This window comes from Phacochoerus africanus, chromosome 7, assembly GCF_016906955.1.
Source record: "Phacochoerus africanus isolate WHEZ1 chromosome 7, ROS_Pafr_v1, whole genome shotgun sequence".
NCBI classification, from domain to species: domain Eukaryota; kingdom Metazoa; phylum Chordata; class Mammalia; order Artiodactyla; family Suidae; genus Phacochoerus; species Phacochoerus africanus.
The window spans coordinates 83,953,581-84,097,759 of record NC_062550.1 but is presented as its reverse complement, the minus strand read 5'-3'; the positions used below and the strand labels follow the sequence as shown (position 1 = coordinate 84,097,759).

The following is a 144,179-nucleotide window of genomic DNA, read 5'->3' as shown; positions in this document are numbered from 1 at the left end:
AAACAACAATCCTTTAATTTGCTTGGAGTTTCTTTGGGTTAGTAATTTTGGACTGAGCTCAGCTAGATGGATTTTTCTCCTGGTCGTCTAGTGTCACTCCTGTGGTGACAGCTTGTAGACTGGTTGAGAACCAATTGACCTAGGAGGCCTCAGCAGGGATACTCATCCTGCAGGAGACTGGCTTTGGCTTTCCCGCATGTCATTCTCAGGGAGCAAGAAAGGGCAAGCCCAATGTTCAAGCCCTTCTTCTTCTTCTTTTTTTTTTTTTTTCTTTTTCTTTTTAGGGCCATACCTGTGGCATGTGGAAATTCCCAGGCTAGGGGTCGAATCAGGGCTGCAGATGCTGGCCTGCACCACCGCCATGGCAACACTGGATCTGAGCCACATTTGCAACCTGTGCCACAACTCACAGCAATGCCTAACCCACTGAGCGAGGCCAGGAATCAAACCTGAATCTGCAGGGACACTATGTCGGGTTCTTAACCTGCTGAGCCACAATGGGGACCCCTTTTAAGCAGTTTTTAATTCTCTGCTTGTATCGTGTCTCCTAATATTCTGTTGGTCAAAGCAAGTCACATGGCCGCATCACATGTCAGTGCGGGAGGGGTCTGCATAAGAGACTGGATACAGGAAGGGGTGATAGAGTAGGAGCTTTTTTTTTGGTCTTTTTAGGGTGGCCCCCATGGCATATGGAAGTTCTCAGGCTAGGGGTCAAGTTGGAGCTACAGATGCCAGCCTACACCATAACCACAGCAAAGCTAGATCCGAGCCGCATCTGTGACCTCCACCACAGCTCATGGCAATGCCAGATCCTTAACCCACTAAGTGAGGCAAGGGATCGAACCTGCGTCCTCATGGATACTAGTCACATTCATTTCTGCTGAGCCATGACGGGAACTCCTGGGATCCACTGTTGTAACTGTCCACCCCAGGGACATCGCATCAGTCAGTCAGCAAGTATGGAGAATCATATCGCAAATTCTAAAATACTAAATGAGTTACAGCCATAAACCTGGGAGGTAAGCAAAGCGAGATGATCACAAAAGAATGATTTGTGAACTCAAAATGATATGTATCAACATATCAAAAATTTGGTCATTTTGACATCTGTTTGGCTGGAAGTGCCCTCCCCAGATAACAGGCAATGTGAACAGTCTCACTCAGAGCACGGCCTCATCTTAACTACCCATCCTAAGAGGTCCTCTGCTCCCTACATTTCACCAGAGTCGATTGCCTTTGTACCTTCAGCACAGTTTGTACATTTAAATTATACGTGCATTTGTTTGTTGTCCTTTCTCCCAAGAACAGAATATAGAAAGCTCCATGGAGCTCCCGTTGTGGCTCAGCATAGTGTCTGCGAGGATGCAGGTTCAATCCCTGGCCTAGCTCAGTGGGTTAAGGATCCAGCATTGCCGCAAGCTGCGACATAGGTCACAGATGCAGCTTGGATCCGGTGTGGCTGTGGCTGTGGCTGTAGCTGTAGCTCTGATTTGAGCCCTATCCAAGAAACCTCCATATGCTGCAGGTGTAGCCCTAAGAAGCAAAAAGAAAAACAAACAAACAAACAAAAACTAAAGAAAACAAAAGGCAGGTTCCGTGATGACAGGAACCATGTCTGTTTATGTCTGTTTCACTCCCCAGTTTGTACCCAGCATCTAACACAGGATTTGGCACATAACAGGATCTAATAGATATTTCTTGAGAAATAGATGAAATGGAAATTGACATGGATGCAACACACACCTCCTGATGTGTCCCAGAAACAAGCATCTTCTATGCTGAGAATGGAGTGAATTTTCCTGTCTCTTAATGGATGATTCATTGTGTCAGTGATCTGCCAGGGGAGGGCAGTAGCAACGCACTGCAAACCCTTGGCTCCATATACCTCCCGTGTTCATTAGTTCTTCCCAGAACCGTGGCAGAACCAAATCCCACGATTCTCCCTGAGCTCTGCCTGGGGAACTCTTCCTTCTCCCACTGCCTTGGGGGTCTTTGTCACTTCTGGCCAGGATTCCCACTTTAGCCTCCAAACTGTGCTCCTTGCCAGCCATCTTGCTCAATCCCACCTCACTTTCCTGTCAGCTGCCAGAGATAAAATCATACGAATATTTGAAAAATTAATTCTAGGCTTAAAGACCTCTCCAAGACCTAGAGAAAAGATCCAAGCATCTTGGCGTGAGGTTCAAGGCATTTCACAATCTGCCCTGAGGTCCCTCTCCCAGCTCCTTTCTCATCACTGACCCCTCTTCCTCCCATGCAGCCTCGGCCCCAGCTGTGGGGAAAGTTCTAGTGTTGAATGAATGTACCTATCCTGCCAGAATGCTCTAATTTGATGCCGGCTGTCTCCTTTCCCTGGCCTGTCTTCACCTCTCCTCCCTCACCTAACATCTCCCTTCTTCTCATACTCAGACCTGATTCGAAATTACATTTCGGGAAGACTGTTCCCTCCATTAGTCACATTTCTATCAAAACCCTCATACCTCGGAGTTCCCTGGTGGTCTAGCGGTTCAGACTTTGAGCTTTCACGGCTGCAGCCCAGGTTCAGTCCTTGGTCTGAGAACTGAGAACCCACATCAAGCCGCTGCATGCCCTAGCCAAAAATGAACCAACAACAAAAAACAACCATCATATGCTATAAGTCTACAGTCCCAGCTCCTGATGCTGCTGTTTCCAGCAGGCAAGGAGATTTATTGGATGAAATGAAGGAAGGAAGGAGGAAAACAAGAAGTTGGAAATGAAAAAAAAAATGTGTCGCATAGTTGGTACCCCATCCTTGACTTCTTCCTCCCTTCTGCCTCTTTGTCCTGCAGAGTAAGCTATTCTGAAAAGCCTTTTAGGGGGAATATCTGTTATGTTTGTCTGCCTGGTGTCCCTTCCCTCTTCTGGAAACAGCATTCTTCCCTGTGTAGTTCAAGTGGGCTTTACTCATATACACCTAGAAGGGACTCCATGCCTTTGGACATAATGAATGGTTCATGACCCAAATGAGACCATTCAAAATCTTCCTTGAGACTTTTTGGCCACTGGGATTTGGGAGGATGCTCTCCTTCCTCTAAGGATGCTAAGCTGGTAAGATGTACATCTGAGCTGCCAGTGATCATTATGCTCTCTAGTAGTGAAGTCGTGTTTAACCAAAAGGGACTCCTGATGACATCATGTGAGCTCCTGGATCAAGCTATGCCTGAAGCTAACAGACTCTCCTTTCCACATATCAATAACTGGTCTTTTCTTTTAATCTAGTAGGTTTTGGGTTTCTGTCAGATGCACTTGAAAGAGTCCCCATGACTATACTTTTTAAACAAAAATGCTTCATTATTATGTCAACTTTTCTCAGAGAAAGTGTGGATTAGACATGAAAAGTAAAGGCACTGCATCCTACAAAATAGTGTAGGAAACATGACTGAGGCAGAACCTTTGGGTGAGGAAACTATGGGTCTCTCTAACCCTAACCGGGTCAGTTTCTCACAGAGCAAATTCATTCTTGTCTAGATTTGCGGCAGCAAGAAATCAGGCAAAACCATTTCCAAATATAAATACCAAAATGCATTCCTTTGCCCAAGAAAAGCCTTTCTGGCTTAGTTCTCTTTGGGATTCTTAACACTTTTATTGTTACAGTTGGTGTCTGTAAGGCCACTTTCCAAGGGCTGGATGGAGAAGCCTGGTGCCCCTTCTCCGGGTACTAAAGCAGTGGGCAAGTCCACCTTTTCTTTTTCTTCTAATGATTTCCATGAACCATCAAGTCTGTTCTTATTAATGTTCCACAAAATCTAAAATGAACACTTCATCCCAGGTCCTTCTGTCAATGTCTGTCTCAAGCACAAAATGTGTTTCCTGGCTGCTGAATGGAAATAAAATGGAACTTGAGAAAGGCCTCACACATCACTGGGGAGCCAATTGGTGTTGGAGGAAGATGAAAGAGAGAAGCCCAAGAAACGAGGCTCTTTAAGATCTCTCCACATACAGGGCTTCAAAAGACTTTTTTTCTGGCTGTGCCTGTGACATGTGGAAATCCCGGGCCAGGGATCAAACCTGTGCTGCAGTTGTAACTTGCACCGCAGCTGCTGTAATGCCAGATTCTTAACCCACTGCGCCACAAGGGAAATTAGCCAAAGTTTAGTTTTGTTTTGTTTTTGTTTTTTGCTTCTTAGGGTTGCACCTGCGGCATATGGAGGTTCCCAGGCTAGGGGTCCAATCAGAGCTACAGCTGCTGGCCTACACCACAGTCACAGCCACACAGACTCCTAGCCATGTCCTCGACCTACACCACAGCTCATGGCAGCACTAGATCCTTAACCCCTGAGCAAGGCCAGGGATGGAACCTGCAACCCCATGGTTCCTAGTGGGATTTGTTTCCGCTGCACCACGATGGAAACTCCTTTTTTTTTTTTTTAATGGAAAATTCCTTTATTTAGAAGTTGTTAGGGCAGAAAAAAATTATGGGCCATTTTTGGAAAGATAAACTGTAAAAGAGGCAGAAGTGACAAGAACCAACTAGTCCCCCCCAAAAATATCTGCTTTTAAGCCATTGTTGGCAGTTCAAAAAAGGGCAGTCAGTCCCCAGGGAGATGCTGAGAAAGGCGCACAGACGAAATGCCCATGAGAATAAAACCAGTTGGACCCTCTCCCTTCAGGACAACTTATCTAAAAGGGTCCCTGACAAACTGTCATCAGAAAGGAGTGTCCAGGGGGCTGGAGACGGATGAGCTTTGTGGGGCTCGCTCACTGAGATTGCCTTCTTCTGCTTGTGATCCCTGTCAAGTCCAAGTAAATAGAACGTTTGTTTTTTTCTTCCACTTACTCGCTCATTTGAGAACTGTGCACCAAGCAGCTATTCTGGGCGAGGCACAGCAATTTGTGGAGCTCAGTGGCAGGGGAGCAGAGGAGCTGGATCGTAGCCCTCTGTCCCCACTCTGTACAACGCCAGATCCAAGCCATGTCTGCAACCCACACCACAGCTCACGGCAACACCGGATCCTTAACCCACTGAGCGAGGCCAGGGATTGAACCTGCAACCTCATGGTTCCTAGTCATGTTCGTTTCCGCTGCGCCATGACGGGAATTCCCACATAGATATTCTTGCAATGTAACCATCCCGATGGCAGAGCCCCTCAGGAAGGGCTCATTGAGACCAGGTGCAAATCGTCAATCTCACAGTTATCAATAAACGATGCCAACAAGCTGGCACAAACCAACCTGAAACGTGTCTTGGATCCATGGTTATGAAGCCACACAATTAGTCAGATATTTTATATCTTGGCCAGAGGCTAGTGCTCTCCAGGTACATCATTCACTTTGGCACCTCATCTCACACCAATTCCAGGGCTGCAGGCGTTAACCTAGGGTCCCTCCCCTACCCCTCGCGGGTCTACTCTCCATGCTGCATCCAGTGTTTTTAAAAAATAAAACTTAGTCTTAAAAAAAACAGAAAATAACAAGTGTTGGCGAGGATGCAGAGAAATTGCAACACTTGTGTATTGTTGGTGGGAAAGAAAAGTGGTGAAGATTTGATGGAAGACAGTATGGAGGTTCCTCAAAATATCAGAAATAGAAATCTCCTGGGAATTCCCTTGTGGCACAGAGGGTTAAGGATCTGGTGTTGTCACTACAACAGTTTGGGTCACTCTTGTGGTGCAGGTTTAATCCCTGGCCCAGGAACTTCCACATGCCGTGAGCGCAGCCAAAAAGAAAAAGAAAAAAAAAAGAAAAAAGAAAAAGAATCTCCTTATGTTCCAGCATTCCTGCTTCTGGCGTATAATCCAAAAGAACTGAGAGAAAGTCCTGAGAAATATTTGCACATCCATGCTCTTCGCAGCATTATCCGCAATAACCGAGAGGTGGAAGCAACCCAAACCTCCGTTGACAGACAAATGGATAAACCAAAGATGGCATATACATAGAATGGAGTAGCATTCACCTTTAGAAAGAAAGGAAATGCAGAAGTGGGCAACAAATGCACACATGTACCCCTAGATTTTTCAGTTCTGTGAGCTTGTCCATTTCTTTTTAAACTTAAGCCAGTTTGAGTTACAGGCACTTGTATCCAAAAGATTTCTGGCTAGAACTATACATGAATTATCTCGTTGATGCCTCATGGCAACCCTATGAGGTAATTTTTTCCCTTTTAAACAGAATTTAGGTAAAATTTATAGACAGTAGAATATACAGATCAATATAGTTGTCCAATTCAATAGGTTTATGAGGTAATTTTTTACGTGAGACGTTTAATTGCAAATAACAAATCTACTTGAAGTGGCTTAAAGGAAAAAAAGAGTAGGGGAAATTATGATAGAGATGGAGATATAGGAGTTCCCACTGCAGCTCAGCAGTAATGAACCTGACTAACATCCATGAGGATGTGGATTCCATCCCTGGCCTCGCTCATTGGATTAAGGATCCAGCATTGCTGTGAGCTGTGGTGTACGTCACAGACTTGGTTTGGATCTGGCATTGCTGTGGCTGTGGTATAGGCTGGCAGCTGTAGCTCCAATTTGACCCCTAGCCTGGGAACTTCCATATGCCACGGGTACGGCCCTAAAAGGACAAACCAAAAAAAAAAAAAAAGATACAGATATAGGTCACGGAACTGAAGTTCTTTATTGTTGCATAACGAATCCCCACAGATCTAGCAGCTTATAACAACAATACATATATTATTTCACAGACAGATAGCCAGGGATCAGCCAAGCTGAGAGCTTGTCTGGAGGCTCTGTAGAAAAATTGGCTTCCAAACTCATTTTTGTTGACAAAAAAATTCAGTTCCTTGCAGTTGTAGGACTGATGTCCAAATTTCCTTTCTAGTTCTGCTACTCTCAGCTCCTAAAGTCACCCACAGTCCCTTGCCACTTGGACCCATAGGCAGTTCATAGCAGTACTTCTCAGGGGACGGGGGGGAGATTTGGAGCCAGAATAGATTTTTGGATTTTGTATATTTGTTTGTTTGATTTTAAAATCAAATTGTTTATTTAGATGGGGACCCCACAAAAATTGTCACCTAAGTTGATGAATATGCAAGTATTGAATACATATGTACAGATAGATATTGGATTAATTGTTTGATTTATCTATATATTTTTATACAATATTGCACAAACATTATACCATATTCACATAATATATTACAGTATAATTTTTTTAACTCAACAATAAAGAGTGATCAAAAAAGAATTGAATGGGAGTTCCCTGGTGGCTCAGCAGGTTAAGGATCTGGCATTGTCATTGCTGTGGTTCAGGTCACTGCTGTGGCGCAGGTTTGATCCTTGGCCTGGAAACTTTTGCATGCTGTGGGTGCAGGAAAAAAAAAAAAGGAAAGAAAGAATTGAATGCTTTCAATTTTTTTTGGGGGGGGGCTGCAGCTACAGCATATGGAAGTTCCCAGGCTAGGGGTCTAATCGGAGCTTTAGCCACTGGCCTACACAGCGGAACGACAGCAATGCCAGATCCAAGCCAAGTCTGCAAACTACACCACAGTTCACGGCAACACCGGATCCTTAACCCACTGAGGAAGGCCTGGGATCGAACCTGCAACCTCTTGGTTCCTAGTCAGATTCATTTCCCCTGAGCCACGACAGGAACTCTGTTTTTAAAAATGTTTTATGCAGTAAGTTGATTGTGTGAACATTTAGGGGACACATGGGGACACATCAAGAATCCTGTGTTTCAGTTCTTTCTTCCTTACAGCCTTGAGGAAATGAAGTAACACGTCATGCTTCCATTCCAGCTCTCCATGGAGACGTGTCACAAAGACACAAAGGGGCTGGGATGAGTTAGCCCACAGGATTGTTAGATGGTTGAGACACATGAGGGTGCCCACTGAACATTTCTAAGACTATGGAAATTTCCAGATTGGTTTTGTTTTTTGCGTGTTTTTTTGGGGGGGTGGGGCTGCAACTGAGGCATCTGGAGGTTCCCAGCCAGACTGGCTTTGAATGCATGTTCATATGCGATGTTGCATTAATCAGGATTCTCCAGAGAAACAGAACCAATAGGATATTTATGTGTCTATGGAGAAAAAGATTTAAAGAATTGGCTCATGTTGTTATGGAGGCGGGCAAGGCCAAAATCAGCCATGCGGGTCAGCAGGTTCAGGACCCAAAAGAGCTGACAGTGCAGAAGACGTCTAAAGATTTTACGAAAAGAAATAAGTTCTGAAGATGGATCGTTGCCGAACAATGTAAACGTGCTTAACACCAAAAAACCATACAGCTAAAAACATGATTGATGGTGTTACGTGTATTTTACCACAATTAAGAATAAAATTAAATTATTTTTAAAAATAACCTTTTATTATCTCCCTATTTCTGTGGTTCAGAAACTTAGGAGCAGCTTAGCTGGGTGATTCTGGAGCAAGGTTTCATAAGGCTGCAGCCTGATGTTGGATGGGCCTGCAATCGGCTATGGCCAGTCATCTGCAGTCTTGACTGGGGTTGGAGGATCAGCTTCCAGCGTGGTGATTCACGTGGCTGTTGGCTGGAGGCCTCAGTTCCACACTGGTTGTTAGCAGGAAGCCTTCATTTCTCACCACATGGACCTCTCTACAGAACTGCTTGAGCATCCTCATAACACAGCAGCCAGCTTCCCACAGAACAAGCCACACCATTTACGGGAGAAGTGCACGTCATTTATATCTATCCACAGGTGACACACACATTTATGCAGCATCCTCTTTGTCATAAATGAGTCAGTGAGTCCAGCTTATACACAGAAATAGGGATATTAGGCTCTACCTTTTGAAGGGACTAGTGTTAAATAATTTGTAGACGTTTTAAAACCATTCTGGCATCCCAACTGATGTAGGAACAAATTTTAATAAAAGCTACTTAAGTTCTCTAAACATTTATTTCCTCAAAGCGAGGAGGTATGTGACTGGTTTGGTCTGGGTTTCCTTGAATTTCATGGTATGGGTTCCTCCCCGCCCAAAAAGGATTATGTTTCCAGGAGGAAGGGGAATGGGATGCTGGGAGTCAAATGTGTCTAGATGTTCCACCATTTTGGCACAGAAAATGTCAACATGAGCCAACTCCAACAGAGGCGTTGCCCTTTGGCCTGAGTCAGTACTAATTTAATTAGTATTAATTAAGTCAATTAGAGGAGTCAGCATTTTTTTCTTTTTCTTTTTCAACATTTAAAAATTGTGGTAAGATACACATCACTTAAAAATTCACACTTTTAATCATTTTTTCATGGCCACACCCATAGCATATGGAAGTTCCTGGGCCAGGGATTGAATGGGAGCCTCTGCTGTCCGGTCACCCTCACCTTTAGGCGTTCACGCTTTTGTGTAGTTCCCTTGCACATTTTATAAGAGTTGAGCTGTGTGACTGATGGAATATGGCCAAAGCGATAGTGTGCAACTCCAAAGCTTTACTGCAGAAGGCACTGCAACTTCTATCTTGCTTTCCTGGATTGCTTGGTCTGGTGGAAATCCAGGCACCATGCTATGAGAATACTCAAGTAGCTCTGTGGAAGGGCCTCTGTGGAGAGCAGCTGAGGCCTCCCACCAGCAGCTGCACCAACTTGCTAGCTAGATGAGTGAGTGCTTTGGGGGCAGATCCAGCTCCAAGCAAACCCTCAGATGATAGCAACCTTGGCTCACTTCCAATGCAAACTTTGGAGAAACTCTTGAGCCAGAACTGCCCTGCCCACCACAGAAGGTGTGAGATAGTAAATGCCGATTTGCTAGTTTTTAAAAAATGGATTGGAAAGACAGATAAAGAGGGAAGCAGAAATAGTGTAATCACTTGACTCTTTTCCCAGCTCTTGGCATGAGAGAGGGCTGAAACATCATAAGTGCTTAATAAATACTGCCAAATAAATGAATCCTAGAATCCCTTGGTATATCTGATTCATTGCTTAAATCTCCTTCTTTGTGAGAGCATCATTAAATTGGGATGACTAGTAGGTTTCACCTTTCTCCCTTTATTACTCTGTACCTAAAGCTTCCTCGGGACAATATTTTTCAGACAGCACATGCTATCCTTTTTACATAGAATCTAGTCACAGGAGCATCTTGCCATAGGACACCTGGGTCCAGAAGCTCAGAGTGGAAAGCCTACTTTAATGAAATAAAAATCTAACAGGTTCCCAAACTAGTTGGGTCTTTAAGCATCTTAATCCTCAGTATACTTTCAGGCTAATCTAATATTTTTCCCTAGAAGTTGACTGATTTTCAATATCATTGACATTAATTCCTCCTTCGCCAGATACAGGAGAAGGACTCCATTCTCATTTTAAAGTTGTGCCTTGATTATAAATGCAAAGATTCCCTCTGGAAGGATCTGTAAGAACCTAACTGTGATTCCCTCTAGGCAAGGAGATTTGGGTTTTGTATAAGGTGGAAGAGAGACATTTTTTAGTGTAAAGGAATTTGTATTTTGAAGGGGAATTTTTTGTGTTGTGCATGAGTTATATTAAAAATAAAAGCACTATTTTTGTAGCAAGTGCTAACCATGTGTTTGGCCAATGCTGAGACAGGGAGGTGGGGGGTGGAGGAGGATTAAAATGCAGAGGAAACAGTTCTTGAATCAGAAGGCAAAGACAGCCCAAAGAAAACTAGAAACCAGATGAAGCTGCTTCAGAGGCAGTCGTGTGTAGGAGCTGTTAGCAACGTAGGAGTTGGATAAAATTGGGAGAAAATTCTGGTTTTACCACTTTTTAGCAGTGGTATTTACACCTTCAAGTCTCAGTTTCCTCATTTGTGAAATGGCGATAATAACCCCATCTGTTACTACTAATTTTTTTTTTTAAGGCCATGCCCACGGCACATGGAGGTTCCCAGGCTTGGGATCAAATCAGAGCTACAGCTGCCAGCCTACCCCACAGCCACAGCAACCCCAGATCCAAGCTGAGTCTGCAACCTACACCACAGCTCACAGCAACGCCGGATCCTTAACCCACTGAGCAAGGCCAGGGATTGAACCTGCAACCTCGTGGTTCCTAGTCGGATTCGTTTCTGCTGCTCCACCACGGGAACTCCTGTTACTACTAATGTTGAAGAGTATTTGGAGTTTTTCTCAGGGGAACTTTGGAGAACATTGTTCCCCAGGAAAGGCAGAAAATACCTCTTTGTTGAGTGTCAACTCTGTGCTGAATGTGGACTTTTATTTCATCTTCACAACTCTCATACCACGTAAATATTATAGTAATTCTTGTTTTATAGAGCACATGGAGGCTCAGAGAAGTTCAGTAAATTGCTCAAAATCGCAGAGCTAATGGATGCCAGAAGCAAGATTCGAATCCAAGCCAGACAACGAAGCTTGGTTCTCTGCTCTCCTCTCCTGGGATTTCAGTTCCAGGACAGGCACCTCTGGAATTTTCTGAGAGAGGGAACAATCCTAATTGGACTTCATCCAGAAGAGCAGCCTTGCAGGGATATTGCCTAGCAACCTGCTGCAGGTGGTTTTGGAGACTGTGTTTCCATCTACAGCAAAACCAGGTTGGTTTTATCTTTATCTTGCCTGGCATATACAGTGAATTGCTTTGGGTGAATAAACCACAGGGAGTCTTACAAATAAGTGCCCCCGTCACCTTTCAAATGGAACATGGAGTTTGCGTGCGACTTGAGCAGAAAGATTTAATACTAGAAGGAGTTCCCCCTTGTGGCTCCGTGGTAACAAACCCAACTAGTATCCATGAGGACTTGGGTTCGATCACTGGCCTTGCTCAGTGGGTTAAGGATCCGGCATTGCTGTGAGCTGTGGTGTAGTTTGCTGACACGGCTCGGATCTGGCATTGCTGTGATTGTGGTGAAGGCAGCTACAGGTCTGATTTGACCCTTAGCCTGGGAACTTCCATATATACCCCAGGGGCAGCCCTAAAAAAATAAAATAAAATAAAAAAGTCTAATACTAGAGAACTTAGATTTATGAAAATAGCTTTAAAATGTAAATTCTGGGGCAAATTTAAGCAACCAGAGGAGTCGAATAACTAGCATGTTAGTTGTATAATTGATGATTGATGTTATATGATAGGTTTTCACTTTAATTCTCTCAGGCACTGAGCCAGGTGCTAGGGACACAAAGATGAATTAGACACAGACCTGCTCATGACAGGTTCACTCTCTTGTAGGGAAGATGGTGGTGGTGTCCCAGGTTAGCTTGAGGGACTTAACTTCATGCCTCCAGGCACCCCCATCTCTGACATGGACAGAGTTTTCTCAAGTTTATGTGAAGCTGGGCCAACCCAGCTTTAAGTTCTCTTCCTACCCTGTCTCTGCCTCTAGAAGTCCCTGCTCTGATGGGTGGCTGCAGTGCAGCCTAAGTGCATAGGTAGCAGAAGGACCAATTTGTGGGAGCATTTGGCCCAGTGAGCCCAGCCCTGACAGATGGATGAAGGTAAGTCAGCCTAAGGAGGGTAGCAACCAGGAAGCTGAGGTAGCTCTGTAATCTCAGCACCCAAGGGAGACCTGGCTTTGCGGTGCGGGTGAACTTTGCTCTGGGGAGAGTAGCCAGGGTCCCCGATTAAGGAAGGGCCTCCTCTCATCAAGAGCTAAGGAATGTGTCCCTCTTTCAACCACACTGTAAACCTCAGAGATGGCAGGAGGCTGGTTTTGTCTTATTCTCCTCCTGAGTCCTAACTCCCATCACAGCAGCTGGCAGCCTGAGACAGCATCAAATGCATTTCTGCTGGAGGCAGGTGTGGGGAGGCATGCGAGGCAGAGGAATCCCAAAAGCGCTCACGGCTGACATGCAGAGGCAGGACGCGATGGGAACAAGACAGAAGATGAAGAGACCAGACCCCAGGGTCATAGTTGGCACCAGTGGTGGGGCTGGGAGCGGCAGAAGGATTTGAGAGAGACTTAGCATGTAGAAAGAGCAGAACTGGTAGGCTGGGGGAACCTCTGACCATGGATGATGGGAACAGAAGCAGGAGGAGAGGGGGCCATCCAGGTAAGACACACAGAGTTAACGGGAACAGGCTATCCCTCCACCCTTCTGGATAAGGAAACACCTGCTGTATCTGGATTGCAACACTCAGAGACTGAATTAACTAGATGATTGTGGAGCCCTAATTCTGTTGGGCCTTTAAAGCTTGGTTCAAAAACTCCAGTTATGGAGAAGCCCTCTGAGATGAATTCATGGTTTCATTTAGATGAGAAGGTCTAACTTTGTTTTGTTTTGTTTTTTGGGCTTTTCTGTTTTGTTTTTTCTTTTTAAGGCCGCACCCACGGCATAGGGAATTTCCCAGGCTAAGGGTCAAATCAGAGCTGCATCTGCCAGCCTACACCACAGCCACAGCAATACCAGATCCAAGCCATGTCTGAGACCTACACCATAGCTCGTGGCAACGCCTGATCCGTAACCCACTGAGCGAGGCCATGGATACAAGTAGGGTTTGTAACCTGTAGAACCACAAGAGAAACTCTTGGGTTCTTTTTTCCTTATCCTGCTCATGCTTTTTATTACCAAAGGGATGCCATTTTACTATGTATTTTACTTTGCAATTTGCTTTTTTTTTGGCAGTGAATTTTTATTTATTTTAATTACTCAATGAATTTTATTACATTTATAGTTGTACAACCTAATTTTATAGCATTTCCATCCCAAACTGCCAGCCCATCCCCCCCACCCCCAACCTGTCTCATTTGGAAACCATAAGTTTTTCAAAGTCTGTGAGTCAGTATCTGTTCTGCAAAGAAGTTCATTGTGTCCTTTTTTTAGATCCCACATGTAAGCGATAGCATTTGATGTTGGTGTCTCACTCTCTGACTGACTTCACTTAGAGTGAGAATTTCTAGGTCCATCCATGTTGCTGCAAGTGCCATTATTTCTTTCCTTTTAATGGCTGAGTAATATTCCATTGTGTATATATACCACATCTTCTGGATCCACTCCTCTGTCGATGGACATTTAGGTTGTTTCCATGTCTTATCACAGTGCTGCAGTGAATGTTAGAGTACATGTGTATTTTTGAGTCATAGTTTTCTCTGGATCTGAGAAGTTCTGCCTTTGATCTTGCAGCAGCTTTTACTTGAATCATCCCATACTGAACATTACAAATATGGTGGAGTTCCCGTCGTAGCTCAGTGGTTAACGAATCTGACTAGGAATCATGAAGTTGCCGGTTCCATCTCTGGCCTCGCTCAGTGGGTTGGGGATCTGGTGTTGCTGTGAGCTGTGGTGTAAGTCTCAGATTCAACTCGAATCTGGTGTTGACGGCTGTGGTGTAGGCCGGTGGCTACAGCTCCTATTAGACCCCTACCCTGGGAACCTCCATATGCCGCAGGTGTGGTCCTAGAAAATACAAAAAAAAAAATTACAAATATGGTAATGGTGGGGGCTATACATTATTATCCTGTGATATCTAGAATAATGCTCTGCATGCAGCAAAGTCTTCATAAGGTTTTTTTTTTTTTTTTTTGAGTGAGTAAATGAAAACTGCTCCAAGATCGTGAACTCGTTAAGTCACATTGATGTTTCTTCCTACTTCATTCAGCAAATATTTAGGAGCTGCCTGCCAGTGCCAGATGCTTTCTGGATGCCAAGAATATAGCTGCAAACAAAGCAGACAGAAATTCTTTCCCTTGGAGCTCTTGTCGTGGCTCAGTAGTTAACGAACCCTGCTAGTATCCATGAGGACGTGGGTTCGATCCCTGGCCTCGCTCAGTGGGTTAAGGATCTGGTGTTGCTGTGAGCTGTGGTGTAGGTCACAGATGCGGCTCGGATCTGGCGTGGCTGTGGCACAGGATGTCCGCTACAGCTCCAGTCCGACCCCTAATCTGGGAACCTCCATGTGTCTTGGGTGCAGCCCTAAAAAGACAAAAAAAAAAAAAGAGACAAAGAAAGAAAGAAAGAAATTCTTTCCCTTAAGAATACATTCTTTGCGGGGAGACAAACAATGATCAAGATGATTACGGAAAATGCATAGAGCATACTCTAGCATCATTACAGAGTATAGACTACCTTATGTTGTTACATTACTTATTTTTCAGTTTTTATAGCTTTATTGAAATAGAGTTTATGTACCATGTTGTGATGACTTCTGTACAACAAAGCGATTCAGTCCCACACATGCACACATCCATTCTTTCTCAGGTTCTTTTCCCATGTGGGTTATCACAGAATATTGAGTAGACATCCCTGTGCTGTACAGCAGGTTGTTATGTTATTGTTATCATTTTCCTGTTACATATTTAGATTGTGATCATTTCTAAGTGAAAATTAAAGCCTGGAAGGGAGAAAGGGGGGTTGGGGTCAGCTGCAGAGCAAGGGAACTTACCACTTTAAGAAGAGTGGCCAGGGAAGTCGTCAATGGGAAAGTGCATTTTGAGTGGAGTTCTGAAGAAGGCAAAGGAGGGAGCCAGGTGGATACACGAGGGAAGCGTGGTTCTGGCAGGAGGAACAGCCAGGGCTCAGGCTTCAGATGGGAGTGTGCTTGGTGGGTTTCAAGGAAGAGAGGCGATTAGAAGGGCACGAGTAGGGAGGAGAGAAGCAGGAGAGGAGGCCAGAGAAGAACGGACTGGGGATGTCTTTTACAGGACCTCTGAGGCCACTGGGTTCACTCTGGAAAGATGGGGGGCCACGATGTTTGCTAAGCAGAGATGTGACATGGTTTTCACAGGATGCTTCTGTTTGACCTGTCGCAGTAGCAGAGGGGGAGGGGGCAGGCAGACGCGGGGAGACCATCAGGAGGCTGCAGTAATCCAGGTGAGAGGTGATGACAGCAGTGGTAGAAGATATGGTGAGAAGTGATATTTTGGGAGGATGTCTTTAAAAGAAACCTTTATTATGGACATTTTCAAACAGACAAATTAGAATGTGGAATGGATCCCTGCAGACCCATCAGCCAGCCTCAATGATCCACACCTGGCTTGTTATTTCATCTCCGTCTTTGCCCAATACATGGGATTATTTTAAAGAAAATCTCGGGTAGGTAATTTCCGCCGTAAATATTTCAGCACATACCCCTAAGAGATAAGAACTTAAAAAATATGACTGCAACCAAAGAATCACAATGAAAACATTAGTAATCTATAAATATGCAGTCTGTGTTTTACATATATATGTGTATATGTATGTTTTTACAATTTGTCCAAAACACAATCCTAAGTCCACACATTGCATTGTACTAAAATATACACAATGTGAGACATTTGCCATTTTGAGCCTTTTTGAGTGCACAGGTCAGTGGCGTGAAGCACGTCCTGTCGGGCAGTCGTCATCCCCGCCCGTCTCCAGACCTTTTTCAGTTTTTCAAACGGAAACGCTGGACTCATTAAACTCCCATCTTCTCCTCCTGCCCCCACCTCCTGGCAACCACAGTTCTACTTGCTGTCTCTGTGAATTTGACGACTTTGGAGTCCTCATATATCCTAAGTCTCTCTGAGCTGATAAGCTCCCACTTCTTTGTCTTTCCTTGACAGTATTTGCTGATGGAATTGGCACGTTCTGGATTTTGCTGATTATCTCCCTACGGTATGGTTTATTTATTTATTTATTTTTTCTTTCCTTTCCTTTTCTTTTTTTCTTTAGGGCCGAATCTGCAGCATATGGAAGTTCCCAGCCTAGGGGTTGAATGGGAGCTGTAGCTGCTACCCTATGCCATAGCCACAGCAACGCTGGATCTGAGCCACATCTGCGACCTCAGCACAGCTCATGGCAGCACTGGATCCTTAACCCACTGAACAAGGCCAGGGATTGAACCCATGTCCTCAAGGATATTAGTCAGGTTTGTTACCACTGAGCCACAAGAGGAACTCCCTACGGTATGGTTCATTTAAAAAAAAAAAATTTTTTTTTGTCTTTCTCTCTTTTCAGGGCCACACCTGCAGCATATGGAGGTTCCCAGGCTAGGGGTCCAATATCAGAGCTGTAGCCACTGGCCTACACCACAGCCACAGTTCACGGCAACGCCAGATCCTTAACCCATTGAGCGAGGCCAGGGATCGAACCTTCGTCCTCATGGATGCCCGTCGGGTTCATTAGGCGTTGAGCCATGATGGGAACTCCAACCTACGGTATGGCTTAAATTGTTCCTTTGTCCTCTGTTTCCTATAAACTGGTAGATATTTTTTGTTTATTTTAAAGTAGCATTTAAAGGTATAGGGAACAGGATTTGCTGGCAAATTGAATGTGGGGTACCAGAGAGTGGGGTCAGGGATGACTCAGGGTTTGGGGGCTTCGCAGCTGGAAGAATGGAGGCTCCTTTTTCTCAGACAGGGAACCAAGGGAGGTGCAGGTTTTGGGAGAGGACAATCTGTTGAGCATTTTTAGGTTTGAGAGGTTATTAGTCTCTCGAGTGGAGATGCTGGAAAGCCAGTTGCTATGTGAACTTGGAGTTTATGGATGTGGTTTGGGGCAGGAGATAGAAATTTGACCATCATCAGCCTGATACCAAATAGAATGCCAGATAGATGGCATTTAAAGCTTTGCAACCGGATGAGGTCAACAAAGAAGCAAATCCAGATTAAGATAGATCGATAGAAAGAAAGTTGAAGGGCTGAGTCTTGGGGTACTTAAACATCAAGTGCCAGAGGGATTGGGGAGGAACCAGCAAAGGAGACTGAGAACAGGCAGCCAGCAAGACAGGAGGAAATATAGGAAAATGTGGTACCCTGGAAGCCAACTGCGCTAAGGAGGAGAACATTTAAGATGGACAGGTCAAGTAAGGTGAGGACTGAGAATTGACTGTTACTGGGTAAAATCAGATTGGGCCTCTCTTTCGATGCTCTTAAAATGAATCATGTATAATTAAATTAAAACTCAAAACATTTCCCAGGGCCAAGTCCTTTTCATGTATAAGGATGAGTGGCTTGCAGTATCACAATGATTAGAGGGGTTAGTGGTTAAGAGCAGAGGCCTGGAAGCCAGGAGATCTAGATTGGCATCAGAACTCTCTTCTGGGAAAGAGGAATAATAATAGTCTCTACCACATGGGGCTCTTGTGCCCATAACACGAGATAATGTGCAGAAAGTACTAAGCAGGATGCCTGGCTCGTCTACAGTGACCAAGAAATTGTTGATATATGATAGGATGACTCAAGCACGTGACTCTCAGCTACTTTTGCACAGACTTTTGTTTTTTGTTTTAAATGGAGAAGCCATCATTTTAGTTAAACACGTGGTTTAAATACAGACAAGAGGGCCACAATTGGAATTTGGCTGACAAAATAGTAGTTTTAGCATAAATCGAACAAGCCTATTTAAAAAAAGTCTCTTTGGGGTCAGCAGATGCAAACTATTGCATTTGGAATGGAAAAGCACTGAGGTCCTGCTCTATAGCACAGGGAACTATATCCAGTCACTTGTGATGGAACTTGATGGAAGATAAGAAAATGAATGTATATTTATGTGTAACGGGGTCACTTTGCTATACAGCAGAAATTGACAGAACATTGTAAATCAGCTATCATTTAAAAAAAAAATCTCTTCAACAATCACTCCAACTGAACAAAGAAAACAGACTTGGCTCATGGAGGGAGATTTTCTTTGCCTTTAAAAGGTCCTGACTGAGTTATATTCGTTATTATGATAGACGGCAAACTCCTGTGTGAGGCTGTTATTAAGATTCACTTCAGCTTGAGGCGGTGTCTATTTTTAAAAGGCTTTGGTTCAGCTTTTATTTGCTTTCCATATTTAAGCAAAGAAACACCCAGAGTTTTCCAAGTGCCTTTTTGACTCTGGGTTGCTCCCAGGAAAAGCAAGAAATAAGCTTGCCCACAAACCCAGATAAAACAAAGAACCTGCACCATTGCCACATATCTGGTGACCAGACAAGTTGCCCAAATCTCAACCGCAATGGAAGTTCCTCACGAGCAGGAAACTCTGTAACCCTGGAACAGAGCTGGATATGGGCTGGATGTTTTAACATACCTTAATTAATTGAAAGAAGGAAAAACAGCACGGTACTGATTGAGACGAGGGACACACACCCCTGGGCACGCACAAACTTGAGGTGGCCCAATGTGGTTTTGGTGTTAAAAAGATCACCCTTGGGAGAGTGGAACTTTTCATTCATTACCACTAGGAGTACAAATGGGGACTGCTTTTCTGGAAAAGCAATTTGGCCAGGTGTAAGAAGAGCCTTAAAGCTGTAAACACAAAGATACTCACTGCAACCCCATTCATAATATTTTAAAACAAGCATCAAAGTAAATGTCTAAAAGAACCAGGTGGGCGTAGTACAGTAGCTCTACTGGAAGGACTATTACACGGCTAGTTAGTAAAGATGTTTCCTCCCTTCTTTTCTTGAGTGTGGATTTCCTGCAAGGTCCTAGGCACTGTTCAGGCTTTTGGGATACAGCAAAGGAAAAAATACGTAAAGTTGCTAGTCTGCTGGGGTGTACATTTTTGGAGGAAGGACGTGGAAGCTGGGGAAAAATATAGGACGTGGAAGAATATAGGGCAAATCAGAAGGCTGTCAATGCCATATAAACAAAAGAGACGGTAAGGGGGTGAAGAGCTGGGTGCAAAACTATTCATTGAGGGGAAAGAACAAACCTGGAAAGAAGGAGTAAACCCAGCAAATGTAGTTTAAAGGGAAGGATTTTGGATGGTGCTCCCCCCCCCCCCCTTTTGTGGCCACGCTCCCTGCATGTGGCACGTGGAGGTTCCCTGGTCAGTGACTGGGTCCAAGATGCAGCTGTGACCTACTCCGCAGCTGCGACAACCTGGGCTCCTTCCACCCACTGCACCCAGCCTCCAGCCGCGCCTCTGCAGCGACCTGACCCGCTGCAGTCCGATTCTTAGCCCACTGCTCCACAGCCAGGAATCCCTCCTTCTTTCAACTTTGTATTTTCCTGTTTATCTTTGGTGAGTGTATTTTAATGTGAAAAGAAAAAAACGCACTTGCTTGAAAAAGAAGGGGCGCGGGAGCAGGGTGGCGCCGGCGGCGGCCGGCAGGGGGCGCTCGGCCTCCGCTCGGCGTTGCTCGCCGCGCGTTCCCACAGGGCCCCGCGCGCCATGGGCTGCGCCAAGAGCACGCAGTCGCGGGCGGCCGTGCGGGAAGCCCAGGGCAAGAGAGGACGGGGCGGCCGCTCAGTAGGTATGACCGAGGGCCACGTCGCGGCCCCGGGGCCCTCCAGACGGTCGGCGACGACCGGCTCTGGTTGGGTCCCTCGTCCTGGAGCCTTCGGCCTGGCAGCCCTTGGCCGTCGTCGTGGGCCCGACGACGGGCGCCGGCCTGGAGAATCCAGAAACGGGCGAGGCCTTGGGGATGCCCCGCGGCGGGGAAGAGCCACCGCCCCGTGTTTACCCCAGGACACGTCGGTGGTGGCGGCCGTCCAGGTAGCGTTCAAGGTGGTCGGAGGCTGGTGCTGGGCAGCCACGATCTGAGAAGACCGTTCAGAGCTAACCCTACGGAGAAATACGGGTCCCTTTCCTGCCCGCCGGCTGTTGAGGGTGTATTGCGTTTCCAAAGAAAGGAAACGTACTACCCATCAGGAATTACCTTCCTTTCTTGAGAATCCGGGACCCAGGGCTGAGGGTGACAAACTCGAAGGAGCTAAGCCTCGAAGGCAAGTTTAGGTCTTTTAACTGGGTAGGTCTTGGGTGGCGCCCATGGACCCCCAGGCCCCCACACCTTCTTGCCATCCATCCCAAATCTTATCAGACAGACCTTCCCCTTTCCCACCCCCTATCTTAGCTTTCTTCCCTCCTTCCTCCCTCCCTCCCTTTCACATTTCTGACACCACCATCCCATTTTATCCGTTCAGTTACTCTTTGAGATGGGAAAGGTTGCTTCTGTTTTCTCCACTTTGCAGTTAGTGAATAATAATGGCGAACAGTTATTGAGCACTGTTTCAAGCACTTGACATGAATTATCTTGTTTCACTTTATCAGCAGTACCCTGAGACGGGTGAATCATACCCTCACATTTTACAGATGAAGTAACTGAAACACAAATGGGTTATGAAACTTGCTGGGATCTAAGCTGAGGTATCTTGGCTCCAAAGTGCAGATCCTAACCATTGTACAGCTCCCCTCCCCTCTTGGTTTTACAAGTGTGAAAACGGAGACCCAGAAAAGTAACAATTCCCACGAATGGAATTGTTAAATGCTGGGGGATCTGTCTCTTTCAATTTAGTTAGCAGAGCATATGGTGAAAGGCTCAGAGGAATGGAAAAAAACAGCCAAGTGAGGCAGACAGCTCCTTGGAAGAGCTAGGACTTGGCAGGGAGTGTCTGACGGGGAAAGCTCATGCTCACCCCTGGGAACAGCTGACAAGACCATCCTGGAGGAGCTGAGGACCTAAGTGGGGGGAAGAGAAGAATGTGAGAAGGTTGAGTGGGGGGCAGTTCCTGCTCAAGCACAAGCAGCTCATTTGTGGCCATCCCTTGACTTTCTTCCCATCTACACAGGGAAGGAGTTAGTCTGTGTGTCCTAAATTTGCCTTTCCTGTACCAGGTTTAGGATTTCTCCCATATCTATGTACTGCTATTTACTATCTTTAATTACACCCACCCTTTGAAATACTTTTTAAGTGAAGTATACTGTACGTACAGAAAAGTGCAGTTATTGTAATACAGCTTACTAAATTTTTGCAAAATAAACAGCCCTATCCAGCCAGCACTCAGGTAGAGAAACACTTCCAGTCCCCTCCGGAAGCCCCCCACCACCCATGCCCCTTACTCCCACACCAAGGCAACCACTTGGCTGATTTCTAATAGCATGCATTTCTCACCTGCCCTGCAGTTACTGTTTGAAATAAATTTAGCACTGTCTTAAGCATTAATCTATGAAAGCCCTGCATCGTTCTGGATGTTTTTCTGTACACAGACATATTTGCATCCAATTGAAATTTAAAATGTTCTTTCATGTATCACCTGTAAACATTCTAGAAGGTGTCTTTCTTGGGTATCACCAGTGATCTGCACACCAGATTTGGTGAAATGTTAGATGACATGATCTCTCAGTTCCCTCCCACTGCAAAAGTATGTGGCTCGGTTCCAAGAAACTGATTTCTTAAGTGAGCAGCCAGAATCTAATGTGAGGTTTCACACAATCTGGCCCAAGTTGTAATGGTGAAGAATGTCTTAATTGAATGACTCTTCAAGGAAGCAGCTATTACTTAACAGGCAGGAGGGACAGTAAATAAGGCATGATCTCAGCCCTTAACATAGAGGCTAGTGCAGAGGAATAACAGAAAATGCTGTGTCATCATGTGTAATCAAAAAGGTGGATGGGTACAAGATACCTGGGAAGAAGAGTAAACTTCTGAGTGCTGAGAGTTTATATTTCTACCGTGACACACATTCCATCCTATTTTGATTAACTCGTAAACACTTATTTTTCTGACTGGATTTTTGAGAATCAGTGTGTCTTGTTCATTATAACATCTTCCACAGTCCTTGGTACACTGCCTTGAAGGTGGGAGCCAGTAAATGTATTCATATTGTCCATATGGCAAAGGGCAATTTTTTAGAAGTGAGGAATTTTCTAAAAGCTGATGATACCAGTGCTACCATTTCTTCAGTGAGGCCCGGAGACAGTGTTTCTTAAAGTGTGATCCTAAGACCCCCTGCCAGAGAATGAATTAGGTGAGAATTAGTTGCACAAGACAGTGTTTCTCAAAGTGTGGTCCTGAGACCACCTACAAGAGAATTAATACACATAAGGGAGGTGTAGCTTCAAAGCTCATTTTCCTGGCCTCCACCCTGGACCCGTTAAATCGGTCTCAGAGTATTGGGCCAGGAGTCATCACTTTTGGTAGCTTAGCTGTTTCTGTTCGAACCAAGGCCTGTGAACGCAGCAGTGAGGTATTTGGGCCGGAGTCAAACCATCTTTTCTTGAGAAGAGGCTCCTGACCTCAGCAGTGGGGCTGAGGCTTGGGTGGAGGCAGCTCCTGCAGCTGGTTGAGGCTGATAGAGTGAGTCCGATGTAGTAAGAGGAATGGAAATCTGTGGTGTGGAACCAAAGGTCATCCTGACTTTCATGCTAGGAATGTGCACTGAGAATTTAATATTGCATGATTTAGTAGATAATTCAAGAGAAAATGTGTTTTTAGCCCACATCAGCCCGGCAACTTAAATAAAATCTTTGCTCATCATTTGGATCTTCACACTTAAATGTTCACTTCTTTATATCAATGCGTAGTGAGTAATTTAAAGCTTTCAAATTATTTAGTCTTATTTATTTATTTAGGGCCATACCCACAGCATGTGGAAGTTCCCAGGCTAGGGGTCACATCAGAGCTACAGCTGCTGGCCTATGCCACAGCCACAGCTATGCCACATCTGAGCCGCATCTCTGACCTAAACCACAGCTCACAGCAACGCTGGATCCCTAACCCACTGAGTGAGGCTAGGGATTGAACCGGTGTTCTCATGGACACTAGTCAGATTCCTTTCCACTGAGCCACGACGAGAACTCCTATTTAGTCCTTTTTTTTTGGTCTTTTCTAGGGCCGCACCCACGGCATATGGAGGTTCCCAGGCTAGGGGTCCAGCCGGAGCTGCAGCTGCCGGCCTACACCACAGCTCTCGGCAGTCCTGGATCCTTAACCCACTGAGCAAGGCCAGGGATCGAACCCTCAACCTCATGGTTCCTAGTCGGATTCATTATCCACTGAGCCACAACAGGAACTCCTAGTCTTTTTTTTTTAAAGTGCGTTTTGGTTTACAATTGGATTGAGTTCATGAAAGAAGGGGTTAATTATGTGCCCCCTTCTTTTTTTTAAACTGTCATAGACCATCATTGAATGTTTCATTGATGTCTCTTCTATTTCGCTTTACAGCTCTAGGCGTTCCTGTTAGAAAATAGACTGTATGTGTATAGCTGTAAATCACTATCACAAATCACTATTTGATAGAAGCATAGTGTTCCCTATTGGATTAAGTGATAGTGCAATGGTTTTCAGCTTTCGACTTTCAAGTGTATTGAAGCTTTTATATGGGTGTGCTACCAACTATTGATGAAGATGTAAAAGTTATTTTTTGCTACAGTTGAGCCTGTGTGTGCCCATGTGTGTAAGGTGTGTGTACACACGCAGAGATACATATACTTCAGGTGTCAGTGTCTGTTAGATGAAAAACTGAGCAGAGCAGGTGGTGGGAAGTTGTATAGATGGAGAAATAACTTGTTATGGGGAGAAGTAAAAGGACATGGTTGAGGGGTTGAAAATTCACACACCTGGAGGGTCAGCAAGTAATACAAATGACTGCAGCAGGCAGATGGTAAGCAGTAGAGAGCGGTGGGATGGGGCAACCCGGGGAAAGAATGCCTTAAGAGGGACAGCCTCTGCACAGCTCCCCTTCCATTGCATGGGTGGGACGATGAGTGTGGTGTTGCTGGACCTTATGATTTCACAAAAGAAACCAGAAATCCATATTTATTATTTTTGTGACTTCTGGTTTGTAAATGTCAGCAATAATTCAATTAAATAAAACAAAACACTGAGGGCCAAACAAGACATGATGGTGTGATTGCAAGTAATTATGGCCCGTGAATGTGTACAATAATGTCAAGCTGGTACATATTAAAAAAAAAAAAGGTGTTTTTTGAATGTATGGGAGGAGTGGCCAGGGAAGAAATCAGTTTTCCTTAGAAAATGGGAAATGATTGTGCAGAGAAATGACTGAGTGAAAAATGTAATGACGGTTGTCAAAGTATGATTTTCTTTCTTTTTCTTTCTTTCTTTCTTTCTTTCTTTATTTTTTTGGCCATGCCTGTGCCATGTGGAAGCTCCTAGCCAGGGATTAAAGCTGAGCCACAGCAGTGGCAATCACCAGATCCTTAACCTTGAGACCACCAGGGAACTCCAAAGTATGATTTCCTTTCTTTCTTCCTTCCTTCCTTCCTTCCTTCCTTCCTTCCCTTCTTTCTTTGTCTTTTTAGGGCCATACCCATGGAGATTCCCAGGCTAGAGGTTGAATTGGAGCTGTAGTGCTGGCCTACACCACAGCCACGGCCATGTGGGGATATGAGCTGCATCTGCTACCTACACCACAGCTCATGGCAACACTGGAACCTTAACCCACTGATGGAGGCCAGAGATTGAGCCTTGTGTCCTCATGGATGCCTGTCAGATTCGTTTCCACTGAGCCACGATGGGAACTCCCCAAAATATGATTTTCAGAAAGTTAAAAACATGATTCTTGTACACAAATAAAATGAACCAGTATAAAAATTTATTAAACTCATCAACTAATGAAGGAATCAGTAAGAGAGCAAAGCTAATTTAAAGGGGAATTCAAGGAACGGATACGTACATAATCAAAGAATTTCTGCATTGATTTTGCTAGTAGTTATGAAACTGATTAATGTGCTGCAGGTAAATAAAACTGTAAGCTTTGGTATTATTGGACAGAAATGTACACGTTAACATGAAACTTGTGTCTGGACTCTAATAAAATAATAAATAGCAGAGTTCCAGCTGTGGCATAGTGGGTTAAGAATCTGACTGCAGCGGCCTGGGTTGCTATGGAAGCATGGGTTCAATCCCCAGCCCAACTCAGTGGGTTAAGGATCTGGTGTTGCTGCAGCTGTGGTGTATGTATGTCACAGCTGAGGCTCAGATTCCGTCCCTGGCCTGGGAACTTCTATATGCTACAGGTGTGGCAAAAAAAAAAAAAAAAAAAAAAAAGGTAAAGAGCAAAGTCAAGTGCAGATACATTCTCTTATTAGAGTGTTAATCCAGCCTTGAGTGGGCTTGTTAAACCATGCCCCAGTGTGACATTGAAAGGACATTGTCAGCCTTCGCTTTTTTCCAAGTTTTGGATAGTTTTTCTTAAGATTGTGGATTGTAGTTAGGATTTCCCTAAAATTATTGCTCTCTGCTCTCTCATTTAGTGGTATTTTAAGCTGCTTATTTTCCTCAAATGTGCTGCCCTAGTTTGATGACTTTTGCAAGTAGGTGCAGCACCCTGCAGTGGTTTTAAAGCCACTGTGAGTATACTAAAGCCTTGTCCCTCTCTGTATCCAGTTGATAATTGTTCATTGAGTGCTTTATCACAAAGATTTATTTTGAGGTGGGCATAGCACTCTTTGGTCATCATATTTGCATTAGATTTAAGGAAGTAATCTTACCTATTTGAGCAAGAGCTATATTTTTTCTTCTTTTTTGTGTACAGTGAGATCAAAGAAGGGAGAGTAGAAGGAAATGAAACTCAGTAAGCAGCTCCCCACCTCCAGTTTGTTAGAAATAAAACACTGGGCTAAACAGTCCTTGTGTTGGGAGAGCAGGAAGCATGGTCTGTTTCCTTGTATTCATTTGCAGCAGGGTTCATGGTATCTTCCTGGCTGTGATTTGACCAGCTAGACGGGTAATTGAATCCCCAAGATTTGGCCAGGCTGGTCTGGCTGGACTAGAGGGGGTTCTAGGACAAAGTGGAATGAAAGCGAAGCTGACCTGGGGTTTGACCTTCAGTCAAACAAAGGGACTAAGCAGTAAACTCAATGGTCTCACCAGGAGGCACTGAAGGTCGGGCTGTCGAGTGTGTCTGGCAGCTGGTTTTAGGGCACAGCAGTAGGAGTGGGCTTGCTAAGGAGTGTTAATTGTATTTATTAAAACAACCACAAAATGAAGCCAAATCAACTTTTCTGGCCCTGGCTGTGATCAGAGTAGTGTGGGACAGGGAGGAGGGAGATTTGAAAGGGATTTGTGTGTGAGATCTTTTCTTTTTGCTTAGGCACTGATTAATAATCATTCACACTGGATTAGATCAATGCCATAACTCCTGGTGAACTTTCTTTTAAGAACAAAGAACTTTTGACAAGTTTGGGCATCTTTTTAATGCTTCCTCTCTTGGATTTGGCACAGTTTTTTAGTTTTGTTTCTTCTGTTCTCTTACCTTGCTAGGCTCCCTCAATTGTCTTGTTGAATGTTTGGTCTCTTTTGCCTGGAATACCCTTCCCAGCAAAGAGGCTGGGCAAACTCTCCGTACCCATCAAAACCCAATCCAAACGACAGTTTTGTGATTCCCCGAATAGAGTCAGCATTGCCCTTTGTGGACACTTGTGGCCCTTTGCATTTCTGTGATAGGACGTATAATGTATTGCGTAATATATTGTACTAGACTGAAGTCCCAGAGCAAGGCTGTTTGTTCAGAGTTGAATTTCCTGTTTGGCATAGTGCGTGGCACATAGTAGGTGCTCAGCAAATGTTTGAATAAATGAATCAAGTTTTTCCCTCCTGTCTGGTTTTCTTTCCCCCTTTTGATCAATCCAGGAACCACTTTCCTCCCTTGGGGCACTTCTTTTTTTCTTTTCCCATTTCTGGACGCCCTGTGGCATCCGGAGTTCCCAAGCCAGGGACCAGACCCAAGTCTACAGCAACAGATTTCTTTTATCTAGTTCTCTTGCTTCTGTGTTTGGAGTCTTACAAATGAGACAACTCTGGCAGGTAAAATTGCCGTTGTCATGAGGAACGGCTTTTCTAGCACCCCACATAGAATATCGTAGTTTCCAGTAATGTAGTTTTTTTAAAAGAGGGGGTAAGTCCTAAGGCAGTTTTGTAAATTAGGCTATATCTACTCACTCAGCACTTACTAACCATGTTCTAGATGTTAGGCATTATTGTAGGGCTGGGGATATGGGCAAACGTGCCCTTCTGGGGTTGTTTCCTGCAGTGATGTATAACTTCTGAGACTTTTTATGAAAAGTAGTGATACTCAGAAATACTCATTACGAGCCAGGCACTGTGCTGAGTGCTTTCTATACATTAACTCATTTCATCATTGCAACAACCAAATGAAGAGAATGGGGCAGACAGGTAAAGGGCATAAGTAGGAGAGCCAGGACCCTCACCCAGGAATCTGATGCTCTCCCGCCTCACTTGTGGACTGATTAGCCATTTTTAACCTAGTGAGAACCTGCCTCCCTCCATCCCCTCATAAGACTTGAAAGTAAGATGCTGTGTTCCCATGAAAACAAGCAGTTGAATTAAAGTAGAACTTTTTGGAGGCTTGCTAGTACTTGGAAATGAAGAGGGAAAGGAGCATATTCAGGACAGTTTAATCTTATATTTAGGAACAAGTAGACTAAAAATGAGTCATAGACATCCTGAATACAACTACAAATGTCCAGCTGAGGTGGTGAATGCTGAATACGGTGGGCTCCCCGACCCTGCCACAAGACAGCCTTCCCTTTACTGTTTCACAGCCACAAGATCAGTCATAACCTTAGAACTGAGCTTCTAAGGCTGATCCCCGTATGAGACTGTCATTGCAGAGAGCTCCTGTTATATTTGAGGGCTACTCATTCAGACTATGGCTCCACAAGGCACTTGAGAGGGGGTGGAAAGAGAATCAGAGGTAAGAGAACAGAGTTCTAGTTCGTTTTACCATCAACTAAGTGTGAGATTTGAGACAAGTTCAGTAGACTTCTAGGCCTTGGTTTCCTCATTTGCGAAATAAAGTGAATAGATAAACATTAAATCCTTTCAAGCTCTAAAATTCTGTGGATCTGTCTCCCAGAAAAATTTCACTCAAAGCCTCCAAATGCATAGGACATGTAATAATTCCATATAAAAATACCTAGAATTTTATAGGATTCCAAAATATACAAGGTAATTTCACATATATTATCTAAGACATGTCTGTTTTCCTGTCTTGGCTCCTGGGATGGATGCCTGAATAACTACTAAGGTTTTAACTCATTCACTTCATTTTACGTGGGCAAGTCAGCAGCAACTCCTGAGATAGCAGGAAAGAACTTGCTTTAAAGGAATAAATATATTAAGATCCAAAATAATGTTGTAATTGCATTTGAAAGAGATGTGAGGAGAGGAATTTGCATAAAGTCAAACGCATTTCTGGAATCATTTATCTGAAAAGAAGCAGTTCATATCCTTCTCCCATATATAAGATCTCTATTGCAGTCTTTTTTTTTTTCCTTTTTAGGGCTGCACCTGCGGCGAATGGAAGTTCCCAGGCTAGGGGTTGAGTCTGAGATGCAGCTGCTGGCCTACACCACAGCCACAGTAATGCCGGATCTGAGTCACATCTGCGACCTACACCACAGCTCACTGCAACGCCAGACCGTTGAGTGAGCGCAGGGATCAAACCCTCATCCTCATGGTTACTAGGAGGATTCGTTACCACTGAGCCACAATAGGAACTTTGTACAGTCTTATTCTTTATTTTATAACAACTGCTCAGTACATGAGTATATCTTTCAAATTTTTATTTATTTTATTAAATAAAATTATTTAATAAAATATTAAAATTAATCTACAAGTAAAATTTACATTTTCATTGTCAGTTTTATGTTTTAACACATGTATACACAGTCAGGAAGGATTATATTACAGTCCCCCCCCCCAAAAAAAAACAACTTCCTCATGCGATCCTTTGTGGTCACAACCTACCCCCTCTTCTAGCTTCTGACGACCACTGATTGGTCTTTTCAGGAATGTGATATACATGGAATAACATAGCATGTAATCCTTTCACAGGCACAATGCCTCTGAGATTCATCCAGTGTATTGTGTTCCATCTTATTTATTACATTGTATGAATGTACCATAATTTAAACTTTTGCTTATTGAAAGATATTTGGATTGTTTCCCTGCCTTTTTTGGTGATTATAAATAGAGCTGTTATGAACATTTGTGTACAGATTTTTTTAAATTGAGATATATTCCAATAAATTTTAAAAAATTAAATAAGAATTAAAAATTAAAAAAAATTAGGATATGGTGTTCCCGCTGTGGCACAGTGGGGTTGGCTCATCTTGGGAGCACAGGGGCATGGGTTTGATACCCAGCCTGGCAGTGGATTAAGGATCTGGCATTGCCGCAGCTGTGGATTGGGTTTGATCTCTGGTCCAGGAACTCCATATGCCATGGGTTGGCCAAAAAAGAAAAAAAATTGAAATATAACTAACATACCATAAACTCACTGTTTAAAAGTGTACAATTATGTATGCAACCAACCCCGCTCTACAATTTTAGAATCCTTTCACTACCCCAAGTACAGCCTCCATTCTCACTGCAGTAAATACCTACTTCACTTCTCCCTCCCCTGAGACACTGGCAACCACTCGTCTGTTTTCTGTCTCTGTAGATTTCCCTATTCTGGGCATTTCATAGAAATGAAATCATACACTATGCAGTATCTTGTGACTAGCTTTTTTCACTAAGCATGTTTTCAAGGTTTATCTATGTTGCAGCATTTATCAGTACTTCTTTTTATTACTGAGTGATATTCCATTGTATGGATATACCACATTTTATTTATGTATCAGTTGATGGACATTTGGGTTTTTTTCTACTTTTTGGCTGTAGTGTGTAATACTGCTATGAACGTAAGTTTGTGTGGGCACATTTTCTTTCGTCTTGGCTCTGTACTTAGAACTGCTGTATCATAATTATATGTTTAACTGTCAAACTGCTTTCTAAAGGTCTGTACCATTTTATGTTCCCACCAGCAATGTATAAAAGTTCCAATTTCTCCAAATCTTTGACAGACTTCTTACTGTCTGTTTTATTTTTTATTTTTTTTATTTGAGCCAACCTAGTGGATGCAAAGTGATGTCAAATTGTGTTTTTGTTTTGTTTTGTTTTTTTCCTTTACCCTGTGGCGTATGGAGGTTCCCAGGCCAGGGGTCAAATTGGAGCTGCAGCTGAGGCCTATGCCAGATCTGAACCACATCTGTGTGGCAATCTTGATCCTTAACCCACTGAGCAAGGCCAGGGATCAAACCTGCTTCCTCACAGAGACAACATTGGGTTCTTAACCTGCTAAGCCAGGGTTTTGATTCGCACTTCCCTAATGACTAATGATGGTGAGCATTTTTTCATGTGATTATTGGCTATTTGTATATCTTTTTTGAGAAAATGTCTGTTCAAACACATTTCCCACTTAATAATTGAGCTTTTTATTGTTGAGTTTTGAGAGTTTTTAAAAATATATTCTGCATACCAGTCTCTTATCAGATATGTGATTTGCAAATATTTTCTACCATTCTGTAGGTTGTTTTGTTTTTTCTTTTTCTTTTATGCCCCCCCCCCCCCCCCCCCCCCCCCCCCCCGGCGCATGGTATTCCTTGGCCAGGAATAAGACCTACCCCACAGCTGTGGCAACACCAGATCCTTAACCCAGTGCGCTGGGCCAGGAATTGAGCATGTGTCCCATTGTTCAGTTCTATAAAGCTAATCTTTGTGTATGGTTTGAGGAAGGGGTCCAACATCATCCTTTTGCATGTGGATACACAGTGGTCAACCATTTGATGAAAAGACTATTTTTCCCAATTGCACTGTCTTGACATTCTTAACAAAAAATCAACATACTGGTTTATTTCTGGAGTCTCCAGTCTGTTGCATGGATCTATTGTCTATTCATATTCTAGTACTGCACTGTCTTGATTACTGTTGATTTGTAGTGAGTTTTAATTTAGGGAGTGTGAGTCCTCCTACTTTGTTCCTCTTTTTCAAGGTTTTGGCAATTTGAGTCCCTGGCATTTCTATGTAAATTTTAGGATCAGCTTGTCAATTTCTGCAAAAACACAGCTGGGATTCTTTTTTCTCTTTCTTTCTTTTTTTTTTTGTCTTTTTTTCTTTTTCTAAGGCCGCTTCCCGTGGCATATGGAGGTTCCCAGGCTAGGGGTCTAATTGGAGCTATAGCCCACGGCCTTCACCAGGGCCACAGCAATGCCAGATCCGAGCCATGTCTGCAACCTACACCACAGCTGAGGACAACACCGGATCCTTAACCCACTGAGCAAGGCCAGGGATCGAACTCGCAAATTCTTAGTCGGATTTGTTAACCACTGTGCCATGACAGGAACTCCCCACAGCTGGGATTCTGATAGCAATTGCATTGAATTTGTAGGTTAATATGGGGAATATTGCCATCTTAACAATATGAAGTCTTCTGGTCAATGAGCTTGAGGTGTCTTTCCATTTATTCTTTCTTTCAATAATGTTTTGTAGTTTTCAATGTATAGGTCTTGCACTGCTTTTGTTACTTTTTCCTAAATATTTTATTCCTTAAATCAAAGATGGGACTGGGTTGTTTTTTTCATTTTGTTTTGTTTTGCTTTTTCTAGGGCCGCAGGTGCGGCATGTGGAAGTTCCCAGGCTGGGGGTCAAATTGGAGCTGCTGTTCCTGTCTACACCATAGCCACAGTAATGCCAGATCCGAGCTGCGTTTGTGATCTACACCACATCTCATAGCAATGCCGGATCCTTAACCGACTGAGCGAGCCCAGGAGTCTAACCCTCATCCTCATGGATACTAGCCAGGTTCATTTCTGCTGAGCTACAGTGGGAATTCCTTGATGCTATTTTTATGGAAATGCTTCCCTAATTTCATTTTCAGATTGCTCATTGCTAGTGTACAATTGATTTTTTGTATATTAATCTTATATCTTAGAACTTGCTGAACTTGCTCATTCATTCACTCTAAGAGGGGTGTGTGTGTGTGTATTCATGAGGATTTTCTACATTCAGTATTATGTTATCTGTGAACACAAATCATCCTACTTCTTTCTTTCAAACTTTTATTTCCTGTCTAATTGCCCTGGCTAGAATCTCCAGTATAATGTTAAATAGAAGTGGCAAGAGTGTACATCTTTTAACTTGTTCCTGGTATTAGGGGGAAGCATTCAGTCAGTCTTTCACCATTAAGTGTGATGTCAGCTGTAGGTTTTTCATAGATGGCCTTTATCAGGTTAAGAGGGTTCTCTTTTATTCTAATTTGTTGAGTATTTTTATCATTAAAAGGGGTTGGATTTTGTCAGATGTTTTTCTGCATCTACTGAGATGATCAGAGAGTTTTCATCCCTTATTCTATTAACATGGGATATTGTATTGATTCATATGTTAAATACACTTGTGCAAAGTTTATCCTAGATTAAATTCTTCATCGTGGAATATAATTCTTTGTATATGTTGCTGGATTTGGTTTCCTAATGTTTTGTGGAGGATTTTTGTGTATCAATTTATGAGAGATACTGGTCTAGGGTTTTCTTTTCTTTTTTTTTTGTATTTTTAGGGCTGCACCCATGGCATACGGAAGTTCCCAGGCTAGAGGTCCAATCAGAGCTATAGCCGCTGGCCTATGCCCCAGCCATAGCAACATGAGATCCAAGCCATGTCTGCAACCTACACCACAGCTCACTGCAATGCCAGATTCTTAACCCACTGACTGAGGCCAGGGATCAAACCTGCGTCCTCATGGATACTAGTCAGATTTGTTTCTGCTGAGCCACGACAGGAACTCCCGTGGTTTTCTTTGCACGAGATGTCCTTGTCTGGTTTTGGTATTAGGGCAATAGTGGTCTCATAAAATGAGTTGGGAACTGTTCCCTCTTCTATTTTTTTGAAGATTTGTGAAAAATTGATGTTAATTCTGCTGTAGGTGTTTGATAGAATTCACTAGTGAAGGCACCTGAGCCTGGGCTTTTCTGTGTGGGAAGTTTTTGATTACTAATTCAATCTCTTTACTTGTTATAGGTCTATTCAGATTTTCGTTTCTTCAAAAGTAGTTTGGAGTCATGTCTTTCTAGGAATTTGTCAGTTTCACATAGTATCTAATTTATTGGCATATTATATTGATCACTTTTTTAAGACTGTTAATATATCAGATTATATTGATTTTTTTAAAATGTTGAGCTAGCTTTGCATTCCCAGAATAAGTCCCACTAACTCATATCATTTTTTAAATATATTGCTTGATTCAACTTGCCATTATTTTGTTGAGGAATTTTGCATCTTTGTTTATGAGAGGTATTGGTCAGCAGTTTTCTTGTGCCATTTTTGTCTAGTTTGGTTATCACAGTAATACTGGTCTCATAAAATCAGTTGTGAAATGGTCCCTCCTCTTGTATTTTCTGGATAAGATTATGTAGATTAGTAGTGTATTTTTGTCAATTTTTTTCTCCTGGTATTCTTTGTCAGGGGAGTGGGTTGTGGGTGGGTATGTGTGTGTGTGTGCACCTGTGTATGTATATATGAAAATGTTGCTGATCAGAGGGACTTCTAAATAGCCTGGCTTTCTATAGCTTTCTTTTAAGCTCTGGGGTTAAAAGAAATCTGTTCAAATACAGTGCAACTTGATCTCTTATTTCTAAACCTTTTATGAGAGAACTGGAAAGGTTGAGATGGTTTCTTTAAAAGTTTCTAATATCGGTCATATTGGCTGAACATTTTAGTGTGCTGTGATTATTCCACTTATTGGCTATTTTTAATACTCATTGGGTAACATAAAGAATATGAGAAATGGGAGTTCCTGTCCTGGTGCAGCAGAAATGAATCTGACTAGGATCCATAAGGATGCAGGTTCAATCCCTGGCCTCAATTAGTAGGTTAAGGATCCAGCATTGCCATGAGCTGTGGTGTAGGTTGCAGATGTGGGTCAGATCCTGAGTTGCTATGGCTGTGGCGTAGGCCAGCGGCTACAGCTCTGATTGGAGCCCTAGCCTGGGAACCTCCATATGCCATGGGTGTGGCCCTAAAAAGACCAAAAAAAAAAAGAGTATGAGAAATAGAAAAAATTTTATATATATATGAAGCATGTTTAGTGAAATCATGAGCCTTAATGAACTAGTGTGGATGTAGCTCCTTTTATTAGCTTTTAAGTGGTATTTAGTAGGGGGTGTATGTGTGTTTATAACAATCAACATAGTCATTTCCACATATTCCTTTTATATTTTGATGACTGTAATTTAGGTTTTATAGTGGGTATGTTATGTAATCAAAGGTAGCATCTACACTTTCTTCCAACTATGTGCTTTATGCCCAGAAAATACCTATTTGCAGAAACTTTGCGCATATCTATACCTCTTATCTCATAGATGAAGAAATTGAGGTCCAGAGGGCATTATTAAGCCCAGGATGTATCCATCATTGGTGAGAAAAATCTGATTTCTTAAGTCATTTTTAAAAGATAATATACTAAGGAAAACTTAAAATTTATTCTTTCTTGTAATATATTTTATATGTTTATGTTTATGATTTTTAAAGTTTTATACTGTTGCCTCTAAATAATTTTCTTATCTTATTAACATCATCAATAGGGAATTTAACAGCTAAGATAAAACTGGATAATTTTTCCTTCTACTTTTTGGTCCTTAAATAACCCTTCCAGGGTGCTGGTGGTAAATCCTAATCCTGACAGGATAAACTTTGGGCTGAGTGATGCAGTAAATCGAGACTAACCTTACTCCCTCCTCCACACAGAGTCAGCTCCAGTAACAACACACTTGGACTTCTGGCATAGTCTCTTCCGTCATATATTCACCCTTTGGGAAAAGAGGTTTGCTTTCAAAATGCTTATTCTCAGGCTCATATAGCCATTAAATCTTGGACATGGCATATAATCATATTAGAATACAATTGTGGAGTGAAGCGAGTGAGAAATTCCTTCTGGGCTAGGACCCCCACCACAACCCAGGTTTAATTTAGTTTAATTAAATTAATTAATTTATTTATTTTTATCTTTTTAGGGCTGTACCCACAGCATATTGAGATTCCCAGGCTAGGGGTCAAATTGGAGCTGCAGCTGCTGGCATAACCCGCAGCCACAGCAACGCCAGTTCTGAGCCGTGTCTGTGACCTACATGCAATGCCAGATCCTTAAACCACTGAGTGAGGCCAGGGATTGAACCTGCATCCTCTTGGATGCTAGTCAGATTCTTTTCCCCTGAGCCACAACGGGAACTCCAACCCAGGTTTAATTTTAATCTTCCAAAAGACAGTCTTTTCAGCAAGTATTTCTGGGAAACCTGGACAGCTGCATGCAAATCATTGAAACTAGAACACACCCTCACACCATACACAAAAATAAACTCAAAATGGCTGAAAGACTTAAATATGAGACAAGACACCATCAAACTCCTGGAAGAGAACGTAGGCAAAACATTCTCTGACATCAACCTTACAAATGTTTTCTCAGGTCAGTCTCCCAAAGCAACAGAAATAAAAGCAAAAATAAACCAACGGGACCTAATCAAACTGACAAGTTTGCACAGCAAAGGAAACCAAAAAGAAAACAGAAAGACAACTTACAGAATGGGAGAAAATAGTTTCAAATGATGCAACTGACAAGGGCTTAATCTCTGAAACATACAAGCAACTTCTACAACTCAACAGCAAAAAAGCCAACAACCCAATTGAAAAATGGGCAAAAGACCTGAATAGGCATTTCTCCAAGGAAGATATACAGAGGGCCAACAAGCATGTGAAAAAATGCTCAATATCCCTGATTATTAGAGAAATGCAAATCAAAACTACCATGAGATACCACCTCACACCAGTCAGAATGGCCAATATTAATAAATCCACAAATAACAAATGCTCGAGAGGGTGTGAAGAAAAGGGCACCCTCCTGCATTGGTGGTGGGAATGTAAGCTGGTACAACCACTGTGGAGAACATTATAGAGATACCTTAGAAATCTATACGTAAAACTACCATATGACCCAGCAGTCCCACTCTTGGGCATATATCCGGACAAAAATTTCCTTAAAAAAGATATATGCACCCGCATGTTCCTTGCAGCACTATTCACAATAGCCAAGACATGGAAACAACCCAAATGTCCATCGATTGGATTAGGAAGATGTGGTGTATATACACAATGGAATCCTACTGAGCCATAAAAAAGAACAAAATAATGTCATTTGCAGGAACATGGATGGAACTAGAGACTCTCATACTGAATGAAGTAAGTCAGAAAGAGAAAGATAAATACCATATGATATCACTTATATCTGGAATCTAATATCCAGCACAAATGAACCTTTCCACAGAATAGAAAATGATGGACCTGGATAATAGACTTGTGGTTGCCAAGGGGGAGGGGGAGGGAGTGGAGTGGGTTGGGAGCTTGGGGTTAATAGATGCAGACTATTGCCTTTGGAATGGATTAGCAGTGAGATCCTGCTGTGTAGCACTGGGAACTATGTCTAGTCACTTTTGATGGAGCATGATAATGTGAGAAAAAAGAATGTATACATGTATGTGTAACTGGGTCACCATGCTGTACAGTAGAAAAAAAAATAATGTATTGGGGAAATTAAATAAATAGAAAATTAAAAAATTTTAATCTTCCAATAAAGACTCCTTCAAAGGAGACATAAGATGAGCTATAAGAGTCTTCCTTATGTTTACACAAATACTTGTGTGTTTTTTTCTAGCCTGTCTCATACCCTGAAGACTTTTAAAAACGCATATAATTATCTTGTCTCCTTTACTTTATAGATCATATGCTTCCCCATTTAAGCTTCCCCACTCTTAGGTTTTTTTTTTTAATTTTTTTATTAAATAACATTTGATGGAGTCTTGTTACACCCAAGTGTAATAATACTCCATGTTTCTTGTGATTTGATTAAAATACTATTAAAATTATTCATTTATTTAAAAAATCTGAGAGTGGTAGTATGTTTGCAAAACTCTTTGCACTTGAACTGAATACAAAGTTTTACTAAGACCTATGGCAGCTACAATAATCCTTGACTTCTTCATAGCTTTTGCATCTAGATGCTTTTAACCACAGAATAAAAGCATTCACGTGACACACCTACAAACCAGAAAGTGATGACAGCAGGCAGAATGGAGTGCTGTAAAATTTTTATCATCACATTTGAAGTGATCGTATTGCTAATTAATGGCAAAAATTCAAGTTCTAACAAGTAGCAGTTCCGGCCTGTGTTTAACCTTGCCATTTTGCTGTCTTTTGCTGGGATCCTCTTTGCCTTCCCCCTTGTTTCCCTGCTTTGAAATTCACAGGTTACTTCTCTCATCTTTTGATTGGTGTAAACCTCCTGACTTTTATCTGGTCCTTTTCAAAGTTAACTTCCATGATGATCTGCTTGTTTTTTTTGTGATTGTTGTTAGTTGCCACTACCACAAAGTAGAAACACAGGCCTTTGCAGCCTCAGGCAACGTGTAAGGATTCAGAAAGGATGTGTTGGTGAATCCATTACCTTCGGTGTCAAGTATCTCTTCCTCCTCCCCCTTCTGACAAAACAACAGTAATTTTTTTTTAAAGAGGCCCTGGAGGACTATTGCCCTGTTCCAACTAGTTGTTCGGGGGCTTTGAAAGAGAAGCCAGCTTGTATTCACTTAACTTAGGTTTAAGAGAAGAACTTATTTTTTGCAATCCTAGATAAAATGTTGGGGTCCTGGTGAAATCCTCCATTTCACATGTTCTTTCTTTCGAATTTTTCAAAATGTCAAGGTTGGTGGTTTTCAAAAATGTGGTCTCAGGTCTTTACTTTTAAACATTATTAAGGACCCAAACAGTGAAAAAAGGCAAATATATCTTATGATATGAAAATAGCTTTAACTTCAGGGACATCTGAAGGTGCACCTACCACTTTTGAGGGCCACTGATCTAGGAAATTATTTTTAGAGATGTTTATGTTGAATCAGAGAAGTCACTGGGATTCTACCTGAACGAAGGAAATCAAGAAATCAGCCCTAGGGATTGCTTCTTAGCTATAGATGGAGGTACCCATGTTGGCTGACTTATAGCTTCCTGAGGTTTTCAAACATGAACCACCCTCAGTGCAGGGACACGACTGAAGGTGATGGATGCAAATGAATGAGCCAGACTTCCCCACAGATCTGAGCAAGAAGATACTATTATGGACACTATAGAAAAGTTTTAAAAGCTACTAACCCTACATTTCTAGCAATGTACCCAGGTCAACAGAAAAGTTGAAAGAATAATATGAATACTCGTATTCCCTTCACAGCATTCACATTTTGCTTCATTTTTTAATTTTCCTTCCTTGCATTTTCTTTTCTTTCCCTCCTAATCCCTCTCTCCCCCTGAGCACGTGTGCGTGTGCTTTTTCCTCTACATTTTGGAGTAAGTTGCAGACATCATGATTTTCTGCAGGATTTCAGGATCCTGAGTATTTCAGGATGTGCCTCCTAAGAACACGTACTCTTCTATATAAACCCAATGGACTTAATGTTGTTATAATATCATCATCCAGTATAAGTCCATACTAAAATTTACTCAGTTATCTCTCCAATTTTTGGCTCCAAGATTCTTTTAGGGATCTTATGTAGCAATTTGTGGCCAGTTACTATGTTTTACCAAAAGAAAAAAAAATTTTTTTTGGCCACAGCCCTGGCATGCGGAAGTTCCTGGGCTGGGGACTGAACCTGCACCACAGCAGTGACCCAAGCCACAGTAGCGACAATGCTGGATCCTTAACCTGCTAGGCCACTAGGAAACTCCCAAAAATTGTTTATAAGTTTAAGAAATACAAGAAAGGAAAAGCCATGCATAATCCTATCATGCCAGTACAACTCGACCATTTTGCAGATTCCTTTTCAGGATTCCTATATACAGTTTCACATAATTGTAAAGCTACAGTACATAGCTTTTGCTATTGTTTCTTTTCAATTACCATTATGTCAAACCATTTCTATATTGTTTTAAAACTTTTTTGGCCTTTCCCACAGCATGTGGAAATTCCCAGACCAGGGATCACACCTGTGCCACAGCAGAGACCTGGGATGCTGCAGGGACAATGCAAGATCTTTCTGCTGTGCCACAAAGGAGCTCCTTGTGTTGAATCTTGGCTAGTACAGCCATTAAAATTACTGAAGAACAAGAGAGGTGCTATAATTTAGCCATTCTCCTAATGTAAGTCATCAATTATTTCTAATTTTTTTTTTTGTCTTTTTGTTTTTTTTGTCTTTTTTAGGGCCATGCTGGTGGCATATGGAGTTTCCCAGGCTAAGGATCAAATCGGACCTGTAGCCGCTGACCTACACCATAGCTCACGGTGACGCCAGATCCTTAACCCACTGAATGAGGCCAGGGATCGAACCTGTGTCTTCATGGATGCTAGTTGGGTTCATTAACCGCTGAGCCACGATGGGAACTCCTCTAGTTTCTTACTATAACTAATGATGTTGTTAAGTAAATCGTTGGGAATAAGATAAAAAGCGGATCGAGAACTGAGAATAGAAAGGGGAGGAAGTAGGCTAGAGGGTAGGGAGAGAATCTGTTTGTAATATAGCCTTAGGAGGGAGAAAGGCAGATGAAGCAAGATAAACTTTATCCCTGTCTCTAGAAAGGTGATAAACAGGTTCGGGAGGTAGGGAGTGGAGAGTGTTAATTAGGTCAATGGCCTATTTTGTTCCATTGGATTTTACAGAAAGTTACCATGATTATTCCTGTGTTCTAGAACTTGTATCCAAAAGGGACTTGGAAGTTTTCCATTAACTAGGTGATGATAGTTATGTTAACAAAAACAACTGAAAGCTGCTTCTGTGAGAAGGGTGGGAAGTGGGGGTCGTTTTTGTGAGTGTATTGTTTTCATTATTTTAGATTTTTTTTTTTTCTTTTTAGGGCCACACCCACGGCCCATGGAGGTTCCCAGGCTAGCCCAGAGCTAAGGCTGCCGGCCTCCACCACAGCCACAGCAATGTGGGATCCAAGCAACATCTGCAACCTACACCACAGCTCACGGCAACGCCAGATTCTTAACCCACTGAGGGAGTCCAGGGATGGAACCCGCAACCTCCTGGTTCCTAGTGGGATTCGTTTCTGCTGCGCCACAACAGGAACTCCCTTTTAGATTTTTTTTAAAGGTCAATTCCCACAAGTAAGAATGCTAGCTATAGCCATTTCGATGGTTCTTGATCCATATTGTCAAATTTTTTTTCCAAAAGAATAGTAATAGCTTATTTACATACTTCTTATGTCCATGGACTCTCCTCAGTGTGCATTTACCAGCTGTGGGAAGCTCCAGTTTTAAGATGTAAGAAATGACTCTTCATTGCTTCAGTTTACATTTCTGATCATGAAATAAAAGTAAAATGAATAGAATTTTTATTCTAGGTTTACTATTTCTAATGAATTGAGGAATTTTCATTCTTTATTCATTTTATCATTGTGGTCTTGCTGTTTTCTCACCAATTTTCTTGAATCTTTTGTTGTTTTGTTCTTTTTATTTTTTATTTTATTTATTTATTTATTTTTTGTCTTTTGTCTTTTTTGTTGTTGTTGTTGTTGTTGTTGTTGCTATTTCTTGGGCCGCTCCCGCGGCATATGGAGGTTCCCAGGCTAGGGGTTGAATCGGAGCTGTAGCCACCGGCCTACGCCAGAGCCACAGCAACGCGGGATCCGAGCTGCATCTGCAACCTACACCACAGCTCATGGCAACGCCGGATCGTTAACCCACTGAGCAAGGGCAGGGACCGAACCCACAACCTCATGGTTCCTAGTCGGATTCGTTAACCACTGCACCACGACGGGAACTCCTGTTCTTTTTATTAATGTAAAAATTTCCATAGCCTGCCCTTTTGCCTTTAAAAAACTTCCTCTTGTTGTTGTTGTTATTTTGCAGTATAATCTATTGTTTTTTTCCTTTGTATTTACTTATAAGCTTAGCAAGTTAATGCCTCAGAGATCTGGTAAAAGTTACATGTAACATGATTTTTTGTTTGTTTGTTTTGGCCATGCCCATGGCTTGTGGACGATCCCCGGCCAGGGATTGAACCTGCTCCACTTTGTGACCAGAGTCACTGCAGTGACAATACCGGATCCTGAACCCACTGCACCACGAGGGAACTCCATGATTTGTTATATATGTTTGTAAGATATAAGTGAAAAAACATTTTTCCAAATTATCAAGCCATCATTACTACACTATTTATTTATTTATTTTTATTTATTTTTTTTTGTCTTTTTGCCTTTGCTAGGGCTGCTCCCGCAGCATATGGAGGTTCCCAGGCTAGGGGTCTAATCGGAGCTGTAGCTGCCGGCCTGCACCAGAGCCACAGCAACGTGGGATCCAAGCCGCGTCTGCAACCTACACCACAGCTCATGGCAACGCCAAATCCTTAACCCACTGAGCAAGGCCAGGGATTGAACCTGCAACCTCATGGTTCCTAGTCGGATTTGTTAACCACTGAGCCACGACGGGAACTCTGCTACACTATTTTGAAAAGAACATTCTTTCTATTGCTTTGTGACATATTTTATTACAAATTATTCTGTATTTGTCTGTTTCTAGGCTAGCCAATCTCTTTTACTGATATATATAATTTTTGTAAATGTTTAAGTACAGAGCATATTTTATTATTATCCTTTAGAGTTTTGACAAGTGGATAGCAAGTACTTGATGGATCTAAATATTAGGAATTGATCTTGGGCAGAAGAGTTATGGCAAAATAGAAGAAACTTATAAATACAGTTTTACCTGAGTTTCTCTGACCACTTGGTCCTGTGCAGTTCTTGAGGTATTTACTTAATATAGTTCTTTCAATGCTGCTTCAAATTTTTTCTTTTTTAACGGCCGCACCCAAGGCATATGGAAGTTTCCAGGCCAGGGACTGACTCTGAACCACAGCTGTTGGTAATGCTGGATTCTTTATCTCCTTTAAAGTGTGCTGGGCTGGGGATCAAACCTATGCCTCCTCAGTGACCTGAGCCGCCGCAGTCAGATTCTTAATCCACTGGGCCACAGCAGGAACGCCAATGCTGCTTCAAATTTTACATCAAAATTCAGGGGGGAAATCTGAAAACAAATGATAAAGTTATTAACTAAATTGTATTTGCCTTTTTGTTAGAGGCAGAATTTAAGGAAAAATTCTGGTGATTTTGATTAGTTGGGCAATCTTATTACTTTATTTATCCATCTATTTGTTCATTTTATTTTAACTTTTGGCAAGTAGTCTCTCCCCAGTAAGACTGCAGCTCTTTTTGCTTGTTGAATATATTCCTTTCCTTGTAATGGCCTTGAGTACTGTGGTCTGTGTATTGGCAAATATCTGAGCGTAATAGGAAGGTGGTGCCCTTAGCATAGCTGTTATGTAAGGAACTGTCACCTTCTTTTAGAGTCAGTCATCCCATGAAATCAAAGGAGTCAGTATGGCATAATGGAATCAGGAGGCTTGCGTGGTAGCCCTGACTCCAACCCCAGTTAATTACCTGTTTGGACGTCAGTTTCCTCATTAGTAGAGTGAATAGATGGGCCTTGTGACCCCAAATGTCTTTCCATGCTCACATCCTGTGATCCCTATCTATGAGATGTTACCACCAGGAATCCTTACTTCAACATGGCCGTCTAAAATAAAGTGGAAAAGAGAAAATGAAAACCAGAGCTTAATTAAAAATTTTTTATGTGTCATTGGTTGGGCTGTAGTCATGTGTCATGTTGCCTTAGTTCAATAATTCTTAATTAAGACTGTGCATTAGAATTACGAATGAACATTTAAAATATATGCATATATATGTGTGGGCATGCACGCGCGCGCGCACACACACACACACACACACACACATAAATATACATGCTTAGACCCCATGCCTTGTGATTCTGATCCAGTAGGCCAAGAGTGAGACCTAGGGAACCTGGCTAATTCTAATGAAAATAAGGGTTGAGAAGCCTGCCTTAGGGAGTTCCTGCTGTGGCTTTGGCATAGGCTGGTGGCTAGAGCTCCTATTTGACCCCTAGCCTGGGAACTTTCCTATACTGCAGGTGTGACCCTACAAAAAAAAAAAAAAAAAAAAAAGAAGAAGAAGAAGCAGCAGCCTACCTTAGACTACAAGCTGTGGAGGATACATATTATAGGTATAGTCTGGTCTGGAGTATTCTGTCCCAGATACAAAGTCCAGTTGCTCTTTTGGGATCCTAAATTTTTTTTGTTTTCTTTTGCTTTCTAGGGCCATAGCCATGACATATGGAAGTTCCCAGGCTAGGGGTCGAATTGGAGCTGCAGCTGCCAGCCAACACCACAGCCACAGCAACCTGGGGTCTGAGCCATGTCTGTGACCTACACCACAGCTCACAGCAACACCAGATCCCCAACCCATTGAGCAAAGTCAGGGATCCAACCTGTGTCCTCATGGATACTAGTCGGATTTGTTTCTGCTGTGCCACAACAGGAACTCCAGGATCCTATAATTAATTGGCTGGATTTCAGTTTTTCTTTAAGAAGCACCCATTCTTATTTCATTGATAAAGGGATTTCTGTATCCCTTTTCACTTTTCCATCCCTATTTCAGTCTTAGTTATATTTGAATGTCTGGTATATTAGAAAACAGTCTAGGCAGTAGGGGTTATTTTAAAAAATTTATAATTAACTAGCTTTTAAAAAAATTTTATGAAAAGAATACATATTCATGGTTTAAAACACATAGTGCAAGAGAGTATATGATGAAAAATGAAAGTCCAGCTTAGTAGAGATAACCATTGTTAATTTTTGTGATTTTGTTAACACTTTAAATATCAGTCTAGGAGTTCCCATTGTGGTGCAGAAAGGAATCCGACTAGGATCCATGAGGATGCAGGTTCAATCCCTGGCCTCACTCAGTGGGTTGGGGATCCTGTGTTGCCATGAGCCGTTGTCTAGGTCACAGATGCAGCTTGGATCCTGCATTGCTGTGGCGTAAGCTGGTGGCTACAGCTCCAATTCATCCCCTAGCCTGGGAACTGCAACATGCCATGGGTCCGGCCCTAAAAAGCAAAAAAAATAAAATAAATATCGGTCTAGGTGCAGCGACAGTAGGGCATACTGATTAAAAGCATGGGCTCTACCCTTACATTTATGGTCAATTGATTTTAGACAGAGGTGCCAAGACATTTCAATAGGGAAAGAATAATCGTTTCAACAAACGGTGTTGGGAAACTGGATATCTACATGCAAAAGAATGAAATCGGACCACTTCCTCACACCACACACAAAGATTAATTCAAAATGGACCATAGACCTAAACATAAAACTCTTAGGGGAAAACTATAGGAGTAAAAGTTTTGTGACTTTGGTTTAGACAGTGGTTTCTTAGATATTATATTAAAAGTACAAGAAAGAAATAGAAATTTTGGACTTTATCAAAATTTAAAATTTCTGTGCTTCAGAGGACACCATCAAATATTAAGTTAAAAACCCTACAGCATGGGAGAAAATATTCACAAATCAGATATCTGATCAGATATCAGATTTGTGAATATTTTACAAACTCAATAATGAAAAGACAAATAGCCCAACTATAAAATGGGAAGAGGATTTTAACAGATATTTCTTGAAGATATTCATACAAATAGTCAAGAAGCTTATGAAAATTTGCTGAACTTTATTAGCCACCAGAAAAATGCAAATCAAAACCACAATGATACATTACTTTACACCACTAGGATGGCTAAAATAAAAAAGATAAGATAATAAATGTTGCCATGGATGTTGAGAAATTGGGGCCCTCATACATTGCTGGTGGGAATGTAAAATGGTGTTGCTGCTTTGGAAAACAATTTGGTGGTTTCTCAAAAGATTTAACCTTACTCAAAAGCGTTGAAAACAGGAGTTCAAACTAAAACCTGTATACAAATGTTCACACCAGCTCTATTCACAATAGCTAAAAAGTGGTACCTTCCCAAATGTCCATCAGCTCATGAACAGATAGATAAATTGTTGTATATCCATACAATGCAATATTATTTGACAATAAAAAGAAATAAAGCACTGATAAAAGCTACAGCATAGATGAACCTTAAAAACATTATATTAAGTGAAAGAAGCCTCTGACTCTATGAAGTAGATTAGTGGTTGCCTAGAGGTGGCAAAAGAGGAGGGTTTCCTGGGAGGAAAACGGGGAGTGACTTCTAATGGATACAGGGTTTCTTTTGGGGTGATAAAATGTTCTAAAATTTGTTGTGATGATGGCTGGTTGTGATGGTCTGAATATACTAAAAGCCATTGAATTAAAATTTAGTATATTTTAGTGGATTTAGTATATTCTACTTTCAATTTCAATTGGTGACTTCTATGGTATATGAATTATATGTCAATAAAGATGTTTGGGTTCTAGAGAATTAGAACCTAGATTTGAATTTCCAGCTCCATCACTTACTCTAAGCTGTACAACCTTGGGGAAATTGCTTAACCTCTCTGAGTCTGTTTCCTTATTTGCAAAATAGGAATGATGGTCGTAGTACCTACCTAATGGTATCCTTGTAAGAATTAAATGAGATGATGCCTGTAGATATTCACTCCCTGCGTTCTGAGTAAGCAGGAATATGAACTATGAAGATGAGGAAGAGATTGGAGAATGGATAGGTCTCAGACATGCAAAAATGAGAAGAAATAACTTGCAGAACAAGTAACAAGGGTAGGATTAAGCTTGGTTTGTCTGTGGGCTCTGGAGAAGACAGCTAGTTTGAAATATTTACAAGCTGGAGGTAGTAATCAATGAGTGCTCTTGGCTGGTGATGCTGCAAAGGATGACAGTGCTGTCATGTGGGGATAACATACCATTCGGCTGGATCATGTGTGTTGGGGTGCCAGACTAGGCTCCAGCAAAATCCTGGGAAAGATTCGGAAGAAAGTAATTTTTTGAAAATTTGCTACATCTGTGTCCTAAATCTCCTATGTCTGCCTTTCCAGGAATTAGCTTGAGAAAAGAAGGGTAAGCCTTGGCTTGAGTTGTCTACACCTGTGTCTCCGAGCAAGTTGTGCGAGAAGGGGACATGGTGTCTGGTTCTGATTACTCTGCCCATAAACCCTGCTGGGAGTGGGGGTGGGGTAACATGCGGCCCTCGGCCTCCAGAGCCTGTTACCCGTTCTCCTCCTTCCAGGCATGGTTCATACTCTTGTTGGTCAGGATCTCCTGAGAACGAGTCTTGAGTAGGGTAGAATGAGCAGGGACTATTGCATGCGTGGCAGAAGTCTCCAGTCAGATGACAGAACTAAGTTTGTCATCAGTGTTAAGGGTCCTTCCTCAGGTCCCTTATTTTGGCGGTTGGGGCTTAAATTGTCAGGCTTTTAGAGTGAACCTAATATTAGAAAATGAATGCATCATCATGTTTTTCTTCCTGATAATTACCGTCTTTGCTTCTTTTACTTGTAGCTAAGGATCACCTCTGTAGTCAAACTCTGCCAAAACACCGAGCTGCTGCTGTGAGTGGCCCCTCAGGGTCCACCAACACGACCCTCGCAGACCCCAGAGCCCGGCTGTGGGCCTGTATCAACAGCCATCCTGTGGTCATCTTCAGCAAGTCCACGTGCAAACGCTGTACCGAGGTAAGGCCTTAACCTCAGGGGGTGGTGACATGTTTTGAATGAAAGACATTGGACTAACTTTTGAGCTCAGGTGTCAACAATTGGATTTCACCTTAGGAAGGGGGGTGTGTAGGTGTAACTTGCTTCGGAGTACTTGGAGAGTGTTGATTTGAGAACCGAATTTTGCTTGAGTAATCTTTTTCTGAGCTTTTGCAAAATACTGGATGTTTTCAGGCAGTCAAGGTCAGGGAAGATGAGGGTGGGAGAGTTACCAAACCAGGTGATTTACTGCTCTTTTAGGCATGTCCGTATTTCCTAAGGAGCTGTTACTTAAAGTGCTTCTAAATATGTATAAATATCTCTTTATGCTCTGGATCCTTACGGGCAAAGAATGAACTGTGCTTCCTACTCGGTTCATAATCTTAGATTATTGGCGAGAAAAGGTCCGTGATCACAGCTATGGCGAGGATTGGTTTAATCTACCTCGATTTAACCACAGAATGAAGTTAAGAATTTGAAGACAAACTTGATCAGGTGCTGAAGACAAACTTGATGAGGTGCATTTAAATGCCACTGAAGTTTAGTTTTCAGATATACAAAGGGTAGCTCTAGAGCTAGACACGATAGACTCAAGTAATCATAACTGGCTGTCTGTCCAGGTAATTTATTAAATTCAGTTTTCCCTCAGCTTGTTTATCTCTTGGCATATTTTCCAGTTCTCAGAGAGGTTGAATTGAGAAGCCTTTTTATTCTGGAAGCCTGATGTAGGGACAGGCTTTTTTGGCTCTGTGTGTGTTCTCTTTTTCCAAATAGGGACAAAGGAAAGGTAGACAAGCAGTGGAAACCCTTAAAGTAGGCAGAACCTTTCACTGTTATTTTGCACATAGTCTGCCTCATTGTCACCTGAGGCCTCACCCATCTTAAGGCCCTCTCAGTGTGAGACATCATATTGAGAGAAGGGTTGCAAAGAGGTAGGAGGCACAAGTCCCATCCCTGGGGATTTGTTCAAACTGAGAAGGCAGAAGATAGGTTTATAAAGAAAAATGGGAGTTCCTGTGTGGCTCAGCAGTTTAAGAATCCAGCCTTGTCACTGCCGTAACTTGGGTTGTTTCTATGGTATGGGTTCAGTCCCTGGCCTGGGAAGTTCCACATGCCTGAAAGAAAAAGAAAAAAAGAAAAGTGGTCTAAGTGATCTAATCCATGCTAAATTCTACATGATGAGTATGGGCAATAAATGGCGGAGAATTCAAAAGAGGCCTGGATGTTAGAAATCTGCTGTGTGATTACTGCCCTCTGGGGACTTAATTATCTGGCTCTGGTGATCGTTGGAGGTTCTTCTCCCTTGTTAATCTTTAAAATGAAGGGCTCGGATTAGTTGATGACTGAGATTCCTTTTAGTGCCAAAATTATGTGGTTGCCTAATCTTTTCTGTTATCAAATAATGGTTAAGAGTCTGAACCCTGAAGTCAGTTTGGATCTTGGTTCTGTGACTTATTAGCCATGTGATCTTTGTTATTTACCTGTTGTGCCTCAGTTTCCTCATTTGTAAAATGTGGATAATAATGGTACCTAACTCATTAATTTGTTGTGAGGATTGAATTAGTAAATATTTATAAAAGCCATAGCACATGCCTGGCACATGGTAAATGCTTGTTAAGTGTTGGGTAGATAAAAGAACTACTTGCTCAGAGTTCCCATCATGGCTCAGTGGTTAACTTTGAACCCGACTGGTAACCATGAGGTTGCATGTTTAATCCCTGGCCTTGTTCCGTGGGTTAAGGATCTGGTGTTACCGTGAGCCGTGGTGTAGGTCACAGACTCGGCTTGGATCCTGCTTTGCTGTGGCTGTGGCATAGACTGGCAGCTGCAGTTCTGATTCCACTCCTAGCCTGGGAACCTCCATATGCCACAGGTGAGGTCCTAAAAAGACAAAAAAATAAAAATAAAGAACTACTTGCTCTTCCTGTTTTCTCTGAAGACTTAAAATCTGAAATGGTGATCTTCCTTCCAAATTCTGAGGCTCAGTTAAATGGCAATCAATATGTCTCTATTTCAAGCACAATTATCCTATTTAAAAGTAATTATTTGTTCTGGTCCAGCCTCTCCCTTTGTTGCCCCAGGCTTACATGCTTATGGTGGTACAGCAGAGGAACACCTGGACTAAAAAGACCCCAGATCTCTTTCCGTAAAGTTCAAGTTTTCTCAATAACAGAATAAGGATGGCAGTGCCGCCTTATCTACTATACCTGTTAAATACACAGCTTTATTATGAGGCCCAGATAATTTCTAGTCTATGTGAAAGCATTTGGAAGCCCATAGTGTACGCTTATATCAATAATAGCAACTACTGCGTGCCTGCTATGTGCCGGGCACTATTGGGGCACTCTACTTCTATTTTAGAATACTAATAAAGAATTAGAAATATTGGAGTTCCCGTTGTGGCTCAGCAGGTTAAAAACCTGACTAATACCCATGAGGATTCAGGCTCGATCCCTGGCCTCACTCAGTGGGTTAAGAATGTGTCATTGCAGTGAGCTGTGATATAGGTTGCAGATGTGGCTTGTATCCAGCATTGCTGGGGCTGTGGTGTAAGCTGGCAGCTGCAGCTCTGATTTGACCACTAGCCTGGGAACTTCCATATGCAGCAGGTGTGGCCCTAAAAAAAAAAAAAAAGAGAGAGAGAGAGAATTAGAAAATTCAAATTTTAACACTGCTCTAGTTCTGCAGTGAAGGGTTGGCTCATGTGGTCAGGACTGCGGCTAGTGACAGGCTGTGTATTCCCTGCAGTCGCGTATCTCTTCGGCCTGTAACTACTTTCACTCCTAGTCCCTTATCCCTGAATTCTCCTAGCTTCTTCAATTCTCCCCTCTCCTCCCTGTGTCTGAAAAGGCAAAGCCCTGCCATTTATTTATTTGTTTATCTATTTATTTAGGCAGTTTTAGTTAATTAACTATGCTCTGGGAAAGATGAACTTTTCCTATACAACTTCTGGTAGGTATCTGCATACTTATTAAAATGTATAACCATTCTGGCGACTTTATGTAATGTCATTATCTCAGTCATTTCTGTGTATGTCAGGCCTTCTGGACAAATACTGTCTGGTTTTACCTTGGCAAATACCACACTGCCTTAGCTTTTCAGAATACCTGACATATAAGCTGTTTGCGGATTTGTGCCAATTAATATGGAAATTAACCTTCACTGTCTTTGTCCATGAAGGGTGGTTAGGTGCCTCTCTTGGTAAAAACAGTGATTTTCTTCTGTAGGGGTACAACTTACATACTTGGCTGTTCACATTCATTTTTTAAAAAAATTACCTTGAAGTAGAATTTCTCCAGGTTATTCTCTTCAGTTTTGATTTTATCAGCTTATTTAATAGTTGTGATGTGGATGAGTCAGAGTGGAGAAACTTTGTTTTTATATTTGTGCTTACTCTGATGAATTCGTATTTCTCTCCAGGATGAGTAATGTAATATGCATTGATTCAAGTTGGGAAATTCCCCCAAGGAAATTAACTTTTGCATAAAGTTATTTTCCTGCTTGTTGCATAACACATCCTGCTGTGATTCTACTGTGAAGTGTGAATTTTACAGGACAAAGATACCCTCCCCCATCTTTTCAGAAAAATGCGACTTTTGTTTCAGTGGGAAGTCAGAAGTAAGTAGTAGACTTTGCAAATGATATCTCATTACAGCTTATCCATTGCTTGATATCCAGATCCACTGTCATTTCTCCATAGTGGGTCTATTTTACAGACAAAGTTTACCATTCTCTACTTTTATCCATAAGAATATGCTAGAAACTGGCACTTCTGATATTCAGTACAGATCTTTAATCTTATACTGGAACAATGCTTAAATTTAATCAGAGTTCAAATAGCCGACAAAAGAGTTTCTTGAAGTGGAGTCATGTGTACTCTGGAATTTACAGAGTGTATTTTCTATAACTTCACATATTTGCATATCTTGATAGTTTTGATAATTTACATTTAGGAGTTGCTTTGAGAATTTACTCTCTAAATCTGGAAAATTTGTTTTTTGTAACAAGCCATAGGTAGTTTATTTCTAAAACCAAGCAGATAAGGAAGTCTTAAGAGTCCATGTTTTATGTTATGAAATTTTTATTTTCAGTCTCAGAGAACGAGCGTTGGAATATGAATTGCCTCTTGTCCAGGCAGTCTCCCAGCTAGTTTTCTTGCCCTTTCCTTCAAGTCCCTCTTTACACACCCATCATTCTTCAAAAGGATTCTTATCTTTTTGACTGTTGCCAGGGGGAGCTGAACTCAGAGGAGGGCGTAGGTGCTGTCCAGAGGAGAGTAAGAGAAAGGCCAGCCAGGCTGTGGGAATGAACTTGGTCTGTAACTTTTATCAGGATGTTTTATTTGGTCCTATATTTTTCAGTGTACTTCTGTATAATAGGAAGCCTACTGTTTTAGTAGTTTAATTAGAATGGGACAAGAATACATCCTCTCTCTCTCTCTCTCTCTCTCTCTCGCTCGCTCGCTCGCTCGCTCGCTTTTTTTTTTTCTTTTACGACCACACCTGTGGCACATGGAAGTGGATCCAGGCTGCGACTGCAACCTACGGGGCAGTTTGTGGCAACATTGGATCCTTGAGCCACTGGCCAAGGCCAGGGATCAAACCCACATTCTCACGGATACTATGTTGGGTTCTTAACCTGCTGAGTTTCAGTGGGAACTCCAAGAATACATTCTCTTGTTTGTTTTTAAAAATTTTATGGCTGCACCCATGGCATATGGAAGTTCCCAGGCCAGAGATGTGAGCTGGGGATCAAACCCCCACCTCTGCAGCAAACCAAGTCACTGTAGTTGGATTCTTAACCCTACTTGCGCCACAGTGGAAACTCCATAGAGTACATTCTCTTGATTGATGAGTTTTGTGAACCCCGGGCCAGAGTTCTGGCCTTTCTCATTTTATTGCATAAGTTGGAGGAATGTAGCTCTATACTTGCCTGAAGTATTAATGACAGGCTGTTTATATCTTTTATGTAAATGTCATTTTTAATTCTTTTATCAGTAATTGAAAAGTTATTATTGGTACAGATTGGGCAAATGTAACTCTTATCCTTTAAGTAAAAAAAAATCTTGTTCTTATAATCTTGCTTGTATGACTTTTGTAACTGATTTGCTGGTTAAAATTTACTTGCCCCAAAACTAAGTAATACTTTGACTGTGGTAGGATGTGTTTTTTATTCAGGGTTGCCACATGATGTTTTGGGAACATTAAGTACTCCAATGCCTTTTAAAGCATGGTTAGTATTAAAAAAACCCATTTTATAGTATGGTAGAATGAGTCACTAAACATGTAAAGTATATTTTATGAAGCCATACAGGTGAATCATTGAAAACAGATTAGAATCAACAGACTTCAAATACCATTTTAAGTATCTTGCCGTCAACAGGGAGAATCTTGTGGTTACATAAAAACGAACTATAAAGTATTCAAAAGAGAAGGCTGATTGAGGAGCAAAGTATCAAAGGTGGGTTTAGAGACTTTATAACCTCTTTTTTTTTTACATTCTCCTCTTGTTTTTCAACTTCTTCCAGGTAAAGAAGTTATTTAAGGCTATATCTGTTCCTTATTTTTTGCTCGAACTTGATCAAGCAGGTAAGATTCTGTTCCGTATGTAAATTATGTCTGCTGACTGTACACTATTTGATCTGTTCTGTCTGGCTTATATTTTTCTTCCTTGAGGTCTTCATTATTTAGTAAGCTCTTACCACACCAGTTGGTTCCTCTTTTAGACCATTTGGACAGGGCACTCCCCTAGGACTAATCATACTTACCTGTCGTCTTTACTTAGCTTATAGACTTGGTACTACTCTGCGTTTTCGATTATCGAAATCATTCTTTCCATTAGCCTTGAGTCGAGTTACAGGTACAGTATTTGCTAATTTTATGGTAACCTTATTATTTTTGCAAATTTACCTCCTTTCTGGCAAGCCATATCAAATAATATTTTTGTGTGTGTGTGTCTTTTCTAGGGCTGCACCCATGGCATGTGGAGTTTCCCAGATGAGGGGTCTAATCAGAGCTGTAGCTGCTGGCCTACGCCAGAGCCACAGCAGTGCCAGATCCGAGCCACCTCTGTGACCTACACCACAGCTCCTGGCAACAGCAGATCCTCAACCCACTGAGTGAGGCCAGGGATGGAACCCGCAACCTCATGGTTCCTAGTTGGATTTGTTAACCACTGCACCATGAGGGGAACTCCTCAAATAATATTTTAATTAATATAAAATTCAGAAATGGTGGAAAGGACGTATAAACACCAGTAACAAAAAGATCCATGAAAGGAGCCATTGGGATATAGTTGCATATGGCTAGAAATCCCAGGGAAAGAAAGGTCGGTCCTTCTTCCTAGGACCATGGTGCTCATGTTTTTTGTTTATGAGGTTAGAAAATCCCAAAGACTCATCAGTCAAACATTACTAAGAATCTGATCAGAGTTCCTATCGTGGCTCAGTGGTAACAAGCCTTACTAGGATCCATGAGGATGCAGGTTCGATCCCTGGTCTTACTAAGTGGGTTAAGGATCCGGCGTTGCCATGAGCTGTAGTGTAGGTCACAGATGTGGCTCGAATCTGGGCTTGCTGTGGCTGTAGTGTAGGCCAGCAGCTCTAGTTCCAATTTGACTCCTAGCCTGAGAATTTCCATATGCCACTAGTGTGGCCCTAAAAATAAAAATAGCAAAAAAAAAAAAAAAAGGAATCTGATCAAGTGCCCAGCATCATCATTTATATTGCAAAAAGTGGGTCCCTCTAGAGCAGGAAGTATAGGTAACCTTCATGCTTCATAGACTGGGGAAGCAAAGTCCTAGGTGTTTACGATTTTAGCCCAGCCTCCAAAGGAGAAGATACTTCACTAGAGAGAGACATGGTTATTAGGATGAAAGCTCATTCCTAGGGTCAGGAGAAAGGAGATAGTTGTGGGGCAAGAAACTATTATTTGATGCTTCTAAAGACAGCTCCCCAGAATTCCTGTCATGGCTCAGTGGTTAACGAATCCAACTAGGAACCATGAGGTTGCGGGTTCGATCCCTGGCCTTGCTCAGTGGGTTAAGGATCCGGTGTTGTCCTGAGCTGTGGTGTAGGTCGCAGACACGGCTTGGATCCCACGTTGCTGTGGCTGTGGTGTAGGTCGCAGACGCGGCTCGGATCCAGCGTTGCTGTGGCTCTGGTGTAGGCCGGTGACTACATTTCTGATTCGACCCCTAGCCTGGGAACCTCCATATGCTGTGGGAGCAGCCCAAGAAAATGGCAGAAAGACAAAAAAAAAAAAAGACAGCTTCCCTAACACAGAACCAGATAATGAGTGCCACTGTTTCATAGAGACTCTGCTGGGTTTATATACAAAGTCACTAATCCTTACAAGAACTCTGCAAGGAAGGTATTATCTACATTTAACAGATGAGGAAATTGAGCCCCAGCGAGGTCAGATAACTTCCTTCAAGTAATGTAAATAGTAGAGTAGTAGGTCTGTAATTTGGACACAAGCCTGTCTAATTACAAAGTCTATGTCCTTTTCATAATACCATGTTGTCTGTCCTTCCTAGCATGACCTTTCTGTTCCTGCATCAAGGAAGACTCTTGCCCTTAAACATTCCGTAATATATGAAAGGAAATCTCAATAATTAACATTTCATTTGGGCCAAAGTGGTCTTTAAAAAATAAAAATTTTCCTGGGAAAGTTAATTCACTGGCTACTTGGCATAAATTAGGAAAAAAAAAAAAGGGTAATTAACCAGATAGAGCAAATGAACATCTCCATTAGGAATGGGAAAAGTAAGGGAGGTAACATTGGAAGAAGATGTGCAGGAGGGAGGTACCAAGTGCTTGGGGGAGATGGCATGAGTTGGAAAGCAAGGAGATTGGCAAGGGTGCCAAAATGTGGATGGGAGATCAGTTAAGGCTAGGGTCAACTACTCTGAAATTTTAATTTGGAGACACTAATCAGACAGAAGGCTCTTTTCCTTTGCTGTGAAAGTGGCCGTAGATCCCTGCTGGGAGCTCCCATTAACCCCTTGCTAATGTCCTTCCTAAGAAGGACATATGAGTTGGGATAGGTCGAAGCAGTCTGTGGTTGAAGGGTGAGCACCTCTTTCTGGATGAGGGAGTGCATGGTCCTCTGTGTCCTCACTTGTTGCTTCATCACATGTGAGAAGCTATCTTCCTTCTCATGTTCATAGTCTGGGCAGCCTGCAGGGACCTAACAGGATTTATAAAGTAAGTCAAGTCAGTGATTCTCAAAATGTGGTCTGTAGACCCCTGGGAGTGCCTGTGACCTTCAGAGGTCTTCAAGATCAAAACTTTTTTCATAATAATGTTGAGATGTCATTTACTATTTTACTGTTTTGACATTTTCATGGATGGTGCCAAGCAATGGTGGGTAAAACTGCTAGTAGCTTATCATGAATCAAACTTGGGGTACCAAACCAAATTAGTTTATATTATAATTATCACCACCATACACACGTAGCAAAAGAAAATGTCAGTTTTACAAGTTGTAAAAATTATTAACATTATTAAATTTCAACTCTTTGAGTACATATCTTGTTAATATTCTGTGTGATGGGGAAAGTATGCATAAAGTATTTTGCTGCATGAAGTATGATGGTTATCTCAAGGAAAAACACTTGTGCAATTAATGGCCTGAGCTGTAAACCTAACTAGCTGCTTTTTTCATGGAACACCATATATACTTGAAAGATAACTGATAGTCAAACTATGGTTATTCAAACTTTGGTAGCTGGCAGACATTTCCCTCAAAATGAACAAAACGAGTCTATCACTTCAAGGAAAACAAATGTCAGTGTTTGTTGCTAATGATGAAATTTGAGCTTCGCATGGAAATTAGAATCTGGCAAGTTGTATCTGCCATGTGAGCTCAATAGCTTTTTAATACTTAAAGACTTTTCTGAGAAGGTTGATGGTACCGTTTATGAATATGATGAAAAAATAAAAATGTTCTTTGTCAAAATATGTCAACATTTGGAAGACATGCATAACTTAGTGAATGAATATTTTCTTAATGATCAGTGTGGGATCTCACAAAGTCATTCAAAGTATAAGACAGACCAATGGGTTTTAGTGTGAGAGAGTACAAAACCTCATGTGCATGGCCTCAGATGCCACATTGCATCTAAGCTTTAATCAGCCACCCCTTGTTGAGCTTTGTGTAGTATCAGGAAAGAATATCCACAATTATCTGAAAAATCTATTAAATATTTCTTTTTCCAACTATTTGTCTTTGTGAGACTGGGTTTTCTTCATATACTTCTACCAAAGCAACATATATCATAATATATTGAATGCAGAAGCAGATATGAGAATCATCTTCTTTAAACCAGACACACAAAAAATAGCAAAAATGAGAATCATCTTCTTTAAACCAGACACACAAAAAATAGCAAAAATGCAAAGCAATGCCACCTTCTCATTATATTTTTGTGTTTAGCAAAATATAGTTAACGTATGTTATGTTAATATATAATAGGTTTATTATTGTTCATTTTAAGAGAACTAATATTTTTAAATGTCTGTTTTAATTTCTAATACAGTCAATATTGATAGCCGTAACTCTTATAAATGAAAGTTCTTTGGGGTCCTCAACAATTACTTAAGAATGTAAAGGAGTAGTGACAGCAAAGTTTAACAGCGTGTGTTCTCAGGCAAGGAGCAAGTGTGAGTGTTAGTGCAAGCACTCTGGACTCCGTGAGACTTACCTGCCCCCAGTGTAGGAGAAACACAGTCCAACACGTACAGGGCCTCAGGATCAGCCACACAGAAGACACAGATGATCTCATCCATGTCTTCAAGGAGCTTTTAATTATGGAGCTGGAATTTCCCACGTGATCTCTAAGTGATCAGCTTCTTTGTTTCTCCTTGGATCCATGAACCCTCCATAGGCTTGCTTTTCACTCTGGTCTTGGCTCCCTAACCTCTCCAGTGCCTGGATCAGGGTAGACTCACAGAGAGCCAGAGGGTCAATTCATGGTCAAGGGTGTTTGGTATAGAATCAGGTGGGTGCCTTTATCCATCCAGCATATTTAGTGAGTGCTTGCCATGCTAGGCTCTGTACTAAGCACAGGAAATACAGTAGGGAACCAAGCAGGTGTGCTGCCTGCTCTTACGAGTTCACTTATTTTTATTTTGCCCAGAAGACCCCCTTTATCTTCCTTTAGAGTGGAGGGCCTGTGGCAGCCAGTGTCGTGTACCACTGCAGTGCAGTGTGACTGGGTTGGTATTGGAGTGAGTTTGTGTTTGCAGTGGTATCAGCTCTCAGGGAAAATTGGGAAGGGAAGCTGTCTACAGGGAACCTCCCCTGCCACCCTGACATTTTCTTCTTCCTTCTTTGGGCTGTATTTTTGGCCCGTCTATATGAATTAAGGTTATTATTTGAGAACAACTGTCAAGATGAACTCAGACCTATGGAGATTGGTATTGGAGAGAAGCACTCAGCATCGGAAGGCATAGCATTAGTATCTGTGTGTGGGCAGTAGTAATGGTCACAGATACTCGCCTCCTTGTGCCAGAGGCTTATGCGTGCACTCCTGTTTAATCTTCAAAATACCATCAGCGAGGTAGGTAGTGATATTACCTTCAGACAATGAGGAAGCAAAGCATAGAGAAGTGTTGATAGAGAGGGTGAACACACTGGTGATTCCTGGGCCCACCCGTCTGCTTCCTCTGACTCCCTCCTCAGGACCTTTGGTGACTTGCCCTAGCTGGCTGGTGCATGACGTCATGTTCGTGGTACTGATGCTATGGTAGGTGTTCCCGATGTGATGGTGGCTGTTGTAACCGGAGGTTGTGCAACCTGCCACCATGAGAGCTATACCTTAACTCTCCTTGTGGATAAGCTGCCACTTACAGGGCTGGTGGATATATGAAGCCCTGTATCTTGATCTTACATGTCTGCCCAGTGGTTTTGGTCTGAGTTACAGACAACCTCAAGGTAATTGTCTTAATTTGGTTTGGCAGCTGCTGCCATTCTTCAGCTGTCAATGTGGAAAGCAGACATAAGGTTTGAGAGGCATTGTGTGACAGTTTGCCAAAAGCATGTGTCTGGATGTCATATGTTACTAGCTCAGGGGTTCAGAAGTGTTCATTCTTGTCTGCTGGCTGCTTTTAGAGAGCACGGCTTTAATGCCTTCAGCAAGAGGAAGAGGAACTAACATTTGAGTTATACTGAGGAACTAATACTCTTTTTTTATGCCAGTGTTTGACTCCTCTCTCATTTAATCCTCACAATAACCTTATGAGGTTGCTGGATTTAATTCTGTTTTGCAAGTGAGGAAGCAGATGCTCTGCATTTTAGTAGCTTGCTCAGTGTTAGTGTGTCAAGCCCAGACCTGTCTGGTTCCCCAGTTGCCTCTTCAGGGATTGCTTGCTTTAAATTAATAAAAACCTCTTATAGACAGATACCCAGACTCGTGCAGATCTCACCACTTTGGTACTCATGCTTATTCGTCCAACAGATGTGTTTTGGGTACCTATTTACGTGCTGAGCACTGGCAGGAGAGAAAAAGATGAATAAGACAGTCTTGTCTTTAAGGTCATTTTACTCATCAGTTATCTGTTTCTCTTCTAAAGGCTGTGGGATCACAGAGTAGTTGTGATAGAGTGTTTGGTAGGTGTTTTCCTGGCAGAGAAAAGTAGTAAGGGAGGAATTCATGGCTGCAAACAAAAACAAGTTAGAAGACACCATGGCTTGTTCATTTAGAGTGAATGTAGTAAGGAGGGCCTGACAGAGAGAATGATGAGAGAGAAAGTTGGAAAATCAAAGAGACTTTATCCAATAGGAAGTGGGGATTCCTGGGAAGGTGTTCTGTTTATTTTATGAATGAGGCTTAAAATATTCCTTAAGCACTTTGGTTTTGTCTGCAGAAATGTTCGTTATAGAAAATTTAGAGCCTGCTACATAATAAAATACAAAAATCACATATAGTTATATCCAGAGATAACCACTATTGATATTTTTGTGTATCTTTTATGTATCCTGTGTTCTGTTTTATTATTTAAAATATTTTGCATGTTATTACACGTTCTTAATAGTTTTCTCAGTTTTTATAAAATAATTCATATAATATTTTTATCTAACCATTCCACTATGGTTGTACAAATAATATGTTGCCAGGTTTTTGTTTTTGTTTTTTTTTGCTATTATGATAGAGTAGGTTAGAAATATTTTTCTTTGGGCGTAAAGTTTTTGCTGTATTTAGAATTATTAGGATAGATTATTGAATGAATTTCTAGGTTAGAGTATGAACATTTCTAAAGTTCTAGAGCCTTTTAAATGATGTGTACCAATTGATAACTTTGCAGGTTCAATGAGTTTTCCTTGAACTTACTGGTTCTTAAGAAATAATAATAGATTAAAAAATAGTTCAGCAATTTCAGAGGTAAAAATATATCTTTGCTTCTGTTTGTATTTCTTTGATGACTAATGCAGCCATTTTTTTCATATGTTGTATTATGTTATCTGAATTTTATTTCATTGCCTGAATTGCCTGTCCATGTGCCTTATGTGGCAGCTTCTATGAGTCACTGCTATAAGCACTTTAAATGTTAACTAATTTAGTCATACAGTTCTGCAAGATAGATATTACTATTATCTCTAGATATTACTATTATCTCCATTGCACAGTAAAGGAAATAAAGCCACAAAGATTTTTTTTTTTGGTCTTTTTGCTATTTCTTGGGCCACTCCCCTGGCATATGGAGGTTCCCAGGCTAGGGGTCGAATTGGAGCTGTAGCTGCCAGCCTACACCAGAGCCACAGCAACGCGGGATCCGAGTCGTGTCTGCAACCTACACCACAGCTCATGGCAACGCCGGATCCTTAACCCACTGAGCAAGGGCAGGGACCGAACCTGCAACCTCATGGTTCCTAGTCGGATTCGTTAACCACTGCGTCACAACGGGAACTCCAAGCCACAAAGATTTTAAAGAACTTGCTCCAGGTCATACAGTCAGTAAATAACAGAGCTGGAACTTGAAGCTAGGAAATGGGGTCTGAAAGGCCAGGCTCTTAAGGCTAAACTGTTCTCTGATCTAACCTGTGCTTATGATTTGATTGGCCATAGTGCTCCCCACTAACTTCTATTATACCCACACACTCATACACGCACCCCTCACATACCAGGCCAGTCTTTACGTTTGTATTAGGGCTATTTACTGAAATAACCATTGCATTGTTTGGACCCCTTCTTTGTGCTTTGCTGTTATATAAATGGGTCAAGAGGATGGAGATCAATGGTTACACAGAATTCATGTCGCAATCCATACATATATACTTCTATTCAAGTAAATTTCTGTTTTGGAGTGAACGTAAGGCAGGTAGGGAAGCTGATTATCCATTTAAGAAAACAACGTATGAATTTTATAAAAGGAGTTCTTTTAAATAGGAAGTAGAAAATATACCTTTGTGTTACGTAGACCTGGGTTTTCCAATCCATGCCAGGTGGAGTAGTGTTACTTTACTGTTTAGTTGCTAGGATTTTTTTTTTTTTTTTTTGGTTTCTTTAGGGCCATACTCACAGCATATGCAGGTTCCCAGGCTAGGGGTCGAATCAGAGTTGTAGCTGCTGGCCTACACCACAGCCACAGCAACACCAGATAGATATATACGACCTATACCATGGCTCATGGCAACGCCAGATCCTTAACCCCGTGAGTGAGGCCAGAGATCGAACCTGAAACCTCATGGTTCCTAGTCAGATTCATTTCCGCTGTGCCACGACAGGAACTCAGAATTGTTAGGATTAAATAAGATGTTTGTAATGCATGTAACATAATGTTTAATTAATGTACTTTTTGCAATGTACTGAGATATGAAAAAGACAGATTACGGTTTTCATAAGACAAGAGGATTCTCTTTTTAATTGCTAGATATACTGGCTTCTAGTAAATTATTGATTCTTTCAATTCTTTCGACAAATATAGGAGGGCCTGCTCTTATATGTAAAGGATATAAATTCTGTCTTTCAGGAACTCTATTTTGGGCCATTAGTCATAGTCACCACAGGCAGAGGATTCTTTGCTCCTGTGAGCCTCTGTTTCCTCATCTATAAAGTGAGAATCTAGTAAAGATTTATGTAAAATGCCTAGTACTGTTCCTGACATATAGTCAGTGCTTTGTAATAGCTACTAACTCGTGTACTATTATGCAGCCATTAAAAATGATTCACATAGTTTCTACTAGCATGGGGAAATTTTATATTCTATAATGTTTAATGAAAAAAGTGTAGCATTTAAAATAATTTTTATAGAATAATCACATCTTGCTTTAAAAATATAGGAAAAGGACTGGAAAGAAATGCATAAAATATGAATAATCCTTCAAATATTTGTACACCTATCTTGCCACACAGTAGGTACTGAGGAAATACAAGTGAATAAGATCTAGGTCTTCCTTGGAGAAAAGTTTTAGTAGTGGAGTCAGATGATCACAATCCAGTGTCAGCTGAAGCAGAGGGAGAAATCAGGCAAGCTGCTTTGATTTCTGTCATGAAGAGAGAGGGTGGTGCTCTCAGTGAGAAAGGAGACAGGGTATAGACCAGGGAAGATGACGGATTTGGTTTAGACATGTTGTGATTGTCCAGTGTGGATCTATAAGCTAGTGGGCGTACAGGTCTGGATGAGCGGGAGATACAGATTTGGAAAGGTTTAATCTGCAAGTAAGGTTTGAAGTTGGGAATGACTATGGAACACTCAGGGAAAGTCTGAAGAGTGAAACAGGAGTTACATCTTGGTTGCATCCAGATGGTGAAAGTTTGAATAACTTTTTTTCTTACATTGCTTTATTTATTTATTTATTTCATACTTAATGAATTTTATTACGTTTTTAGGTGTACAACAATCATCACAACCAGATTTTACAGCATGTCCATCCCAAACCCTCAGTGCATTCCCCCCCCCCTTGCTTTATTTATTTATTTATTTTATTATTTATTTATTTATTATTATTATTATTATTTTTTTGGTTGTTGTTTCTGTTGTTGTTGTTGTTGTTGCTATTTCTTGGGCCGCTCCCGCGGCATATGGAGGTTCCCAGGCTAGGGGTCGAATTGGAGCTGTAGCCACCGGCCTACGCCAGAGCCACAGCAACGCGGGATCCGAGCCTCATCTGCAACCTACACCACAGCTCACGGCAACGCCGGATCGTTAACCCACTGAGCAAGGGCAGGGACCGAACCCGCAACCTCATGGTTCCTAGTCGGCTTCGTTAACCACTGCGCCACGATGGGAACTCCTATTTATTTATTTTTAAATTCCCATCATGTAAAGTAAGTATTTTGGTTAGGATTAGGTTTGGCCACATGTGAAAGCAAGCCCAAAATAGCAAGCTTGTTTGTCTTTCACCTAAAAGAAGTCTAGATAGAGGTAGTCTGTCCAGGGCGTATATGACACAGTATTGTTTGGGGGCCAGTGTAGAGTCCTCCTATTTTCAGGTTCCACCATCCTTAGCATTTGCTTTTGTCTTATGTCCCAGCTCTAGCCATCAGTTGGAAGAAGAGCTAAGGACAGCATGTCCTTTCCATTTAAGATTTTCCTAAATGTTGTACACAGCAGTTTGCTTACATCCTATTGATCAGAATTTAGTCACTTAGCTATATATATGCTGAAAGGAGATGGGGAAATTAAGCCATTCTTTTGAAAAGCTAAAAGGCAAGACTCCAGGAATTCCCTGGTGGCTCAGTGGGTTAAGAACCCAACATTGTCACTGCTGTGGCATGGGTTCAGTCCTTGGCCCAGGAACTTCCCCATGCTGTGAGTGCAGCCAAAAAAAAAAAAAAAAAAAGTCAAGAGTCCAGTTAGTGATATTAAGGACATCTTGGTTTTACCTGTTGAACAGCTGAGGTTGGTTTCTTTGAAAGGATTAGTACAATAATTTCCATGTAAACTATATATTTGTCATCTATTTTGATCATAAAGATAGGGGCACCATACTAAGGTCATATAATGGTAGTAAGCTGGAAAATATTTTGTCTTCTTAGGAAAGCCAATGACCGAACATTGAACTAGAGGCCTAGTAAACTCACTTAATGGTTAACATTGAACGTTATCAAGGAGGTAGCCCAGCCTCCTTTATTGAAACATAAGCTCAAAAGAGTTCCTGAGGTTATTGAAGGATTAAATGAGCACTGTAAATCTGTAGATATATGAGTTTAGAAACATTTTGGTGGAGAACTAGCATATTTTCATCTGTCTTTAGAGTGGAAAAGTTGGTCTTAATACATCAGAGGTGATAAATGAGACATGGTTTCACTCTTAGTTCACATCAGGTCCTGGAGTATTAGTTGCCAATCAGGAAGATTCAGGGCTACCTCATGGGTGACCACAGCCCTCCACCAGTGACTTGTAGTCATCAACTGTCTTGGGATTCTGGAATTTGGGCTCTTGGAGAATTTAGAGGGGGATGTTCCTCTTAATGTCAACTACCTAATAGGGGTTAAGAAAATAGAAGTTAATAATGATAATAAACTTTATGACACGTCTTTCATCTGTGAGATATGAAAGCTGTTTATGACTATTAATATTCACACAGCCTCTTGGCTCTTGGTGAGGGTGGCTGATCTCCGGTCTTATGAGACATCTGAGGTTTGACTAGGTAGAGCCTGTACCTCCCGAGGTTCTGATGGCCAGTGGTTTTCCAGATTAAAAATGTTTTCTATCCTTTGCAGTTGAAATGGGGCACTGAGAGACCTAAAACAAATGGAGTGTGGGAGGGAAATGTTTCTGTGTGTTCCAGTGTTTGTACATTATGTATGTATATACACGTAATATAAAATGCATGTACTAATTTTTCTCCCAAGTTTCTCCATGTCTTTTAGCAAGTTGTTTGAGAAAATTACATTTTTATTCTTCCAGGAAAAGAATAAGCTCTAAGCAATGAGAATGGATGACTATGGAAAGTGGCAGGCTTAGCAAAGACTGCTAATTAAAAGAAAAATGGGAATTCCCATTGTGGCTCAGCAGGTTAAGAACCCAACACAGTGTCTGTGGGGCTGAGGATTCTATCCCTGGCCTCGCTTATCTGGCATTGCTACAAGCTGCAGTGTAGGTCGCAGATGTGGCTCAGATCTGGTGTAGGCCTCACTTGCAGCTCTGATTTGACCCCTAGCCTGGAAATTTCCATACGCTGCAAATGTAGCCATAAAAAGAAAAAAAAAATAAAAATAAAAATGAATAGGACACCCCCTTGAATTAAGTTTTGAACAGTGTCTAATTCAACACATTTTTAACAGTTACTGCGAATAACACAAACTAAACCACACTGAGGTCTTCCTAGATTTATACCAGGCTTAAGGACATAACGATGATAATAACTCAAATACTGAATTCCTACCACATTCTGAGCCCTTTACATCTACTTACTCATTTCATTTCCACAACCGCCACATAAAGTGCAGGTACTATATTTATTGCCATTTAAAGATAGGTAAGTTGAGGAGTTCCCGTCGTGGCGCAGTGGTCAACTAATCCGACTAGGAACCATGAGGTTGTGGGTTCAATCCCTGGCATTGCTCAGTGGGTTAAGGATCCGGTGTTGCCACGAGCTGTAGTGTAGGTCGCAGATGCGGCTCGGATCCTGCATTGCTGTGGCTCTGGCGTAGGCTGGTGGCTACAGCTCTGATTGGGCCCCTAGCCTGGGAATCTCCGTATGCCGCGGAGCGGCCCTAGAAAATACAAAAAGACCCAAAAAAATAAAATAAAAGTCAAAAATAAATAAAGATAGGTAAGTTGAGGCACAGAAAGATAACAGAACTTGCCTAAGGGCATGCACTTGTCAGCAGAAATGCCAGATGCCAGGTTATGTGACATCAGAGGTGTCTCCAATGATTATTAGTCCATACTGCTGGTCAGTAGAGAGCTAGAGGAGGCAGCTCAACCACTCACAAAAGGGGGCAACTGGGCATATCTGACGGAGAAGGGATTTAATATTAGATATCCTGGATACAAGATAAGGAGAAGATGCTTAAGGGCTGTGGGCCCCCCCCCAGGACCACTTGGTCATGGGGCTCTGGTAAAGGTGAGCTTTAGCAGACGTAGAACAAGCCCACCCCTTCCAAAGCTGCAGTGAGGTCTGTGTGCAGAGAGCTGCTGTCCAGAGGAGATGGAGGAGGCAAAGTAGTTTCTACCTGATGACCGTGAGCTTTAAGGTGCTGTGCTGAGCTGGCAATTACCAGCTTGAGAGAGCCATGGTTAAACATTCAGGAATTTTGCAAGCAGGTTGGTAGCTTGAAATCAGCCAAAGTGGGAATATTTATACCACAGAATTTGGCAAATGCTACAAATTAGGGCTTCCCCCTCCAACCACCCAAAGCTGGTTTCCCCGGACTCTTGACTCTCTTCCCCACCTCACTAACAGTGGAAAGCCTGACTGATGTCCTGCCCATTGAATTCAAACCTCGAGAGAGTGCCTGGCTGCTATGGGAAAGGCACTGGGTAGGTACTGGGGACACAAAAACCAGCCCTTCGAGTGAAAAAGACTGGGGTGGAGAGAGGTGTGTGAGGGCATAAAGCTTCGGCCACTCACTTGACCCTGGTTTACTCATCTGTAAACAGAGATGATAATATATATCCCAAAGGGTTATTAAGATGGCTCATGAGAACATGTGAAGCTCCTGGTGCAGAGGTGCTTAATAAGTGACCGGTCTAAGAGTGGCAGATATGTAAACAGACAGCTTTAATGTAGTTTGCACTAAGAAATCAAGGAGTGACAAATTCTATGTCTGATCAGAGGAGACTTCACCGAGATCATGGTTCCCCAAGCAGGACTTCACATTTTCCAGGTGGATGATTTATGGATGAATTCTGACCTGGTTCTTGTTAGAAAATGAATGCTTTTTTTTTTTTTTGTCCCTAGAGCATGTTGTTTTTACTTCGTTTTAGCCCATCCCTCTCTGTGCGCTATTGAATTATAAGATAAACCACAGATTTGGAGATTTATAGCCCAGCTAGGCACACCTAGATTTACAGCCCAGCTCCAGCACACCTGCTTTGTGAACTTTGGCAAGATTCTTAATTTCCTGGAATTTCTGCCTCAAATTTTATGATATGGGGGTAATACTTGGATGATTCTGAGCATTAACTGAGAATGTAGGGGAAAGAGCCATACATCTAGCTACCTTGGGAACGCCAAACTGAATCCAGCATATATTTAGAGTTTCATCTCCCCTTATGTCTCTGCATTTCATACAAACACACCATTTCTTTCCTACTCCTGTGTCTTTGTACTTATCGCTCCCTCTGCCTAGAAAAATTCTGTTCAAGTGGTAGAACAGCATTGCGGTGAGAGCCAAGGACTGGGTGTCTGTCTCAGCTCTGCAGTTACTAGCTAGGTGACCATGGGCATAATTATCCTCTCGATACCTCCTCTTTTTCAGCTATCCATAAGGTGGAGAAAATAATGGTCTCACTCACTGGATTGTTGTGAGGATTAAATTAGTCATATAAAGATTCCGGTTTATGCCTGGCACATAGTAAGCACTGCAAAATTCTTAGGTATTACCCCCCCCCATTACTACTACCTTTATTCTTTCTCCAGATATGGTTCAAATATCAGCTGCTTTGTGAAGCCTTCCCCAGTTTTCCCACCCTATTATTGCTTCCCCTGTGAGAAATTGATATGCCACCACATGTTCCAGGCACACTCCTAGCCATATTATGGATGCTGTTTTATTCACCTCACCCCATATGTTCTCATTTATTATCCCAGCTACCCCCTGGGGTTGATCAAATTCTCAAAGGTCAAATTCACCTTTATAGGATGATTGAGAATCTCTGACAGTTACTATGTAAAGATTTTTTTCCTTTCCTCTTGGAAAAAAGGTAGATGCCACAAATTAACTAGTACTAGTTGTACAGATTGTACAAATATTTATTGAACAGTTACTAAGTGTGATCACTGTATTATGAGCTGGGAAGACTGTGGTGAATATAAATAACCCTGGTCCCTGCCCACATGTAGCCATTTACATTTAAATTAATTAAACATAAGTGAATTTAGAAACTCAGGTTTGCACTTGCACAAGCTATTTTTTTTCCCAAGGATTAAACAAGCAAAAGTCAAGTGGAGATGCTGGGGATTGAACCCAGGACCTCATACATGCAAAGCATGTGCTCTACCACTGAGCTACATCCCCAGATACCTTAGCTTGCTTTTATTTGTCCAATAACTGCATGTGGTTAGTGGCTATCGGATTGGACAATGCTGATATAGAAGATTTCCATCATCACAGAAAAGTTCTATTGAATTATGCTGTTCTAGAGATAGAGGTTGACATTAATCAAACAACCATAAAGAAAAATGTAACTGCAATTTTGGTAAGTACTCATTAGAAGGAATACATGGTAACAGAAGCATTTCATAGGGGGATTTTGCATATGTGACCAAGACATGTTTGAACCGAGATCTGATAAGTAACTGGGAGTTAACAAAGCCTGTGGTTAGATAATTCAAGAAGTTGAAAAAAGGTTAATAACTGAGGGATAGAGATCCAAGGGCTAAGTAACTTGACTCTCTAATTGGTGATAGGACCTGGATTGGACCTAAGTCTATGCTGCGTGGTAGATATATATTCAAAAGACTTTGCCTCTGTAATGACCTCCTCTGGCTCCTTTCCTCTTTGGAAGCCACCAAATTTCCATCTACTGGATTATATCTTCAGCATAAAAACATGCTATAATAATTTCCTTCTTAGATAAAACCAAACCAAACCAAAAAGGTTTCCTTGACCCTACGTCCCTCTTCAGCCACTTACCCATTTTTTGTGTGTATAGCAAAACTCCTTGAAAGAGTTGGCTATACTTACTACCTTCATGTCCTTTTTTTTCCTGTTTCTTATGAACCCTCCTCTACTTAGGTTTGCTACCTCCGCCGCCCCATTATTTTTAATAAAATCAGCAATGACTTCCATGACTCAGTTCTAATCATGCAGAATTTCTCAGCAGCTCCTGATAAAGCTGATCTGCCTCCTTTTCAGAGCCTGTCTTTCCTTGGCTTCTGAGATACCATAGTCTCTTGGTTTTCCTCCTACTGCCCTCCAGCTCCTTCTCAGCCTTCTTTGCTTTCCTGGACTCTTCTGCTTTGCACTTCGTGGGGGCTCAGTCCTGGGTCATCTTCATTTCTCTAAATGTATTCACTTATTAGGTCATTTCATCTAGTACTGAGATGTGATGGCTAATTTTATGAGTGCCCAGTTGTTTGGTCAGACACCAGTCTAGATGTTGCTGTGAAGGTGTTTTTTTGATGTGGTTAACATTGAAATCAAGAAACTCCTCCTTCCTTCCTTCCTTCTTTCCTTCTCCGCCCCATGGCCTATGGAGCTCCCAGGCCAGGGATCAGATCTGCCAGATCCTTAACCCACTGTGCCTGGTGGGGTTCAAAACTGCGTCCCAGTGCTCCAGAGATGCCGCATGGACTTTGAGTAAAGCAGATTACTCTCCATAGTGTGAGTGAGTCAGATTCATGCAGTCACTTGAAGGCCTTAAGTGAAAAGATTGAGTTCTCCTTCAGAGAAAGGAATTGTGCCTCTAGACTTCCTTCTGGCCCAAGACTGCAACATTAAGACTGCAGGAATTTCCAGGCTGCTGGCCTGTCTTGTAGCTTTCAGACTTGCCAGCCCCCTGTAATCCTGTGAGCCATTTTCTCAAAATAAATCTCTCTCTCTATGTATACATAGGTTCTGTTTCTCTGGAGAAGATTGACATTATATACAATGCAATATACATTTATTTATTTATTTATTTTTGGTCTTTTTGCCTTTTCTAGGGCTGCTCCCTTGGTATATGGAGGTTCCCAGGCTAGGGGTCTAATCCGAGCTGTAGTTGCTGGCCTACGCCAGAGCCACAGCAATGCCAGATCCAAACCGTGTCTGCGACTTACACCACAGCTCACGGCAATGCCAGATCCTTAACCCACTGAGCAAGGCCAGGGATCGAACCCTCAACCTCATGGTTCCTATTTGGATTCATTAACCACTGAGCCATGACAGGAACTCCAAATATTTTTTATATCTGACTTCCAATTTTTAGTTCTAGCCCTGACTTCTCCCTTGAATTCCAGATTTACATACCCACTGCCTATTCAAAATCTCCATGTGGATAACAGTACACACTATGGATTTGTCCCAAACTGTTGCTTTCCCTCTCCCCTGTTCCCATCTTTTCTCCTCCTCCCTGAGTGTTCCCCATTTTCAGTAAGGAGGCCCCCTTGAACCCATTTGTCAAGGCCAAAATCCTGGAGTCGTAATTGATTCTTCTCTTAAAAGAAGAATCCCTCATTCCATCTATCTGTAAAACTTCTTAGCTTTATCTTCAAATGTATCTTCTTGCCTCACCGGTCCAAATCTTTATCGTCTCAGCTTGTACCAGCCACCCCAGAAACTTCCTAACTGGTCTGGTTCCTCCACTCCGAGGCCCTACCTTCCTTAGTCTATTCTCCACACTGCTCAGCGCAATCCTTTAAAGACACAAACCAGATCGTTTCCCTCTCCTCTCTAGTGACACTTTGACCTCATCACATTTAGAATGAAATCCAGAGTCCTGACTGTGGCCTTTGGGATCCGATCCCAGACGACGCCTCTGACCTCACTACCAACCACCTTCTTCTTCACTCCCTGAGTATAGACACACTGGCTGGTTCCCTTGCAGATCCTGGGACAAATCAGGCCTGTTTACAGCTGAGGGCTTTAGAACTTCCTATTTCCTCCGCTTAGAAAGATTTCACCCTCTAAATCTTGCTCCCTCATTTCATTCTGGTGTCTGCTCCAGTGCCATATACTTAGAACTTTCCTGACCTCCCTACCCTTTGTATTCTCGAGGTACAAAGAAGTCTTTCAAAAAAGTGCCCCCCCCCCCCTCGAAGGGGAGCAATGAAATGGGGTGGTAACCACAGGGGTTGGGCACATGGGATCACGGAGGCTCTTTGTAATGGGAATACCACAGCGTGTTTGTATGATGATGGGAATGATCAGGAAGAGAACCAGAAACTGAGGATGCCAGAGAGGGAGGCTAATTTGAGGAGTTTAAGTTATTGAAGACTGAGAAGTCAAGAAAAGATGAAAATGCTCACACAAGTGGAGAGGTTAGCCTTCAGTAAAACAGGAATGAAAGCAGAGAATATGGCAGCTTGGTGGTTGATCGAGATGGAAATAGGTGGAGTTTTGTTGGTTGATTCTATTATTTATATATTTATTTTTGCTTTTTAGGGCTGCACCCTCGGCATATGAAAGTTCCCAGGCTAGGGGGTGGAATTGGAGCTACAGCTGCCAACCTACACCATAGCTACAGCAACACCAGATCTGAGCTGTGTCTGTGACCTACACCGTAGCTCCCCGCAGTGCTGGATCCTTAGCCCACTGAGTGAGGCCAGGGATCAAACCTGTGTCCTCATGGATACTAGTTAGATTCGTTTCTGCTATGCCACAATGGGAACTCCTGTTGGTTGATTCTATTAAAGTAGAAAGCAGGCCATGAGTCAGAGGCAAGGCTTAGGCGTTGATGACTTAAACAAAAACACACAACATAAGAGTTGTGAGTTTAAGTTTTGTTCAGTGTCTTACTGAGGACTGAAGCCCAGAGATAGCTGCTCAGTTAGCTCTGAGGAGTTGCTCTGAAGAAGTAGGGAAGAGGCCAGTTTATACATGATTTTTTTTTTTTTTGGCTAGGAAATACAGTCATGCATATATCATGGTAATAGATCACTGCTAAATCACAAAGAACAGATATCTCAAGTTAATGATTTTAGTGCTTATCTAAATATGGGACGATGCAATAATCTGGGCTCATTGAAATTCTTCTTGAGATATGCATCTAACTATTTAAAAGCCTGTTTATCCAGAGCACAGAGTGCTTCATCCTGTTTGCTTTGGAATTTCTCAGGCTGGTGGGCAATTGAGTTGGGTTACAGTTTGACCTGTGTAGAAGGTGTAGAACGAGGTGGTGAGTGTTGGGGAGGGGGAATTTCCCCTTCTGCCCCTCTTGAGTTCTTGTGGCTGGGGGTGCCCAATCAGTGATGAATACAAACAAAGCTGGGCTTGGGGCTGTTTATAAAAGCAGTAACAAGTCTGTTTAAATAGGTTTCTTGGCCCAAAACTGCCTATCTTTTTTGGTGAGGGTATCCTTCGACCTCCAGATCCAAGGAATCCACCTTTCACCTGAGTGACTTCCTTCCTGATTTCTGTGAGCCAGAAAGGAGAGTCAGAGTGACCCCCTTGCACTGGCCATTTCTTAAGTAACTTTAATTCAAAATAATCAGTGTGCCATTGAGGCACATTTTGGGGTGGCCTAACCTTGACCCCAACATGACAGTTTTCTGTTTTTCTTTGTTCAGGGTGTGTTAGAGATTTGGGAACAGAGAAACAAGTATGAAATAGTCACCCTGGAAATTGGGGAAACAAATATACCGGAGATGTAAAGGATTGCCAGGCAGCTTTGGGGACATCCTGAGGTTTGTGGTCTTGACCTGAAAGTGAAATCACTTTTAATTTCTTTGTTTTCTCCTGCAGTGTTTTCTGGTTAAGTAGGGTATGGAATATGTGGACACCTAGGTTTTTGTTTTCTATGCGCTGCAGCCGTGGCAATGACGAATCTTTTAATCTACTGTGCTGGCCTCAGGGATGGAACCTGTGCCTCCACCATGACCAGAGCTGCTGCAGTCTGATTCTTAACCCACTGTGCCATAGTGGATACTCAGTGGACATCTAGGTTTAACAAGGGTGGCCCTTGCCAAATCAGTACAATTGAGGAGCTTGGACTTTATTTTGAGGTTTCTAGAGAGCTGCTGGAAGTACGAGCAGAGAAGATTTCGGTGTCAGAGAGGTGGTTCTAGGGAGTTCCCCTTAGGGCTCAGCAGAAACACATCTGACGAGTTCCTAGAGGATGTGGGTTGGTTCCCTGGCCTTGCTCAGTGGGTTAAGCATCCAGTGCTGCAGTGAGCTGTGGTGTAGGTTGCAGATGGGGTTTGGATCTGGTGTGGCTGTGGCCAGCAGCTACATCTCCGATTTGACCCTAGCTTGGGAAATTCCATATGCCACAGGTGCTGCCCTAAAAAGCAAAAAAAAAAAAAAAAAGTGGTTCTAGCTCAGCGAGCTGTGTGAGAGAGAAAGCCTTATGGAGGAACACTGGTTTAGTACAGTAGGACCCTTGAACAAACACCTGCTATTAATAGGGTGGCTGTTTATATATTCAGTATATATTCATAGCTACCTAGTAGTGCAAAGTGCTGAGTAAGAATATGAGTAAGACTTGGGAAGTACAGGAGAGCCTGGCTCACTGGAGTAACTAGCTGTAGGTGGCTTGGCATGGCTGGAGTTAAATATACTCAATTTTCCTTAAACATGACAAGCCAAAATCTAAGTGGGACAAAGGGGAATTTGTCACTTCTTTTCAGTATTAGTCAGGATGGACTAGATGTTTCCTTTAAAAGCCTGATCACTTCCTTTACAGAATCGCCAGACTGACTAATCCATTACCTTAGGGCAGTGGCTCCCAAACTACTGCTCACTGGAATCATCCAGGGAATTTTTAAAAACTCAGATGCCCAGGTCGCACCCAATACCAATTACATCAGAACGTCCGGGGGTGGGAGCCAGGCGTCAGTATTTTTAAAGACCTCGTATGATTACAATCGGTAACAAAGTTCAGGAGTCACTGCCCGAGGGCATAGTCCAGTTTTGCTCAGTTAAGACACGTTCTTTTGGTTCTGGTTCCAAACATTCCTTAAATTGCATTTGCTCCTTTCCTGGGTTGGGGGCGCTGTGAGCGGGAAGTGGACGTGCTGTCACCCAATTAGGAGATCCCACTTTGCTAAGCCCATCAGCCAGGCGCCAGGGCTGCACGAGGAGTGGATTTTTGCTTTGTCATTCTGACTCTGGCGGTTTGCCCGCCCATTCAGGGGAGGGCGTGGCTTCTCCGAGCCTCTGGGAACCGGCCTCCCTTTCCCTTCAGTCGTCTCGGGTCCCGCATTGCATCGGATCGCGAGGTGGTGCGGCGCGTCAGAGAGGCGCCTGCTGCCCAACAGCTCGCGTTCGTGTAAGCTTCGGGCTCACCGAAAACGGAGGAAGCCCCGGGCCTCCCAGCTGCGAGAACCCCGGGCCGAGAGCATCCGCCTGCCGGTGCGTTGCGAATGCGGAGCGAGGAGAGATGTTTGAGGGCGGGTCTGAGTAGGGGTGAGGCTTTCCTGAGGCGGGTGAGCGTCTTGGCCGCATTCATTGTTTCGCCGGGTGGGTGAAAGCTTAGCGTGCGTGGAGGTGAGGCCGGCCCCCTGTCGGCTGGAGGTTTCCTTCCTCTAGCTCCTCTCCGTAGAGGCAGTGGGCAGAATATCGGAGGAAATGGACTTTTGTATCATTTCTTAGTGCACGGGTGTTGAAATGCAGGTAATAATGTGATGAATAGATTGACAGACCCTTCTCAACATTAAGAGAGTTTAAGCAAGCCTCAAGGAATTTTCACACCATTGAATCTTCAGAAATCGTGAGAGGTTGGCAGATCATGCTTTCTGTGTGTGCAAGCGGGGAGACTAAGGCTCAGACTCCCGTGACTTTCCCCAGGCCGGCAAACGAGACAACTAAGAGGAACCCGTGCTTATCTCCCTGTATCAGGCAGTACCCGCTAAGCGTTAAAGGCTTTACCACACTGCCTGGTTTGACTCCTGGCTCTGCTGTTAACTAACTCTGGTTGCTTGAATTTGGGCAAGATAGGGGGTTTTTGGTGCCTCAGTTTTCTTATCTGTGAAATGGACCTGATAGGAGCGACTTCGAAAGGGTAGTTAGATTAAGTGTTAATTATGCAACGCATTACAGAAGCGTCATTATCATCAAACAACTGTACTTTGGGGTACAGGTGTGGTTTTTGTCTCATGAATGGACCTCATGTCAGTATCAATGGAGTCTATTTTTAATTCTCACTGACTCATTCTCTACCTGAGTTCACTCGTTTGTAAATTTGGACCGGTTTCACCCAGCCTGTCAGGTAGGGTGCTGCTGTATTATTTCAAGGTTCTTAAAGCACCCGTAAGTGGGCAGCGTGGGCTTCATTTTACCCCATGGTTTCAAACTTCAAAGAAACATTGGAAGTTGGTTTTTGGCACTCTGTATAGATGCAGAGTTCAAAGGCAGATTGAGTTGGAAGGTGTTTTTTGAAAAGTTGAGATAACTGTGCCCTAAGCTTCCTTTTGAGGCGTTTCTGAATTCGGGACCCACTGGGGACGTGTGACGTCTATTTTAGCGAGACTTGCCCTTTCCTGGGGTCTGCCTGGCGTTTGCGGCTGGCCGCGAGGCCGTCCCCAGCCAGCTTGCGGGTCCTCCCGCCCGGGACCCGACTGGCGGCCGGCCTCGGTCAAGGTCAGGGCGGGGCCCGGGACGGAGGGGCGGTCGCGCCGGGGGGCGGGGGGGGGGGGAGTGCAGTTGGGGACGCGGAAGCCCCGCCCCCGCCGCGCACTTCCCGCCGCCGCTTGGGGCGGAAAGACTGACCGGCTTCGCTCTGCTTTTGTGCCACAGAGGACGGGCGGGGCCTCGAGAGAGCGCTCTCCGAACTGACCTCGGAAACCGACGTACCCGTTGTGTTTGTGAAGCGGCGAAAGATAGGCGGCCATGGTCAAACCCTGAAGGTAGGTGGGCGAGCTTCACGTCTCTGTAATGCGCCTGAACGGGGAACCGGCTCTTGGGGCCGGTGGTGGTCTCAGCCCTCCTCTCGAAGCCCGGGTGACCGGGAGCGGACCTCCCACCGAGCACATCCTTAGAAACGGGAAGGACGCGCGGGGCCAGCTCACGTGTTCATCGACGTTGATGAGACATACTTTTCAGAACGGGAAGCTTGGACGAGTGGATGGACCTATTTTCAGCTTTGAAAATAGGTTTTTAAACGTCCTTTTTTTCCTCCTTGCTTTGTTCTTTCTCTCCTAGTAACTCTATAAATAACTTAAAAATTTTTAGCAGCCGTGTACCTGCCGAATGTGAGTGTTTAGAGAAGTACTGCGAAGGGTGGATCAGGAAATGCTTATCTCTGTCCGTCCCTCTCATCTTCCTCTGTAATTTTCAGGGAGGGAAACCTGGAAACCCCAGGCTCAGGGGAGAGCGACCAGCAAGCCCCTAGAGCGAGTTCTTTACCCTTCAGGGGTTTCTTTTCTAGCCTTGAGTTAACAGCTGGGTAGAAGCATAGGCGAAGAAGAAATCTTTGCTTCGGCTGGTGGTGAGGGTGGTAGTGGCAGTCCTCCCTGGGCCCACGCACGAGGTCATGGCCCACCAGACTGGAGAAGCGCTGAGAGGCTGGGTGCATGTTAGCGGGATTTGCAGCCTGGTGATAGTCCACCTCTGGTGTGGTTGGTGACCAAGTTAGAAAGCCTCATCCCATCACTGTGATACATCTGCTTTAATTGTCTTTTTGTATTGAAGTAATTTTTAAGAAATGGAAGTCATACTGGAACATTGCCTTCTTAGAATTAAGCCTGAGGCCTCAGTTAAATGTAAAAGGTGTATTTAGATGGGTGCACACTCGGGAAGCAGGTAACAGTTAACTTGCATTTTTATTTACCATGTTTTCGTTCCTCTAAAAGAATCTTACCTTTTTGAAGAATGGGTATAGGAAATGAAGAGAGACTTGAAAGACAAATAGCACATTAATGGAAAATACTTAAAGGAGCTAAAAAGACTTTTAGCTTGATGTAAAATATGTTGTATTACTCAGACCTTTAGTTTGCAAGTAAAATGAGACAAAGTTCTATCAATATTCCTTCCTGTCTGATCTCTTTTCTCCACCTGTGTCATAAACAGATGGTCATGATTTTAACACCAGTGGGAGTAAAAAGGATCACTTTATATATAAGCTTTGCATCCACTTAACTGATGAGATCTGATGTTTTCATTTCTATATTATCATAGTTAATTTCAGACATTTAGTGAAGTGCAGTGTCAAGAATAAAAAGCATACCACCAAGTTATAATTAAAATTTTAAAAAGTTATTTATCACATCTCTTTTAAGCACACTTATCACTCTCTGTATCATTTGATTTATTTTTGGATTTTAATGAGTACTAAGAAATGAAAGAAGACACAAGGTAATGAGGCTTACTGCTTTGAAACGTTCGTGAATTTCCAGCCAGTTGTTGCCCACATTTGGGAAGAAGCGGTAGGTTCTGAAATTCTTTAGGGAACACCAGGTTTGAGTGGAGAAAGGCATTATTTAGTGGAGAATGGAGTGCTTATAGGATTAGTGTTATCATCCTAAAGTCCACACCTTAAAAAAGGTAAAGATTTCCTGCTTTGATGCAACTTAAATAACACAGAGGGAGCTTGTTAAAATACTGCTTTTCTTTTTTTTTTTGTCTTTTTTGTTGTTGTTGCTATTTCTTGGGCCGCTCCCGCAGCATATGGAGGTTCCCAGGCTAGGGGTTGAATCAGAGCTGTAGCCACCGGCCTACACCAGAGCCACAGCAACGCGGGACCCGAGCTGCGTCTGCAACCTACACCACAGGTCACGGCAACGCCGGATCGTTAACCCACTGAGCAAGGGCGGGGACCGAACCCGCAACCTCATGGTTCCTAGTCGGATTCATTAACCACTGCGCCACGACGGGAACTCCCGCTTTTCTTTTCTAAATGTTGTTTCTTCCTTTGTCTTCCTTTCTCCTCAATAAGCAACAGCAGCAGCAAAGCCTCCCTTGCTTTCACAGCGTACTCTAGGAGACCAGGGAGTGCGGTCCTGGAAGGAACTGATAATTTAGGTGGCTAACTACAGAATGAAGGCTTTAAAGAAGTGTATTTCAAAAACCTGTAGACTGTGTCACGTGCAAAGGATCCCCTGGAGTGCTTGTTAAACCTGTATGCCTGGGGTTTAGCTGAGGTCTTGTTCATTGAACCCTCTGGAAGGGGCTGGGATCTGCCTTTCAATTTATTTTTTTACAAGCCCCCCTCAGGTAGTTCTCGTGATAAACATCACATTTGAACCTTACTTTAATGTATAAAGTTATTTGGACACAGTTAGTTGCTACATAATTAGAAATGAAGAAAACCAAATAAAAAACTGCTCTTTAATTCCTAAAAGATACTAGTTAGAAGATAGCAAATAGAAACTTAACAGGCACGTAACACTTCCTACCTGAATAGAAAAACAGGGAACCTGTCTGTGGCCAGGGCTTGCATGTCCATGTGTGAAATTGGAACTAGTGAATTACTAAATTCTAAGAACTATGAAGAGTTCCCTTTTGTACAAAAACATGGCTTTTGTAAACATTTTCATTCCTTTTTTTTTGCTTTTTAGGGCCATACCCGAGGCATATGGAGGTGCTGGCCTATGTCACAGCCACAGCAACACCAGATCCGAGCTGTGTCTGCCACCCACAACACAGCTCACGGCAACGCCGGATCCTTAACTCACGGAGCAAGGCCAGGGGTCGAACCCGCAACCTCATGGTTCCTAGTTGGATTCGTTAACCACTGAGCCACCATGGGAACTCCAACATTTTTGTTCTTAAGGTCAAGTTTGGACATTTTCTTACAGGGAATCTTTCTTACATGTAAATCTGTGTCTCCAGGATTCCAGAGCTTTGAAACCACTTATACAAAACGAATGCCTGTTGGTGGTACTGAGAAGAAAATCTAAGTGGGTGCAAAAGTGCTTATTGGACCACTGAGCACCAGAAGGAGTTGAGACTTCAGTAGTTTGAGATAGTAGTCTTGGGAGAGAAGACCAACACTTGCGGCATGGGGCTTGAGTTCTTCCAGGCAAAAATGGTAGAGACGATGGACACAAAACAGTGCATGATTTACATCCCAAGGGAGTTACAGAGCCTGTGCTGGAGAAGCTCAGAGGGATGGTGGTCAGGCCGGGGGCCCCATAGTTGCGGCCTGGGGCAGACACTGACACAGGCAGGCCTCCTTCCAAATCTGACTTCTCAAGTTATCAGACACTAGGCTCCTGACTGTATAGACATCAGGAAAAGGGTGGTAATTGAATAACTCCCCCATCATTCCCTTTCTTAATACTCTACCAAAGCGGTAGAAAACACATTTTCTTTCGCTTCTTTCCTCTGAGATAATCCCTTTCAGAGAGATTAGTAGTGTATGTGCTTTTTGGCCTGATTAAGGTTGAGGCCTAAGGAGAATTGAAGGACCCCTTTGACTGGTTTATGTAAGAAAGTAAGGGGTAAGGACTAATAGGATTTAAAAGAGGCATAGATTGTTAGGACTGCAAATAAATTTATCTGGTGCTGATAATAGAGTAAAATTTTTACTCGTTGTGAATCCATGGTGAGACCTAGTGCCACCTCCTCCCGCTTTAACCAAGTGACAACACAAACCTCCTCTTTGCTGTCTGTTCTTTTACAGTGGTGTCATTCGGATTTCCTCTACCTTTTATCGGGACCTGATGTTTCCCACAGAGGTGCCTACTGCCTCTATTAACTTTTGCCCAGACTACTTTTGGATCTCATTCTCTCTTGCCTAAACCCTTCCAGCAGTCTCTAACTGGCTGCCCACCTCCGATCTCCCTGTCCTTCCAGTCCACCTGCTGCAGAGTCATCTGCCTGACTGCTGCTTTGCTCCCCCGCCATCTGCATCCAGGATAAAGTGCACATTCCTTAACTTGGTTTTCTGTGTCCTCCAGGGTCTCACCCCAGCCTGCTTCTCTGTTATCTCCTGCTCTGCTCCCTTCCCTACTTGAAGCTCCGCTGGACAACTGTTGCAGCCCTAGTCCCGAAAATTTCTCTCCTTTGTTCTGTCATTTCTTTTAGTTCCTGACTTTTTCTTCCTGCTCAGACCCACTTTTCCAACTGTCTACCTGTGTCAGTACAAGGCCAGGATTGCCCATCCTTTCCCTCCTCTGTGTTCCTGCAGTGCTCCCACAAATCCGTATCTCTGAGAAAGGAGGAGTCCTGCCAATATCAAAAGTGGAAAGTTAGATTTCTTTGTGCCTGTGACCCCAGCTTTGTATTACATCTCAGCAGGTTCTTAAATGAACATGCCTCTCAATGATAGTAGCTACCATTTATTGGATGTCTGCTATGTCCCAGCCTCTAAATGCTGTAATACTTTGTTGAATAAATTCTTCACAACAGTCCTTTGAAGGAGGTGGTATTATGCAGTTTTACAGATGAGCAAATGGAAGCCCTCAGAACTTAAGGACTATGCCCAGGTGACACAGCTAGTAAAGTGGCAGAGCCAGGATGGAGCCCAGGTCTGTCTGTAAAGTTCACTCTGGTGTTCTCACACTTCTGGCACTTGGCTTTGTGTCATTGCTATTTGGGGTGCATGCCTGATCTCTCTGTTGTGATTGTGCGCTCATGATTCAGGGCTGAGCCTGTGCAAATCTTGATATTCCTAGCATAGCTCTGGCAAATTGGCATTCACGCATAGCATGCTTGCTGGGTGAAACTGCATTCCTCTGGGCCTACTAAATTGTATACCTCTTTGGGAGGAAAATTATTTTTTTTTAATCTTCCATGCTTTTTTTTTTTTTTAACACCTAGTGTGCACTCCATGAATATTTGTTGAATGAATGGTTGATAGTAGGGCCAGAGCAGACTCACTTTAGTGAGGGCTTTAGCTACAAGGTGTCTGAGATGGACCGTCTCTGTCAAAGGTTAAGCCCTGCATAGCTCAGGAGAGGTTCTAGGCAATGTACAAACAGTTCCAACATATTCAGCGTTTAGCAGTTTAAGTAGCTGTGTCCAGGCCAGTTGAGAAGAAAGTCATGGTTATGTCAACTTAGCTACTGTTTGTTGAGCCCCAGTGTTCTCCACGTTGAGCTAGGCCCTGTCTTTTTTTTAAAATCTGTAACTCAAGTCTGTAAGGCAGTGTATATTTTGAAATGCCTTTTCCAGTAGGTGTTTGCATACGATTTTTAATGAAGTCATAACCACTCTGTAGGACAGAGAAGACATACAATAGACTCACTTAAAAATGCGGAAAGGCAAACTGAAAAAACCAGTGAAAGCTAGTGAAGCTCTAGTTTTGATTTTAACCCAGGCCTCTAGAGCTGAGTTTTTTCAAGGTTGCCTCCTTTATTTTTTATTTTTATTTGTTTATTTTTGTCTTTTTATTGGCTGCACCTGCGGCATGTGGAGGTTCCTAGGCTAGGGGTTGAATCAGAGCTGTAACTCCCGGCCTACACCACAGCCACAGCAACCCCAGATCTGAGCCGCGTCTGCGGCCTACACCACAGCTCACGGCAATTCGGGATCCTTAACCCACCGAGCAAGGCCAGGGATCAAACCTGCATCCTCATGGATGCTAGTCAGATTTGTTTCCACTGAGCCACGATGGGAACTCCCGAGGTTGCCTCCTTTAGAAGCCATGTACCCAGTGCTTTTCTACCTCTAGTCAAATGATGCTCGTGGTAACTGCTGACTTCTGAGGTGTCCCAAGACTAGTAGTGGCCCTTATAACCTAAAAGCTGCTATTTTCCTCATCTCGCTCCTTTGTTCATGTTAGTTCTTGAGGCTTGGCAAGTCAGCCAGCATTGGGTTTTCTGAAGGGTCAGTTAAATATATGACTTTCAACCACAGAGCAAAGGCGGTGGTTTTATATATGCCAAAATATTTCAGTGGGTGGGTCCAAATTATTTTGTGGGATTTGATTGTTATTTTATCTTTTGCTTCAACTATAAACTAACAATAAAGCCTTCTTATTTGAATAGAGCAGTTATTTAAAGCCTCTTTTGGATACAGGGTTTTTCAAAGATAATGCTGAAATCCAAGGAGCCATTCATGAGAAAAATATACATAAAGAATTTTGCATGTAATCTCAGACTCTTCATGGACCTACTTCAAATATCTAGTAGAGTGGTTTAACCTTTCAGAGTACTAGTCACACTTCCATTAGTTGAAGCCTTAGTAGGTTTTTTAATTTTATTATATGGCAAATTTTGTTTCACTGGTATTGTTACAGTGAGATTTTTCTGTATTCTTCCTTATGGATTTAGCCTTTAAAATATTTTTCTGTACCTAAAATAGCATCCAGGAGTGAAGCTACCGGTCTGTATACACTTTTTTTCTATTTAGTGTCTAATGTCTATTAAACATTTACCATCTTTGAATAATTGAAGATTTAGGTACCTACTTAATAGTTGAAAATAGTGTCCTATCTCATAATTTTCATTCAGTTCTTACAGTAACTTTCTGACATAAGTTGTAGTCTCATCGCACAAATGAGACTGGAGGCTGAGAAGTTAGAACCTGTCTAAGGTAACACTAATAGCTAATAGGTCATGATTGGAACCCAGGTTGGCCTCCTTCCACTGTCCATGGTCTTTTCAGAAATTCATTTAAAACACATAGATATCTGCCTTGGTTACAGCAAAGTTTAATACTGATAAACGAAACACACACAGACTTAAAGAAAATTAAGATGAGGAGTTCTCGTCATGGTGCAGCAGAAACGAATCTGACTAGGAGCCATGAGGTTTTGGGTTCAATCCTTGGCCTTGCTCAAGGGGTTAAGGATGTGGTATTGCCATGAGCTGTGGCGTAGGTCACAGACATGGCGCGGATCTGGCCTTGCTGTGGCTCTGATTGGATCCCTAGCCTGGGAACCTCCATATGCCTCGGGTGCGGCCCTAAAAAGACTAAAGACAGAAAGTAATAATAATAAAGTGTTTCCAAACTATTTTAAAAAAATTTTAAGAGGAAAAAGAATATATACCTACCATCCCGCAACTCTGACAGCTCATGGTTCTTCACAGCTCAGTATTAAATGAGTACCCTGGCAGGAGGAGGGGAGAGAAAGGAGTAGGGCACCAGCTACTAGCAGAATAAGTGAATCTGTTAGAGGGTGGGACTCAAACGTGACTGGCCTGGCTCTGGCTCAGAAGTCTCTTAAATAATTACCTGTTATAGATTAGTCCGGCAATTAAAACTCCACTGGAAAAGATACTGGATTCTCTTTGACTTAAAATTTGGCCATAGAGAAACCTGTAACCTACCTGTAACATTCATCCATCCCATCATGTTTGTGTTGACTCTGAAGGTTGTGGGAAAGAGTTTAAGAATGCTTGAAATAAATGAACCCGAACTGCTAGCAAAGAGATTGAGCAAAAACAAACAACTGAAGAAGAAAGGAAATGGAGCCTTTAGCAGCAACACCTGAAAGAGAAAAGGGGGTGGGGGGTGGAGTGAGGAGCTGACTTATCCTGGAGGCCAAGCTGTGTGTCATGGTGCCTGAACTAGTCTTCCTGCATGAAGAAAGGTAGGCTTCAGTGACTTCTTTGAAGCCTTTTCTTTTGAAGCACTTTTGCTTTCTGTTGAAATCATAGAGAAGATTACCAGTATATCTGAGATTATGTATTGCTGTCCATTCTTTTAAAGCTGTATTTACATAGTTATTACCTGTAACTAGGCCTTAGGTTAGAAAATCACTGTTTAGTACCATAAGGATTCACAAGTGTAGAAATCCCATTCTTTAAATGACTGGGGAAAATCAGCAACATTTAAACCTTGTGCTCTAAAGGCAGGTTTTAAAAGGAAGAATATCATGCAAGTATGACTTTCTGAGGATGATCTGTTATATATTCCCAAGGTTCTTAGGGTCAGGGATTCAGCTTAGAATGAATTCAGCGCTGGAAATCACAACTTAATAATAGGTTGCTTGTCTTGATGTGTACAGTTGCTCTGGGCAAGTTGTGTGGGCTGTTATCGCCTGAGAAATCCCTGTAAATGATATTAGTAATACTTTTTTAAGTAGGTTGGGAGAGTTAATTTATTTTTCTAAAGCATTTAAAATTCTTTGATGAAGGATTCTGTGTGGAGCAAATTGGAATCAGCCTGTTTTCCATCCTCTGAGATGGAAGAAAATAGGCACCTTAGGTTGGGAAGGTTGGCTTATCTTTTGGGGTTCTTTTATAAATTGCTTTTGTTGAATTTGAAATGGATGTCAGAAGCTCCCAAGAATATGGATAACTATAAAAGCAAACTTTAGATTTGGAATTTGGAACCATGTGTTTTCATCAAAGATTTAAAACAGGTTTAATTATTAGTCTGTAATGGCCAGGCTTGAGAAAATATGGCCCTTTGATGATCCTGGGTCCCAACTTTGTTTTTCTCTTGCTTTTTCTTCATTTCAGAGAAGGGATAAGGCTGACTTCCTGAAAAGCAGTCAACTTTTATTTTCAATGTGTAAGATCTATTTCTTCTGGTAATCTGTGAAATTAATCCTTTGCTGTCAAATAAATTGCAATAGGTGCTAGAACAGATTTTTTTCATCTGCATTTACACATTCAAATGTGCATACTCAAATGCATCCATGTCGAAAACAGCTTTGCTTTGGAAGATTTAAAACCAAGTTCTTGCTTTAGGGAAGCTAACAGTCTAATAGGACAGGATTATGTATATGCACAGGTAACAGTAATGCATGCTGTTTTTGAAAAATGCATGTTTCTTCCTGAATTATCCATACTTAAAAAAATAGTGGAGAAAATAGTAATGTAACTATTTTGGAGTAACTTAGTAGTAAGGCTTTGCTGTTCATGCATTTGCAAGAAACTTTAGGCCATTGTCAAAGAAAAATGAACCAGTATAGATGTATAGGAAGGAACATAGCCCAAAGTCCTACCTGGTGCCTTGAAACCTGAGCTTCTGATGGACTGAGGTATTCTCTCTCTCCTTTCCCTCCCCTCCCCTCTCTTCCTCCCCTCCCCTCCCCTCTCTCCCTCCCCTCCCCTCTCCTCTCTCCCTCTCCTCCCCTCCCCTCTCTCCCTCCCCTCCCCTCCCTCCTCTCGCGACTGATTAGCGGAGCCCTTTCTCCAACTGTACGTGATTTCCCAGTGAACTGGTGGGTGTATTTTCCAACTTACATTAGTCACCCGATTTACAGCATTCGTGTTCGTATCATAACAGACTGTGTTTCAAATCTTCACAGGTTTCTCACCTTTTAGGGTTCTGATTTACTGTCTATTCAGAGTCTGTGACCTTTACTTTTGGTAAGCTTCCAAATAGCTCTTCAGCGGAGACCCTACCCACTTTATTCTTCTACCCTTGAGTGGTGAGGAACCAAAGTTCGCTTGTGTAATGCTGGGGGTGGGGGCAGATAGGGCAGCGCACCTCCCCGCCCATGCGGTAGCCCAGACTGCGGTTTACCCAATGACCCCACCCCCCCATTGGGGTAGATTGGAGAGGATTTGGTTTTTGAGGGCCCACGAAGATAATTAACTCAATTTACATTTGTATAATGAAGAGTAAATTCCGAGAGCAGCCGTCTTTCAAATGAACCCTGAGAGTTCAGCCTGTCTGTAATGTTGATACTGCAGGTCAAGATCCTTGGCTTTTTGAGCAGTTTATTATTTAGCCAGGTTTAGTTCTCAAAACAAAAACAACCCACTTTTTAATTACAGTAAGAACGGAAAAACGCTGCTGCAGTGACAGCAAATGTTTTTAAAGCTCAGGACATTTAGTTCCCCCATAATTTTGTCCAATGAAAGCTTGATGACACTGTCGGGAAACGCCAGAGTAACTAGCCAACGCTTGAACCGGTATTACTCCACTGCGGGAATTGAGACAATTGAGACCCACGAGCACTCGTTCTCCGTGGCGTGGCGTGGATCCGGGCTTGTTTGAGAACCCAGGGGTCTGGGCTCCGCGGGGCGGGGGCTGTCGGGAGGCGGGGCGACCTGGGGGCGGGGCCTCTGGGCCGTCCCTAGCGCGCATGGGCGGACGTCCTCCTCCGCTCTGTCTGACCCCTTCGATTTTCCGCCGTTGTCCGAGACATTGCCTGGGCGTCATCTGAGCCATCAGTTCCCGAAATGTCTGATGAAAGAGATTCCCTGAGGGGGGGAGACATAGAGAAAGGAGAGGAGCCGGTTGTGACCGTCACCCGCAGTGCGTACTCTGGCAGGCAGGTGCAGGAGGAGGAGGGGGAGGCAGGGGCTGATGCCTTCTCTGACGACCTCAGCCTTGGGGAGGCCGACATTGACCCAAGCCTCCTGGAGCTTGTGGACGAGGAGAAATGCCGGAGTATCCGCAAGCAGTACCGGCAGCTCATCTATAACGTCCAGCAGAACCGTGATGACATAGTGAACACGGCGAGCGACTCCTTAACCGAGGCTCTCGAGGAAGCCAATGTCCTGTTTGATGCAGTGAGTCGAACAAGAGAAGCCGCGCTTGATGCGCAGTTTCTTGTTTTGGCTTCTGATTTGGGTAAAGAAAAAGCAAAGCAGCTAAACTCTGATATGAGCTTTTTTAATCAAGTAGCATTTTGTGACTTTCTGTTTATATTTGTGGGTCTAAACTGGATGGAAGATGATGGACGTGATGCATTGAATGACTGTGATGATAATATAGCTTTTTCCTTTTGGGAGACAGTGCAAAAGGAAGCAACATCGTGGATATTGCAAGCTGAAACATTCCACTTTATTTTTGGTTCATTCAAATCAGAGCCTTCTTCTCGAAAGCCCCGACTTGAAAACCGGAAAAAAGTTCACAAGATGGAAGAAAATGGGGACATGCCTACAAAGCTGAGGAAGCTGGACCTGAGTAGTAATCAAGAAGCGACAGAAAAAGAAGTAGAAAGAATCTTGGGATTGTTGCAAACATACTTTAGAAAGTATCCTGATACTCCCGTGTCCTATTTTGAGTTTGTGATTGATCCAAATTCTTTTTCTCGTACTGTGGAGAATATATTTTATGTTTCTTTCATTATAAGGGATGGTTTTGCAAGAATAAGGCTTGACCAAGACAGGCTGCCAATATTAGAGCCAATTAATATGAACCAAGTGGGTGAGGGAAATGATCCCAGTTCCCATGGCAGGAAACAAGGGGTTATATCTTTGAGTTTACAGGACTGGAAAAATATTGTGGCAACTTTTGAAATTTCAGAGGCTATGATCACAAACTCCTACTGAAGATAACTTGCTCTTAGAATGTATTTTGTGGCTTTTCTAAAGCATATCAAAACGGCTAATAAAATCCAAACAAAAGCACACGTTGTGTCTCTTGTAAAGTGAAAAAGTATTATCAATAACATCAGAAGTTGTGTACTGTGCAATGTGTTTTTCTTGGTATTTATAGAATTGTCATGATTTTCTGCTAACTAAAGAAATTCACTAGCATGTTTGTGGAAACTTTTTTGTTTTTGACTGTTCCTTAAGACCTTATTAAGAGAAGTTCTGAATTTTTTAAATTAAAAGGTGTTTGACAATTGCAAAAACTTATTTATGAGGCTCTGTGATACTGCATTGCTTCCTCTGCTACAGGGAATCAAGGGAATTCCATATAGGCTCTTAACCAGGTTGAGGGAAAGAGTGGGTGAAAAAAAATGGTCTGGAAAGACTATCTGTAGGGCAGTGCATAAATACTGTAAAAAAATTCAGATGCCGTGCCTCATTGCAAAGAAGACTCAGCAAATTAGCAGGGGTATCCATATTCTAAAGAATTTCTCCTGTGATTGGACTCAGCGGAAGTAGAATATCTCTACTATAGTAGGTGAGGCATTAACTAAGTGCTGAGAGATGAGTTGAAATTGGTCAAAGATAGGAAAAGTATTCTAGCAGGGAAATATGGAGGCCAAATACATGGAATTGTAAGATGTTATGGTATCAGAGATTTATAAGCTTTTTCTGAACACTGTTCCATTTGAATGTTATATTGGGCAAAAATTGATTTACTTCATTCATCTGTTAATATCTTCAGAGATTGAAGATCTCTGTCAGATTATTTCACACGCAAACTATTTTAACATCCATTTACAATCTCTATCTACTTAAATTCTTCTCTGGCCTCTCATTTTTCCCTTGTAATTTATGTTAGTACACAGAGTGATTCTGCTAGTATCTCAGAATCAGTGATGTTTCATTATGTTGCAGCCTTGAAATGTTTGTTACCATCTCAACTTTGTATTTCTCAATAGGGCTTTAATGCCTGGAAATTGTCCTTGTTTGAATTTAAATATATGACTAATTTATCCAAATATTCTTCACTTCTTATAAAGTCAAAAGGCTTTATGTTGTTGTTGCTTATAATTATTTTAAGAATATAAATTGCAATGTTATTTGGAGGCTACTGTTGGAAATTTGGGTCTTTAAGAAAACAATTTTTGAGTTCCCGTCGTGGCTCATCGGTTAGCGAAGCCGACTAGAATCCATGGGTTCGATTCCTGACCTCGCTCAGTGAGTTGAGGATCCGGTGTTGCCGTGAGCTGTGGTGTAGGTCGCAGAAGTGGCTCAGATCTGATGTGGCTGTGGCTGGCATAGGCCGGTGGCTACAGTTCCGATTGGACCCTAGCCTGAGAACCTCCATATGCCGTGGGTGCAGCCCTAAAAGACAAAAAAAAGACAAAAAAAAAGGGCAATTTTTGAAGGTGCTGTGAGCATGCCTGTAAGCTTTTCTTGATCTCTAGAAACTTAATCTTTGGTCGTAGTGGGTCTTGCTATTAAACCGTATTTGGTAAGTGGGTAAGTATCTGCTTTGTTTAGCAGTAATGATAAACTTTACTGCCATGTCTCATGTAGTAAGGGAAGGGAAATCAAAAGGCTAAATGAATGACATTGAGATTGAGAGGTTCTTTAGTTGTAGTGGAGGGTTTTAGCAAACATAGGAATTTCTCCTGAGACTTGGCCTATTATTTTCTAAACTAGTCATTCCTTTCCCTTTTTTCATGTGAAGGGGTCCTCTCCCTTCCCAGTACCTACCACCCTTTGATCTAGCAGCTGTGGAGGCCTCATTTCGTCTGGCTGATTCTTCCTTTAGTGTGTCTTCCAGCCGCCCCCTTAGGTTTTCCAGAGCTTTGCTGTTTGGGGGAAAGATCTCGACGGGAGCAGAAAGATCTTGCCTCAGGTCTGCTCACCACCGGATGACTCTTTAAACACCAGGTGTCTTGACCAGGAGTGTTTGCGACTTGATGACTGAAAGCACATTGCCTAGCAGGGAATGGGGAGGCTTGTGAAGGAGGTCATCTTCGGGGTCTCCTCTAAAGTTACAGCAGAAATAGAAATTAAGTTAAACACTTGTTTCTGTTTTTAACTGGTTGTCATGACACCTGGAAATTAAGCCACTACTTACCTTGAAGAAAAAAGGAAAACTGACCAATAGATAATTCATTTTTAGAGATTAGGTAAGAACCAAACTCAAGTCTGCTGGTTTCCCAGTAGTACAGTTAGAGCGATTTAAATTTCATAAAGTCAGCTGAACTTTGGGAGAATAATACGGAAATTTTTTTTTTTTTTTTGGTCTTTATGTGATTTCTTGAGCCGCTCCCTCGGCATATGGAGCTTCCCAGGCTAGGGGTCAAGTCAGAGCTGTAGCCACCGGCCTATGCCACAGCAACGCGGGATCTGAGCTGCATTTGCAACCTACACCACAGCTCACAGCAATGCCGGATCCTTAACCCACCGAACAAGGCCAGGCATCAAACCTGCAACCTCATGGTTCCTAGCTGGGTTTGTTAACCACTGAGCCACGACGGGAACTCCATGGAAATTTTTTAAACTGGGATTTTGTTGTATAACAGAACAGAGTGTATAACTTTCTGATCAAAGGACCTGGGATCAATCAGATCCTGATGTCTAACATTCTAGTCAGAGACTTTGGACAAATTATTGAACCTGCAAACCTTAGGTTTTTTATTTGCTAAGTGGGAATAATTACCTATTCTCATACATTTACAGTAAGGATAAACTTAGGAAAATGTATGTGACAAGTACTTTTGAATTACTGGGTATCATGTTGAGAAAAGCAAGAAATTTTTAATTATTTGGATCTGGGTTTAATTCTTGACTTATGGGCAAGTTTCTTAATCTCTAAGGGTTTCTTTATTGTTATTTCTGAAATGGGAATGCCATGTGGTTGGATAACTAGTCTGGGGATAAAATGGGATGATAAATACAAAACGCCTGAGCAATCACCTTAGTGGCTCACCTGATAGGTGAGTGTTGGAAAGTCCGTGCTATCACCTCCTTCCACAGTGACATCCCTGTCATGGTTCATTCATTTTAAGTCTAGACATGGCTTTCTCATGCTCTTACTTTTGTTCGGGGGAAACCATTACCAAGTGATTAGAATTGGTACTTGGTTAATTCACTTGCAACGGTGCTAGACGCTGCTCTAGGCACTGGGGAAAGTGGTGGATTGAAAATTGCCCATTCTCTTATGGAATTCATATTTTATTTTTATTTTCAGGGCTGCGCTCATGGCACATGGAAGTTCCCAGACTAGGGGTCAAACTGGAGCTGCAGTGGCCAGCCCACACCACAGCCACAGCAATGCCAGATCCAAGCCACATCTTCGACCTACACCACCGCTCATGGCAATGTGGGATCCTTAAACCACTGAGTGGGGCCAGGAATCGAACCTTCATCCTCATGGATACTAGTCAGGTTTGTTATTGCTGAACCACAAGGGGAACTCCTGGAATTAATACTTTAATGGGTGTGTTAGTTTCCTGTTGCAGCTGTAATGAGTTATCATTTACTAGCTTAAAACAATGCAAATTTGTTATCTTATGGTCTTGGAGGTTTGGGAGTCCAAAATCAGTTTCTCTGGGCTAAACTCAAGGTATGGCCAGTTTCTGTGGAGGCTCTCGGGGAGAAGCTGTTTTGTGTTTTGAGTTTTTGGAGTCCACCTGCATTCCTTGATGGACAGTCTCTTCCTCCGTCTTCAAAGCAGACGTCTCAGTCTTCACATTCGTTAGCATCTCCGTCTACCTCCCTCGTATAAGGATACTTGTGAGTATGTTGGGTCCCCTGGGATAATCCTGGAAAATCACCTGGAAAGTTACCAGGAGCCATCACCAGATTCTTGAATCACACCTCCACAGTCTCTTTTACAGGTGATAATGTATTTACGGGTTCTGGGGATTTGGACTTTGATGTTGGGGGACCTTGCTGAGCCTACCCCAGAGTGGGTGACAGCAGTGGTTCTGCCAGTGATGACTGCTGTGAGGAGAAACTGCTTGGAGAGTGGTTGAGGTGCTGTCTTGGGGTGGTAAGGGGAGGCCCCTGGGAGGTGGCATTTGAAATGGAATCTGTTATAATTTGCCAGAGTACTTGATAACAGCATAAATATTAGATATCGCTGTGGCTCTAGATGTTTTAGGTGCGTGATACCTGAAGACCTAGGTAGTTACGGTCATGGAAAAGCAGCGTCCCTGATTCTCCTTGGAGGAAGGTAGTGCAGCAAGCTTCTCGAAGAGGAAGACGATTCTTTGATTGTATTCACCTCAGTGTTACTGTTGGGTGCTTTTCACCTAGCACCGCCCATCAACAATGATTAAAGGTTTTCTAGGCCAGTAGTTGGCAATTTTTTTTCTGCAAAAAGCCCAGATAGTAAATATTTTAAGCTTTGTGGGCCATATGGCCTCTCTTGAAACCAATCAACTGTTCTCTTGTTGCAAAAATAGCCAAGTATGACAATATTGAAATAAAACTTTATTTATGGGTACTGAAAATTGAATTTCGTATAATTTTCATGTATTGTGAAGTATTTACTCTTGATTTTTCCCCACCTTTATCATTTAAAAGTGTTAAGAATGTTCTTAGCTCAGGGAAAAGAAAAGAAAAACTGAAAGCCTTCTGGGTATAGTTTGCCAGATCCTGTCATAGGCCCAGGGCCTAGGCTCTTCTAGAATGTCTGTAGCATTTAAAGTATCATTTAATGTTGTTTCTTTCCTGGCCCATAATCCTCCAAAGCACCAAGAGGCTTGAGGTACATCCCCTAGTGGATGCTGCAGCGTGTTGGTAACATAGCAGATTTCAAAGGAAATAAGCAGCCAGTGCCTGATGTGGTTTATATAATCACTGCAGACAAGGAACCCAGGCAAGAGAATTTGAGGAATTTGCCCAGGATCACCTAAGTGGCAGAGTCAGGTTCAGATTTGGACTAAATCTCAGCTCCTAACCTATTATACCACAGCCCTGGTTCTTTTTCAGTGTTTTCACACAGTTTTATTTTCATTTCATGGACGAGAAAGCTGAACACAAACCCAGCCTCTCAGTATACATGACAGAGTAGGAACCAGCACTCAGGTCTTTTATTCTTAGAATATTTTTGAATATCACATGCATGGAAAGTTGGCAGTGGTGAAGCTGGGATGAAGGACAAGAGGACTGTCCTTGCAGAGTTGATGGGATTGTGTGAAGATGTCAGAGGGGGCATCAGAGGAGGCTCCAACTTAGAGCCTGTCAGGTAAAGGCTCCTAGCTGAATCTTCAAGGACAGGAAAAGGCTGGTATGGCCCAGCCTTTGCCAAGTGCTCTGAAAACCTGTGTTAATGAAGTTGGAAGAAAGGAAGGGAGAATGTTGTTTGGAAACTTGGGAAACAGTGGAGGAAAATGGGCCTTATGTTAATGTCTTAGGATGTTGGTAAAAGAGCTTAAAGGAATGCTTTAGAAAGTGTGATGTCTTTGTGTATGTTGATTAAAAATAATGTAGCATTGTGTGGTCTGTGTACTGGGTCAGAATTTGATGGGAAGAGGGCTTTTCAGATGAGAGGTGATAGAGGGAAGTACAGGGGACAACATCTGTAAAACACTCCACAGATTTTTGACTTAGCCCCAGGCAGGTTCTCTTTTGTTTTTCCTGCACGCTTTGCTAATGTGCATTAGCTCACTTAAACTCAACAGTGTGGGGGTGGGGGTGGGGGGGGTGGTTGGGGTGAGCATGTTCCTTTAAAAAATGATAAAACAGAGACTCCCAAGGATTAGGTGATTAGCCAGAGACACTAGCCTTGAGAGCGGTAGAGCAAGTATTTGAATCCAGGTCAGTTAACACCAGAGCTCATATATAATGGTTAAAAAAACAAAAACAAACCCCAGTACAAATATGTGCCCAAAGGATAGGTGTCATGTTGGGAGGGGAAATCAATATGAGTTATTCTCGGAGTTCCCATTGTGGCTCAGCAGGTTAAGAACCTGATTGCTCAGTGGGTGAAGAATCTGGCCATGAGCTGCAGCATAGGTTGCAGATGTGGTTTGGATCCTGCATTGCTGTGGCTGTGGTGTAGGCTGGCAGCTGCAGCTCTGATTAGACCATATGCCATGGGTGTGGCCATAAAAAGAAAAAAAAAAAGATGACTTATGCTAATTTAAAGGAAATCTGAATTGCTTTCAGTATTGTGCCATTTTTGGGGAATCTGGAGCCGTGTTTTCCTAGGAGAAAAGGCATTGCTGTGAGAGGCAGATGGAAGAATATACAATCTGTAAGCTTTGCCAGCAGCTACTGGGGAGGGGGCGGTGTATGTTTACTCTTCTGTCTGGTAGTAGCAGTGGTTCTCCGAATGTGATCTGTGTTTCTGCCCCCACCCCAACTCCTTTAGAAAGTCCTTGAGGTCAAAATTACCTTCATACTAAGATGCTCTTTGCCTTTTCACTCTAAATTTTCTCGCAAGTCTACCATGGAGGTTTCCAGAGGCTGTATGTGGCAGGTTGATGATATGAGATTGAGCATAGTAAAGACATGAGCTGTGTTTTATCAAGACAGACATCAAAGAGAATTACAAAGATATAATATAATGCCACTCTTCTCGTGAATTAAAAAATGTTTTTAATCAGTTGTTTATGTTTAACAGTGTTCAAATTTTAATTTAAATTTTTAAGATATTTTAATTTAAAATATTTTAGTACTTCAGATATAAACATTTTTTCTTAGTTTTAATTTGTAACAAACTAAGCCCCACATTAACCAAAGTTCTTTGGGGGGGGGTCCTAAATAATTTAAAATAGTAAAGGGATCAAGAAACTAAAAAGTTTGAGAACTCTTGATTTTATTAGCTACTCTGATCAGTGGCTACCATTTCTAGCGATCATCATTGGAGAATGGGAGACAGCGTCCCCTTGTCTCACCCCATCTGTGTTATCTCTCCTTACACTGTGGGGATAGCTGTCTTGTACTATCTATCTTCTTTATATCTCAGGTGAGCAGCCACCTACCTGGAGGTGAATGACAACAATTTCAGTTTCAAGTTGGATTAAAATTTAAAACATCAGGAGTTCCCTTCGTGGCTCAGTGGTTAATGAATCCGACTAGGAACCATGAGGTTGCAGGTTCAGTCCCTGGCCTTGCTCAGCGGCTTAAGGATCCGGCGTTGCCATGAGCTGTGGTGTGGGTCGCAGACGCGACTCGGATCCGGCATTGCTGTGGCTGTGGTGTAGGCCGGCGGCTACATCTCCGATTAGACCCCTAGCCTGGGAACCTCCATATGCCACGGGATCGGCCCTAGAAATGACAAAAAGACAAAAAAAAAAAATTAAAACGTCATGTGTTAGTTATGAGGTCAGCTGAGTGTTTTAATTGCCTGTGTTACTGATTTTACTTTATAGAAATAAAAATGTTCAGGCTCACTCAGAGCTTTCTTTGTAAACATCTGTGCACTAATTGATATTATTTGACTCAAACTTGAGCTATAAGAACCCAGGTCCAATGCACAGTTTCAGTGCGGAACTTGGCAGAGGAGTATGTACCTTTTCAGCATGACACTGCATTTTCCTTCTTTTGTTGTAGTAGATGTGTTGGGGGAGGTGGTTGTAAGAATGTGTGGTTTTTAGACAGCCACCGATTGTGTTCTGGACCCTCCTTGTTAAGTAGATGCAGATAAAATGAGGCTGAGATTAAAAATGGTTATTTTTTTTTCCAGAAGGCTATATCTAGCTGCATTTATTTGTTAATTCTTTTAAAACAGCAAGTCAGCCTTTATGCTATGCTCTCGAGATCAGCTAGAGAGCAAAGCTGGTGAAGCTTATCCTTATCCTTTGATCTGAATGGCTCTTATCCCCAAATTGTTTTTCTCCCCATAGTGCCTTGCATTGGAGGAGGAGCTTCGGCCAACGATGCCGGTTGATGAATATTGGCTCTGTGTACCAGCCTCTCATGTTAGACCTTTTGTACAGACGGTCAGGGTGGTGCAGTCTTGCCCCCGCTGTTACTGCTTTCTGGGTGTTCTCCCTTCAGTCCCCGAGCCACCACAAGTCCCTGCCACGCTGCCTGGTTGTGGCCCCGATGCTCCTCCACCCTTCTCTGCTGCACCCCCTTCCACATCCCAGGCATCCTGTTCTGCCCCTCCTAAACCCTGCCTTCTGCCCCCCACATCTGATGGTAGGCAGGAGGAAAATGTACAGTCTGGGCTGGTAAGTTTGGGGGCTTTTTTGATTTCTAAGGTTAAAACTTGATTAAAAAAAATTTTTTTTTTGTTTGTGTGCTTATTAAAGATTTTTTTCAGCCATTTTGTTTGTTAGCACCGATTTTTGTTTTAATAAAAAGAAACGTTAAATTGATCACCAGAAGAGTGTTCTATACTAACGTGAAATGTCACTGCTGTGGTTTAAAACTAGTTGACTCAAAGGACTTTTTAAAAAAATGAAAAGTCTTAACATTTATAAATGCCAAGTACATGGAAACTAAATACTAAATACTAACTATAGGAGATTAAAGAAATGCATAGGTAGATTAAGGGGTCATTTATTTAGCCTTTTCTTCCCCTTTTATTTAAAATGTCTTGCAGAAGCAGGGACTTTTACCAGGTATTGTCAACTAATGCTTTTATTCCAAATTTCTAGATTTTATGCTTTACCTTGACAGTGTAGAAAGGTCTTAAATATTTGGCTAACCTGTTTCCGTTGTTGTTTACCAAGCCCCTATCTTAAGCTATGACCAAAGCCTGTTCATTATTCTACCTTTGACTAGGAAGTAAAACTTATTGTCACATTGCATTGGGTCCGTGAACAACATACTGTGCAGATGTTTTTAAAACCTCATTTAAAGCCTAGTTTAAAAATTCTGGGACCAAAGAGCCAAGTGAACTTTATTTAGGCCGAAGTTGCTTTTGTTGGGCCGTCTCGACCTCACTTTCGTAGAAGCACCACGTGAACGCTTCCCTGTAGCCACATCTCCGGATGTGGAGGGGCCTTGGGACAGTCCTCACAGAAAGCAGAGTACCGACGACCACCTGGGGGAGGTGGGACATTCTGGTATGTGGTGTAATATAAACCACCCACTGCTCTTCCTTTGGAAGTTCCTTTTGCTTTTCATTAAAGAAGGGCTCTTTCACAAAACTTTTCAGACACTGCTGCTTTTAAATTAAATTTTTTTCCCTTCCATTGTTTTTCGTTTTTAGGCTTATCAGGAGGGCAGACTTCAAAAGCTACTGAAAATGAATGGTGCTGAGGAGCTTCCCGAGATGTATGACTATGACCTCATCATCATTGGAGGGGGCTCAGGAGGCCTGGCGGCTGCTAAGGCAAGACTCCGTGTGCTTTGGGATATGGGTGGAATGGTCACATCCCCGACCAAGTCTCCAGCTTCTCTGTGGAACTTGAGCTACTTTGTGAGATTTTATACCTTAACTTGGGCAGGGCGTGTTAGGGATGTTTTTTTCCATGTTGAACTGTATATGTTCTTTGTATGAAAATACTGGGGCCACTATTCTGGAACACATTTTCATTCATTTTAAGTTTGGTTAATTATTATTATTTTTTGGTCTTTTTAGGGCTGCATCCTCAGCATATGAAAGTTTCCAGGCTAGGGGTCTAATTAGAGCTGCAGATGCCAGCCTATGCCACAGTCACAGTAACGCAAGATCCAAGCCTCATCTGTCATCTATGCCAGCAGCTTGAGGCAACATTAGATCCATAACCCACTGAGCGAGAGGCCAGGGATCGTACCCATGTCCTCATGGATACTAGTTGGGTTCTTAACCCACTGAGCCACAGTGGGAACTCCTGCGATGCAGGCCTTTGAAATAACCTTTGGAGGTCTGGTTGCCAATACGCAAAGCTTATTTTCTGAGAAAGATAAAGGATGCTCTGTAAAATGAAATTCTGACTGTTGTCATCACTCCCCTAAAATAGATTTGGAAACCTTCTAGAGATCCTCAGCTTCTCCATTTTCTCTGCACATGAACATTTTAGGAACTCTGACAATTTCAGAAGAGAAACTTCTCCAGTAGTCTGCCTAGAAACTGAATTGGATAAAACTTAAAAGTACTTAAAAAAATATTGTCTTATTGAATACGAATTGAATACACTGGGTTGTAGACACTCAGTGTATCTGGCTATTTACCACCTGCTTAGAAATGGCCACATATTTTTCAAATTATTGCTTAATTTGTTATTATTTGAATGGAATTATATAAGAGGATTCCAGAGTTTCCAGCTCATGGACAATTTTACACCTATAATCTGCATATTCTTTCTTAAAAATTTTTTTTTCATTTTTTGATTTGAAGTATAATTGATTGATTTTTTTTTGTCTTTTTTTTTTTTGCCATTTCTTGGGCCACTCCCGTGGCATATGGAGGTTCCCAGGCTAGGGGTCGAATCGGAGCTGTAGCCGCCGGCCTACGCCAGAGCCACAGCAACGCGGGATCCGAGCCGCGTCTGCAACCTACACCACAGCTCACGGCAACGCCAGATCGTTAACCCACTGAGCAAGGCGAGGGATCGAACCCGCAGCCTTGTGGTTCCTAGTCGAATCGTTAACCACTGCGCCACGACGGGAACTCCGAAGTATAGTTGATTTATGACGTTGTGTTAACAACCTGCATATTCTTAAATCTACCCTTATGACTAAGTATTGCTTAATTTTTACGTTGGAGTTACACTAATTGTCTTAGTATCTGAGATTCTCAGGTCTTAATAACTGGTCATTCTTTATGCGTTATAGCTAGGTAAAAATAGCATGGCTTTTTAACAGCCCATTTCAAGTCCATCATGTTAACCATTCCAACTCATTTTAACAATTTTATTTTCTAGGAAGCAGCCAGATTTAACAAGCGGGTCATGGTCCTGGATTTTGTCACTCCAACCCCTCTCGGAACTAGATGGGGTAAGCTTTTAAAATACCTTACGAGTGAATTTATAGGAGCTGGTGTTTCCCTGGCATTGGTTTAAATAGTTCCTAAAATCCAATTTAAAAATTAAAAATTAAATTAAAAAACCCCTTAAACCTGTACCTCTTTCACTAGTGATAAATTAAAACGGACTCCAGTTAAATATTGAAAATTTAGGTCCCTTGGCACACAGTTAAGATAACACAAAACCTTATCCACAGCTGCTATGATTTAAAACTGAATGTTTGAATAGACTAATATACTTAGGGGCTTAATAACTGAAACTTTAAACTCTTGGTAGACTTCTCTTTCAAATCTCCCTTCTGCATTCAACAAGAACTGGAATCAGATACCTTAAAGGGAGCCCTTGCTGCTTCTGATTCTTGGTGACTTCTATCTTCATTATTCATTTATCAAATATTTATTGAACACGTTATGAACAAGGGCCATGGGGATATAGCAGTGAATATGGTAGATATGCAGTTCCTGCCCGTGCGGAGTTTACATTTCTAGAAGACAAAAGATAGTCAAGAACTTTGCAGATTGTGGTCTTGCAAAATTACATGGTGGAAGAGAGAGGTAAAGAAAAGAGTTTAGCCTTGAGAAGATGATCAAGGGTGATCTCTGAAGAGGGAGCATTTAGATGAAGCCAGAAGAGTAAGAAAGAGCTAACCATGCCAAAAGCTGAGAATGAACCTCCCAGGCAACTTGTCTCTGTCTTTCTCACGGAAAAGTGCATACCAAGGCTCTGGGGTAGGTGAGAGTCCTTGGTGATGATGGCATGGGTGGTAGAAGCTGGAGGTGAGATTGGAGAGAAGGCAGGTGTCTGACTGGACAGGTCCTTGTAGGCCAAGATGAGGACCTGGACCTGGTAATCAGAGCATCGGGGGAAGCCTTTGAGGAGGGCAGCAATGTGATAGGTAGATGTTTTCAAGATGACTTGGCTGCTCAAAGTAGGAAGCAAGAAGCAGGAAGTCTGGATGAGACAGTGTCACAATTTCTAATTCATTCAGCACATGTTTGTGATGGTATCGCTTCTGTGTCAGGCACTGTTCTTGTACTGGGCCTAGTTAGTGCCTCTGGCCTGTGGTGCTCCCACTCCATCGTAATGCTCTGCCAGCGTCCTCCACGGGCTTAGGATTCCTGAGCCGTGCGGTCCACCACCGTCTTGCTCTCTTACTCACCCCATTTTGGCTAGTGGGGTCCACACCTGCCTACCATGTTCTTTAAGCTTTTCCTGGAGGTAGGGGTGCCAGGAATCCTCTTATGAGAATCACAAAGGCTGTAGACCACCTCAAAAAAATGCTCATGTGCACCAAATTTTATATGTGATTCCAGACCCACTGCGGTTCCACCATGCCTGGCTCAACAAACCCTTTATCAGTTCTACTCGTAGATTTGGTGGCAAGTATAGGATTGTGCAAAAAGTCAAATTTCCATTTCTGAAATCTTTATCAGCAGCCAGTTAATTTTGAGTCTTTGAAGTGTATAGAAGCTGTGGAAAGCTGCTCATTTTTGTTTTAGGGTAATGCTCCTGTGTTTGGTCTACAATAACTTAGAAATGTCAAAAGACTTAGGAATAAACTTGTGTAAACAATATTGGCTGCATTAAGTAAATAAATGATGATGTCTAATAGAATAGCGTTGGAGGTCAGAGCAGGCCACCCCCAAATATGCACAAGGGTGCATTGGTTATTTTGTATTAAAGTTACTTAAGAAATGGCCAATGCAAGAAGGACACTCTCACCCTCCTTTCTGTGTCCCTGAAAGCAGAAATAAATCCCTTGATATGCACACTCCCTACATCTGGAGGTAGGAGGACACCCTTATCACAAAAGATAGGAAATTCGGTACTGAGACGCCTATGTAAACAAGGCTGTCACTCCTTCTCCCCCCCCCCCCGCCCCCCCCGCCTTGCAGCATGTGGAGTTCACAGACCAGGGATCAGATCCGAGCTCCAGCCTTGATCTAAGCCACAGCTGCATCAACACCCGCCTGGCCAGGGATCGAACCTGTGTCCCAGCACTCTCAAGACACTACCGATCCCCTTGTGCCACACAGTGGGAACTCCTGTTACTTCTTTAATTTACTATCCCAAGCCCATAATCTGTTTAGATTCGTAAATAATAGAGCATTCGAAACCTAAGTTTCTTTATCTTATCAGTTCCTCACAAATGTGTTGTTGCTTTGTTTAAAAATTGTAAAAGCTGCCCGTCTTGACTGCATCTTAGGTCCCACTTCTCTTAAAACCTTCATGTGCATAAATTAAAATTTATTTCTTTTTCTATTAATCTGTCTTATGTCCAATTTATTATTAATTCAACCACAAGAACTCAAGATGGATGGAGGGGGGAACTTTCCCCCTCCCCCATGAGAGTAATAATTGTTGCCCTTTTTCTTGGGAGGATTGTAAAGTGGGCTGTAAACTGACTTCTCAATGCCGTTGCAGGTCTCGGAGGAACGTGTGTGAATGTAGGTTGCATACCTAAAAAACTGATGCACCAAGCAGCTTTGTTAGGACAAGCCCTACGAGACTCTCGAAACTATGGGTGGAACGTCGAGGAGACGAGTAAGTGGGGGAAGCCACTCTGCCGTTTGTGCTTTTGAGGGGTTCTTGCTGGGATTGACGCACCATGTGTTTTTCCAAGATTAGCAAATAACCTGGAGGTTGTTTCTATTGTTTTTTTTTTTATTTTATGGATAAAATCATTGCAGTTAACCTGTGTTGTGTTAGCCGTGTAGCTATTGTGGTAAGACCAGATACGCACTTGGAGTATCTTTTCACAATAGAAAACCAGAATTCTTGCAAATAGATTCTCATAATTATATGGTTTCCTAGAGAAGTACAAATTACATTTGATTTCCTTTGAAGCTACTTACTTTTTTTTTCTCACCAAAGAAGTCTGTTTCATGAGCTGATATTTGGGGGGATTGTTTGTTGAGAAGGGGATGGTTAGTTTTTGTTGGTTTGAAAATATTTAGAGTTGGAGTTCCCATCGTGGCTCAGTGGTTAACAAATCTGACTAGGAACCATGAGGTTGCGGGTTCGGTCCCTGCCCTTGCTCAGTGGGTTAATGATCCGGCTTGCCGTGAGCTGTGGTGTAGGTTGCAGACGCGGCTCGGATCCCAAGTTGCTGTGGCTGTGGTGTAGGCTGGTGGTTACAGCTCCGATTCGACCCGTAGCCTGGGAACCTTCATATGCCACAGGTGTGGCCCTAAAAAGACAAAAGACAAAAAAAAAGAAAAGAAAGCATTTAGAGTACCTAAGAAACCCTAGAAGAGTTGCAAAGGAATTTGCAGACATTAGAAAGTAGATTTCGTTATCAGTAGAAGAAGAAGAAGAGGGCTGGCATGGCTTCCTGGCCACTTAAATGTGTAAGTCACCACGTCCTGGCAGAGGGAAACTCCAGCCCTCACTTGCTTTGAGTTTTGAGGTCGATGAGATAGGGGACATTTGAAGGGAAAATCGTCTAGCCAGTGGTTAGGGTAGATTACTTTGTGGCTTTTTCAGAGTTTTAATTAACAGTGTATTAAGTCTGTGTGTGTGTGTGTGTGTGTGTGTGTGTGTATACGTATGTATGATGTATGTATATATGTGTTATCAATGTGTATGGAATAAATACATGCTTTGAAAAGTTTTGCTTTTACTCAGACTGGTCATGCTTCCTTTGTTGATGCTTTTACTTAAGTTTTCTTATACTGGAGTCATATCTTCTTCCTTAGACCCTTACAGGTTGCTTTCTGGCCAACCCTTGGAGGCCCGAGGCTGGTACTAAGTTTTCATATTTGGTTCTGGGATGCCATGCTCTGTGCAGAACCAGGGAAATACAGAGATAAATAATACAAATCCTGTAGGCCCACAGGATATACTGATATCATTGATGTACCAACTAAGTACCCCCAGAGCCAAGTGGTGCGATTGGTAAATGATTAAAAAGGTGACCGGAGATGATTTTTTTTAGGTGTCGTGTCCTTGACAGTCAGCAGAGGAGGGGAAGGTCACTTTGTTTAGACAGAAGAGAATGAACAAGGTCCCTCTTTGTAGAATAGCAAATACCCTGGTGTCTCTAGGGCAGGAGGCTTGGGTGGGGGGTGGGGGGGGGCACACGTATGTGAGGACAGTTACTGTGGCCAAACACCCTGGGTGGTTTGGAACGAGGGTAGGAGGAAGAATGTGGACCAGCTTAAAAAAGTCGCACAGCTCTTCTGGGGGCACATTGAAACAGATTTTCATGGTCTTCTGGGGGCACGTTGAAACAGATTTTCATGGTTCTTGGGATAGTAGCAGCAAGACAATTCGGAGAGGAGGTAGAGACCACAGCTGGAGCCGAAAGGAAGCTGCCTTCTTTCCCCCCTGCCCATCTCGCCTCCTGCGAGCCTTACGCTTCATCGAGGTCCTATAGGTCAGGCATCGTGGTGAAAGTCAGGTCATCTCTTAAACCCCTTTATTCTCTGTTCCGTCTTATTCCAGTACGTATGTAAACCTACCCTCCCTGGGCAAGACCCTGTTGTTCAGTTTGCAGACAAGGAGCCTGCAGCTCTAGTGGTGAAGTAGTGGGCGCATGTCACAGCTAAGAAAGTGGTGGCACTGGGATGTAGACCCAGGTCTTTCTGACTTCAGAGCACATGAGGTTTGCACCACAGGCTGTCTTCTTTACGCCCTCGTGGCTTCAGTGGCAGCTCCTTTGTAGGCCAAAGTGTTGGGAGCTATTGTAGGGGCGGGCACTTTCAGAGCTGTAGACATGACTCTGTGTGCACCTCTCCCCATCACACTCTCCCCAAAAGGGGCAAGTTCTGTATATGGTCCATAGGCCATGCTCCAGTTTCTCTTCTGTGTCTTTGGGAGGAAAACCTAAGAATCACCCGTTTATTTTGTAACCACTCTCATAAGGTCTGTGATTGTCCTCCACTCCCCGTCATCCCGCATGTACCCTTTCCCAGTATCCTGAGAGACTTCCTTCCCCAGAGCACCCAGGGTTGAGATCCTTCCTTCACCCAGCCTACCTGACCCATCAGAGTGTAGGTTGTTTGAGTAGACAGACTTGGGCACTGACTCTGACTCTGCTGTGTGCTGCCTGTGGGGTGAGGATTAAATACAGCAGTGCAGTTAAAATAGACACCGCTCAAACCGTGTTAGTTCCTGTCCCTTCCTCCTGGACTTGATTCTGTTAATTCTTTCATTTAGAGTTTCAGTGAATGGAGTAGGCTCTGCCAAGCACTTTTCTTGGTTCTTTAATGGGTTGTAGAAAAACAATTATGCATCTTACAGGAATTTTTGTATATATTTTTTTTGGGGGGGGGGGCACACCCCTGGCTTATGGAAGTTCCTGGGCCCAGGATTGAATCTGAGCTGCAGCTGTGACCTATACCACTGCTGTGGCAACGCCACATCCTTAACGCACTGCACTGAGCTGGTAATCAAATTCCTGTCTCAGCAGCAACCTGAGCCGCTCTGCACCAGAGCGGGAACTCTAGAAATTGTACATTTGAACCAAATTAGTTTCTTCTTAAAGAGAAGGACAGGTAGCAAGAATACTAATCTGAAAAAGTCTAGAATTTTTTGGAAGAAAAAGGATTTCTAAGCAAATTTTGATTTATACAGTAGTACGGTTTCCACAGTTCTGGGGAGCTAGACCTCAAGAGTCACACAAATTTTATTCACTCACATAAGGTTTAGGACTCAAATTGGTATATTATACTAGTTGGTATTAGCTTTAAATTATCAACCTGGAGTTCATGGCTCAGTGGAAACGAATCTAACTAGTATCCATGAGGACAAAGGTTCAATCCCTGCCTGGCTCAGTGGGTTAAGGATCCGGCGTTGCCGTGAGCTGTGGTGTGGGTCACAGATGCAGCTCGGATCTGGTGTGGCTGTGGCTGTGGCGTAGGCCGGCAGCTGCAACTCCGATTAGACCCCTAGCCTGGGAACCTCCGTATGCCATGAATGTGGCCCTGGAAAGACAAAAAAATAATAATAAGATAAATATATAAATAATCAACTTTTATGGAAAATGAAGTAGGTAGAACAGAATAGCTTAACTTGGTGAGAAATGTAAAAAAATATATCGTGGGTCTTGAGAATCTTTAAGAAACAAGTATAGGCCTCTGCTGAATGAATTTTATTAATAAAGTCAATGAAGTATGATTCTAATAAATTCAGTGATCAGTTGGATGGTGAAATATAGTTTGGTTAATTGACAAATCTTCTTTCCAGCAGGAGAATATGTATGTAGCTGTCATGTGACAGTAATGAGCACTGGCTATGCTTATTTTTGATGAATTTACTTCTAAGGTATATAACAAGGAACTAATAAGCATATAGCAACTGAGGCAGTAAAAAAGCTGCCATCATAATCCAGATCTGCATATTAAAACCAGCAGAAGCTCCCTGAATTTCATGAGGTTTTAAAACTTGAACCAAGACCAAAGCTGTCTTCTTTGTCTCTCCATAGAGAAATTATTTATTTAATGAATTTAACAGTTTTTAGCTCTTTTGTGTTCCTTCCCCTTTTCCAGACTTTAATACCTTGGTGGTTTTATTACCTTTCGCCTCCTGCACACGTTTGTCCACAGCAGCAATTCCAAAGTCTTTGACAAGGGCTGTTTGAAGAGCTGTGCCCTCTGTTTAAATCCCTCCACTCTTCCTAAATGGATGCCTGGTGGCTTGTTTATTACCTTTTGCTTTTCTCACTAAGCCTTGGGCCTCTGGAGCAGGCTGTGGCCTCGCTGTGGGAGCCAGAGCTGGGCTTCATGGCAGCGGCCTGCCGCGTCTGCCAGGATCCAGCGCTGAGGGAGCAGTGGCTGCCTCCCTCCCCTTTGTGCCGAAATGCTTGTGGTGAGGCATGCAGATTTAGACAAATGTTCCTTTGTCATTAGGTCTTAGAGGAAGAAAGAAACTTGGAGGTGTATTTTTCAAGTGAGAAACCCCTAGAGACTGCTGATCCATGTCACCCAGAGATGAAGCATGAAGGCCTATTTTGTATTTTTCAGATAGAAACACATCTCATCTCATGTCCTTGCCCAAAGAACTGTGCTCCAGTTTTCTTAGAAAACTGTCTCCTCTGACACTGTAAATAGCTGGGAGTGTGGTGAGGGCGGAAGGAACCTGGGTCAGGCAGCACAGCTGGATCTGCCTCGTGGTGAGGGAAGGACACAGCCAGGACTCAGCCTGTGATCTGCCCTTCTCCTGAAAGCGCCAAGCTGACACTGTGCCGAGAAAATTATTTGAGCTCAGTCTTGGAACTTGGATGAATTGGACCTTTCTGGAAGATTTATTAGCTTCATATTTTTTTCAGATTTATCTACTTGATTTAAGAATTAAGCGTGCCTTTAAAAAATTAATCATTTGGGAAGTTTTAGAATCCCATTGTCATTACAGAGAAAGCAGGCTTGCAGTCGGGGGCTTGGAGAGTTTTTGGACGCGCGTACTCTTCCTACTACACACCTGATAGTTCACATACAGTGTGTCTGTGCTGCCATGAGTCCATGTGTGGCCCTGGACATCGATCCTTCACTTCCCTGTGTATATACTGAAGTAATTTGTGCCCCTTCAGGTGCTTTGAGGTGCAGATGACAGGTGCAGTGAAGATGTAAGGATGCTAGGTAGCTCTGTCTGATTGCTTTGATAGAATCTAGGGGTGTGTAATGGGAGGCGGGCAGATCAGGAGCATCAGAGGGTTGGCTTAAGGCCCTGCTGCTGAGGTGGGTATAAGGGTACACCCAGGTGAAGTACGGGTCCTGCCTAGCCAGCTAGAATCTACATTGCAGAGACTCAGCATCGGATTGCAACTGGTAGACCAGGCCAGAGGAATCAGGAGGCCTAGAGGGAATGCTGGGGCTGTGCCAGCAGATGGGCTGAGTGGAGACGCGGAGTGCCCAGGTAGTGTTTGGGAATGCAGGAAGGCAGTGGATTTGGGGCATTACCGGAAGGCAGGGCAGCCCTAGAGGACTGGGGTTCTGGGCATGTTACCACCCACAGTCCACCAAAGATTCAGTTACCACCAGTTGCACATGAAGTAGGAATTTGGATTTAATAAGACAGAAACTCGGTTCTCAGAATGGGATGCAAGATCAGGGCTGTAGGAGCAGCTAGAGTGCCTGGATACTAAATCCCAAGGTGTCGGACTGCAACTGTTAAATTTCTTCTCCCTGAGCCACTTTGGTGTTAGGTGATTGGTGACTGCCTACTGAACCAGAGGATGAAGGAACTTGTAGAGAAAGGTTTGAGGACTTTGGAAATCAGATGGGGCCTGACTGTTACAAAGAAAGGCTTCAACAGAATTAAGGTTGAATTTGAATTTCTGTCATTGAAATAACTTAATTTACTGGTAGGTACTATTATTTAGTCCCAACTGTATCTTCTTTTAGAGTGCGGTATCTCCTGTAGGATTGGTGGAGTAGAATCTGCTTAGTACTTGTACCCCTGTAAAGTTCGAGAAGTGAGTCTTGCCTTTGATCTTGTCGCTGGTTCTCCCTGGGGACCCTGTTGGCACGTGGTGCTGGACAGCTCCTAGTTGAAAGGAACTGTAGTGGATATTTAGCATCCCTTAGTTACAGCGACAACCAGAACCACCACCAATAAAATGATGTCTGAGATTTAATTAAAATATCCTAGTAAAAATGAGAAACATACATATAATGAGATTAGTAAAATGTTGGTAATTGTTGTAGCTAGACGATTGGCACAGGGGAGTGTTACTCTATTCTTTTCCATTCTTTGTGGGGAAACAGTGAGTTCTGCCTCTTCTTTTTTTTTTTCTTGCCTCTTTTTTTTTCCCCCATACATTTTTTTTTTTGTTCTTTTTAGGGCTGCACCTGCAGCATACAGAAGTTCCCAGGCTAGGGGTCTAATTGGAGATGGAACTGCTGGCCTCTACCACAGCCATAGCCACATGGGGTCCGAGCTGCATCCATGACCTACACTGCAGCTTGTGGCAGTGATGAATCCTTCACGCACTGAGCCTGCCTCTGCTTTTTATAGTGGCGGTAGACAGTGGCCAGACGAACGGTTGGTCAAGGGTCCCCACAGTGTCCCCCCCACGCCCCAGCACCCAGTTCTCCTTGACCTCATGACCACAGTGGCCTTCACAGTCTCTCCCCCACCGCCCCTTTTTTCCCCAATTGCACTGCTCTCTGAAGGTTTGCTTCAGTTCTAACATTTTATGATTCCGTGGATTGAATCTCTATCATCTGTTCTCCAGGAGGCCACACAGCAGTTTCTGTGGCTGTCATTCCCACTTCCAGAGGCTGGCCGTTGGCTCTCATAGAGTTGATATCAGTGCTTCCTGCTTGGCCAAGCTGTTTAACCCTGACTCTGAGACTCAGCCTGCTCATTTCTGTGCCAGAGGCTTTCCATTTATGTGGATTCTCTTGTCCCTCCTTCCAGACCACAGCTTCCCCAGAAACGTGCCTTCTTCTACCAGAGCATATTTGACCTATGTCCCATTCTCTTCTCTGGTCATTGTTGAAGTTATTAATGAGTGAATGACAAATAATTGATTTTCATCCTTTGAAATTTAATATTGTATTAATGCCTTGGCTCAAAGGATTCATTTTATGGTCAAATTTAAATTTTCTGTTCTTTCTTTGGTGAGATGGGGAGTTTGGGAGGCAGTGAGACAGACTCTTAAACTTCTCTGTCTAGACCAGGGATCAGCTTTTTCCGTTAGGTGCCAGATAGTAAATATTTTGGGCTTTGTGGGCCATGTAGCATATGTCACAGCTCCTCAACTCTGCCATTGTAGCACGAAAGCAGCCTTAGACAGTATGAAAGTGAATGGTCGTGGTTGGATTTCAGTAAAGCTTTATTTACAGAAAAGGTGATAGGCCAGATCTGACTGGTGGGGCCTTAGTTTGCCCGCCTCTGATCTAGACAGTATTACTTACTGTGCAGTAGCTCCAAACCTGGCTACATCAGAATCCCTTGTAATTGATATGCGTTCAGAATTCCAGTCTTTACCTAAGCATCTCTTTACCAATCAGTGTTAACAAGCCAAGGTGAAATTCCTGTTCATTTCTAGATAATGAAGAAAAAAGGTTGAGTATGGTTATTTTAGTCTTCACGACTTGCCATAATTTTTGCACTGTTTAATCGTATGGTAGTTTTTTTAAAAGGGAAAAATATTTGAAGATGAAAAGGTTATTTATGTGCTTAGAATGAAAGACTTTCTCTTTTAGACTAAATAGTTACTGAGAAATGATATCTGCCAGGCAGTTGAAAAACTAAACATTGTGTCTTTTTTTCCCATGCAGTTAAACACGACTGGGAAAGAATGACAGAAGCTGTGCAGAATCACATTGGCTCTCTGAACTGGGGCTACCGCGTGGCTCTGCGGGAGAAAAAAGTCACTTATGAGAATGCCTATGGGCAGTTTGTTGGGCCTCACAGAATTAAGGTAATTGTGTCACAGCCTAAGAAGCTTCTTTTGTTTGTGTTTTTAGCTTTGGTTGGGGGTCGGGGAGGAAAAGAGAAGGTGATTATTCTAATAAAGGTTATAGCCACTGTGACCCAGACCATCCAGCATGGTGATTTTGCCGTCATTTCTTGGGGACTTTCTCTTAGGGTGTAGTAATGGATTTGGGGGTTGGTTCTGCTACTTCTGGCATTGTGACCTTGAGCAAGTCCCTTAACTACTCAGAGACTTAGCTCTTTCTTACTGCATCAGCCAGTTTTTGTAAGGGTCAAATTGGACAATGTGATGATCAGCCTTTCTAATTATAATGTTTACTGTTCTAAAGGATAATAACGTCTTAAAAAATTGATATATTGGTTCCTTTATAGGCAACAAATAACAAAGGCAAAGAAAAAATTTATTCAGCAGAGAGATTTCTCATTGCCACTGGTGAAAGGCCGCGCTATTTGGGTATCCCTGGTGACAAGGAGTACTGCATCAGCAGGTAAGGGCAGGCTGCAGGACAAAGGGGATCGATGCTGCTGCTTTTTATTCCAAACCCGTTTAATCCTTTTTGTGCAACTTAAGTTTTTCATCACATTTTTGCCCCAAGGGACAAGGGACTACTTGCCCTTGTTACTCACTGCTGTTTGAATGGTCACAGTGTCAGTGTGGAGGGACCTTCTAAAATCAGTGAGTCGAGCAGGAAAGTTTTGCTGTGTGGCTTATCCTGGCCCATCAAGTGATAGCAGTGGTGACACTCTTGCTCGGGTGTTTTGAGTTATCAAGTGATTAAGACAGTGCTGATAGTCTTCTTGGCTGCTTTTTGCCCGGGACTTTCTGATTTTGTGATTGTGTGATAAATAACGCATTTTTAGGCCTCTTTATTTAAAATCTTGATGTTACTCCTTGGAGGCAGCTCAGACGGCAGCTCTTGTTATTTCTGTCTTGGCTGAGCTCCCTTCTCATATTTTAAAGAAACTCCTTCCCCAACACTGCTTTTATCATCTCCTGTGTCTTGTATCTTTCACAGTACTAGAAGATTTTTGTCAGGTTTTCCTTTTTTTTTGGTCTTTTTTTGTCTTTTTGTTGTTGTTGTTGCTATTTCTTGGGCCGCTCCCGCGGCATATGGAGGTTCCCAGGCTAGGGGTCGAATCGGAGCTGTAGCCACCGGCCTACGCCAGAGCCACAGCAACGTGGGATCCGAGCCGCGTCTGCAACCTACACCACAGCTCACGGCAATGCCGGATCGTTAACCCACTGAGCAAGGCCAGGGACCGAACCCGCAACCTCATGGTTCCTAGTCGGATTCGTTAACCACTGCGCCACGACGGGAACTCCAGGTTTTACTTTTTATAGTTGTGTTTTATATTACAAAACCTCCACGTTGTAAGTTTTTCCCCCACCTCTCTTCCCACACTTGATCATTGTTGTTGTGGATGAGGGTGGGGTTTGGGTTTGCAGATGTATGATTTTAAGCATGTAAATGGAAAATTATTCTGAACAGTACAAAGTAAATTTGTTGGACAAACATGAGTGGTGTGGTTTGCTGTGCTCAGCCCAGGTAGCTTGAGCAGCTCCCAAAGCAACTGAGCAGCAAGAAAGACAGCATGTCTGAGACCTTATAAAAATTCCTCAGCAGTTCCCATTGTGACACAACATTTAACGAACCCGACTAGCATCCATGAGGATGCAGGTTTGATCCCTGGCCTCGCTCACTGGGTTAAGGATCCAGCATTGCCATGGCCTGTGGTGTAGGTCAAAGACACAGCCCAGAACCCACCCTGCTGTGGCTCTGGTGTAGGCCAGCAGCTCTACAGTTCTGATTTGACCCCTAGCCTGGGAACTTCCATATGCCGCAGATGCGGCTCTAAAAGGACAAAAAGACAAAAAGACCAAAAAAAAAAAAAAAATTCCTCAAATAGTATGTGTGGAGCTAAATTGAGTATTTTTAATTTTAAAAGTGTCTTGTTCTTCAGAAAGTAAAAATGTTTACTTTGATTTGGTCATTATTCACTTATGAACATTTTTCTTTTCTTTCTTTTCTTCCTTTTTCCAAAAAAATTTTTTTTCAGTGATGATCTTTTCTCTTTACCTTATTGCCCGGGTAAGACCCTGGTGGTCGGAGCATCCTATGTCGCTTTGGAATGTGCTGGATTTCTTGCCGGCATCGGTTTAGATGTCACTGTTATGGTACGGTCCATTCTCCTGAGAGGATTTGACCAGGACATGGCCAACAAAATCGGTGAACATATGGAAGAACACGGTGTCAAGTTTATAAGACAGTTTGTACCAATAAAAGTAAGTGGGGCTGCCTGTAAGCTTGCTAATTGTGTACTCATGTTAAAAGGCCCGGGAGAGAGTTGGGGTGGGGGCGGAAGCATCCATCCTTTCAGCATTAACAACCATTGGGAATGCTGTAATTCCTCAACTCTGGGATTTAGGAGCATGAGCTTATACTTTCTTTCCATCTAAATCGCTTTCTTCTTATTTCTTATTTTTAATAATTTCCTTCCCTTCTTAACTTTACCACCTTCAGCTCTCTTCTGTTTAAAGCTTGTCATTATGAATTCCATTATTTTATTGTCTTCGGTCACTTGTTTCTTTATATATACACCAGTGATTTAGATAAGAGTTTCAGACTAGACTGTTTTCTTTTTCTTTTTTCTTTCTGTAAGGCATTCCTCCTGTATATACCGTGTAGTCCACAGATGCACTGTATTATCCTGACTTCCCTGGGAACGATTATCTAATTTTATGTGGGCTGGCCTTTTTTGTTCATTTTATCTTCTTTTGAAAATGCTGAATAATACCAAGTTATATTTGGGACGTGTTAACATTATCACACATGTTTTAATGAACTAGAGTGACAGAATCTCTTGCATATCTCTGACAGTTTCCTTTGGTGCAAGTGTGGATGGGACTATTTTGTTAAGATTAAGGGAATTTAGCTGTTATTTTAAAAATTGCTTAATGGTTAATCACAGGTTCCTTGCAGGACCGTGAATCTCTTGATGCTAGTAGATAATAGCATGAGTGGGGATCAGAATGACCTGGGTTCAAATACTGTTCTGCCAGTTTCTTTCTGTATGACTCTAGGAGAATTACTTAACTTCCCTGAGCCTCAGTTCTTCTGTGAAATGATGATAATAGATAGCACTTAGCTCAGGGTCCTGTGAGAATTGCGTAAGCATTAGGCTTATGATTAGGAAGCCAAAGCTGTGTGTATATGCCGCTGTACTGGTAGAAAAGTAACACCTCCCTTTGTAACATCTTAACATTCGAGGCGTTGGGGGCCCCTTTGAGATCGTGGTGGATCATCCCTAGTGGAGTGAACCTGAATCTGTGTACGTAACCCTGTGCTTGGGTCGCCATGGTATCCCTGATCCCCATAGGCAGGTGAACGCTGGCTGTATGACGAAGTGACCTGGTGGAAGAGGCCTTCTGCAGAGAGGAGGGAGGGCATGTCTTTTAGACAAAGTATAACAGCACGTGCACAAAGGCTCTGGGGATAAAGCTGTTTTAAAAGCAGAAAGTGCTCTGGGTATGGGGAGGGCCTGCCGGAACCCAGAAGTAAGGCAGGGAGGAGTTCGAGGTGGGATGAGGCTCTTAACCATTTCAAAGCAAATCTAAGCTGTGGACCAATTCATCTCCAAAAGTTAGAATATTTTCATTTAAATTATATAGGAAAGAGATCTCCTGTGTGTTCAAAGAGGCTTAACTATGAGATAAGAAAGGAAGTGAATTTTAGAAGGGAATCTTTGCTGTTTGTTGATGTTGAAAAGGATTCTTCATGGTTTTTCCATACAGACTATATTGTATTTTAAAAGTAGAGTAGAAATTGCAGATGATTTTATGGGCTTCTGCCAGTAAATATTTTACAGAAACCCATGATTCGGTTGTCATTCAGAGTCATGAAAGGTTAATAAGCACATGCTTGCAGAAGCCTGCAGGTGAGAGCAATTCTAAGTCAATGTTGCCCGGTCTGTGGGTTATTGACACCTCTGTGTAGTACGTTAAGATACTCGGTCTCATTTGCTGTAGCACAAGCACCAGGGCTTGCTTTTCTCTCCCTACATCCTCTGCAAATGAAGGCAACCCCTAGTTATGATAAACATGTGTACCTTTTCACCCCGTAGGATTTTTAGGGCTTTCCAGTCAACTATATCATGATTGATCTATTCCCATGTCTGTCTTTCGTTGACCAAACTGAACACTTGTAGTCAAAAGAGAATCTGAATGTGAGCATCAGGAGGTTAATGGTTCTGGGTCATTCACAAGATAGGAGCCTGGGAGAACCAGTAAGTCATTAGTTTAACTTTAGAGATTATAGTGTGCTTTCTCTAGCTTTTTCCTTTCCTGCTTTTCTCTGAATTTTTTTTCCTTTTGGCCGTGCCCACGCCACTGCAGAGACAACACCAGATCCTTATCCTTTCCGCTGAGCCACACGGGAACACCTCTGAATGTTACTCTGTTTAAGAACTATTTGAAGGGAAGCCCCTCTAGCAAACATTAAGCAGCAAGAAAGAAGAGAATAAATAAAATAATCACTTGTCATCCTCATGATGTTAATGTGAAGGAAATGGGCCCTAAAAGACCTTTCAAGCCAGATTTTGTGTTTTATCCAGATTTAACCAGATTTTGTGTGTTAACCAGACAGAAGGAGGGGACATAAGTGTCCACCTTGGCATCTTTATCATGGAGTAAAACTCTGTCTCTTTTTGTAGGTTGAACAAATCGAAGCGGGGATGCCAGGCCGACTCAGGGTGACAGCTAAGGCCACTAACAGTGACGAAACCATCGAAGGAGAGTATAATACGGTAAGGACTGGACCTCAGTCATACTTCAGTAAGCAGATAACGTTCTCATTAGATGTTAGCTGGGTTGTCTTGGTTCTGTTCCAATTATTTCTTAAGATATAGCTTAATATCTTTATCACTTGTGATATTATAATCTGTTTTGGTAATGGGATGGCTTTATATGTTCTCCACTGTAACTTAAATATTGTTTGTCAAATGGCTATTAAAAGGTACCAGCATTTTTAAATGAGCTAGAATTTCTCTGCCCCATGTTCTTTTATCTCCCCAGCCCACCACTCTAATAAAAGAATAACTTAATTCAGTCATAGGCTGTGCTGTCTTTGTCTCTAACTTGGCTAGATTTATTAAGGGATTGTTAGCTCCTTCTTTTGTTAAGAAATGGATAAGGATTTTTACAATATCATGTTTAGAAGATTTAATTTAAATGATTTTGATTTGTTTAAACTTTGCTTGACTTTATTAATAGAATATTTCTTTTCTTGTCTGGAAAATGAATGAGATTGGCTTAATAAAGAGAAAAATAAAATTAACTCTTGCAAAGCTCTTTTTGTTAACAGTTACTATAAATAATTTTACAGGTATTGCTGGCAATAGGAAGAGATGCTTGCACAAGAAATATTGGCTTAGAAACTGTGGGGGTAGAGATAAACGAAAAGTAAGAAAAAGCTTTATTATTTCTTCTTAAATACTATTTCAGTTATTTATAAGATTGATTAACACTGGAGTTTTAGATTTTGAAAGGTGGTTTTTACCATAGTTGGAGCACTCCCTTTTTAAGCTTAGAAAACTCTTCTTTCAGTGCCAATCACCATATTTCCTATTTTTTTGTTTTGTTTTGTTTTTCTAAACTTTCATAATCTAAATGAGAGGTACACTGGCTTGGATTTTGTCTGTTTGTTTGTTTCTTTTTTTTTTTTGTCCTTTTAGGGCTGCATCACGGCATGTGGACGTTCCCAGTTTAGGGGTCAGATCCGAGCTACAGTTGCCAGCCTACACCACAGCCACAGCAACGTGGGATCCAAGCCTTGTCTGCGAACTACATCATACCTCACAGCAACGCCAGATCCCTGACCCACTGAGTGGGGCCAGGGATCAAACCTGCCTTCTCATGGATACCAGTTGGATTCGTTTCTGCTGTGCCACAGCGGGAACACCACATTTTGTTTCTTTAATGTACGTGTGTAGAGAAAAAGGTTCAACTCCCCAGTTAATTGCTGGTATGTGCTTTGAAAGCTTTATTGATTATGTAGGTTTGCGGGGTTTTTTTGTTTTTTTTTTTTTTTTTTTTTTTTTTAAGGGCTACACCCACGTCATATGGAGGTTCCCTGGCTAGCGGTTGAATCGGAGCAGTGGCCACTGGCCTATACCACAGCCACAGCAACACGGGATCCAGGCCACGTCTGCGACCTACACCACAGCTCATGGCAGTGCCAGGTCGTTAACCCACTGAGCCAGGTCAGAGATGGAACCTGTGTCCTCGTGGTTATTAGATTCGTTTCCGCTGAGCCACGATGGGACTCCGAATATGTAGATTTGAACCACGTTTTAGAATCATTAGAGTGGTCACTCCCTTTCTAGTGATAACTACAAGTATGAAAACTTTGATGTTTTAAAAGTTAAAATCCTACCCCACTACGCTGGATAATTGAGACTCAGCTGTCTGCTTATGGGAGTAAGCATTTCCCAGTATCAGCTTCTTATATCCAGGTAAAAACAAACAAGTGCTGTGAAAGGATTGATGTCTTGGAAACTCAAAACACAGGCTTCCCCCGCCCCCGGGATTAACATTTATTCAAGGAGAAGAGATTTCTTAGTCTCAGTGGGAAGAATTTTGTTTTTTCTATTGTTATTTTTCCCTTGCCTTGGAGAGGCAGGGGAGTCGAGGAGATCTGGTAAGATTTAGCAGACCAGGGAGTTCCCATCATGGTGCAGCGGAAACGAATTTGACTAGTATCCATGAGGATGCAGGTTTTATCCTGGCCCGGCTCAGTGGGTCGGGGTTCCAGGGCTGCTGTGGCTGTGACGTAGGCCGGCAGCTGTAGCTCTGATTTGACCCTTAGCCTGGGAACTTCCATGTACTGCAAGTGCCACCCTAAAAAGCAAAAAAAAAAAAAAAAAAAAGATTCAGCAGACCAGACATTCCACCATCTAAATAACCTACTAGCAATAAATAAATAAAATAAAATAAAATTGGAGTTTCTGTCATGGCTCAGCGGTAACAAACCTGACTAGTATCCATGAGGACTTGGGTTCCGTCCCTGGCCTTGCTCAGTGGGTTAAGGATCTGGTGTTGCTGTGAGCTGTGGTGTAGGCTGGCAGCTGCAGCTCGGATTAGACCCCTAGCCTGAGAAGTTACATATGGCATGGGTGTGGCCCTAAAAAGACAAAATAAAAATACATAAATAAATAAATAACCTACTAGCCTGTTGCCAATTGGGGCCAAGATAGATTTTATGTAATATTAATAGCTGACATATACTCTTTACTAACTGGGGTCCATGGACTGTTGTGCTAAATGTTTTATACACATTCTTATTCAATCCTCACAACTCCTTAAGGTAGGTAATGGGATTCTTTTTCTTCTTACTAGTATTCCTATTATCATTGTTCCCAGTTCCAGGTGGGAAAATGAGGCTTAGAGATGTTCAATAGCTCTCCCAAGATCACAGAAGTAGTAACTAACAGACCTGGTTATTACGATTTAGAATCCTCATTGATTCTTAACCACTACATTCTAGTTTTCCCATTCTAGGGTTTCTTAAAGTTTTCTTATTCTTTTGGTTTTCACATTAGCTAGAATTTCTATTCCTCTGAGTTTTGTTGTTGTTTTGGTAATACATTAGAACATTGCCCTTAGCTTGAGTCACAATTTTGGGCTTCTTTGGGAAGAAAGGGGATTTTGTTCTCCTTACTTAATAGTGATAACTGATGATGATTTTAATGGAATGATTTTTACAGGACTGGAAAAATACCTGTGACGGATGAAGAGCAGACTAATGTGCCTTATGTCTATGCTATTGGTGATATATTGGAGGGGAAGCCAGAGCTCACCCCGGTAGCAATCCAAGCAGGAAGGTTGCTGGCACAGAGGCTGTATGGTGGCTCCACTGTCAAGGTGAGCGTTGTGACTGTCACCCACTGAGGTACTATTTTCATAATATTCCCATTGTTCCTTGTAGAGTGGGTATAAAGTTTTTCAAGCCTTGAATAATTTATGATGACACCCTAGATGTGCTGTATTTAACTCTGTTCCAGACAAGACACAGTTAAGACACTGCACCTTTGAGATTATGGAAATCGTTCTTAGAATCACACTAAGAATACAATGAGCTTGATGAGTCAAGTTTCAGCACAGTTATGTTCTATATACTCATAATAGTTGCATACATCAATTTCATTGTAACCAATTTGAATATAATTTTCTCAACCTCTTTATGACTCCTGTCTAGGCTATGAAAGGATTTGGGGATCTAGATAATAATGTCAGTGTGTGGAGCTGCGTAAATCAATAATTATGCTTATTCCCCTGTCCTTTCCAAAGATAGGTCTTCTGCTCTTTGGAACATTGAATGTGTATATTAATGTTTTAAAGTGATTTTAAAAATCAGTATGGAAATGAAGCCCTTAGATGTGTTTCATGGAACTAGATGGCAAGAAAAGAATAAATATGCTCTAATTAATTTTTTAAGACCTTTTTTTTTTTTTGCTTTTTAGGGCCATATCTGTGGCATGTGGAAGTTCCCTGGGCTAGGGGCTGAATTGGAGCTGCAGCCACTGGCCTACACCACAGCCACAATAACATAGGATCCAAGCCTTGTCTGTGACCTAAATCACAGCTCATGGCAACGTCGGATCCTAACCCCCTGAGTGAGGTCAGTGATGGAACCCACATCGTCATGGTTACTAGTCGGGTTCATTACTGCTGAGCCACAAGGGGAACTCCTTTTAAGACTTTCCAATTTTATTTATTTTTGTCTTTTTTTAGGGCCATACCCATGGCATATGGAGGTTCTCGGGCTAGAGGTCAAATTGGAGCTATAGCTGCTGGCCTAAACCACAGCTCACGGCAACGCCAGATCCATAACCCACTGAGTGAGGTCCGGGATCAAACCTGCGTCCTCATGGATACTAGTCAGATTTGTTTATGCTGAGCCACGATGGGTACTCCCTTTTAAGACTTTTTAGAGACACGTTTTAGATTCATGGCAAAATTGAGAGAAAGGCACAGGGATCTCTCATATAGCCCCTGGTGCATTATCAACATTCCCTCCCTGATTATTTTTTGTAAAGGATTCTGGAAATAGAGATTGTAAAGAATTTAGTCACCACTCATTTTCCTTATCCGTACATCATCATGTCTGATTTGTTTTGCTTAGAGCAATGGAAACCTCAGAGAATATTACCAGAAAAATTGGTAGTATTTTGAATATACCTGGGGTTAATTTGGATTGTAGTATAATAAAATCTTAACATTTTGAGATGAACAGGATTGAGGTTAAAAAGGGGTTTTAGGAGTTCCTGTTGTGGCGCAGCAGAAATGAACCTGACTAGGATGCAGGAGGACGCAGGTTTGATCCCTGGCCTCGCTCAGTGGGGGTGGGCTAAGGATCCGGCGTTGCCGTGAGCTGTGGTGTAGGTTGCATTCGCTGATGTGGCTTGGATCCCTATTTGACCCTTAGCCCGGGAACCTCCATATGCTGTGGGTGTGGCCCTAAAAAGACCAAAAGGGGTGAGGGGTAACCAACCCCAGGTTGTGTGATCATCCAGGGAGTAATAGTTGGTTCATATTGCTATTTGGAATAAATTTAACTACTTGTTTAAGTGAGTTATATTTAGTATTCATTGTTGGAGTTGTCAAGGATATGGTGAGCCAAGAAGGATATTCATACACATAGCTCGAGGTGCTTTAACTTGTTCTTGACCTTGTATCTTTGTGATTTCCTAAAATGAAAAGATTTTAAGATTTTTTCATACCAACAATAACCAAAGAGCAAATATGCAAAAATTATTGGAGCACAAAAATTTTTCTAGGACAAAATCCTTTTTAAAATATATAATGGGAGGTCCCATTGTGCCTCAGTGGAAACAAATCTGGCTAGTATCCATGAGAGCACAGGTTTGATCCCCTGGCCTCGCTCAGTGGGTTAAGGATCCGGTGTTGCTGTGAGCTTGTGGTATAGGCCAGCAGCTACAACACCGATTCGACCCCTAGTCTGGGAACCTCCTTATGCATGGGTATGGCCGTAGACAAACAAAAAAACCCACTAATGAATCTTTCCACCTACTTCAGCCATTTCTTCCATATGGGCATAGTATTATATTTGAGCATCTACCAATTAAAGCAGATTCTTTCTTAAAGTGCCTTAAGCCTTTACCAGAATCAGAATTTAATGTAATTTGAAATTAAAGGATTCTTCTTTCGTTCGTTTTTCTTTTTTTCCCTATTTTGAAAAAGTCTAATTATGTCAAGTGCTTTAATGAACAGGAAAACAAACAGGTGCCACTAAAGTCCCTGAGTTTGAAATCTCACCAGTCTGTCCTTCAAACAAAGCTGAAATGCCAGTGGTTACCTGGGTTAATTGTATTTGCGAAATTACACAAGTTTTTTTTTTTTTTTTTTTTTAAATAGCTGTGTAATCCCTTTCATTTTGCCCAGTGTGTATTAATGAGAACATTCACACATACCTGAGAATGTCAGAGGATCTATTTTTGCCTTTCTTGCCTCTAAAGGATCAGGTCTCTGTTGAAAAATTCAGCTTAACATAAAATCTGCCTAAATTAAATCTGTTATAGGATTTTAGAAGAACCCAAATTGCATTATGGGTGTTTGTGCCTTCCTCCAAAGTTTATAACAAGTATTCATGGCTTCACCAGAGTATTTGGAGAAAAGGGGACAAAGAGCAGCTGTGTTTGACATGCCTGGCACTGTGCTAAGTGCTGTATATGCACACATCTCATTCCACCTTTGGGCAGCTGTAGAGATTGATGACATGTTATTGGAAATTGGGTAACTGTCCAGGGTCACTATGCTTGGATGCAGCCAAGGCATAAATCCAGTCCACATCTGATTGCAGGTACTGCTGCCTTAATCATGAGAGTGTATTACCTAAGAGATAAGGAAGACTTGGGAAGTGTGGGTCGTAAAAGAAGAGGTAACGTGGATAGAAATGATGTCTCAAGACTTTCGAGAATCTATCACCAACTCAGAGGGGCAATCACCTCTGTAACTTAGGATTTTACTAAATAAAATGAAGTGGAAAGTGTATTGGAGACATTTAAATCAGTCTTTTTAACAGTAATGATTAAAGTCATTTCCAAAGCTGCTAGAAATATTTGCCACTAAGTATTCCATTGTTTGGAGAACATAACTGAAGGAATGAAAAGAAAAATGTTTTCATCATTTCAAAACAGAAAACAGACCATGAAGCTGTATCAGCCTGTGGATGATGGAAATTCCACACTAAGCTCTTTAAAAAGCCATGTGACAGGGCCCACGCACCAGCTTTAAAGCACGGTGTGATGGGCACTCCAGCCGTCACCTCCAAGGACCAGCAGTCAGCTCTTGGATCTTCTGAGAATTGCTCTCAAACATTTGAAACACTTTTATTTTCACAAATAGCAGATGTTAGCATCTTTATTCTTACTTAAAGTAGTGCTTTGTAAGTTAACTCCATTTTTTTTTTACAGTAAGTATAAAAGTATTTTATGTGGAAACTATAAGAAGCCACAGTACGCACGTATCTGCAACTTGAAAATGAATTATATTCTAAAAGATTAAGTTGATTGTTGTGAAAACTGCAGTGTTTTATCCAAATGAAAATATTAAAAACAAGGATTACACTTCTCAGGCTAGGCCACAGTAATCCATTGAAGCCAATTTGAAACTGAGTTTTGGGACCAAGAAGAAAAAATGTCTTTTATGTGGATCCAGATTTCCATCTGATGCACCATTTTCTGCCAAAAGAACTTCCTTTAACAGTTGGATAATGCCTGTCTGCTCAAGATAGATTCGTTGGCCTTTTTTGGGGGGGAGATGTGCGGGCACAGCTGCAGCATATGAAAGTTCCCAGGCTAGGGGTCAAATCAGAGCTATAGCTTCTGGCATACGCCACAACCATGGCAGATCTGAGCTGCATCTGCAACCAACACCACAGCTCGCAGCAGTGCCGGAGCCTTAACCCACCGAGCAAGGCCAGGGATCAAACCCAAATCCCTGCATCCTCATAGATAGCAGTCAGATTTGTAACCTGCTGGGCAACATTGGCAACGCCAGCTTTTTTTTTTTAAGTTTATCTTGCCTTTGCTTTTTGGAAGATATTTCTCTGAATATAGAGTTCTAGATTTACTGTGTTTATTTACATATTTTAATTATTTGCCCATTGTCTTCTGGTTACATAGCTTCTAAAGAGAATACACTATCATTTTTATCTCTGTTTCCCTTAAGACTTTATTTTTATCAGTTTTTTAAGCAGCTTGATTATTGCATGCCTTGGCGTGCTTTTCTTTATTTTATGTTTTGCTTTTTAGGGCTGCATCTGCGGCATATGGAGATTCCCAGGCTAGGGGGTCTAATCAGAGTTACAGCTGCCAGCCTATGCCACAGCCACAGCAATGCCAGATCCGAGCCTCTTCTGTGACCTACACCACAGCTCACGGCAACTCTGGATCCTTAACCCACTGAGCGAGGCCAGGGATCAAACCCGAAACTTCATAGTTCCTAGTTGGATTTGTTTCCACTGCGCCTCAACAGGAACTCCCTTTTCTTTGTAATTATTCTGCTTGTGGATTATCTGTTTATAGTTTCATCAAATTTGGAAATTTTTTTAGCCATTCCAATTTTTCTGTTTTCCCCCTCAGCCTCCAGTGAGTGAATTTGTTGGTTCACTTGATGTTTATCCCATGGATCTATGATGCTCTGTTCATGTTTTCCCTCCCTGTTCCGGTCTTTCATTTTCTTAAAGAGCCTATTCCGATGTTTTCAAGTCCACTGATCTTTTCTTGTGCCCTGTAAACCCTTCCCCCCCCAACCCCTTTTTTATGGCTGTCCCAGGGCATTTGGAGTTCCAGGGCCAGAGGTCAAACCCATGCCCAAGCTGCTCTAGTGACAGCACCAAATCCTTAACCCGCTGTGCCACAAGAGACCTTTTATGAGTTTATTTATTTGAAACATATTTTCCTTTTCTCTCCTAAGCAGGTTCATGCTTTTCTCGACCATCCTGATTCTGTAGAACATATTTACAATAGCTCTTTTGCTTTCCTCTGGTAATCCCATCATCACTTTTGTAGTGTCTGTCTCTATGGATTTTTCCCCTTGGTATTGATTCATGTTTTCTTGTACTTTTGCATGCCTTGTAATTTTGGATGCAAGCTTTGCATTTTACACACTGTTGGGTGCTGAGTTTTATTGTGCTGAATTTCTTTAAACATTGTTGACTTTGTTCTGGCAGTCTGTTAAGTTCCGTGGGATTGATTTTTATCCCTGGTGTAGCTTGCTTTTAAGCTTTTTTAGGGTGTGTCAACAGCAGCCTTTCATCTAGGCCTAATTTAGTTCCACTACTAAATTGATACCCTTCCGAGGACTCTGCCCCCCTCCTCTTACTGTGAACTCTTTCTCAATTCTGGCTTGTGGGAACAGGAACTTTTTCTTTCTTTCTTTCTTTTTTTTTTTTTTGTCTTTTTGCCTTTTCTAGGGCCACTTCCCGCGGCGTATGGAGGTTCCCAGGCTAGGGGTCCATTTGGAGCTGTAGCCGCCAGCCTACGTCAGAGCCACAGGAACGCAGGATTCGAGCTGTGTCTGCAACCTACACCACAGGTCACGGCAACGCCGGATCTTTAACCCACTGAGCAAGGGCAGGGATCGAACCTGCAACCTCATGGTTCCTAGTCTGATTCGTTAACCACTGTGCCACGACGGGAACTGCAGGAGCTATTTTTAGAGCTGTAACAGCTCTGGTCGCACTGCTTTCCAGGGGTTCTCTGCTCACCCTTGAGTACCATCCTCTGACATTGATTTACAGAATGATAGCCCTCCCACATCTCAGGAGTTTTTTGTGCAGCTCCACCCACTTGTGTTTCGACCCTCCAGCCTCTGGCCCCCTTGGCTTCTCTGAACTGGGATCTCGGTCTCCATATCTCAGCAAGTCAACTGCCCTCTGTTGGCTCCCCTTGCACCGAGCCCTAGAAGCTGCTCTTGGCAGTAAAGTTGCACAGTCTCGGGGCTCGCCTCATTGTCCTTCACTGCCTTCTGGCCAGTGTCTGGAGAGTGTTTGTCTGGTGTTTTGGTTGTTTCAAGCAGGAGGTAAACTTGGCCCATTATGGCTATAAACGGTAGTCTGCCTTTACTTTTGAATCGGCATTCCCAGGGTTTGTGAGAAGACTACATATACTATTTGTAGAGGAAGGCTCACTTTAAAGATTTCACCCTCCCATTTTCAAGAGCAAGAGTCGAATCTCTCATATCTTAAGTGCAGAATGGCTTACCTCTGTGTCCACATGTGACTGGATAGGTTTTTGCCAAATAGCATTTACAAACATACTTGGTATTTGCATAATTACATTTTTTTTTTACAATTCACAGCAACATATTTAAGGCTCTGAGAAATCTGATAGTTGAGAAACCTGTTTATTTGCCTCATACAGCATTTTACAAACTTGTTTGACCTCAGAACTCTTTTGTCATCTATGCCTATTAACAGAAAATATGCTTTGGAAATACCGTCATTAACTTTTTTATTTCTGTAGTCTTCATTACCGTTTTAATGGCTGCGTAAGATTGCATTGAGAGTACACACTCGAGAACCACTTCCTTATTTGCATTATAAAGCCACTCCTGTATTGTCACTGTTGATGAGAACTGCAGCATTGCCCAATGAATGTGTGTAGCTTTTTCTACATACTAAGTTACCATTGTAGATTTCTACAAGTGGGGTTATTGGGCCAAGAGGTTTTTATGGCTCTTAGTACATATTAGCTAGTTGAATTTCCAGAGGAGACTTTGGGCAGTGGGTGCACTGGTATTGGTTTCCACTGCTTGATTAAGAGAGAGAAAGTATGTCCTTGTTGGCATCGGTTGGTGGAGAGGTCCCTTGCATCGCTGACTCGTAACGACTCTTGACAGACTTGGCTGAACTGTTACCACATCAGTTAATGGTTCTCAGTAGAATAGGTTTTTATGAGTCTACTTGGCTAATTTTGCACCTTTTTGAAGTACGTACTTTTTTAAGTTATAATTTCTAATATCATAACTCTCCTCCCTTTGAAACAGTGTGACTATGAAAACGTTCCAACGACCGTTTTCACTCCTTTGGAATATGGTGCTTGTGGTCTTTCCGAAGAGAAGGCTGTGGAGAAATTTGGGGAAGAAAATATTGAGGTAAGTTCTACTCTTTACACTTCCTCCCTCCCCAGATTTAAAGTAATTTTGACCATACAGAGAAGTTGAAAAAACAGCACAAAGAACTTGGATATACCCATTATCCAGAGGTATGCGTTATTAACATTTGGCCCATTTGTTTTATATTTTATGTATTCTCTTTCGCAGTCTCTGTGCATCTGTATTTCTTTCTCCTAAGCCATTTGAGAGTGGGTTGAATGTCCCTTTACTCTTACATACATCCGTGTGCATTTCCCAGGAGTAAGGACGCTTTTGGAGTGCCAGTTGTGGCACAACAGGATCAGCAGCGTCTCTGGAGCGCTGGGATGCAGCTTCAATACCCTGCCTGGCACAGTGGATTAAGAATCCGGTGTTGCTGCAGCTGTGGAATAGGTCACAACTGCGGCTCAGATCTGATCCCTGGCCCAGGAACTCCATATACAGTGGAGCAGCCAAATCAATAAATAAAAGTTTAACTTCAAAAAAAAAAGGACACTTTCCTGTATAAATGATCACAGTGAAGTTACTGCTTTTAGACAATTTAATGTTGATACAATATTTTTATCTGACCTACATTCCATTTTTCAGTTTTGTCAGTTGATACAGTAATATTTAGTTCCGCTTTTTAAAACCACTTTTACTGGTTTGTTTTTATTATTAATGTGATAAATACAGGAAAATACAAAGAAGAAAACTAAAGAGTAGCTACTATTAGTATTTTTTTCTACCATTACCCTCTAATTTATACTAATGGTCACTCACCTTTTATCCTGTAGTCAAGGAAAGTACACATGAAACTAATTTTATATACACAAACAGTGCTACCCAAAGGGTCTGCTGTTTTAAATCATTTGGGAAAAAAGTTTATAGGAAAACCTTCTAAAGATCAGATTTTTGAATCAGTAATTTTGTAATATAAAAGTCTTTTAATCTTTTCTTTATTATATGCTTTAGTAGCATATAATGTCAATCTGTTAGTAATACATTAACTTTTTTTCTGATTTGAAAAATTGTATATCCTCATAGGAAATTTGAAAAATTAGGAAAATATTAAAAAGAGGGAAATTTTTTTTTCCTTTTTACGGCCGTACCTGCAGCATATGGAAGTTCCCAGGCTAGGGGTCAAATCGGAGCTGCAGCTGAGGCCTCCACTGCATCCACAGCAACACTGGATCTGAGCCACAGCTAGGACCTATGCTGTAGCTTGCAGCAATGCTGGATCCTTAACCCACTGAGCGAGGCCAGGGATCTAATCTGCATCCTCTCATGAGAAGATAACTGCTGTTAATATTTTTGCATATCCTAGTCTCTATGGGTATTTATATATTACATTTTTATATGTATATGTAATTTTGTGTAGGTACATATAAAGTTTTTTAAAGTGTGGTTAAGATATGTGCAGTTTTCTATGCTACTTTACAATTAATGTTAGGTCACAAGTATCTCCTAAAAACACCATTTTAAAAAATGGCTTGTGCACAATTTCTTTTTAGGGGTGCTGTATGGTAATTTGTTAAGCCATTCTTTTATTAGATTATTTACAGGTTTTCACTGTTACAAATGGAATAAAGAACATATTTATTATTCGTCATCTCTTCATTTTCTGAGGGTAGAATGCTATCAAGAGGTATTTGAGTCGTTGCTGCTGTGGCACACTGGGTTAAGAACCCAACTGCAGTAGCTCCATTTGCTGTGAAGGCTGGGTTCAATCCTTGGCTTTGGTACAGTTGCACAGCTGTGGTGTAGGTTGCAGTTGCAACTTGGATTCAATCCCTGGCCCGAGAACTTCTATATGCCATGGATGCGGCCATTAAAAAAAAAAGAGAGATTTAAATGTTAAGGTTCTTAATATATATATAGTCCGTATTTCGTTGGCTTTTATTAGAATTTGCGTTTTTCATTATAAAAGCAATATATTTGAGTTGAAGGAATCTTGAAAAATTCAAGGGAAACAGGAAGCAATTACTCATAGGCTTGTGTTTGTAACACAGCAAGTGTTAGCCGGTCAGGGTAATTTCTTTAATCATTTTTTCCCTGTGTAATTGTGATACTATACATAATTTGGTGACTCGTGTTTTTTAAAAAAATTCATGGCACATTACAAGATAAAACAATGTTGTACAGTGTCTACATAATCACTGTGTTTTTCAAAGTCCTACCAATCATGTATGCTTTGAATTGAGGCTAGCAGTTGGAGGAGGAAAAACAATCCCCTTAGTCACCCAGGGCTTAAGTTTATGAAATGTCAATAAAGATATCTGTCCTCTTACCTACCATCTTCCCTCTCTCCTTCCGTACTTTTGGTGAATAATTTCAAAAGAGGAAATGTCTTTGGAAGTTTAAGCAAGAGAACTAGATAATTGCTGTAATTGTTCCTGGCACCTTACTTGTTTTTTTGCCCAAAGTTGTCGTTCCTCTGCAGTAATAAGACAGTGTCAAGTTTTGGTGAGGTTTTGTTTTTTTGTTTTAATGCAAGACAGCAAGTAATTGCATGGCTTCTTTCTCTCATTTGCTTTTTTTTTTGTCTTTTTTGTTTTTTTGAGGGCCGCACCTGTGGCATATGGCAGGTCCCAGGCTAGGGGTCGAATCGAAGCTGCAGCTGCCACAGCCACAGCAATGCCAGATCCGAGCCGAGCCTTCGACCTACACCATAGTTCATGGCAACACTGGATCCTTAAGCCACTGAGCGAGGCCAAGGATCAAACCCACTACCTCATGGTTCCTAGTTGGATTCGTTTCCACTGTGCCACAACGGAAACTCCCTCATTTGCTTTTTGTTGTTACATAAGGGTTCCTCTTTGGAGGCTGAGATGTAATTAAGGGATGAGCTGATAGTGAAAAGGCTTGTCAACTATGAGTTTAAAGTTATTTAGCTTCTGACCAAATTCTTCTAGACATCATGAATTTCATTGTTTAATGAAAGTCTGATTATTGAAGAGCCTTCACCCTCTTATACCACAACTAGCATTTGACAGATATACACTTCTAAAATGATGAGTCTAAATTGTGCTTCTGTTTTAGATTTACCATAGTTACTTTTGGCCGTTGGAATGGACGATTCCATCAAGAGATAACAACAAATGTTATGCAAAAATAGTCTGCAATATCAAAGACAATGTAAGTTCGATTTTCATTTAATCCTTTCTACTGATGTCACTTTGTTTTCACTTTGATCACATGGTACACACATTGCATTCCTTTAGTATTTCACCAGTGGGTCTCCCCAGCTGTGTGGATGTTACCTCAGGGCAAGGACCATGGTGATGCTGCTTGATCTTCCCTCTGCAGTAGACACAGAGGACAGACAGTCAGAACACACTGAGGGGGAGATGCCTGGGGGCCTAAGTGGTTAAGGACCCCGCTGTGGCGTGGGTACAATCCCTGGCCTGGGAACTTCCACAGGCCATGGGTGTGGCCAAAAAAAAAAAAAAAGAATACACGAGGGAAGGAAGCAGAGGACAAGTTGAAAATGGGTTGTGTCTGTTAGAGGGCATCAGTGTGGTCATCGATTATCTCAAAATAATGGGAAAACAACAAAGAATCGGAGTGACCCAACTTTATATCCTAAGCATCTGGCATTAGTGAGAAAGCTGTCACGGGAAGTGCCCTTAGCTGGCTTCTGATCGAAGACTTCATTGCTTGCTGCTTCATGTAACAACTGGTGATGAAGACCGAGGGGCAAACTTGACCTCCCAGGGTGTACCTCCCAAATGATTGAATAAATCACTGGTCTTCAAACTTTTTTGACTGCTCCCCCCATTTTCTGTTGTAACCTAGAGCAAGTGTTTGTCCCTACATACTCTGTAAGTGTGCGAGTGTGTAAATCCTTCTGTGTGTGTGTGTGTGCGAGAGAGAGAACTCTTAGGATTTACTCTGTTAACAGCTTTCATGTGTAACATACAGCAGTGCTAATGGCATTGACCGTGTTGTGTGTCATATCCTTAGTCCTTACTTAGCACGGGACGTTTGTACCTTTTGACGGCCTTCATCTGATCTCCCCCACCCCCACCCCACTTCTGCTAACCACACATCTGATCTCTTTTTCTGTGAGTTTGTTTTTTAAGTATAGTTGAGCTTACAACACTGTGTTGGTTAGTTCCTAGTGTATAACATTGTGATTTGAGGGCGTTCCTGCTGTGGCACAGCGGGTTAAGTGTCTGGTGTTGTCTCTGTGCAATGCGGGTTCAATCCCTGGCCCAGCACAGTGGGTTAAGGATCCCATGCGGCTGTGGCTCTGGCATAGGCCGGCAGCTGCAGCTCCAGTTCAACCCCTAACCTGGGAACTTCCATGTGCCACAGATGTGGCCCTAAAAAAAAAAAAAAAAAAAAAAGCCCCCCCGAGACCTTAAACATGATGATATTGTTGTCAGTTATTTCCGTAAACAAATATCGTATTAGAATAGACGAATACTTCTCCTTGCTCTTTTGTCATGAGTGATCTCATATGAAATCTTGCTTCTAGAACTTGATGATCCTTGGGGCATGCTCTGTTCATTTCGAGTCAGTCACTTGACAGTGTGTAAACGTACTTGGCTTTTTCCTTTTTTCCTTTGGCTGCACCTGTAGCCTGCAGAAGTTCCTAGGTCAGGAATCAAACCTGCGCCAAGGCAGTGACAACACCAGGTCCTTAACCTCCTGAACCACCAGGAAACTCCTAAATGTGCTTGGTTTTAAATAGTGCTTACTTGCTAGGCTTTTATTCTTTTTGCCGGCTATTCTTTTTTATATTCTGTAAATATTTAAAATTTACAGAAAGGGATAGGGAAAGTACCTGCCACCCAAACTCAATGAATGTTAACATTTTGCTGTATTTGCTTCAGAGCTTTTCTCTTGTAGGAGATTGACCATCACAGGGGCAGCTTGTAATAGCCTATATTTATCAAGCACTTACTGTGAGCTGGGCACTACTCAGTGGTCTACATGTACTAACTTATTTAATCCCTACACAGCCCTATGAGGTATGTGCAGTTGTTACCCCGTTTTATAGATGAGGAAGCTGAAGCATGGAAGTTAAATAATTGTGCCAGGGTACTTGCTAGTTAATGGCAGAGCCTGAATTCCATCCCGGGCAATGTGAAATCCATGCTGTTAACCACTCGCCTGTGCCTGTGGGGTCTTCACCGTATTCCTTCTTGATCCCTCACCCCGAACTCCTTCCCTACCCCAGAGGCAGCACTGTCTTGAAGCTGGACTGTCTCACCAGCTCATATTTTTATGTTTGCTGCTTATTACGTACCAGAAACACCATACATTGTGGTATAAAGAAGAGTGGTGTCCTCACCTGAATAGAAGCCTGCACCTTGGTATTTTTGAGTCTCGTTTTTTGAGATCTAACCATATTATTACATGTAAATCTCTGTTCTAAGTGCGAGTATATGTTGTGCTTTATTTATCCATGTACTTGACCACTGAATGTGAGGATGAAGAATGTATTACATTCAGAATCCCTTTCCTGTTGTTTCCAGGGAGCCGGTGAACCTTAGCCAAGGCTCTGCCCCTCGCAGCCTGAGCTGCCTCAGCTGCTATGAGGGGACAGTGCTGGATGGTCTAGCTCAGAGTTGGCTCTGAAAGTCTGGACAGTAGAATGCATCCAATTTCCCTGCTGTTGGCAGAGGTAGCCTCAGCTTGGGATTTAGAATTTATCCACAATAATTCCCATACAGGTGTTTCAGGGTTGCCAAGTATTTTTCTCTTGTTTTGAAAAAATGTTTTCGCATTGGAAGTATCTTAGGTCTGTCCTATGTAACCGCCAAATCTTAGTTTAAATGGTTTTCTTTTTCTTTTCTTTTTTTTTTTTCTCTTTTTTGGGCCATACCCGCAGCATATGGAAGTTCCCAGGCCAGGAATCAAATCTGAGCCTCAGCTGTGACCTATGCCAACAGCTGCAGCAACGCCAGAGCCTTAATGCACTGCACTGGGCCAGGGATTGAACTGGCGCCTACAGAGAGACAAGCTGGATCATTAATCCACTGCACCACAGTGGGAACTCTACTTTAAATGATTTTTTAATTTGAATGACTGTTTGTAAATGTGTCAGCTACCATAGGTAGTTTATCTGGAGCTCTGAGACAACCAGATGGAGGAGATGAGGGCACCATGGCTATTTGAAAACATTGTCTAGTGCAGTTTGGTACTTGCCGGGTGGCACGCATTTCTGCTTTTCACGTTCTTTCTCATCACTTGTGGAGGGTTCCTGTCTCTTCCTTCTTGCTTGACGTGACCACACACTCCGCATTGGCCCAGGTTGGAGTATCTTCAGCCTCTAAACAGCTGTAGCAGCGAACATTTGTGTAGGTCTTTGGCCATTTCTGAATGGGGTTTTAGATTAGAATGGGAAAGTATTCCAGGCTGTTAAGGGGGGAAAAATCCATGTAATTGTATTACTTTTTTATGTCTTAGGAGCGTGTTGTGGGCTTCCACATACTGGGTCCCAATGCTGGAGAGGTTACCCAGGGCTTCGCAGCGGCGCTCAAGTGCGGACTGACCAAGGACCAGCTGGACAGCACCATCGGGATCCACCCCGTCTGTGCAGAGGTGGGTCACCTACCCTTAGTGGGTCAGCATCCCCTGACTCACGGGGCAAATCTGGGGCTCTGTAGCTAGTGCTCTTCCTGCTGTTCCTGAGCTGCTTTCACCTCCTTACAGTTTGTTAGTGATCGAAAGTGCCTCAAAAGAAGGCCTTGTCTCCAGAAACGATTTTTCCTCTTTCACACATTTCTCGTTCCCGGTAACTGGGTAATACTGTCCTGCTCTGACGTGGTAAACATGATGAGAGTGATTTAGAGAGAGGTACCCTACATCTTTTTTTTTTTTTAAGTTAATTTATTTTTTAACTAAATTTTTTATGTTTTGTGTCTCCTAAACTGTGTTCACGGCAGTCCGTTAATAGTACCATTCATACCCGGAAAGAGTGTCAGTCCTAGTTTTCCCAGAGCCACCTGGAGTTTAGATGAGGTTGTCCGCCTCTTGGGCTTTTGTCGTCAACGAAGGAGGTTTGAAGGTGAGGCTTGCGAAGGAGCAGGCCCATGGCGGTGGATCTGGAACTTGACCATGGCGGGCCTCCGAGGCCCGTGGTTCCTCATGCCTCATGCCAAGAGCTGGATATCGTGATGCCGCGAAAGAGGGCTCGTAAACCAGAAACGTGTCTATGCGGGCGAGCTGGCAGGTTCGCAGAGGTGTCTCATAACGAGGCTTAGGTGTGGAGCTGAGGATTGCAGCCCTGGCAGAAGTTCTCATTCCCTCTTGCTTTGCCTTTTCCCTGGTTAGGAATAGTGTTCTTCTCTATACCGAGAGGCGTCTGTTTAGTGACATTATTCACAGGAAACCGTTGTTTGGAGTTTTTTGAAAGCTATTGTTTTTGTGAAGTAAAAGTAAGTTTTTAAAATTGTAACATAAAAGTTGAAAAGAGACTAGATTTTAAAAGCTCTTAAAGAACATGCCGTGTATCTTTTATTCAGTGTAATGGCTCAAAACGTTTAGGGAAGGAATCCATTAACTTCATTTTTTTTCAAAAACACTCCATGTGTTAGTTGCCTAGGGCTGATGCAACGAAGTACCACAAACTGAGCATTTTAAACCAGCAGAAATTTATTCTTTCGGAGTTTTGGAGGCTAGAGTCTGAAACCAGGGTATCGGCAGGGCTTTGCTCCCTGAGAGGCTGCAGAGAAGATGCCTTCCTTGTTGTTCCAGCTCCAGGGTTGCTGGCAGGTCTTGACGTTTCTGGGCGTGTAGAGGCTTCACGCCAGTCTCTGCCTCCAGCCTAGTAAGCGTTACCTCCTGTGTGCCTGTGTCCACATTTCCCTCCTATTGTGAGGACATCCGACATTGGACTAGGGCTCACGCTGGTCCACCATGACTTCATTTAAACTTGGTTACACCTGCAGAGACCCTCTTTCCAAATAAGGTCACGTTCACAGGTACCAGGGATTAGGACTCGAACATGACTTTCTAGGGGGCTTAATTCAGTCCACAGCATTGAGTTTATTTAAAGGTCTAAGATAGTTGCAAACAGCAATAGTCATCTCTGACACAGACAGAAACATAACTTCCCAACTTGCTTATGGGAGTGTCTGATTTTTTTTTTTTTTCTCCTGTCTGAATTCAATTCTCAATGGGCTGGTTAAAGACTTGTGCCTGACTCCTGCCAGCTCCATTGGTTGTGTTGTGTGGTGTGCTGTTGTGACCCAGCAGCAGCAAGCGTGGCAGCATCTGGCAGGATGACTGTCAACTGAGCAGAGAGATGTGATGCAGAGAACAGGTGTCCTCCTGAAGCCCAGGGCTGCAGGGAGGTCAGCCAAAGGCCTGTTCCCCATGGTACACCTGGCCCAGTGGGAACCCCATTTGGGGGAGCCATGCCCCAGGCATGGGGAAGTTCCAGGCCAGGGGTCAGACCTGCATCATAGCAGCAACCCAAGCTGCTGCAGTGACAACGGCAGATCCTAAACCCACTGCACCACAGGAGAACTCCAGATGGGAACCCTCTTTAAGTATTTGCCACTGTGCATCTCCATTTGTTGGCTCTCTTACCACTTTGAAGTTCAGGGCTGAATGTTCCACTCCTTTGATAGGGCTTTTTTCTTTTTATGTTTTTCCAATCTGGTGGTTGATTAATGGATTAAAATTTTGAATACTCTTTTCTTACTCTGAGCACATTTATTGTGCAGCTGTGTGCCCAGCAGGGATTTAAGACACATTGAAGATGGGATTCAGAGCCGGGAGGCAGGTGAGGGGCGTGCCAGTTACAGTTCGGTGTGAGGAGTCCTCAGGTCAGGGCAGCTACAGGGTGGTGTGCAGCAGGGATCTCGGTGCAGGGTGGTTGGGGGGCTGGGAAGAATGCATTGGTGTGAGCCAGTCAGAGGGATCCCCAAGTAGAAGAACTCTGTGGGAGAGATCATGGCTCATGCAGGGACCTGAAAGGCCTCAATACTGCTCTAGCTTGGAGAGGCACGTATGTGGGAAAGTCATAGCCGTGAAAACCAAGGTGGGCTGTTGTGACTTCATGCCGGGCATACTGCGATTCTGCTGAGAGGTTTAAAGACAGGCGACGTGATCAGATACACTATTGAGAGAAATCCCTCGGGCTGCGCCGTGGAGCATGGGCCCAAGGACGCCCAAGGTGGTGGTGGCCTGAACTGCAGTCGTGGTGGTGGATGGCAGAAGACAGGCCATATCTGAGAGGGAAGAGGAGACGGAGTCGATAGTGTTTGCCCACTGTTTGGAAACAGGGAGAACTGAGAGTGGTTCGTGTTTGAGGCTTGAAGCAGGACGCAGTTGGAGCAAGAGCAGGTTCCTAGGAACTTGCATTGTCAGAAGCGTCGAGGTTCACGAGGGCTCACTGCGTGTCAGGCCCCTGCTCCCCGCCTGTGGACTTAGTCCTTACGAGAACCCTGTGGGGTAGGGGACAGGAGTGTCTCCATTTGACAGACGAGGAAATTGAGGACAGAGAGGCTGAGTAACCTGCCAGCCTGAAGTGGCAGATCCGAGATGCGTAGTCAGGCAGGCTGGCTTGGGAGGCAGCACGCAGGGCAGACAATGCCCGGTCCACACCTCCTACAGCACTCGACGTGTCACTCAGGGCTGTGAGGAAGTGTCAAGGGGACTTTTGGCATTTGGCATACACTCAGTAACTGCATCTGGTAGCTGGTTTTCTCCAGGCTATTTCATTACAGAAGGTGTGGCTTAACTAAAATGCCAAAGTACTGTGGGGAGAGGGGAGGTGGAGCAAGGGCATGTATTTTGAGAAAGCTCCTCTGGTGATTTCATTTACCGCTGGTTATAAACTCTTTGCTTAGAAACTAGATTTTGAAAAAAACCAAAGACTTGTGACAAAATCCTGACTATAGAAATCTTTCTTAAAGCTTCTTGACAGAAGGAAAGTGAAATTTGATCAGTAGGGGATTTTTAGGGACACTCTTGCTACATGCTGGGTTCTGGCTGGCATAGTTTGTAAGTGGATCTGCTGCTGGACCCACTTTTTTTTTTTTTTTTTAAAGCAGACAGCCTTATGCTGTAGAGGGGTGCCACTCTAAATGTAGTCTGCAGAGTCTTTGTTCCTAGTCCACAGTGAGAGGAGGATGGAAATGAAGAAAGGCTTAGAAAGTTAGAGGGTAATTGGACAGTGTCTGCTCTAATAATAGAAAATCTGAGTTTTACATGCCTTTTAAACGTTTGTTTCCTAATTCATTTTTATTGAACTTGACAAGTGTCAGTCCATTAGGTGGATTAGGAAAAATAATAATTTAAAAACTGGTCCTGAGCACTGCTTGGAGGTGTTCAGAACTCGCCCAGTCCCCGGGCCAGCTGTGTGAGTGGTTTGGGAAATGAATCACTGAATGAACCCTTCCTTATCATTTTGGGCAATTGCACACCCTTTGGCTCTGGGAAGTTATTGCTTACAAAAGTTGACAAATTCCCCAGTGGAGACTCTGCTCTGGAGCAAAATAATTTCCAAAGGGTTGCCTTCTGGAAGTGCCGGGGGAAGAGAGACTGCTGTCATTTTGACTGAAGGCGTTGACAGGAGAGGGAGTCTCGAGGCCTGGAGCATCAGTGATGTGTTAGCATCATGCAGTGTGAAGACAGTGCCGTGAGAATTTATCCTGGACATCTGAGCAATTAAAATTGAGTTCCTACTGATTACATACCATTTTGAGTAGTAATAGCAACGGCTCAGATTTATTTGTGGGGAAAAAATAATAGCTCAAGAAGAAACAGTGTGGAGTTCCCGTTTGGGCTCAGCAGAAATGAATCTGACTAGCATCCATGAGGACAAAGTTGCGATCCCTGGCCTCGCAGGATCCGAGCTGTGTCTGCAACCTACACCACAGCTCACGGCAACACCAGATCCTTAACCCACTGAGCGAGGCCAGGGATCAAACCCACAACCTCATGGTTCCTAGTCGGATTCATTTCCACTGTGCCATGACGGGAACTCCTTAAAATGAATTTTAATTCCAAACATCCAATGTTTTATTTTATGAATAGTCAGCATAATCTCAGTCTACTGTGAGGGGTGTCTTGTGAGGCTGGGAGGTATTAGCCAAGTAAGTAACGTGAGGCACACGCCTACTGCAGCATTTCACCTTTTGTGAATGTTCTCTGTGTTGAGATAGAAAAGTTGCCTCTGCTCATTTTTTAAAAATGTGTTTTTATGAAAACTCTCAAGCATCAGTGCACATTTAAATCTTTGTAAGAACTGACCCCCATGATTTTTTCATTGAGACTCACCAGCAGTGGCAGATCGGCTTCCCTCAGCTCTTTGACGTCAGCATGTTTGCAGTAGAAGAAAAATAGATAAGAGCTTTTTTATTCCCCTTAATGTATTTCCATTTTTTTGATGGATTTGTTAGTTTTTTATCCACATGGTCCTACAAGTTCTGTTTCTAAATTAATTCCTAAGAAGTAAAGCTTAAGCTTGCAAATTCACAAGCCTGAGATTTGCTTTCATGTATTCCCTGGCTCACTATTTTTCTTCCTTTTATAAAAATTGAAGAGAGAGCTTAGTTTACAATGTTATGGGCCTTGAATTTGAGTGCTAATAAAAATGTTGCAAAATTTAGTGTAGCTTTTTCTGTAATAAGTATAAAAAGAGTAACTGTTTCAAGGGTTTTCCGTTAATCTTTGTTAACAAGGATGAACCTCTTATTTTTTTGGATGTGAATTATTCACACATCTTCTGGGTTCATCCTTTAAATGTTTTAAGATATTAGCCATTATTACGTGGATCTGCCTTTTTTTTTTTTAATTTCTTTTTTCTTTTTTTTTTTGTCTTTCGTCTTTTTAGGGCCACACCTGCGGCATATGGAGGTTCCTAGGCCAGGGGTCGAATCAGAGCTGTAGCTGCCAGCCTACACCACAGCCACAGCAACACCAGATCTAAACCATGTCTTGAGCTACACCACAGCTCACGGCAATGCCAGATCCTCAACCCACTGAGTGAGGCCAGGGATCGAACTGGCAACCTCTTGGTTCCTAGTTGGATTCGTCACCACTGCGCCACAACAGGGACTCCCGGGTCTGCCTTTCTTGAGGTGCTGTTATATTTTTGGCTTGCAGGAAGAAAAACGGCTTTGTCGCTGCTTGCAGGCTAAGCTAGATCCCGGGTTTTTCTCAGTGTTGTTCCTCCTTGACACAGAAGTCTTTTCCCCTTTTATTCCCAAGTTTTGTTTGATCCTGATTCTTGTCGCTTTGACCTATGTAAGTCCAAGTGGCCTTGATTTCTTGTGCCCTTTCCTCTCTGTATTAAAAACCAAAAAACCAGTTGTCTTTCAGGAATCAGAGATGAGGCCCGGGGGTCCAGGGGTCCCAGCAGCGGTACAGACACTTGGTCTTGATTCCGCCGAGGACTGTCCCAAATAAGCTTGGCCTCCTGTCTCAGTGACAGTCAGTGGTTCTCAAAGGTCAGCCCAGGTTAGGGTAGACAGATGGGCGCCAAGGGCTCTTACCAGAGGTACCCTTTCGCTTACTTAGTGTGACCAAAAGGGTTTGGATTGAGATCTTAATTGTATTCAGTAACCAATTAAGCTCCTAAATTTTACACAAAGTCCTTTTGTGTTTTCATGCCGGGGCGATATAGATGGTGATTTTGGGTGGTGGTTTTGTTTTGGGGGTTTTTTTGCCTGTAAAAACAAAGGTGTGTTCCTTGTGGTGCTCTGAGGTCATCACGGATCAGCCACAGGTCAGCTTCCACGCTGTCGTGACTCCACGACCAGCCGATAGGGCAGCCTCTCCCGGGGCACTGCGGGCTAAATGGCAGAGGGATAGGAGGTGTAGGAAAAACACCCTGGTGCTCAAGGCTTCTGTTTGAAAGTGATGCTTCCCACTTGCACACGTGTCCTTGGCCAGAGCAAGCCTCTGGCCCCCACATCCGTGTCCAGTGGCGGGGGAGATGTGTGTGGTCCACACGGAAGGTATCACAGGGAGATGGAGGCGCTGCATATTTTGGAAACTTAACGAAAATCTCACAGTAGTTCAGTCAGTGTTAACTCCATGAGGGATCAGATTTAACAGAAAGATGCAAATATCTAAGACTTACTAATTGGTAATGGAACTATAAGAATTAAAAATCAATTCCAAATGTGTGGCCTGGGCCACCAAATAGTTCACTGGGAGGAACCAGATTAAGGGAATAGAAAGGGCTCAGTACTGGACAGCGTGAAGTTTGAAAATGTCATCTGGGAGAAGGTGTTGGTTGGTTAGTTTCGGCTTGAGAACCTGTGTTTCGCTGTAGGCAATCCTGAATAGTAGCAAATCAAAGCCGCCTAAAGATGTGAAGGGTCTGAGTCCACAAGGACCAAATGTTTCAAGGATGTGAAACCAGGAGAACTTGTCAGTTGCTGCACATGGGACTGTCAGTTGGTCAGACACTGGAAATCTAGCCGAGTCAAAGTTGCAACTACCCTCCCACCCAGCGATCACCCCTCTAGCTCTGAGTGTCGGAGATGTACGGGAACGTCACGGCGGATTGCCGGTAGCATGTTTGCTACAGCTTGGGTGGCCAGCAAAAGCAGCCTGGGTATGTCGTCTGTGATCTCCTCACTGTTTGAGTAATGGAGTGCATAGTACATACACCGTACTCTCTATGACCTAGTGCGTCATAGGACGTGAATGCTGTTTGGTGAGAAATGGAAGGCTTAGAGCTCTTTGTGTCTGTATGCGTGAATTACAGGGCCAAGAAAGCAGGTAGCAGAAGACTGCATGCATCTGGCCGTCTGCATACGGAGTTTTAAAAAACCTGCAAACAAGTTCCCATCGTGGCACAGCTAAATGAATCTAACTAGGAACCATGAGGTTGAGGGTTCGATCCCTGCCCTCGCGCAGTGGGTTAAGGAGCCAGCGTTGCCGTGAGCTGTAGTGTAGGTGGAAGATGCAGCTTGGATTTGGTGTGGCTGTGGCTGTGGCATAGGCTGGCAGCTGTAGCTCCAATCAGAGCCCTAGCCTGGGAACCTTCGTATGCCTCAGGTGCGGCCCTAAAGAGCAATACAAAAATAAAAAAATAAATAAAAAATAAAAACCTGCAAAAGACAAGCAGGAAGAAATGCGTAGGGGTGGTAAGCACCAGTTGGGGAGCAAGTGATGAGGAAGTGGGGGACACGTGGGGCGCTGATGTATTATAAAGCGTCCCGAGCGAGGTTGGTAGGCACGAGGGTGTTTATGATAGTGCACCTTAGGGAGTTCCCCTGCGGCTTAATGGCTGATGATCCAGCTCCTCTCTGTGGCATTGCTGGTTTGATCCCCACCCTGCACAGTGGGTTAAGGATCAGCATTGCTGCAAACTGTGGCTTGGATTCAGTCCCTGGCCCAAAAAATTCCATGTGCTGTGGCTGCGGCTGGAAAAAAAAAAATGCACTTTACTCCTTTCTGTGTGTTCAGACTATTTCATGATGCATTTCTTTTAGAAAATTGATGAGCAACCATGATAACTAATTGTTTTAATCACCCCCAGGCTAAGTAATGCTTTATTAGATATAACCTACATTTTTTTCTCTTTCACCTTGGTTTTAAAATGCTTACCTTGGTCATGCTACTACTCTCTTAGTCATTCTTAGTATGTTCGGTGTTATCTGAGACACTCCCGTCAACTTGTGTGCAGCATCTGAAAGTCTCGTGCTGTCTCCTCCCCTGCAGGTGTTCACGACCCTGTCGGTGACCAAGCGCTCAGGGGGAAACATCCTCCAGGCCGGTTGCTGAGGTTAAACCCCAGTGTGGATGCTGCTGCCAAGACTCCAAACCACTGTGTGTGTCTTGCCCAAACCCAAGGCGAAGTTTACAGAATGCTCTCAGGCTTCGGCACCTGCGTGTCCCGTGCTTACACCACCCGAGGCCCCCTTGGATGTCGTGGGTGGGACATGCTGTGTGGAAGGCAGGCAGCATCACACTGGGGTCACCGTGACGGACTCAAAACTGACGTTCGACAGAGCACTGGAGTTGCGTCCATGAAGTCACCAGCCTCAAGCCCCCACGGTGGGCGGTGATGGAACCGTCGAAGCAGTTTTTAGCATGGCCTTTCTTTTGTAGGTTTTCTTATTCTCACCGTCAAGCTTTCTAATGTTGGTTCCTTTTTTTTTTTTCTCCAAGGTGTTAATGATACTAGAGATGAAAAATATAAGCAGTCAATTTTTATCCAAAAGCAAGTGGTGGCTACCGCGTGCAAATAAGGCGGCCCGTCACTGGGACGGCGCGGGGTGGCTCAGGCTCGGCCCAGGAGGGAGCTGCCCCTGGGCCCAGACGTGCTGTTCCGCTTGGCCAGCCGGCTCAGCAGCGTCTGCCCAGGGAGCCATGTGGCCCGAACAAGTCAAGTTAGGGCTGACCAGCTTGCCCCCCATGCACCACACCACTGATGATTATTTTTAATTCTGTTTTGAAAAGAAAATAGCTCCTGGGCCAGGCTCTGTGAAGGGCTGTTCTGCCTCCGGAGCTTGGTCGTATAGTGTGAGTTCCACCGCTCTTCGTCATGGAGGCAGATGTACACCTGAAATGGGGAAAAAACAATAAATGTGTTTGTTTAGTCCGTTGTGTTCTGGTCTAAGTGAGCTGAGATCTTTTGCAATGGAAAACACTTAACACTCGTTTAGAACTTTGGGAGGAGGTAGCTTTTGCTTTAAGCTAAAATCACAAGATATCACAGCTTTATGTTGCCTGTGTGTTACATGTCTGTCTTCCTAAAAGAACTACACTTATAGGAAAAAAGTCTTTCCACACTTACCAATTTAACTCTTTTGTGATATTTGCTTTTTTTTTTTTTTCCCCAAGGAAGCTATTATCATAATTTATTATTTTTGAACACAGGTGGATGTGAAGGATTTTCATTTAAAAACCAAATGGTTTTGACTTTTTCTGTTGAATGAATGACTGTACTTGGTGGAGTTTGGGCGGAAAGGTGTATGCTTGCTCAGCATCTCCCAATTCCTCGGGTTACCACAAGGAGGTGTTAACTCTGCAGTTAGGAGATTTCTGGCTAAATGTACTGACTACAGGTTGTCTGTAGGCCATGTCCTCACCATACAAGCTGGATTTTGAACATGCCATGGCTGTCAGGCCCCCCACCGGCAGTTCTTGTAGCTCCTTTCTCCTTCCCTCCCCCTCTGTGTGTGTCTCAGCTCAACACCAAGTGGTTGATTCAAAGTACATTTCTTTGTCATCTCAGGGCACTCTTGGCCTCGGGGTCAGCAGAGCCCCTGACCCGGTCTGTCCCACTCACGGGCTGCCCCGCGCCGCCGCCCGCCTGGCTGGGGAGATCTCAAGTGGGCGAAGGAAACGAAGAGGGGAATTGGGGCAGCGGACGCTGTTCAGTTTTATTTATTTTGTCATTTGTCTCAGACATGAGAACACAGGCAGTGCAAGGTGATCACGCCGAATCATGTGATTCTGTCTTCTTTGTGGAATGGACGATCCTGCCCCCCACAGGAAGGATGACACTTTATAGACTTGTCTCTGTAATTGTCCAATGTATTGAAACTCACATTCAGTTCCATGTATTTTTGTTATAAACCTTCTGAAAAAAAAAAAAAAAAAACCCAATGTGAAACATTAAAAGGTGTTGCTGTCCACCGTGTGTGCCTTCTTATTGAATGGTGGTCTTGGGATCCTTTGTCTGGAAGCCGAGTGGGCCTCAGGTTTCGTGTTGGCCATCCTGAGAAGCAGCGCTCAGCAAGCTTCTGCGGTGCTGTGCCGTCGGGTCCGGTTGGTGTGCTGAGGTCCACACTGCAGCGGTGTTGGCTTTTCAGATTCCATGTCTCAGCTCGTCCTGATTTGACTTGACAGTCCTGGTCTCTAAGGTGGCAGAGCCACCCCACCCCACACAGCCCTGAGGAGGGGTGAGCCAGCGGCCCTCTCTGGGCCAGATCAGGCACATACTTGGCTTTAGTGAGTGAGTGATGTTGTCATGCTCAGATTATTCACTCACATGCACCTCATGTTCTCATGCATTCGTTGGTAAGCAGAAACAACTGTTTTGTGGTAATCCTTACCAAGCAACTCCCCAGAATTCTTTTTGTCCTGAGTCGTTGCAGAGTGCTAAGAGTACCACTAAATGCTTGTTAACTGCAACATGTGCCAGGCACACGACAACCCTCAGAAGGTGCGCCTGTGCCCACTTAGAGTTGGAGAAGTAGGTTCCAAGGCAGGAATCCTTGCTCACAAGAATTAGAGCTGTTTAATGATGTAGCACATTTTTTTGAAGCCAGAGAAGGTCTGAGACCTCAAAAACCCAGCCTCTCGGCCACTCTGCATACTGCCTCCTTTCATCTCTGACAGATGGGCGCTTTCAGGGCAGCCGAGTCGATTCCTGAGGTCTCATCATTTTTCACGTACCGTTGAGCAGTGTTGTCTGCACAGTTAACCACCTGGTCTGAGATGTTTTGGTGCTTTTCTATTACTGGTCTTGCCACTGCCAGTTTATTTCCACACCATTGCCAGGAATTTATGGCTCAAACATCTCTTGCCTCAAGTGCTCAAGGTCTTCCAGAGGCCTGTAAATAGGCTTCTAGTCCCCTGCCAGACATGGGGCCTGTCACTTGTACCTGTGACCTCAGCTTTCACTTGTCCATTGTGGCCACACCCGCTCTCTGCCCCACAGACACTCCGTTCCTTACCTCCCGCTCTGCAGTGTCTCCAACCAGAATGCTTTCTGTTTATGCTCCATGGAACTCTGTTTCCCCTAGAGCACTTTGGACTACTCTGCATGAGTCCACTTGTAAATAATTAGGGGTTTTCAGCTCTCTGTGCTGCAAGGCTTCCAAGCACAGAGCCTACACACGTGCTGCAGTGGTACAACGCTGTGTCACTGGGTGGGCAAGTAGGGACTTAGCACTTGGATCAGGGCCTATCAGAGATGTCTCCTTCGCAGTCCTGTTAATTCCTTCTGTGGCAGGAAGCTTTGATCCAAACGTTAATAGAAGTACAAAGGGTGTACACATAAAAATGGTTAACCTCACTGCATTCTGGGAGGCAGGTCACCTCCTCCCTCCTGTGGGCCCCTCCCGAAGCGTCCTGGTTCGTCTTCAGGGCCTCCTGTTGTGAGACAGCGCAGGCAGGCGGCTACTCTCCTTGCCGGCCAAGGTGGGCAGTTTCAGCCCGCGCCCCCCAGCTTCAGGCGTGCAGCAGGGCGGCGCGGTTCTGAGGTCAGCGTTGGAATCCGTGCGCTCACTGAGGCGGTTCGCTCTCCACAATGTGGATGGGCGTCATCCAGTCCTTTGAGGCCTTAAGAGAAGGAAGGAAGAATTCAGCTGTTTCCTGCCTGGTGGAGCTGGGACATCGATCTTCTGCCCTTGGAGATCCTGGTTCTAAGACCTTTGGACTCAGACTGAACTGCACCACTCCTGAGAGTCTCCAGCTTGCAGATGGCGGGTGGTGGGACTTCTCAGCCTCCATTTTGGCCTGAGCCAGTTCCTTATGATATATCCGTTCCCATATGTGTGTATCTCCTATTGGTTCAGTTTCTCTAGAGAACGAACACAGACCTTACTCTGAAGGTGTGTACAGTCAGGGAGGGTTGGTTACTCCTTCATTTCTTCAGCAAGTCCTTTGTACCAGGTGCTGTTCTAGGCAGGTGAGGTCAGTAGTAAACAGAACATCAGTAATCCTTGTCCTCGAGGGGTTTCCATTGCAGTGGGGGAAGATAGGCAAAAATAACATAAGTCAATTTTATTTAATACTAGATGGTGATAAGTGCCACGGAGGAAAATCTAAACGGGGGCGGGGGAGAGGTGTGGGGAGCGTGGAAAGTGGAATTGTAATGAAGGTGGTCAGGGAAGACCCCATAGAGAAGGTGACATTTGACTGAAGATTCAAAGCGGGGGAAGGAGATCCTGGGGGAAAGAGCCTTCCAGGCAGAGAGGTGAGCAGAGCCTCACCTCTGTCTAGAGGATCTAAGGCAGAGAATGACTAAGATTTGCGGGGAGTGAGTCCAGTGGAATCGAATCCACTGAGCCAGGGGAAAAATAAGAGTCAAGATCAGAGAGTTAACGGGGAGGGGCAGGGCAGGCCGGGTCTTGATTGTGATAAGAACCAGCAAAGTTGGGAGCCCTTGGAAGGCCGTGAGCGGAGCAGGGGCTCTGTGATCCCTCTTACAGAGGAACAGGAGCACTCAGGTGGATGGGCTGAGAGACCGAGTGGAGGCTGCTGCCGTGATCCAGGGGCGAGAAGATGCTGTCTTAGGCCAAGGTGGTAGCAGTGGGTCTGACATAATCTGAGAGTAGAACCAGTAGGGCCTAGTGTTGAATTGGATATGGGGTAGGAGGGAAGTCAAGGATAACGCCAGCATTTTGGGTTTCAACACTGGGAGGGTTGAGGCTGGAGGTGCCATTTCACTGAGATAGGAGAAGTCTGGAGGAGAGGCAGGCTCGAGGGGAATATCAGCATCTTGGGTTTTGGGTACCGAGGTTGGTATGCCTTGTAGACGTTCAAGTAGAGGCTGTGGATAGGCAGCTGGACACGTGAGTCTAGAGTCCAGAAAAGTTCGGGATAGAGAATTATATGTCATGGCATCAACCCAGAGAGGATGGTTAAGAATGATGAGGTCCCCCAAGACATGAGTACAGATGAAAAGGGGTGTAGCAGCTGCCCCAGGAGGGACCATGTTCGAGGAGAACAGGGCAGGACAAGGGGACTCCTGGGGATCTTTCCTGTGATGCCAGATGGCAGGTTTTAGCCGTAACATGGGGTAGAGAAAGGACATTGCAGACAAACCAGTTAAGATGCGGGACTGGGGCGTTCCCGTTGTGGCTCAGCAATAATGGACCTGACTAGTATCCCTGAGGACATGGATTCCATCCCTGGCCCCGCTCAGTTGGTTAAGGGTCCAGCATTGCGGTGAGCTGTGGTGTGTGGCTCAGATCCGCATTGCTGTGGCTGTGGTGCAGGCCAGCAGTTGTAGCTCCGATTCAACCCCTGCGAGCTTCCATATGCCATGGGTGCGGCCCTAAAAAAAAAGAAGGACACGGGTCTAGAAAATGAGAGGAAGGCGGAGAGGTGGGTTATAAGTTGCCCCAAACAGCATCACCTGGGGCCCTGAGAAGTGGAGAAAGTACACAGCTGTAGGGCCTGGACTGGGGTGAGTCGAGTGAGGAGTGAGGCAGGCAGACTCAGCATCGTGTAAGGGTAGGATCGGCCCCTGCACAACTGAGACCTAAATTCTGCATCCTCGGCTCCTCATTCGTGTCACCCTAATCCCAGCTCCGCATAGATGATGGGCAGCTGCGCTCTGGGCAGAGGACCATCCCACCCCGACTCCAGACCGACGCAGCCCAGGTTAGAATCGCAGCTCTGCCACTGTGCATAACCTCGTGTGGCCTCAGTTTCCTCATCTGTAAAATAGGAATATTAATCAGACCTTCCTAGGGTGGCACTGAGGGTTAAATGGGTCGATACACACAGAGCATCAAGAGTAAACATGTGGCAAAACTGACTGTTACCATCATGCTATTTGTTCAGAATAAAGAGTGGAAGGAGGGTCAGAGAGAGAAATTTGTAGGCAATGGCAAGTCAGAGCAAGAGATGAGCCCTGGGAAGGAAGTTGTCGTGAAGAGAGGACGTGAGGAATGTTATCAAGAGAAGAGCCACAAAATCGATGGGAGCCCCGGTGTGCTCATCACCCCACAATTACATGTAAAATTCCTGCCACGAACTTGGACTTGTTCAGAGAGGTGGCCGACTGGAAAGCAAGGGCAAGTCCAGTCTTCCACTAAAGCCTCTGAGGGACAAAAGGAGGACAAGCAGATGGTGACCTCAGCTCGGTCCCTAAACTTGAGCTGGGCCGTTCAGCAAAACAAGCCTGAAAACTTGCCTGGAGGGAATCCCAGGGGACGCAGGGACTGCGGCTCTCGAAACAGGAGGAAGTTTGGAGTCTCCCGCAGGGCCTGGGGCAAGGCTTCAACTGCTGCCCAACGGGACCTGTTGGGTGCCTGGTTCCCCCGGCCAAGAGTGAGGTTTGAACCCCAGGAGATCCCAGACAATCGGCTCGCCATGGGAGTCCCAGGTGGGGCCCACAGCCCCCCGTGGGCAGGCTGAAGGGGAACGGGTCATGGGCAGTGCTTCTTGGCTCAGTGCCGGGTCCCCCTGAAGGGAATTGGCCATTCATTCTTTAGCTCACCCAGGCTGCCACATCAGAGCACCGCAGACGGGGTGGATTAAACAACGAAATGGACTTTCTCACGGTTCTGGAAGCCAGGAGGGCAAGTTTGGTTTCTTTCAAGGCCTCCCTCCCTGGCTTGCAGATGGCCGCCCTCTCTTGTGTCTTTTCCTGGCCTTTCCTCTGCACACGCTGCCCCCCGGGTCTCAGCGTCCAAATTCCCTCTTTCTTTAGGACATCAGTTGTGTTGTATGAGGGCCCCCCACCCATGGGCATCTTTTTTTTTTTTTTTTTTAATCTTCTTGGGCTGCCCCGCAGCATATGGAATTCCCAGGCCAGGCATTAGATCCGAGCTGCAGTTTTGACCTAAGCTGCAGCTGTGGCAACACTGGATCTTAACCCGCTGTACTGGGCTGGGGGTTGAACCTGCGTCTCCACCTTCCAGAGACACCACCAATCCCGTTGTACCACACATGCCCTCCTGTAACTTTAGTCATATCTCTAATGACCCCATCTCCAAACACACTCACATTTGGAAGTTGGGGCTTCAACAGATGAACTTGGAGGTGGGGAAGGGACACAGTTCAACCCATAACACGTTCATTCCCAACACTTCAGGGCCTGTGCGAGCCCCATGTTCATGGTGAGCTAGAAGGACAAATGGTATTGGTTCTCCTTTAAAATAGATGTATTGGAGTTCCCATCGTGGCTCAGCAGATGAAGAACCCGACATAGTGTCCGTGAGGATATAGGTTCAATCCCTGGCCTTGCTCAGTGGGTTAAGGATCTGGTGTTGCCGTGAGATGCAGCATAGTCCGCAGACATGGCTGGGATCTGGCGTGGCTGTGGCATAGGCTGACAGCTGCAACTTTGATTCAGCCCTTAGCCTGGGAACTTCCATATGCAGTGCAGCCATAGAAAAAATAT

At 43.1% G+C, this 144,179-nt stretch overlaps 1 protein-coding gene and 1 non-coding gene across 2 annotated transcripts; one reads left to right on the top strand and one right to left on the bottom strand.

Moving 5' to 3' along the window:
- Positions 1-66,941: 66,941 nt before the first annotated feature.
- TRNAA-UGC (transfer RNA alanine (anticodon UGC)) lies at positions 66,942-67,013 on the bottom strand. Its single transcript has one exon. It is a non-coding gene; the product is annotated as a tRNA-Ala (tRNA).
- A 7,364-nt stretch (positions 67,014-74,377) lies between these two features.
- On the top strand, positions 74,378-138,730 carry TXNRD1 (thioredoxin reductase 1). Its single transcript, XM_047788130.1, has 14 exons — positions 74,378-74,479; positions 94,893-95,015; positions 96,529-96,601; positions 99,055-99,174; positions 106,857-106,999; positions 107,386-107,501; positions 109,072-109,297; positions 111,724-111,816; positions 112,395-112,471; positions 114,775-114,931; positions 122,081-122,188; positions 125,210-125,305; positions 128,588-128,722; positions 136,811-138,730. Exons 2-14 carry the CDS (start codon positions 94,929-94,931, stop codon positions 136,871-136,873), a joined length of 1,494 nt encoding a protein of 497 aa, XP_047644086.1. The 5' UTR covers positions 74,378-74,479; positions 94,893-94,928; the 3' UTR covers positions 136,874-138,730.
- Positions 138,731-144,179: the final 5,449 nt, after the last annotated feature.

What these genes read in the sequence shown, in the direction of transcription:
- TXNRD1 (XM_047788130.1), top strand. Translation starts at nt 94,929, where the DNA reads ATGAATGGTGCTGAGGAGCTTCCCGAGATGTATGACTATGACCTCATC. An exon ending in CCCTCTCGGAACTAGATGGG is followed by an intron (nt 96,602 to 99,054) that starts GTAAGCTTTTAA and finishes ATGCCGTTGCAG; the next exon opens with GTCTCGGAGGAACGTGTGTG. An exon ending in TCCACCCCGTCTGTGCAGAG is followed by an intron (nt 128,723 to 136,810) that starts GTGGGTCACCTA and finishes CCTCCCCTGCAG; the next exon opens with GTGTTCACGACCCTGTCGGT.